The sequence below is a fragment of the Odontesthes bonariensis genome, chromosome 20 (genome assembly GCF_027942865.1).
Source record: "Odontesthes bonariensis isolate fOdoBon6 chromosome 20, fOdoBon6.hap1, whole genome shotgun sequence".
Lineage (NCBI taxonomy): Eukaryota > Metazoa > Chordata > Actinopteri > Atheriniformes > Atherinopsidae > Odontesthes > Odontesthes bonariensis.
The window spans coordinates 19,563,107-19,706,272 of record NC_134525.1 but is presented as its reverse complement, the minus strand read 5'-3'; the positions used below and the strand labels follow the sequence as shown (position 1 = coordinate 19,706,272).

At 41.8% G+C, this 143,166-nt stretch overlaps 8 protein-coding genes across 13 annotated transcripts; 4 read left to right on the top strand and 4 right to left on the bottom strand.

The window, feature by feature from the left end:
• Nucleotides 1–28,986: 28,986 nt before the first annotated feature.
• cpb1 (carboxypeptidase B1 (tissue)) lies at nt 28,987–34,029 on the top strand. The gene is made up of 11 exons (XM_075452420.1): nt 28,987–29,091; nt 29,352–29,427; nt 29,735–29,859; nt 29,937–30,036; nt 30,119–30,220; nt 30,326–30,430; nt 30,526–30,636; nt 30,756–30,846; nt 32,294–32,496; nt 33,340–33,424; nt 33,661–34,029. The coding sequence occupies exons 1-11, from the start codon at nt 28,991–28,993 to the stop codon at nt 33,846–33,848; spliced, it is 1,287 nt and encodes a 428-aa protein (XP_075308535.1). The 5' UTR covers nt 28,987–28,990; the 3' UTR covers nt 33,849–34,029.
• Nucleotides 34,030–35,198: 1,169 nt separating this feature from the next.
• gyg1b (glycogenin 1b) lies at nt 35,199–49,123 on the top strand. Of its 2 annotated transcripts, XM_075452468.1 has the most exons (8): nt 35,199–35,304; nt 36,927–37,062; nt 37,177–37,351; nt 37,448–37,610; nt 46,350–46,476; nt 47,393–47,609; nt 47,938–47,976; nt 48,368–49,123. In XM_075452468.1, exons 1-8 carry the CDS (start codon nt 35,298–35,300, stop codon nt 48,515–48,517), a joined length of 1,014 nt encoding a protein of 337 aa, XP_075308583.1. In that variant the 5' UTR covers nt 35,199–35,297; the 3' UTR covers nt 48,518–49,123. The 2 variants fall into 2 exon arrangements, with proteins under 2 accessions (XP_075308583.1, XP_075308584.1); XM_075452469.1 differs by lacking the exon at nt 47,938–47,976.
• Nucleotides 49,124–50,661: 1,538 nt separating this feature from the next.
• On the top strand, nt 50,662–54,468 carry bdh1 (3-hydroxybutyrate dehydrogenase, type 1). Its single transcript, XM_075453073.1, has 5 exons — nt 50,662–51,071; nt 51,440–51,550; nt 51,814–51,955; nt 52,048–52,200; nt 53,342–54,468. The coding sequence occupies exons 1-5, from the start codon at nt 50,859–50,861 to the stop codon at nt 53,806–53,808; spliced, it is 1,086 nt and encodes a 361-aa protein (XP_075309188.1). The 5' UTR covers nt 50,662–50,858; the 3' UTR covers nt 53,809–54,468.
• Nucleotides 54,469–57,824: 3,356 nt separating this feature from the next.
• On the bottom strand, nt 57,825–84,844 carry nck1b (NCK adaptor protein 1b). 4 transcript variants are annotated; one of them, XM_075453070.1, is made up of 6 exons: nt 84,620–84,844; nt 81,924–81,984; nt 71,375–71,425; nt 70,859–71,099; nt 58,736–59,490; nt 57,825–58,652 (listed from the first exon to the last, which is right to left on the bottom strand). In XM_075453070.1, the coding sequence occupies exons 4-6, from the start codon at nt 71,082–71,084 to the stop codon at nt 58,452–58,454; spliced, it is 1,182 nt and encodes a 393-aa protein (XP_075309185.1). In that variant the 5' UTR covers nt 71,085–71,099; nt 71,375–71,425; nt 81,924–81,984; nt 84,620–84,844; the 3' UTR covers nt 57,825–58,451. The 4 variants fall into 4 exon arrangements, with proteins under 4 accessions (XP_075309185.1, XP_075309184.1, XP_075309187.1 ...); XM_075453069.1 differs by lacking the exon at nt 81,924–81,984; XM_075453072.1 differs by lacking the exons at nt 70,859–71,099; nt 71,375–71,425; nt 81,924–81,984; nt 84,620–84,844 and adding an exon at nt 70,326–70,399.
• A 1,894-nt stretch (nt 84,845–86,738) lies between these two features.
• Nucleotides 86,739–90,272, bottom strand: slc35g2b (solute carrier family 35 member G2b). 2 transcript variants are annotated; one of them, XM_075452171.1, is made up of 2 exons: nt 90,020–90,272; nt 86,739–88,854 (listed from the first exon to the last, which is right to left on the bottom strand). In XM_075452171.1, exon 2 carries the CDS (start codon nt 88,825–88,827, stop codon nt 87,577–87,579), a length of 1,251 nt encoding a protein of 416 aa, XP_075308286.1. In that variant the 5' UTR covers nt 88,828–88,854; nt 90,020–90,272; the 3' UTR covers nt 86,739–87,576. The 2 variants fall into 2 exon arrangements, with proteins under 2 accessions (XP_075308286.1, XP_075308287.1); XM_075452172.1 differs by having other exon boundaries at nt 90,177–90,255.
• A 27,493-nt stretch (nt 90,273–117,765) lies between these two features.
• Nucleotides 117,766–123,444, bottom strand: LOC142369897 (Golgi reassembly-stacking protein 1-like). Its single transcript, XM_075452305.1, has 9 exons — nt 123,245–123,444; nt 122,715–122,795; nt 121,881–122,084; nt 121,549–121,635; nt 121,300–121,430; nt 119,429–119,567; nt 119,234–119,345; nt 119,020–119,139; nt 117,766–118,693 (listed from the first exon to the last, which is right to left on the bottom strand). The coding sequence occupies exons 1-9, from the start codon at nt 123,308–123,310 to the stop codon at nt 118,452–118,454; spliced, it is 1,182 nt and encodes a 393-aa protein (XP_075308420.1). The 5' UTR covers nt 123,311–123,444; the 3' UTR covers nt 117,766–118,451.
• Nucleotides 123,445–127,101: 3,657 nt separating this feature from the next.
• LOC142369658 (chymotrypsin-like elastase family member 2A) lies at nt 127,102–128,983 on the top strand. The gene is made up of 8 exons (XM_075451982.1): nt 127,102–127,135; nt 127,253–127,347; nt 127,685–127,791; nt 127,889–128,017; nt 128,126–128,262; nt 128,348–128,493; nt 128,651–128,800; nt 128,902–128,983. The coding sequence occupies exons 1-8, from the start codon at nt 127,102–127,104 to the stop codon at nt 128,920–128,922; spliced, it is 819 nt and encodes a 272-aa protein (XP_075308097.1). The 3' UTR covers nt 128,923–128,983.
• A 923-nt stretch (nt 128,984–129,906) lies between these two features.
• Nucleotides 129,907–142,819, bottom strand: csrnp1b (cysteine-serine-rich nuclear protein 1b). The gene is made up of 5 exons (XM_075451981.1): nt 142,397–142,819; nt 135,829–136,021; nt 133,672–133,931; nt 133,289–133,585; nt 129,907–133,184 (listed from the first exon to the last, which is right to left on the bottom strand). Exons 2-5 carry the CDS (start codon nt 136,001–136,003, stop codon nt 132,183–132,185), a joined length of 1,734 nt encoding a protein of 577 aa, XP_075308096.1. The 5' UTR covers nt 136,004–136,021; nt 142,397–142,819; the 3' UTR covers nt 129,907–132,182.
• Between the last annotated feature and the right edge of the window lie 347 nt (nt 142,820–143,166).

Genomic DNA, 143,166 nt, shown 5'->3' with positions numbered 1-143,166 from the left:
AATAATGTCTTTTGATGTTAGTGCATTGTAGAACTAAGAAAGTAAACGTTAGGGGTTACACATTTTAATACTCGATGGCCGTGGATCTTGTCATTGGACGTGGATGCTGACAAACTCGTAACAAACACTGAGAGATATGTTGCGATCTCACAATTTTTAAACCAGGGCTGTGATCCTACAAAGTATTGGACGTGCGCACAAAGAAACCCATCCATGTTTTCTGATCAGACTGAACTCCTTAATTTCACTTTTGATTAACCAAACATTCAGGGACTCAGATAACACAATTAAATTTACTATTTTAAAGTTTCAAATCGTATGAACACAGTTAAATTAGTCATATTTCAAACATCGAAGGAAGTCATTTTCTCCGACAGAAGATGCTGTTCCTCAAATGTCATACTGGTTGTCCAGTCTTCCTCACCATCTTATTGTGAAAACAGTAAAGCATAAGTTATCAGCACAACTACAATCCCAATAAAGCTGCTCTTATTCACATTATTTCTGTCCCTTTTCTCAGCTGGTTAAATCTTTTAGAAATTGTGCCTGGAACTCAACCCAATTAGACTACGTGTCCCCTTGTGGTCACTTAAAGCATTCCCAGACAGAAGGTTTCCCAGACTCTGCTCTAATATTTGATGTATTGTGTATTTTATACACCACAGCGTCATCTGACAAATTCACCATTCGAGTAACTTAAAGAAAATGAATTAAGCTATACTTTCATGTACAATGACCTTCCATTGAAAAAGCTAGAAACGGCAGAACTTTTTGAACGTTTTCTCACACAGTCCACAGCATCATAGCATCAGACATACTTTGGTCAATAACCTGATTACACTCACATACATCTATAGTGGGACAAGGACAGTGATCCAGTTCAACTGTAGAGCAACACTACCTACACGTAACCATGCTAATTGTCATTATTTCCGTTCTGCTTGCTATCATCATGTCTGCTCTGAGGCATTCTATAGGGTAATATGTTTGGGTGTGTATGGTGGGATTTCTCATTTTTCATAGAGCAGTACACATTGCCCGTTATCTTGAAAATCGGTCGTGGAGATCTTTGTGTCATTATTGTTTTTGTTTTTCGGCTTTTCATTTAATTTTTAGCCTTGAGTTTTTACATTAAAACAACAACATAACGGAGCATGACAAGCAAGACATTCCTCAAACCCAATAATTGAGCACTTCTTAAACCACAGTTTTTAAAAAGTACATACAGTCTTACAATCTATTTGAAGCACAAACCCCCACATTTCCTTCGTACAACTTGTATTGCACAACCTGCTTGAGAAACAGTCATGGGAAGCTGCCTCTAAAAAACATGCTGAACCCTCAAACCAATGACCGTGGAAGCCAATTTTACTGTTTCTCCTGAGTGGGGAACATATGCTCTTGACTAAATGCATAGGTCATTCCAACAAAATCTGTATGTTATATGGTCACAGGAGAATGGGAAGATGTCCCTCAAATGTCACTGGAACATAGTTAGTGAGGGTTTCCTCATAGCAATATGCCCTGAGGTGGTTAACTCCTCCGATACATAATGTGAAACAGATGTACAGTAAAGGAAATGACCCATTACGGGAAGAATAACAATTTGTTTAAGTCAGGTAATGTAGAGAATCCATTTCTTTTTCTGCTCTAGAAAACATGAATGTAATTTAATACATTGCTCCTTGTCTGGTAGGTCCATCCACTCGATAATTTCCACAAAACTTGGTACCTTGGATGATTGGATGACTATGTTATGTTGCTCTGAAACAAGCTCTTTAGGAAGTATAAAAAAACACACCAAAGAAAAACATTGTTGGCTTCATATCATTCCTAGAGCTGGGAATGCAGAAATGAATAACAAAGTAAATCATGGTGCCTCACACGCTTCAATATGTTTAATCAACACACTTGGGCTGCAATGCCAAGACAAAAACAACCCTAAAACATTATTTGCAGTTATAAGTGATCTTAGTCTCCACTCTCTGCCTTGTTATAGTTTTTAATGGATCTGAGTCATAGCAGACGATCGTTGTTAGCGCTTTTGTCCTTTTCCTAATGTAATTAAACACGCGACAGAGACAAAAGGCTAATGAGCGGCGGCTGTTGTGACGAAGGTTAGCAACAAAGTGGGCCCAGATATTAGGAAAAAGTGAGACACCATGTCTGAACGAGAGACAGGAGGGATAGGTGTGTGTGTGCAACGAAAGGGGCAGATGCACTTGGGAATTGATGTACCACAGTGTCTGATGTCCAAATCTATATGGCCCTTTTAATCCAATGAAAAATGAGAAGTGTGCGGTAACTTTGTTAGAAGTGGGTAATGCAGCCAGGGGAAATGGAACAGGGCAGATTTGCAGGCCTCCTCCACATTTGGTGTAAGAGCTAACCTGATTTGTAGTGTGCTAGCTATGAGACCAGTATCTGCCTGTATCTCCCAAAACCCATCAGGAGTGATTAAATAAACATGATGGACAGTTTTCTGAGGACCTACAAACTGTGACGTCTGTTTATCATGCACTTAGATGCAAGTGTCCATGTTATTACCATCACAATTTAGGGGTTTACGCTCCCAAATTTGTGATTTGAGCTCACACCTTTTCAAAAGTTACTCTGAAACATATGCTGTTCGCAGACTTAATAATTCCAATTGATACCATAAAAAAGACAGAAGAGGCTGGAAAATATGAAAATAAGATGACTGTTTTCCATTAAGTATGATAAAAACCCACATGGTATTATTCAGCTGTGGTTTGGCTTAAAACTCGACTTCATTAATCAGTGTTACTGCTGTCTGTAAGCAATGATTTTCATATGATGATTGAGCGAGTCTGGAAGGCACATCCAAAAGATTCTCACTTGTCAAAAGTGGATTACATGTGTGAGTGTGTATATTTATATGCAGTGAAGCGATTATTCCAAGCATATATCCGTAGCAAAGCCAGCGTATTATTTCAATTATGGGTGCAATCATTCATCCCTTGAAATAAAATTTTAAAAGAGTCTGGCAATACTGGGTTTGAGTTTTGTAACATTCATCTTCGTTCTACCATATCCCCGAACAAAAATGTATCTTTTTTCTAAAAAAGTATCTTCATCCTAAAATGGAGAGTAGAATTCCCTCATATGGTGCTATCGGTGGTTTATTGCTATTCCCTTTGGGGCTTTTGATAGAACTATAAATGAAAGTAAGAGATTATAGATGATCATCTGTGAGCTTTCAAGGGGTTTCTTGACTCTTTATAAGAAATTGGTTATGATTTGATATGATGTTATGACTGCAGTGGTCTGAGACTGCTTAACTTGTGCAAACTGTAGTGTGCAGGTGCCGGGCTGAGATTTTATTCCTCTTTTGTTAGACTAGGGAGGTCAGTGATGGTATTTTATTTTATTTTATTTCGTATAGATCATTTCCCATATTGCTTAGACATGGGTGTGGAGATGTTTGACCATAATGCACAAAACATTTGGTGAAAATCAAAGACATCAGCCCAAACACCTTATACCTGCTGTCTAGCATGGTGGTGGAGGGAATGATGATTTGGGATTGTTTTGCAGTCACTGAGTCGACCATGAACTTCTCTGTTACCAAAGTATCCTAGAATCAAATGTCAAGCCATCTGTCTGACAGGTAAAGCTTGGCCGAAGTTGGGTGGTGCAACAGGACAACGATCCCAAACAAAGGAGCTAATCAACAACAGAATGGTTAAAAATGAAAAGAATAGAGCTGTTGCAATGGTCCAGTCAAAGTCCAGACCTCAACCTCATTAAACACCAATGCTGTAGTAGGACCCTAAGAGAGCTGTGCAGAAACAAATGCCCGCAAACTTCAATTTACAGGAGAAATGTTTCAAATGAGAATGGACCAAAATGACTCCACAACAATTTAACAAACATAAAACAAAAAAAAGTTACTGTATTTCTAAAAGATACCAAATCATAGGGTGCATTTAGTTTTTTACTCAATGCTCATTTTGGCTTAGTTTTTGTTAACTGAATAATGACACAGTGTAATATCTCATGTAACGTTGACATATTACACAGTTTGCATCTACCTCACTATAACACCTCATAAGGACCAGATATTTCCTGATGCATAAAACCTTAGAATTTGAATAAGGGTGTTTTTATTTTCAACAGGACTGCATGTGTATCTAAGAAGTTACTTTTGATGTCTATCAAAGTTGCGTCTTTTGAAATTTACTATCACATAAGAAAGTGAAAATACAGCTGTTGCAGTGGTGGGCACCTCTCTCTTGCCTTCACCCCTCTAAAAGTAGACCTTTGATACAGTTTGGGAGCTGGCACTGCATGCATGAATGACAAAACCCCTGCCTATCATGTTTCCGTCTATTTTTAACTGACCACGGACATGTTAATTGCGTATAGAGGACTTGATAGGGCTGCATGCCCACAGTGTTGATGTGGTCAGTTTCCAACAATAGCCGTGTGTCCTCTCATCCAGTTCCTCCCGTCTCAACCTCCATCCACTCCACTGTGATTAATTAGGAAAGTGAGTAGAATTAGTCCATCAGCAGGCTGAGGGAGAAGATGAAAATATTTACAGAGCTCCCCGGAAGGGATTTCATTAGGAGGTGCCTCGTGGTGGGTCGCCTCCTCTCTCTTCATGGCAACACAGAGTGGGAGTACTCTGAAACTAGACCCGTGTCAATTCACGTGGTGACTGTTGAATGTGATATTAACAGCGACAGTACAACCGAGGCTGAAAATCAGATGCTAATTTACTTACAGACTGAAACAAAGCACATAGCCTTCAGTAATAATGGGAGTTACACGTTCTAAGAGCATGACAGGCTAAACTACAGAACAGAGCTAAAGCATAACCCTACTGAGAGGGCATGATTAAAGCGGCAGTGGGCACATTAACCATGCTCTCCTCTCAAGGGTAAAACCATCCACCCACACAGTCCTGGGAAATCGGCGAGCATCAATCTTTTGGCTGATGTTTGTTTCTCACTTTGCTGTATGTTGATTGGCACATAAGATACCCCGCTGCTGTGTTATTTCCTCCAGCGCTGCTTCTCTCTCTATCCACTCCAGCGTTCTCAGCTGGGGTTAACTGACCTCCGAAATGCACAGCAAAAGCACCCATGGGGCAGCTGAATGCCTCCGATTATCAAGGGAAAAAAATAAATGACCAATTTATAAGACATAGACTCCCATGAAATCTTTTTTACCCCACTGTATTGACTATGTGGATACAACAGCTGAATCAAACACAGAGTAACATAATATTTTGACGAGCTGATTTTTAATAAAGCCAACCAACAACCCATGGAAGACTAATTAAAAGCTTACAACCATGTATCGGAGTCTTCGCCTTCCCACATTTGCAATATACAATATATGTTTTTTATTAATTTCCCTACATTTATGTGAGTCATTCGGGGGTTATAAGGAAACGTGTTTGCAACTGGAAACACACCCTGTCACATTGGAGAATTCCTTGGCTTGAAGAATAAGATATAATCCGATATGCTCAGCAGTTTATTGTTTGACTTTACCATCTCTTAACAATATGTCCATTTGCTGCCCTAATCTGGAGTAGTGAGTTTCGATTTGTTTTACATTTCAAAGAGAACACAAAAATCCAGGCTTTTATCCAGTGTGCGTGTGCATTCAGTATTGAGAAGCATCAATACAAAATTCCTCTTTTACCAGATGTTACAGTATATCCGATGATTCTTTCTGCCCTCACTTCCTCAATGAAATCCATTCAGAAAAAGTGCAACCAGCAAACCCCAGCAAATCATATTGTACATTACTTCATATTTGGGAATGCAACAGTGGCATCTTATCAAAGATGTGTCAAATTGATGTATATGTATATATCAAAACAAAAGGACGTAGAAATAGCAGAAGAAGGGATGAGAGGTCTGGTTTCAAGCAATAACTACTGGTTATTGCTCAGTATAGCAACAGAAAAAGGTACAAAAAGTTCATTACAAATAATATTTATACAGAGATAATAGATTCAACAATACAGAGTCTAGAATGATACATAAACTTTATGAGTGAGAAAGAAATGGGCAGTGTACATGTACCTATCAGTTTACATGCCTGTGTGCATGTGATTCTGGCTTTGGAGATAGAAAAGGGTTTCATCTTCATGTACAGCAGCTGGGATGAAAGACTTCCGATAGTATTCCATCTTGTATTGTGGGTGAAGCAGCCTGCTGCTGGAAGAGTTGTTGAGGGGCCCCACAATGTCATGTAGGGGGTAAGATGTGTTGTGATGATGGATTTTAGCTTTGCTAACATCCTCCTCTCACCCACTTCCTCTGTCGAGTCAAGAGGACACTTCAGGACTGACCTGGCCTTCCTGATAGAATAAGTTCTGAGAGTGAAGACTGTGTTTTTGTACATTTTTTTGAAGGATGTAGCTGAGTAGTTAGAGTGGAAGCAGGCTAAGAATACATAAGAATATATCTAAGTACGGGATAGAATGGTGATTAGCCTTTGTGACCCCTGGTAGATTGTATCTAAAACATGTAAATATTGTAAAGATGCTTGCATACAGACATAAAAGTGGTGGTGACAAGTTTCCTCTTGGCCTGAAAGTAAAGATGAGAATTTATTCTAAAGGAGGGAGGGTTCAATGTCAAGAATTCACTCTCTAACATATTGTTAAGAGGAGGTGATTGGGGCAGGAGAAAAGTGCTAAAGGCTCAGGGAAGACAAAAATAGGAAGAGGAAAGATGAAAAACTTTTAACAGGATAGATGGGAGAGAAGTGTTCGGTTTTCTGCGTGGTGCGGTTGAACTTTAGCAGCCGGTTTCAAAGATGCTTTTCTCTGAAATGTTTTTGCACTCAGTCACTTTTTTTGTCTGTGTTCTACAAAAGACAAATGAACTTATTGCATACCTTACAATACGTTAAGATTATGCATTAAAAACAACATGGATACAAATAGGAAACCTCAAAGCCAAGGACTCGTAGAAACGAAGCAACATTTATTTTTTTTTACAGAACTTTGACACACGTTTACTGTATTTCATACTGTATTTCAGCATGTCAAATAAATGCAGATAAAAAAAAACAGTATTGAAGGGACAGAGGTCTGGTACAAACAACTTGACCTGTTGCTTACTTTAGGTCAAGTGAACTCGGCGTTCCAGAGTACGCAGCAAACTGGCAGGAACCAGATGATGACGGGAGATGACTGAGATATTCAAGCAAAGGTCGTTTAAAGTCTGGTTTTCAGATTCCAAGTTGTTGTTTCCATTTAATATCAGCAGAGAAGCTCAGCTAAGATCTATGTCTAGGCGATACGGAATGTTCTTGTAAAAGGTTATTGGATCCACTTACTGAATCATCGCTCTCATGGCACACAGGGGATTAGGATCTGAGGAAGAATTACGAGAGGACATACCAGCAAGAACGCTATAGTTTTTAACGGTGTCGTTAAGTCTTCTTTTAATGATTTTGTATATGCATTTGTGGTTTGAGGTCCGTCAGCTGAGATGAGTGCTTGTCGCACGTTCAGTAAGTTTTGTTCACAGAATTCAGATCTGGTGACGGACATGGTACATTCAGGCTCAGAGTTGCCATTGCAGGATGGAAAATTGGGGTCATAAAGCGATGCACATGGTCAGCAGCAATACTTACACAGACTGGCATTCAAAGCATGACGGATTTGTACTTAAGAACCCGAAGTGAGCCAAAAAAATGTTTCCCACACCATTGCACCCCCACCAGTAGCCTGGACTGTTTTTGAGCAGGGGATGGATGCAGCGTAAATATGATACTTTTGCGTACAGATGTGTCAAATTGTGGATCATGAGACTGCATGTGGGAGAGCAGAATGCACATATATGTGAATACATTCATCCTGTGCAGGGATTTGGACATTTGCCAGTACCAGAACATTCTAATACCAGATGTCTTTTTTTTTTTGTTCACACATCTTTATTGTTATTGTTGCTGGTATTACGTTACACATTTTTCACCAATTTTTTTCAGTTGAATTTAGGTTTACGTCAGAACGATGATCTCTCACACGAACATTCATTTCACTGTCAACCGCAGAGCTGCTCTGTCCTCTCTGCTACTGTGAACTGACTGCGATCACAACAGCTGCACCATCAAGTTTAATAAGTTGACCCAAAATGTGGAGCTCACACTGTAATCTGATCAGTATGATAGTGCAGATTGTAAAGGTGTTTCTTATTTGTACCTACAGCTTGGAGGGACAGCATGACAGACTGCCACAGATAGATGCTGTGTTTTGTTCAAAAAGTTGCTTGATGTTTTACTGGAGGCTTTACCAGTTCAGATTATTGATCAACTAGTTAGACAAGCTGTTGCTGGAGACAGCTGGGCCTTATTTTCTGTGATAGGGAAAAGTGAGAGGGTAACGAACTAGAGGGGAGAAAGGTTTTTTTTATTTAGATAAACTATCAAAGTTGTCCAAGCTAGGGATTAAAACATCATACAATGGGGTTGTCGGTGGCGTAGTTGGTTAAGCAACCGCCCCATGTACAGAGGCTACAGTCCTCGCTGCAGCTGGCCCCGGTTCGAGTCCTGCACCGAGCGGCCCTTTGCTGTGTGTCTTCCCCCTCTCTCTGCCCCTTGCTTCCTGTCTCTCTCCAAAAACTGTCCTGTCATTAAAGGCATAAAAAGCCCCCCAAAAATAATTTAAAAAAAAAAAACATCATACAATGATATTAAGGTAGGTCATAATTAGCATGAAAACATTTACATACTAAATGGCAATTGGAGGGCACCTCATCTGCCAAAGCTAATGTGCTCTCTGGGTTGAATCTGGGCACATATCTGAGGAGAGACCCAAAGAAATTGTTACAGAATCTAAAGTACTAAAAAGGACATTAGCCTCTATCAGTCCAAAAAATATAGGGAGATTGGAAACAGTAACAGACTTTCTAGATCTGGCTGCCCTGCCAAACTGAGCAATGAACTGGTCTGAATTACATTTGACATTTCTGTTGTGAAGTCAAACATCGTCATTTTGTGGGGATAGGTTTTTTTTTGTTTTGTTTTTTTCTCTTAACTCTGTGACAACAGCCGGAAGACTGTTCAAGATAGAAAGTAAAAGTATAGATTCAGAAAAAAACATATACAGTCATTTTGAATGAAAACCCTTTTCTTAGTGCTCAGGATCTGAAGGTGGCACAAATGAGACAGTGACAGACGACATGTGCCGAGCTTGTGCTCTCACTCCCAAGAATACTTGTTGATGCTGCCATTGTTGCCAAAGCTGCTTGACATTTGGGATATTTCAGGCTTTTGGTTTTTTCGAAGGCCTTTCTGTGTGGAGTTTGCATGTTCTCCCCGTGTATGCGTGGGTTCTCTCCAGGTACTGTGGCTTCCTCCCACTGTCCAAAAACATGCATGTTAGGTTAATTTGTGTCTCGAAAATTGTCCTTAGGAGTGAGTGTGAGTCTGTGTGTGGTTGTTTGTCTCGTTTGTCTCTGTGTGGCCCTGTGATGGACTGGCGGCCTGTCCAAGGTGTACCCCGCCTCTCGCTTGATGACCACTGGGATAGGCTCCGCCCCCCCCCCCCCCTGCGACGCAACCGATGGATTCAGCAGGTATAGAAAATGGATGGATGGATGGATGGTTTTTACAAAATAACAAAACACACAATACACCTTTTTATCTTAGAGCATTATATATAGATTGATTACGGGGAAAAAATTATTTACGAGCCTAAACTGAAACACAAACTATGAAAAATGCGAAAGGATCATGTAACTGGACCAACTGGTTGTTTTATCTGAAGGCAACCATCTACTTAGCATTAACAGTTGGAAATCACAATTAACTTTTATGACCCTCGGGGGGGTCATAAAAGTTATTTACGTGCTTAAACAACACATTCTCCACATATTTATCTATGCTTGGGAAGTTTGATCATAAACGATTTTTAAAGCATTCCCATAAAAATACCTGCAAGACAGACTTGCGGACTCTTGAGGGCAAGGAGACTGCAACACAGGACCTTTGAGGCCTCCACCAAGACTAGAATATGTATTTGAGAAAATTCTGGAAATTAGAATTGTTTGTGAGATATGAGTGAAGAAAAATAGCCAGTTCGCACAAAGGCTCTTTAGCCCTTATTCATTGATTTATCTCCTCCTTTGCTTATGTATTTGTTCATTTATCTATTCTGATAGTACAGTATTATGAATCTATAACCAGACACATTTTCCCCTCCTAAAAACTTTTAAAGCAATAAATTCCGAGTGACATTCAACACTGTGCTAAGATCTATCCAGAGTTAGTAATAAAGTTTACAATGACTTGTTTTTGTTGTATTATACGCTGGTCAAATTAAAACTCACATAATAACCGAGGAGAGTCTGTTTATTTGTAGTATGATGGAGTTGTCAAAGGCTGAGCCGTTTCCTTGAAACACATCTGTCAAGTACTAATCTGTTTGTTACAACAGAGATGAGGACTTGACAAAACATCGCCAGCGTGGCTCTTTCTCGGAGGACGGGGGTGTTTATACGGTCCAGAGGGCCCCAGGGCTATTGACTCAGCTGAGTCCAAACTCCCCAGCAGTTCAAGAGAGTTACAGGATGGCCGGAGGGGGTTTAAATGGGAAGTGGGTACATGCTGAGGTTCAGTACATAAACTATTCACACAAAGATGCATCTTAGAAGGCGAATTTCAAGTCCTGATGTGATTTAATGAATGTTTATTGTTAATATTGGTTTTATTTTTGGGTTGTGTTCAATTTCTTTCCGATGTTTTGCTTTCGAGTGAAGGCTCTGTTTCAAAAGGAGAGGGTCATGGGTGAGAGAGACAACTCAATGCCGGTGACATGCTGTTTACATGAGGAGAGCCCGGCAGGGGTCTGGAACAGGTTCCAGTGCACCAATGTGTACGTGACGCTTTCCCTACACACACATCTATATACAAAAGTTGTATGAGCCAGCACGCACGCACAATCTGAACTTACGACTTATAAAAGCAACCAGAATGCACCTCATACGGACACACACATCTCTGCTCACTTTGAAGTTAAGTGACACAAACAGTTAAAAGAAAAGCAAACGTGCAATTTAACACGCGCTCACTGGCAGTCTTCTGCTCTTAAGTAAGATTAAAGAAACTAAGGTAGGCTGCTTTAGAATGAAAGAGAACATTGGCAAATTTATTTGTTTAGGCTTCTACCTTCCGGATCTTGAGATGTCTGAATGTAATGACAAATCCCTTTAATAAACACAAACAAACCTTTAGAGCAACATAGTCACTTCCTAGCTGAAGGCAAGATTACCTCTTCGTCCTGAATTATCTTAGTCTATAATACTCCTTTAGCTCGACTGATAGTACCTTAAGGAAGTAAAAATACATCCGCATGACATCTTACTGCTTTTATTGAATTCAAATGTCATCCAACTGATAAACCTCACTGCACTGGAAGGAAGTATAAATGCGTTTTTATCCTCCTAAGATCTAATAAGGAGCTTGAAATATTCATGGGAGAGTTTAGGCCGAAGGAGAAGTAGCAAGCCTCCCTCAGCATCCCCCTTCAGTATTTTTCCATCCCTCCCTGTTTGTGGATGTAAAAAGACAACCTTGGGGAGCACAGACCTAAACAATATGCCTCTTAGAGGGCCGTTACAAGCCTTCCCACCAATTTCCCTCCAATCTCTTGGACGCTTCCTGTTTGTGTAAAAGATTTGCTGTCTTTTACATACGTGTTCTTACACTCCAATCTTGAGGAGTGTGGCTACTGCATGATTTTACATAGCCGAGGTCAACCTCTGGGTCGGGGATTTCCATGATATTCTACAGGAATTGGAGCTTAAGTGCAAACATCAATCTTTTTTTTTTTTTTTCAATCTAAGACCACAGTTATAACAGGTTGTACAGGTATTTCTGACCCCTTGCAAAGTTACGTTTTGTTTTGTTTAATTAAGTAAAGAAGGCGTGCAGCTGATGACGTTGTGTTCTGTCAGACTTTGTCCATGTCCCTCTGCTTTTCCCACACAACCTCATCTTTTGAGTCACAGCTTTGACTCATGCGGACAAGAGCACAAACAAGGCAGGCCAATTCAGAGTGAGAGGCACAGTAAATATTTTCTGAGCCTTGACTGTGCCAGAGGGATACTGCGAAAGCCGCCCTTGACACCTACGCACCACACAGGGAAAATAAAAGGCCTGTTAAAATCAAATAAGACAAATTTGTTTTAGTTGACCCCCTGTTACCTCCTGTATGTTGCACTGCATGTTTGGAAACTGTCAGGAGTCCAGATATCATTTGTGCACAGATGGATGTTTTTGCGAAATCTGTGCAAAACATGAGAGCTCTGAATGTCTGATGCTTAAAATATGGTACATGTTCAGGTAGCTTACCAGAGTCCAAACTGCCTTATATGTTATCAACAAAACATCTTTTTAGGGATATCATAGCAGTCAACAACCCAGATGAGATTACAGTATTTACCCTTGTCATTGTGCATGGTTCCATGTACTGTTGAGTGGAGCTACAGTTACAGCTTGTCCTGGATATTTAGCTGGACCTCCATCCTTGTAACAGTTAACTTGCATGGGAGCAAAACTGATTTATATTTTTTGAAAAATCTTGATTTTATGAGAGTAGAGCGACAGTCTGGAAATGCTTTTAGTGACCGTAAGTTGGCACGTAGTCTTAATGGGCTGATTTTTAGTCCCAATTTCTGAACTATTTAGCCATTGGACAGACGAAACAGAAAAATGTGAAGGAGAGCAGCTTAATGTTATTAATATTTCTAAATTCTAACATACCTGTGTGTAAAAGATTGTCGTCCGCAAAGTTCTACGAAAGGCAGTCACTGGCATACAGGAAAGCATTCAGACACAGACAGACAAACAGTGCCATGTTATCATGGTTTTGGAACTTTAAGATGGCAGAAATGGGTAGTTCTGTAGCCAGCTGACATGGAGACAATTTGTAATGTGAACACACAGTTGTTATTTGGCATCTAAAGTATTCAGAGAGTTTAGTTCAAGTGAGACTGGGAACCAAGTATAATAAAACTTCTTCCCCACAGGGATAATTCTACTGGTTTACAAGTGAGACGGATGCATATGAACAGCAACAGCAATTCTAAAGTAGTTTGCAAATAAAAAGAGAGAGCGATAGAGCACACAGCATGTATAAAATAAATGTTGTGCAGCACATGGATACAAACAGATGTGTAAAATCAAGGGAGTGATACCTAAAGCTGTAGGATAAACTGCAAAATTCAACTTTACCAATAAAGGAAATTACTCTATATTAGATGATAATATTGGAGCAAGAAAACATGGATTAAATCTGAAGATTGAGCAGATATAGCTGAACATGAAATATGGGTTTCTTATGTGTGTCTTATGTGTGACAGAGAACATGTTTTGATCCCAATGCAGTCAACATTTCAGCTGTTAATAGGAGGTTTTCATCGTGTTCTTGTTTTTGTCCACATACACAACCCTATTGCAGCCTACTTTTAAACTTCTTTTAGACAGAAAGCAGTCTTCATTTCTGTCTATTTGGCAGAGTCAAACGCCAAAGCAAAGATGACAAGACAGTTAGCGGTACGACTGCCAAAACATGTGGAAGAAATTCCCCAGGAGAATGACATCTCTTTGCATTGAGCAAGACAAGGGAGTAACTTTGATTTTGACATTGGTGGGGACATAAAAGTGCAGTTTTTTTTTTTTTTTTTGCATTACCAATCATAAGTTAATGGCATGCAGATGCTATATGTTCACGAGCCATCCTAATTTTTAGGGAGTTGGTCTTTAAATCACAGGGTTGCAAGCTCAAATCCCACGATTAGGCTACCTCTGTTTACACCTGGAGTGACCTTGAGCAAAACAACTAACCCAACAATTCTCCAGAGACTGTAACCAATAATGTGTTCTTATAAGTCGCTTTGGATAAAAAAAAAGTCAGCTAAGTGTTATGCAATGTAACTCATATAATGCAGGGTATCTGCACATTTTTTAATCAACAAATTTAATGACTTTTAAGACCTTTTTAAGACCTCTAAGAATAAAAATTAAGACCATTACCACGGCAAAACAGAGCTGCCAACTCTCACGGTTTCACCGTGTGACACACTCTTTTGCCTGTTTTCACACGCACACACGCCACACATCACATTTCACACGGCAAAAAATAATAATGCGACCTTGAGCCGCGAATACTCCTCCCCGCCGCTAGTTGGCGCTAATGAGCGCCACTGAACCCTCTGCGCTGCATCCAGTCAGCAGCAGAAGAAGAGACACAGCGGGACAGCTTGAGAAAGTCTGATGGATGAGAGTAATACATTTACAAGGTATGTTATTGTTAAAGGCATATTCCGGTTTTTAGCACTTTGACCCTTATTTTGAGCTTGTTTATGATGAACTATATCAGTTCTGGTGCTAACTTGCATAAAAGTCTGTGTTTGGCGAAATGCATTATTTTCGCTAGCTACTTTTGACTGCTGGTGTTTTATTTTTGTGGGAACTGTGCAGAGCTAATAAATGCTTGTTGCTAATGCTTAGTAGTCATCCGCCTACATTTTTCAAAAATTGTACATTTCCACTTTTATTGTTCACACTTTTCACACTTATCTTTGCAGTGTGCACTTTCAAAACTTCATCAGTTGATATTTTATACAAAATGCACCCAAACTCATCAACTTACAGATCCTGAAATTTCAGAAACACATAACACACATAAAACATCTTTCTGTGGCAATGTCTGCTTGGGCCTGGGATAATGTTGAAGTCACCAGAAACTTGAGTGACTTGCATAAAAAAATCAATTCTCAATCTTGCCATTATGGTTTACATTAAAAAAAAATCAGAGGGCTGTGAATCAGATGGGATTTGCCATTGTTCACCCCAGAATTGGTTAAAATGCAGGAAATTGCATCTAAGAAATAAAAAAATTTCTGGGGGAGGACCCCCAGACCCCCCACACAAATGAGGTGTCCCTCAAACTTAGTTGGTGGTGGAGTGGCAAATTATGTCCCCACCAATGTCAACACCATTATTACGCCCTTGCAGCAGAGTGTCTAATCCCTCTCTGATTGTTGATTTGCTGGAAACGGCTTGTCATTACGTCAGTCGGTACGTCAGTCGGTACGTCAGTGACGTTGGTTTGCCAAGGCGAAATCTGATTGGTAACGCAGCGCTGTCTCACTACAGCAATGTAGTGTTATTCGATTCAAGCGAATTTAGGATTTGCCATGTCTAAATAGTCACCCTAAAATCGACTAGAATGGAAGAAATTGCATTTAAGAAATGCAAAATTTTCTAGAGGAAGGCCCCACACTCTGCACTATTGCATATTCATAAAATGTATACATGTATCTACATCATATCTACACAGATATATATATATCTGTACTGTGGAACAACTTCTGAGATGCGTGTCGCGAACCGACCCGCTGAAATCTCACTCAAAGGTTTTTGGAAAAGTTGGCAACCCTGGCAAAAATATATATACAAACTACACTCTAGGCTGTTCGGTGTTGAAAAAAAGTCCAGTGTGAAATGTGTGCTTCAGTGATACTGAATCAGTGTGTCAACATGATCGCATAAGATTTGAACGCACAAGGGAACACCACACACTACAGGTGCGAAGGAGCGTGTTTTCGCTGCCATTTGTCTGTCTGTTTGTCTGAGGCTCTGAGCAAAATAAATCCATAATTGAACCTAATTTTCGAGTTATGTCTACTGTGCTTTTACAACTAGCAAAACGATTTTACTACCCAAGTTAACTTAAACCAGAATTTTGGACAACTCACGTGAAGCACAGACTGGTTTATGCAATAGTCAGCTGACTATTAGTCAGCTGTCCATATATGGACAGTGACTTTGCAGCATAAACCACACGACAAAATCTAATTTCCTTCGGGATTAATAAAGTATCTCCAATCTAATCAAATAAATAAAAACGAGCACAGACCGCTCATACAGTCAATGGCACGTAGCCTACCCATAGAAAAAATACACACTCTCACACACATCATACAACCTGACTATCGACTGCTAACAACCATAATCAGTAACCTACACAAACCCAGACACATAATGGCTCGGCGGCCAGCAATCGGATAAACCAATGAAGTGAATCAATCCTGTGAAAGAATGAAAACAAATGAATGAAACCTGCACTCACCCATTATGAAGTTAAATCTGCACCTCCATAATCTTGCCCCTGCTCAGCCAACTCCTTGACGTCGGGTATGTTTGGTAACGTTACTGCGGCTAGCATTAGCAACTAGGCTGCTAGGCTTGCTAAATCGGTAAGCATTAGGCTACAGAAGAAAGCTAGTCTTTTTAGCTACGTTATATTATCATCTTTCTTCTCGGCTATAAGTTAACCTTTGTTTACGGCCACTGGCACTAACCTGACGCGCTAGCTGTCAAATCACCGGAAGTTTTCACCGGAAGTACTGGCGCACACACTAAACGTCAGCGGTCGCCATTTTGTGCACAGAGCGATAGAAAATCGTCTCTCCAGACATATCTTTATTTCATTTCGCCCAGATGAAATTTAATGCCACTCTTCGAAAATCGGCGAAATTTAAGACATTTTAAGACCTTAAAAAAAGTATTTTTTATTTAAGACTTTTTAATACTTTTTAAGGATCCGCGGAGACCCTGAGTAGGGGGCTGAATATTGGTAGGGACGTGACCCTAGCGTCCCTACCCAAAATTACGCCCTTGGAGCAAGAGAAGAATCTGGTTCCAGGCCGATAAAAAGGCAGACGGGGGTTCTACAAGTCCCAGAGGCAGCAGTCCCAAGAGCATCTTTGTGTGTAAAACGATCCCATGGCATAAGACTTTTTCTTGTAACTACACAAACAGTTATTGTAAGGATCCCAGAAGACTGGATCCGTTAAGCACAACACTTGACTGCAAAAGAGTTCCAAAAGGTTTAATGATAAAGGTTATGAGAATAATTCGATGATCACCGGAACTCTCCGCTGGCTCTGTCAGCAAAGGATCTGTGACAGAGGCAGAATGATAAGTAACAGCTTCACTGAAGAACACATTACCAAGAAATGCAGGTGCAAGCACGATGCTGTGAAATTTTAGGCCAGAAAACTTTGCCTCAGTATAGCGGTGTACGCCAGTTGAGCATGGAGAATCCTCGTTGATTCGCACCTAAAGGTTGCGAATTGAGGTGCTGCTGTTACATGATAATGCCATTAAAGCCCAAAACTGTGTCCTTAAATCAAAGAGCCTACGTAATGTTGTTGCTCAGTTTGACTAAGAGAATAATTCATTCCTTTGTTACTGTTGCTTAGATTTTTATTTTCTCATATTTTGTGTAGAAATAATGTAAATATGCTACTTTTTTTCCTTTTAATTGTGACTTACCCAAACAGTTGCTCAAAAAAAAAAAAAAGTTGCCTCAATGAACACATGCTGCAGCTGCTGCAGTCAGCCAACAACAATGGGCACCTTGGTGTGGGACATTATCAACTGCAGCTAACTCAATGGTCAGCGTGAACTGCAGCTGACCTGTGACGGGGTATAAGAACACTACATTTTAGTCGAGGGACTGAGTTAGCAACAATGGCTGATTTCTTGGCAAAACCAGCTAGAACAACTCTTTTAGAGAGTTGACATTTTCTTCCTTTTTTTTCTGTTTACAGAGAACCATACACTTGAGAATACGTTCACATAATTTGACCAAGAGAGTAAAGAAAAACAAATCTTAACAAAATAAATTATTGGGCTCTTGGGCGTGATTTATTTTACAGTAACAGTAAAGTGAGGAAGCAGGTTTTAAAGCCGAGTATCTGGTGAAGCAGCTGCAAAAGTTGGATAAGATTTCCGCTTCATTTTGCAATCTTGTATCAACGTGCCATAATTTCTCAGCTTGTGTGTTCTGTCTTTGTATTTGAGCCACGGAACTGAGTATCTGTTTTTTCTGTGAGATACTGTAAACCCCTGTGGATCGAACAGAAACCTTGGCGTTACCTTAAAAGGTAAAGTTGAGCACAGGCTTCACTCTGCATACGTTTTTGACCTGTGAAAGTGCTGCATGCAGTGCAGTGATTGCTGGAAAAGAGCCACTCGTGTTATCAGATCCACCTGTGCTTTTGCTGCTGTGACAAGTCAAAATATCTTCAGTTCACTTGGGAATGATGAGGAAACAACTTGCGCAACCAGAAAGAAAAGAGCAGTACGACATAGGCTGACATTTAATGAAAAACTGGTGATTCTCATTAAGGCTGAAAGTCAGTTGAATCCAAAATATGTATCCTGTTTCGCTGTGCAAGGGCTGTTATGCAGAAGAGAAGTTGGCCTTCTAAGCAAAGAGCATCTAGATTAGACACTAATGAAGATCATATGCGGAAAGAAACATGTAGCATATGTTCTTGATTTATATAAGATTTTAAATTAATCGTTGCTTGTCGCTACCATTTAAAAATCAAATTAGTTCACACAATATGAGTTTGACAGAAACCATACTTTATTAGCCTGTCAGAGTTATATCACTTATTTTGCATACTGGTGTAAAAGATGAAGCGCCTCCTTACTGATCATCACTTTAGGGTCTGAGCTGAGTCTTCAGACTTCACACCGTATTGTGTTTCTTCAGCAGGTGGCTGTGTGTCAGGGTGGCATTTTCTATGTTGTGGTGGTGTAGAAAGTCTGTCCTTCTCCACAGTGCTCTGTGCTACCAGTAATTACCTCAATTCATTTTACTACAGCTTAAGTGCTAACACAGCTAATCTTGTTAGAGTGATTTGATTAGCAAGAACATCACCCATTATCACACCTCCAGGGTATGAACACTTGAGATGAAGCCCTGTCCTCTTTCTGGCCTTACCAGAAATTATCTACTAAACAATATATGAATAAATGTTTTATCACAATTCTGTGGATGATACTGATCGACATAGTGCAGATGTGTTGATTTTTTTTATAATCTTTTAACTTGGCCTTGAGCAACAGTTTTTCAGGCTTTCAACAAGTCTTTCAAAAGTTTTCTTTGGACACTGGCTGCTTGTCAGTCCCGTTCTTGTACCTTATCATTTTCAGAAGAACTTACTTCATAGAAAAGGAATCTAACTCAAGAGATGAACCAGTGTTGTCTCCACACATGACAGACAACTTGCAAAGAACACATTCAAATCTATCTTTAGAGACTTTGTTTTTATCAGCCTGTCGCAGAGAAACATGAAATTTGACATTTCTTTGGTTCCAACTGCAGATGAAATAAAATACAGGACATAAAACACTCTGACAGACATAAAATTGTATCTTTGCACCAACAAAGTGATTCCCAAAGAGCTTTTAGCTGAAAACTTGGCATATTTAAGCATGTTTTGCGGTTAGTTCATGAAAACCAAGTGGGGAACAAAATGAAAAAGAAGAAGCAGGAGGTTAAAAAATACCTACAGCAGAGGAACAGTATCTGAAAGTGACGTCCTAAAGGAAAGGGAAAAAAATCCAGCAAGACACAAGATCTAAGAGATGCATCTGGACCTTCAGTTGATCCATCAACTGTTGGCTGAAGCCTCATCAGAAATGGTCTCCATAGAACGTGGCTGTCAAGAAGCCGTTCTTAAGGAAGGGAAACAGGGAGAAAAGGCTGAACTATGCCAAATGACACAAGAAGTTGACAAAAAATCAGTGGCAACGGGTCTTATGGAGGGATGAATCCTCCCCAGAGTCTGGACCTCAGCGTTGTTGGCAACTCAAGACTCCTGCAGAGTTCTGTATTTGCATCAGATCACTAAAAGTTTCACAACAGGACTTTGGACATAATCTTGGATGACCACATAAGTGTTGTTTAGAGTGAATTATGGAGGTCTTCTTTGGTACAAGGAGTTTTATTATTATTAATTTGCCAACCGCAACTTCAGATAAACACCACCCATTTCTTCTTAAAAAAGGTACAGTCCCTCAAGACATCCATTTTCCCACATCATCTTCTCCCCACAAATCTCCATTTTTAAATCATCAGCATCTGTTGCTGCTTGTTCTTGAGGAGCATAAATCATTCGTAGTGTCGGGTGTTGCAGCAACATCCTGTCCCTACTGAGAAATATTTGTTTTGTGGAAAATACAGCGAGAGATTCGGTGCCTGATACATAACTCTCTCACTTCCTGAGAGGTCTCGCGGGTCAGATAAAGCCTGTTGATAGCTCATGTGGTAGTAAGACTAAGATTGTGAGGACAAGCTGATACCATGCAGGTGCTCATTGTTGTGACAGGACACACAATAAGACAGCAGTCGCCTAATGGATGATTCTTATCATTCAAAGTAATTGAAGACATAATGGAGCCTCATCATAATCCCCTGGAGGTGTAAATGGCTCTGTTGCTGTGTAAAGTGAGTGACCCATATCCACAACCCGCCCCTCCTGAAAAATGACAGGTATAAACACTGAAAAGCCCCTTCGCCTGCATGTCATGTATTTTGAAAACCTTCGCCAGATCGGTCTTGTTGCTTTTTGACCCCACACAGTCTCCAGGAGGGCGTCTGACATAGAGAATTTCCTCCATTTGATCATTCTTAAATTACAAGGTCACTCCAGTGAGAATGAAAGCCACCAAACAGGCCCTCAACTCAGCCCCAAGTGTTTACTTTCCCTTTCTTTTCTTGTTTGTATTTAACCCCATGATGGCCTTCTTTATCCCCAGCACTGTGGTTACTGGATTTAAAAGATGACAGCCAAGCTGCCTCGTCCGTCACAATATGTCTCCCATGACATTTGCAGCCGAGGGGTGAGGATGTGACCCACTTCTCGGCACCTGTCAAGACCCTGTCAAGAAAAAGAAAAGGACAGCGAGAGACAAATACCTTTATTGCGGGGCTGTGCCCGAAGGTTGTATGCAACCCTTAAAAACAGACAATCCTTTGTAATAAAGCTGGATTACACATCTCTAAAGTGTGCAGGCTTCAGATACCTTCCCTTTGTGTCAATGATCCCACATGAATTCACTCTTTGCAGTATACTTTAGCAGTGTTGACAGACTCTTGTGGCACATTCAACCATCGGTTTAAGGGGACACGCAACAGTTGACTTTGGAAAAAATTTGAACTCTAAAATATCACAATAAAACTTCTCCATCTAATCCCTCGGAATAACACAAATTATATTTGGTATATCAAGTATTCAAATGAGGCATTGTCTGATGACACACGCACTAATTTGCAAATATGTCAAACAAGTGTCTTAAAGAAGTCAGGCAAAATTACTCAAGAATTTCAAAAATGGCAGAAGCATGCATTAGTACGCCGTGTTTCTTGACAAACGCAGGACAGCTGAATCCCACACTGGAAAACAGGAAATGTTATGAGGAACCCCCAGCAAGGAATGGAAAACTCTCTCCCTCCACTCTGGCAATCGTGGCGCCTCTTTTCCAATTCCCAAATAATGCACCCTGATTCAAACGGCAAGCTTGCGGCAGCTATTAATACAATGTGATGACAGGTCCAATCACAGTCAGAGCCTGGCCATTCCTTTCATGCTGAGCAGAGGACAAGAGACAGGGCGACTGTCATGATGACACAGGACAAAAGGGAAAGCAGAGTGATGGTCAGAATGTTAAGGGTAATGTGTGCATGATGGGGAACTGAGCACCCTCAAAGAGTTGTGCAACAGGCCTAGATTTGTCACTTTAATCAACTCAAATGGAAAAAAGAGAGAGATTAAAAGCAGACATTAAGAAAGGGGGGGTTGCTTTGGGAGTGGGGAGAAGAAAGGAGGAAGAGGAGGAGTGTTGTGCAAGAGCGTGCGTGGGGTTGTTTGTGTGTGCACAGACTGTTGTCCAAATAGAGATGGGCTAGGACTAAACGTAGCTGACTGGCTCTCATATAATTCATTATTGTAATGTGTGTGTGTGTGTGTGTGTGTGTGTGTGTATGAGACAGAGAGTTTTGGGGGGTGGGAAGGAGAGGGTTTTGTGTGTCAGGCGGTATTCCTGCTCGTTTCGCTCCACCAGTTAAGTTAAATCAGAGGCAGTCACTGGCACACTGCGGTGGTCTCTCTATCTCTCTGTGTGTCCTGCTCCGAAAGCGTCAACAGCCTCCTGGTTCAGCATCACAGGTAAGAGCTCATGTTCCAGCACCTTTTAAAAAATTACCCATAGCCTTTGTCTTACAAATGCCTGAAATTGCTACTTTTGTCATTGAGGTCATTTCAGCTATTCTCAGCTGCTCAGTTGACGCCTCTCCGTCCAGACTAAAAAAGAAAAAAAAAAGCTGTCAGTTCATTTTTTATCTCGTAAGGCCTTTGTTGAAGCGACTGTCTGATCAGAGCAAATCCGTATGATCGATTTATTCACCGTTTATATTTGTGCAACCTGTCGTTGCTGTTTGTCAAAGTTATCCTTGTGCATGTCCTGCGCGTGTGGAGCCTTTAAAACATTTACTACAGCTTTGCAGTTAGGATGAGAAGAATCCAGAAATGCATTATGCAAGCTGGACGAGCTCGGGTCTCTTAACCCCACAGAAAATTGGATCAATTTCCTGACAAACAATAGCTCAGGGCATTTTGAAAATCCTCACTGGTGAAGAGTTTAAACCAAAAACAGTGACAAAATAGGGGGGATGGTAAAGAAAGCAGGAGCCCCGTCAGAGAGGCAAACAGGTATAACAGTTGAAGTAAAAGAAAACAGGGCAAAAGTGGAGATTGAACATGTAGCAGGACAAGAGGGAAAAAAAGCCTGTACGGACTTATTTGGTTTAAAAACCTGAAGCCAATGTTTCTTGATTCTAGAAGTTTCAGCAGCTCTGACGTTCTGCTATGAAATAATCTTTTCAAAGACAACTGAGAAATGTTTATTTGTCTTAAGTAACAACTCCCAACAATGATAAGGACAAACAAAAAATGCAGACACAGCTTCTGAAGCCAAGATTTCCATTAGCTCCTGAGTGCACAGCAGAAGTCAAGTTCTCAGTTAGTTCACATACTCTGTCTCCTGCCCTCTTTCTTTTTCTGAACATAAAATACACACTTTAAAACAAGAGGTGTGTTACCAAAAGCATTGTCTGGCACCACTGTATCTAACATGTGTAACACTTCAGCTGAAGTGACACTCGTAAGTTCAGAAGCGCGGAACTGAGCTGTAGGAGGCTACGGCTGAGATGCGCCACACTATTAGACGTCCACATTATTCATCAACAAGGAGTAATCCTGACAAATGAAGCTGTTGGTGCAGTTTCGAAACTGGAATGTCTCGCTGGAGGACAGTGCCGATAAATTTGCACTCCTGTGACATGTTAAAAGGCGCAGGATGTAAGAGGCTGCATGCACCCATTGTTGCGGAACTTCCTGTTGACCAAAGAGGACTGAGACGGCGGTTAAATGAGAGGATGGTCAGGAGCGATGGCAGGCCGGGGTGGTGCAGTGAGGTGAACCTCACTCCATAATGGGCTGATATAAATCATTAACTCCATCAGCCAAACATTTTAGTGGCTCTCTCTTTGGGCAGCCAGATGGTGGTGCTCAAGTCAGAGCAGATTGGTGCTCAAGTCGAGGGCAGCCTCAGATAGCTCAGTTGATGGGAACCTCTTTTCTCCTCGGTCCAGATAACTCTTCAAAATTGTCCTTGTTTTTTAGATTCCCATGATCCGACGCAGGAAGGGGCTGCATTTAAATGCCCCAAAATAGGATTAGATGTGGAATGTTGATGTGGACGCTACTGAAGTCAGTCATTCAGAAGTCAGCCAATGAACTCCGAGGCAGAAATATCCCCAAACTTCCTCTAAATTCTGATTTTATCATTCATTGTAAGCAGCTTTGGGCTTGCAAACAGCACAGGGCCTCGCAGTTCTTTGTCTTGTCTTAGAGGATGCAGCTTGCTCGTGGACCTTGTGAAGTAGATGTTTACCTTCCTGTCTGTGGTCACCCAGGGTTTATGGCTGCCATTCAGTAATGTGCCATCTCACTCGGAGCTATAGCTCGCTGGACACAGCCATACTTAATAGCCACCTCACCTTTTTTATAGGACTCCCATACATATATGCACAGCAATAACTAAGCCTGTGTTTGTAAATCACTCCTGTCACCATCAGCATTTCCCTCATGGAAAAATACTGGTGGTTAATTGTTCCAAGACCACAGTATAGGTTTCCCCTTTATTTCCATTTGCGAGCATCAGAAATCTTTAAAACACAGAGAGGTTTTCTTTAATTTAATTCAATTCAGTTTTATTTATATAGCGCCAAATCACAACAAATGTCATCTCAAGGCACTTCAGTAATACAGTCCAATTCAAGACAATTAGAGTCTAATTTGTTGTAATCATCATCCAATTAAATCCAATTAATTAAATTCATAATTGGTTCAATTCATACATACAGAGCCAATTCAAAAACAGTTTCCTAGCTAAACCTACAGATTGCACCGAAACTCTGCCCAATCTTCCGTCCCGAGCGTGCATGAGGCGACTGTGGAGAGAAAGAAAAGTTCAACAGGAAGAAACCTCTGGCAGAACCAGACTCAGGGATGGTGGCCTTGACCAGCTGGGGTTTGAGACGACAGAAAAGAAGAGACAACAACCTCCGTAACACCATTCAAAGGATACCTGTGGAGACAGGGAAACACGAGTTAATGACAACAATAATGCCAAATGTACATAATGTCATCTGAGAAATTAAACGGGTGAAAAAAGAGAGCAAAGTGAGGAAAGGTGTGACATAAGAGGCCCCCCAGCAGTCTAGGCCTCTAGCAGCTTAATTATGGGATGTTTCAGGATCAACTGAGTCATCCCTAACTATAAGCTTTATCAAAAAGGAAAGTTTTAAGCCTAACGTTAAAGTTAAAGAGGGTGTCTGCTTACAATATCTAACAATGATCTTTAAGATATGATGGAGCTTGGTCATTAATATGTGTGGAGAAGAACTGGTTTAAATCCAAAATTGTGGTTTGTGTGCATGTGTGTGCATGTGTTCAGCTACTCCCTTTTGAAGAGATCAAATTTACAGCCACCCACTGTTAGAATCATTAAAGAAAGAAAACAAATGTCCCGTAAATCCCTGCAGTGACATCTGCATAGGTGCTTTGCCCGGCCTGTTACACCAGGGTCTGCGCAGGAAACTTACAGAGATATTTCATTATTGTGTTGCCCTTGGCACCAGCACATCTTCCACGCTCAACAATCCCCACATCTGCAACCGATACCATTGCTGCTTTAGTACACTAAGTTTTTTTCTTCTTCCAAGAATTCATCCAGTAACTTGGTAGAAAATTAGGAGATTCTTGAAGGTGAGATAAAATAGTTCCATGGCGGGGCTCAGACTGTCTAGGGCGGCAGGAATGTATTTGGTGGAAGGCTTTTAAGAGTGCTTTAGTCAACAGGAGCTCTGATTCTTACAATGTACTTTCTGCAAGAACCTAAAAAGGCCAATTTTTTTATGTGCATTTGGACTATTTTTTTTCACCATGTTTTCGTTTTATCTCCATACTAACTCTGCTGTGAGACTTGAGGGATAAAATCATGAAGCTAGAATGCCCTCTTGTGGCAAGAAACCTTCCTGGTTCTCTCAAACTCGTTATCAAATATTTTCTATTCTGTGGCAGCTCCTACAGTACCACATTAAACCTGTATCGTACGAAATAGTTCACTCCATGTTCTAAAATCTTGCCATTATATCGTTTTCTCATTACCTCTATGTGCTATTTCACTGTTTTAGTGCTCCGAACTTTAAGTCTGTTTCCCTTGGCATCTGCTTGGTTGAAATGTATCCACAAACATGTTATTTACATGTAATTAGCAGCAGAAGCTGTCTTTACAGCTAAAATGTTGCAAACACAAGGCTTATGCTAATATTATTACATCAACATCACTAATGACACCCACTAAGCTATTCTATTAAACAAAAAGACTGTCATCAAAGAGGAGGATTTTCTTTTTTTTTTACAACCATTTCACACTGTCTTTCTGCCTCTACACATGGAGCACAAAAACTAGCCCCGAGGCAAATTTTCTGCAGCACGCAGGTTTGATTTTCTCACAGAGTGAAGTTTCCACAGAGCCGAATCCCTGCTGTCCTGTTTGTTTAGGTGTGCGCTGATTAGAAGTTCTCATGCTGGGTACAATGTATCTCTGCACGCCAAGGGTTTGAAACGTGACATGTCTTGTACAGTGACTGGAGCCTCAAAGCTTTTCTAACTCTTTCCTCCATGTTCCCTCAATACCTCAGTGTTTAATGGCGCCGTTATCCAAGCTCACACTTTGTCATGCAGCCTCAATTAACACAGGTCATAACACTGTACATAAATGTTCTCCTTCTGGGTGCTGTCAGTCCACCTAGACAGACGGACCATTTGATAAACACTGTACGCTTTTACTGTTGCCGTTCATTAGCTGAGGGACGATTTAGAGGAGGAGGCAGAATGCAGTCTGTCTGAATAATGATCTTTCAAAGGGCATTTTTGGAATATTGAATAACATGCAACATCTGTTTTTCATGGCTTCTTATTTTACAGAATTAACATAAAGCGTCAGGATGGCTTTAATGTGCAGGTCTTTAATGAGCTGGTATAGGGTGAGCACTTTCATGGGTGCTCGTGTGGATTAGCGTTTATGGGCCATGCCAGCGGTAATGACGGCTCTTCTCCTAGACTGTCTGTGACATTTTTGTTGTGCTTCTTTTATAGGACTCGCTGAGGCCCTTGCCCAAGGCCTGTATCAGTCACCCCAGACATCCCCTGCTGACAGGGCCCCCAGCTTAAAAGTCCTAGGATTTGGCACTAAAAAGGGAAAATGCAGACTCTACCGACAGCAGCGACAGAAGGGATAAACCTGACATGTGGCATGTCTGGAAACCATGAATTCATCTTCACCCTGGTGCCCATCGTCTACAGCTGCAACTTTGTCATCGGCATCATCGGAAACAGCATGGTGGTGGCTGTCATCTACTGCTACATGAAGCTCAAAACGGTGGCCAATATTTTTGTCCTCAATCTCGCCATCTCTGACCTCACATTCCTCATCACGCTACCTATGTGGGCGACCTTCACCGCCACGGGGTATCATTGGCCCTTCGGGGGATTCCTCTGCAAGACCAGCGCAGGACTGGTGATTTTCAACCTCTACACCAGCATCTTCTTCCTCACAGCTCTCAGCATTGACCGTTACCTGGCCATTGTGCACCCCATGCGATCGCGCCGTTTCCGCACTGTGGTGTATGCACGCATCACTTGTGTTGTGATCTGGCTTTTTGCTTTTTTGCTCAGCGTTCCCACAGCTCTGACCAGAGATGTTCACAACATCGAAATCTCGAAGAATACTGTATGTGCCATCCTGCACCCAACGATTGAAAACGCCAAGAGACTGAAAGAGCTCCTTCTGGCTATCGGCCTCATGAAGAGCCTGCTTGGCTTCCTGGTGCCCTTCGTCATCATCATCACCTGTTATTGCCTCATTGGGCGGACGCTGCTGCGTGCCAAACACATCCAGAAAAGTTCCCGTTCCCGGGACGATGAGGTACTGCACATGCTCGCAGCTGCTGTCCTGGCCTTCTTCTTGTGCTGGGTGCCCCATCAAGTGTTCCACTTAATGCAAGTGCTCACCCAGCTAATATTGGGGGAGAACTGCACCATCATTGAAATCATTGACACTGCCATGCCCTTCACCATCTGCATTGCCTACTTCAACAGCTGCGTCAACCCCATAGTGTACGGCTTTGTGGGGCACAACTTTCGCAAAAACTTGCTCCGTCTGTTGCACTGCTCTGCAGGCGGAGCCACTAGGCCTCACCCCAGCATCAGTTCCAAGATGAGCGCGCTCTCTTTTCGTGCCTCTGAAGCCCTGAGCCTTCCAGTAAAAAGTAACCACTCCTCAGACGTTAAGTGACAAAAGAAAGATAAAGAAAGGGACAGGGTACAGTTTTGTTCCCCCCACTGTTTTGGTCTGTGGTTAAAAGGCTGGGGATGGAGACATTCCATACTTTTGAAACTTCAGCTGTATTGAAAAGCACTGAAGCATTCAGATTAGTTGAAATGTGGAACTGAGGAGCCTCTGTAAGACCAAAAGACAATCACTACCTTATAGAGCACTTATTTGCAGGATTGACAAACCATCACATCTCGTAAAATGCCACCATATAGGCCTGTGCAATGATTGTTAGTACCGTTAAATATAAAAAAGCACTCCATTACGTAGCTTTGTAAAGAAATGCCCCAGAAAAGACGACACATAATTACAGATCACTTATCCAATTATTTATAAAAGATATGCATGTTCAGCATTGTGCCTCACTGATGCAGCTTGGTTATATGTTGTCCAGTGATGACCATTTTGTGTGCTCAGCAGGTCTTTCATCAGCTGGATCACAGTGATCAACTAATCATCAAAGAAGCCAGAGCTAAAAAAAAAAAAAATGAAAAAAAAAAACTCACTCACAATCCACTCCACATGCTCTGCCAGCGACTACACACACAGAGATATTGGGTATGTGTAGCAACCTGTCATGTAAAGCTGTATCTGTAACATATTGGACTAAGATGACTAGTGCCTGTATGTTGTGTGATATTAAGAACTTGTGTGCTCCTTGTTGAAAATGTAAATGTGTTTGCTGAAGTGTCTGGGAATAACATATTGTAACAATCACAGAAACACTCCAGGTTAGGGAGATCTTTTGTCGATGTCTTTGTGGTATTTAAACACGTTGATAGATTTTTTTTTTTTCTACTCTGTAAATGTACATTTTGTGAATAAATGAAAACATTGATAAAATTAAAGACATCTTGCCTGATCTGATTCATTTTGTAACGACCCAGAAAGAGACAGATCATCCGGATTAGTTATTACTCAAATCATTCAAAAATAACACTTGTTCTAAGATAACGCTGCTATTAGTAGTGATTGTCAAGCGACCTTGGCTAAGTTTCCTAACACATCTATTAATCATTGACTACGCATCATGTAGGCCCCTGTTCCCTCCAAGTAGCACCTAAAAATAACAAGTACATACTGCCGGATATTTTAGGGAGGATGTGTGACATGCAGCTGCATCACAGGCTGCGATTGGTTGATTGGCGGCAGGTCGGTGTTATAAATGCTGCCCACAGAGGAGACCAGCTTCACTGCCAACATGAAGGTCTTCCTGTTTTTCGGATTCGTGGCTGTTGCCCTGGCCGACATCTCACGCTTCGAGGGGTAAATTTTCAATACTTTCCAGGAAACAATCATCGTATTTCTGTTAAATGATCATAGTACTTTGTATACTGTTTGCATGCAAGAAAATCATAGGAGCATACTATAACACTGCATTATGGCTTCAAATGGTTAGAAGAATGTGTATATTTTGGTAATTTTCCTTAGTAGAATATGCTAAAAACACATTTGTACTTTTCAGAATAATCTGACTTTTTGTGGGTGTTTTTGTATTTATGGCTGCCCTTCCTTTTTACAAACAGAGACAAAGTCTTCCGTCTGAAGCCCCAGCTTGATGAACATGTGACCCTCATTAAGCAGCTGGCTGAGAGCATTGACGTACCTATCTGCCTCCAAACACACACACGCTCATCATACAGTGCTATCCTCTATCACTAAAGGGGTTTAACTGGTTTGATCATGGTGGAATGGTGGACTACACTACTTTTTTTTATGTCAAATAATTCCCTCAGCTCCTGTTCAAATATAAAAATTACTTACAACTTTCTTTAATTCAAAGACCAAACACAAAATAAATATAAATATACTCAAGCAGCATTCGTATCATTCTATGATTAGAATTGCTGTCACATTTAATGTCTAAATGTTTCACTGCTCAAGTGCTGGACTTTGGTGCCATCTGCAGGTTGACTTCTGGAGCCCAGACAGCTACGAGCAGGTGACCATCGACACCGATGTGGACATCCATGTGCCCGCCAAGTACCTCGACATAGTGTACACCACCTTGGGCCAGAGTGACATGGACCTTGAGTGAGTCACCTAACAAATATGCAATGGTTTTATTTTTCCATATGATTTTAAGACAATTCCAATTCATTCCCATTCAGGATTCTTATTGAGGATGTTCAGAGTGCTGTTGATGGCCAGGCTGACAGCGGACCCTCTCCCAGAGCCCACAGCTACACCAAGTACAACACCTGGAATGATGTAAGGGTGAAAGACAGCATCTGTTGCATTTCAGTCCTGTATAACATGATGATTATCATGTTTTTCTTTCTTTCGATTTCAGATCCAGTCTTGGATGGACTCCATTTCCTCCTCCAATTCTGGCCTTATCAGCAAGCAGGTGATTGGAAAAACATACCAGGGACGCCCCATGACTGTTCTCAAGGTATTTCAAGCTTACTTACAATTCAACATAAATATCCCATGAATTAAAGATTTGCAATTCATTGTGTCATTACATGCTACAAAAGTTGACCTTTTATGTCCACAGCTTGGTAAGAAAGCCAGCTCAACAAAGCCTGCCATCTTCATGGACTGTGGTATCCACGCCAGAGAGTGGATCTCTCCTGCTTTCTGCCAGTGGTTTGTTAAGGAGGTACCAAAGACACATGGATGTGCAGTGCAATTATTTACTCAGGGGTGTCCCTCGATAACAACACCGATTTATGTTTATTTTACGATCTTCCACAGGCTTTGTCCACCTATGGCTCGGATACTCAGATGACCAGCCTGCTCAACCAGATGGATGTCTTTGTTTTGCCCGTCTTTAACATCGATGGCTATGATTACACCCACACAAACGTATGTTACACTCAATTCAACCATAGAATTACATGTCCACATACAAATACATAATCTGTTCATGTTGATTTGTTTAATGCATGTGTATCGTGTGCACTTAATCCACTTTGGAACTTTAGAACAGGATGTGGAGAAAGACTCGCTCCAGTAAATCTGGATCAAGCTGTGTTGGAGCCGATCCCAACAGGAACTTCAATGCTGGCTGGTGCAGTAAGTGCAACATATCATTTATATCTTTAAAAGGCAGTGCACTCATTTGGTATTACATTTATTAAAGGGCAGTGGCCTTAGAAAATGCAGATTAAGTAAAGAAAATTACTATCAGTGCACCTTTAGCAGCTCTATCTTAAATCATACCCCAAACTTTTGAATCTTTCCCACACAGCATGTTGACAGTATTTCTATTACAGCCTACAACAGGAAGGGAGGAAAAAAGACAGTTTTCATAATCAAAGCTAAAGTAAAAACTAAAGTTGCAGAAGATGAACAAGAGAAGCCACCAAAAGTACATTGAGGTAAAGGTCACAAAAAGAATATATAAAAAGATACAGAATATATCTAATAAATAAACCCACAGAAGAAGCTGACAAAGGATGGCAAAGGGGACAAAGTCTGTAATGCAAAGGTAGATAATGGTGGATAATGGACACAGACTAACTGATAAACACAGGTTTTTCAGAAATGAGGTAGTGTGAAGTTCTTTTGAGTAGTCGGTGTCTTATCTGCAGTAGACAGAGGTCAGATCTCTCCCAGTTTGGAAAATCAGGGAAGAATTCTGATATCAGGGCTAAGCAAACGGCTACTCAGAGTGGGGGCAACAGAAGAGCACATTTTTGGCACCCAAAACCTTGTAAAAAGAACATCATAGATTAATCATCAGTAATTATCAGTAACTCTAACCCAAACACACAATATCTAGTTAATTAAACATTGCATCAATTATAAATACGAGCGCTGTTTTCCGTGGGGAAGCAACACATTTTTTCACTCAGAAGCTTTCCCGTCTGATCACAATGTACCAACTATAAGACAACAAAAATCGGTGAAAACCTTTAAAACATCTTTTCCATCTGTTGACTATTTGCAAAAGTCAAACCCAACTATAAGCAATGCAACTGACTTGTTAGATAAAGTACAGTGTAAAATTCTAAAATTTCTAGTGTTTCTAGATCTGAGAACCTCCTATAATATTTCCCTAGTCACAATTCCTTCCATGATTGTCCAAACTGAGAACGCTCTTACAAACTGAAAGTAGGACAATCAGTACTAATGAATACCTCACACACCCCCACTTAAAGAAATCCCTGTACAAATGATATGTTACACAAGTAAACACAAGTGAATAAGCATTAATGCCCTAATCCAAAACCCCTCAGCATGGCGCTTCCCATCTGGGTAAACACCTTCATCTTTCAAACATTACAGCACCAGTTTGTAATGTGTGTTTTCTGTTATGAATAAACAGCAACTCCAAAACTGGGAAAACCCTGAAGACACCTTGTTATCATCAAAAGTCATTTTTATCAGACTTTCTAACCCACCATAACTAAACTTAAAATAGGTTAAATTAACCATTAGATGTGGTTACAGTGAATTCCAGAAGAAAAGGAAACGTATAGATATTTATCATATCATTAATGGTTTTTCCACTTTGTAGCATTGGGAGCTTCCAGCAACCCCTGCAGCGACACCTTCTGTGGCTACACTCCTGAGTCTGAGATTGAGGTCAAGAATGTTGCTGACTTCATCCGGATGAACAAGCAGACCATCAAGGCCTACCTCACCATCCACTCCTACTCCCAGCTGCTCCTCTTCCCCTACTCCTACAGTTACAATCTGGCCGCAGACCACAGTGAGCTGGTCAGTCATCATCTCCAATTTATACTTATTAGACAAGAGTTACTGCTCAATCAAGTTATAACTGTGTCTCTATCCAGGAATTTGATTCATTAGAAACAGGCTACAATGTCTCTTTATATTAGTGGAAGCTTTTAAAGTAAGGTATGTAGCACAATTCTTCTTATGTCAGTGAGTCAAACATCAAAAGGGATGAATTTGAATTTTACAAGTGTAAGGAAATCTTCTTGTAATATCTCTAAATGTGTTTCCGAAAGCTTAAGCAAGAACTCAACCTAGTCCCATTACTGTGTGACTCTTATCTACGGGCCACACTTAGCTTCTGCAAATCGTTTACTCCCTGCTCACATGCCTCATTCTCATGGCTCTTTTACCTCTCACTGGGGCGTCCGAGGTCTGCACAGTTAACACTCACACCCCTGCTCCAGCTCCCACACTAACAGAGGCGGATCGCACGGCTCTGCCTTCTCTATCGCTAGATTTGGGCTCCCGCCCGACACTTTACCGAACAAAAGAACTCCAGGGATCCGTCATAGCTCATCTGTCTCCTCAGAAATATCATTTCCTGCTCGTACATTTCTTCAGTGGATTCATTTCCTCTTGCAACTTACTGAAGCTTTTTACTTTTTTTTTTTTTTCGTAATATCAGGAAAAATGTTTTGTTTGAACAAGAGCAGAGGATGGTTGATGCTGCAGGGGAAAAAAACACATATTTAATTATCTTGAACAGATTTGTTTTAAATCTATTGCTTTGTTCATGTCAATACACGCTAATGTTATGTTGCCTTTCTGTCTGATGTGATCTTACATAACTTGTATGGTTTTTGCTTTTTCTCCTTGTTGTAGATGAAGGTTGCTCAGGGAGCCTCTGCTGCTCTGGCTAGTCTTTATGGCACCCGCTACACTAGTGGACCTGGAGCTACAACTATCTGTAAGTACAGGGAATATTGCAGCTGAGTTTTAAAGGGAAAAAGTGCAGTTGATGAAAGCCTAATTGTCATGTATTGTGATTTGTTCATGATGCATATATTTTCCTATGTAAGAGGGCCCTCCAGAGACAATTAAAGACAATCAATCAAAGCACTGTGTTTGAAAACACATCCAAACTGTCCCAGGTCATCAGTATTCCCCACTGTGAATAACCTTCCTCTCCTTGCCTGCTCTCAGACCCTGCCGCAGGAGGCTCTGATGACTGGGCCTACGACCTGGGAGTGAAATATTCCTACACCTTCGAGTTGCGTGACACTGGTCGTTATGGCTTCCTGCTGCCCGAGTCTCAGATCAAGCCTACGTGCGAGGAGACCATGCTGGCCGTCAAGTACATCGCCGCCCACGTGCAGAAGAACCTCTATTAAAAAGTGTTGCAGCCAGGACCCCTGCCAACGCAGCTTCTCTGCACCAGCCCCCAGCCCCTTCAACCTTTCAGCCATCTCCTGCCCGTTTCCATGGATACGGGCACCACCCGCCATGTTTCCTCACTGTGCTTGACAGAATGTCAAGATGAGTGCAAACAATAAAATCAATGATCCATCCCCACATGCTGAATCAATTTTTTTATGTGCATCCGATAGTGTCTGGCATTACGCTGCCTTTGCAATTTGTATTTAAAGAGAAATATACAACAAAAACCCCACAGCGGATAATGGTGCTTGTGTTTTGCAACCCATCATTAACGGGTTGTCTGCATTTATTGCTAATTAGAAATCTCCATCAAAGAAAAATACTAAAATTCATGGTTAAATTTGCTGCCTCAGTCCCCTTTGAACCCTGATTATCCCACTTGTGTTGATGGCACCACTCCAGTGGTGGGGGTTGAGTGGGTTGGGGTATCCCTATTTGAGGATTTCAGTCCAGCATCACAGTGCGTGACAAACACAGAAGACTCCTTGGCAGCGCCTCCACTCAGCCAAGCATCTGCCTGAGTGGCGTGATAAAGGAGCCAACGAGGAATTTAACTGCACTGGCACACATCACTGGGGTGAAAATGTGTTCATCATTTTACACAAACCCAAATAAAATGCCTAAAAATTTGCAAGTGACTTTTCATCTAGTTTTCATATTTTCTTATCAGCATTGTAACCAAGGTCAGTCATAAATATATATGACACATACAGTTTCCCCCTTTCTTCTGACCATTACACCTGTCTCTAAACGGAGCAACCACTTGATCTGACTGCTAACCCAAGGAGTCTTTGGTGACCACTAAAAATAATTCACAGTTGTGTAACACAGTAGGACCAGTGATCTAATCAGCTACTGTTCGTCTCCTGACTGTGTTGCAGGAGGGCCTTTATTCCACAAGATGGCGACAAACTATTTCAAAGGGCATCTTGTTCGTGAGTATAAGCCCTTATCACAGCATCACGTCTCCATAAACAGTGAAGCAGTGAAGATGGCACAGAATAAGGTAGCGACTTGATAGGGGTTGACCTCAGTGACATCTATGAAGTTAGTCTTGGCAGAGTAAAATGATAGACCCCCCCCCCCCCCCCCCCCCCTCTCTTGCTAGTGTTTACAACTACTTAAAACTTCACAAAAAATAGTGTGTCTAGAAGTATTTCTTCAACGTTTTCGGTGCATAGTCTTGTAGATCTGTGATTAGTTGAACCCCAACACCTGCTGGGGGTGTGAAGGATAGTGTTGGGAGCAGGTGGGTGTGTGAAGAGGCCGTCACGTGACGCTGCGTCTCCCAACTACCACAGGGGTATAAATTCACCTCTGTGTATTTAGTCAGCCCTTTCCTTCCCTTAAAGCTGCCGTCCTCAGGTCCAGGCTACAGAGTAGCTTCGACTTCTCCTTCAGTCATGGCAGGTATGTAACTTTTTAAGATGCCAAACGGCGACGACAACGAGCCGTTGTTTCCACCGAGACGACACACTCACGCGCAAACTTGTTTTCTGCAGAGTTTTTAAAGAGTCTCGCGGACAGTCACGACGTCAGATACAAGTGTTTGGAAAGTTTTATTCAGTCGTTTGTTTTGTTCTTAGTTTTTACGTGGCACTTTAAATTTATTTGTTGTCGTTTTTAGACCCTGTTTAGTTACGACCGCAGTCCTTTTGAGGTCTACGTTATCTGAAGCGCATACAACTGCATCGTCTTCGTGTCTGGGTTTTTGTTTTTCTGTAACCAGCTACTCCTGTGACATGTTCCTGGTAACGAGAAAACTAGCCATTAGAAAACCTTTTTACTTTAAAAAAAAAAAAAGAGAAAAAAGGCTGTTAAACATGCACATTTCGCTCGAGAATCACTATTACCCGAACTATGTGATGACACCCTGCGGCTACATTTCAGGCCACTTCTCAGATCCCTGGTGCTTATTTTGAGGGGCACAGAGCTGCTTTATGACCTCAACTCTCACTTGTGACATAAGCTTTCTGGGAACTGTCCCATCAGTCGGAATGAAAGGAATGTTCAGCTTGTAACGTGAATCTACCAAAACCTATGTTGTATTTGCGCTATCCTAGGCAGTTTAGATGCATTAATACTACAACTAAAGCTCTACCAATGGAAAGAGGGGCGTAAGGGGAAAAGGAGGCGTGGTGCTGTGTCGAGGCAGTGAAACAGCAACTTTATCTGGAATGCACTGGTAATGGGAGCCATTGTTCTAACTGGCTCAAAATGATCGACCAAAAGCATGCACTCTATTCACAATCCTGCCATTATGCTTGCACCATAGCGGGGGGGGGGGGGGGGGGGTTCGTCTAACTTACTGTTCATGTGGGATTCATACTGGACCCACATGCTTTATTCACACATCCATTACAGCTGCCATGCTGACCTCATCTGGTATATTTCTACTCACAGGCAAGTCATTGTTCAACTTGGCAGGTAGATGACAAATTTTCCTCCCTGCAGTCCGAGGTGGAGGTACAGAATGGGCCCCACACCGCAAATGAAATTCAACTTAATGAGACACTTAATCTTTTATTGAGTACCAGAATCTTTTCTTCAGGAGAAGTGAAATCTTTGGCGGAGTTTAGACTTTTCCCCCAAGAAATTGAAAGGACAATGGTAGTCAATATTTGAATTGAAACATTCATACATTACAGCAATTTGTAGATGCCTTCCAACTAAAAGGGGAAGGGGGGTTAAATGCTATTTAACACCAGGATTAATAGTTCTGCAAAAAATTGTCTCATCGAACAATTTTATTGCTCGATATTGGAATTTCTTGTCAGTTCACTGTGATTTGAACATCCTGTTCTTTGGCTTACAGCGGGGACATTGCATTGCTGTTGTGCAACACATTGAAGCACAATATCGGGAGTAAATGCAAATTCAGTAACACCCTAAGGAAGATTGGCCAAATTCTCTACTGTTGACTGGATTCAATTGTCTAATTTCAAACATTCAGTAAATTATGTGCATGGATTAAAGGTGTCTGCCTTGAGCACTTTCAAATGCATTATGTTTTTGTTTTTCTCTCTTCACAGACCACGCTTTTGTAACGTTGGCTACTAACGACAACTATGCTCGTGGCGCCATGGTTCTGGGCAAGTCCCTCCGTAACAACAACACATCCAAGAAGTTGGTGGCACTCATTGGCCCACAGGTGTCAGAACCTTGCCAGTAAGACTTCCATCCAGTTGCACAACATTTCTGAATTATGCCCGTTAGCAGTCCTGTCAGCTCTTGTTCTCCGAGTGGCTGGTTGATGCTGATTTACTTGAAATGACTCAATAGGTCTGTGCTGAAGAGGATCTACGATGAGGTGAAGGTGGTGGATGTGCTGGATAGCGGTGACGCAGCTCACCTGGCCATGATGAAGAGGCCTGATCTGGGTGTCACCTTCACAAAGCTCCACTGCTGGACCCTCACACGTTACTCAAAATGCGTTTTCATGGATGCAGACACTATGGTGAGACGCTGCATGATGATGCAGCACAACAACTGTAAGAATGCAGTATGATATGGTGATTAAACATGTCTGCCTACGCTTCTGTTTGTATCCCAGGTGCTCTCCAATATAGATGAGCTGTTTGACAGAGAGGAATTATCTGCTGCTCCTGATCCTGGCTGGCCTGACTGCTTCAACTCCGGTGTGTTTGTCTTTCGTCCTTCTGTGGCGACTTATGGCAAACTGCTGGAGTATTCAACAGAACACGGCAGCTTTGACGGTAAGCCAAAAGGGGATAAATTTGTCCTTTTTTTTTTTTCTTCGTATTCGCAGCCTGTTTTCCTTTGAGGTGACTCGTAGATTAATCCTCCACAGAATGTATTGGATGATTTATCAAAAAATGACTTTCTTTATTGAAGTTTTAAACAAGTTTGCTCGTATTGAGCACTAAATTTCTTGGGCTTCTTAACCCTTTAGGCGCCAGGTTTTTTTTTTAAAAAAGACTAGATTTTGACATCTAAATTTCAAAAGGCTGTGGCTTCTAAATGGTTAGAGATAGAGACAAAGTGTAAATGAGGAACATATTGGGAATGACCTGAATTTCATGTAGGTTGTAAATTGTCCTATCTAATTTGTATATTATGACGTCATATGGTGGTGGCCATTTTGGAATTCGATAATTCTCAGGAAATAAATGATATTGTTGATAGTGAACTTTTTTCATCATATCCACCCCTCCATCCATCTGTTATGTTATCCACATATCAAATGGACAAGCAAACAGTGAATTGTAAGCCAAATGTTGCAAATTATAACCATTATTATACCACAAAACTCATATAAACAGCAGGCGTTTTTCAGAAGCAGAGGCCTTATCTGTGCCCATCTATCCAGATTACAGTTTGTAGTTCTTTAGAGTGTGGAACCTCTCATGGCAAGGCACAGCACACAGACAGTTGGCACAATATTGAGAATCACCCTAAGTGTATGTGGGGAATAATTTACTAATCTAATTTGCATACTTTGACACCAGATAGTGGCGGCCAACTTTCAAGATTGATATTTTGAATGGATGTTGAAATTGTTTAGACATATTATTCCCTGTCCCTTTGTTATGCTAACCACATAACAAATGGACAGGAAAACAGTATAATAAAACTAAGAATTGTACATTTTGACTACTGCTGTGCCATATAGTAGCAAACACATGTAAACACCAAGAGGGACAGAAAATCGAGAGGTTGTGATTCAGTCTGAATTTCTCTATCACCACGATAGCCAATTGCCTCATCAAAGGGTTTTATCCATTCCTGTAAAATTTCCTCATCTCTCAAAAAGACCCAGTCACCATTACCAGCCCTGTTTAGCCTCCCCCTGCTGCCTCTCCCACGGGCACTCCGGCCACGTTCATTCCTCTCACCCCCTCTCCCATTTAGCAACGCTTCATCTTCGCTACTTTCCGCCCTATTCAGACCCCTGCGGCCAATCCGACACCCACCAGCCCTTCTACGGACACTAAGCCCCCGTTTACCCCTGCTTGTGTTGGGCAAAGAGTTGGAAAATGTAGTGTTTTGTGCTTTGGAGACATTGGTGCGTTGCACAGCCGCAGCATTGACGCGCAGTAAAGCACCACCATGGCTAGCACGGTAGGCTAGAAAGAATTGACACTCACGCTGGTCCCAGTGCCACTCTGACCTACACTGTTTCCACCATTCCCACCAGCCCCCTACGAATACCAACACTCCTAGTAGCCTTTCCAATTTTCCTCGCTTTGCCCAGCACCGCCATTGCCATGCAAAGACGCACCAGCGAGCTCACTAGTTGCCCGACCGTCATCTCCAAAAGAAAAATTTTCCCCTTCTGAATCAGAATCGGCGAACAGGAAACCCATCACATCACTATAAGTAAACTTTTTCCCAGTCATCATTTATTTATTTTGTCTCTAACTCTTGTAATCCAGCAATACCGCTTCAGCAATCAAGATCCGTGGCACACTTTCTCTGTTTTTTTTCTCCTACTACTTGGAATGGACTTCCTCGAACATTTTACATTACAGTGTGACGTATTCCGACCCAAAGTATAAGTTGGGGATGTCTGCCAACTAGTGGACGGGAGTATAAGGCAAATTTGACACTCTGCTTGGCTCTATCGTCTGTTAAAGTCAACACCGCTCCTTGTCGCAATATTGCGACTTTGGCGCTTAAAGGGTTAAACCATTTGGCAATGTAAAAAAACAGTTAACAAAACTGCCAATGAATTTGATTTACTGCAACCATGAGTTGCAGCCTTAATTTAAAGTAGCAGTTCAACATTTTCAAACTGGCTCATTTCCTTAAAAGCTTCAAAAAGGATTAGTTATTCATGCAACCTCTATCTTTGGCTTTTTTTTTTTTTTTTATCTGAACATTTGAGCAGAGCCAGGATAGCTATTAAAGGATTTAACTACACCAAGAACTGAATAAACATATCACTAATTTTGAACCCATTTCTACTTTCACTTGCTCGAGTTGAAGTTGACTATTCAGAACACACTTCATATCACATGGGCATGGATAGAATAGCTGTTTGTCCTCTTTTAGTCCTTCTCAAACATGTAGGCCTTAACCTGATTTAAGTTGCAAGTTCTTGGTAATGTGATGTAAAAATGGACATGTTTATCTTTGCTCTAAGTAAGGCCTTTATCTAGCCCAGTGCCTGGACACAAGGCCCCCTGTCAGACTCTAGGTATGCTGAGTTATTCTCAGGGACTGACTGGGGTGGTGTAACCGTTGAATTTGAGAGGCTCTGTTTTGCACAGGGCATTGGTTGACCTTCAGAAACTTCCCAATGAAGTGTACTGGAACTAGGTTGTGGCAGTAACTCTGGCTCCAGATCAGTAGCCAAAAAAGATCAGTGGTGTGGGCTCATGTGCTGCTGGTATACAAGAGATTCATCACCTCCGCTCTACCTTCAAACTAGCTTTTTAAACATAACTGAAATCTGAACATTTTGGCCTTTGTGAATGTTTTTTCAAGCCCATCTTTGTGGGGTTCCCTCCAACCCCAATATTTAATTCAATTTAACCCTTTAATGTCATGCATGTTGGAATGTGGCCCTTCAAGCAGATACTAAGATGCTATACAAGGATCCACAATGTCTACACTTGATGTACACATCTGCAGAGTGTTAAAAAGGCCTCTGTAATACCTTAAGTGCCATTTGGAAAGCTATAAATTCACATACAATACCATGTAGAAATAATACTTGGACAAGCTCACAAATTTAAAATCAGAATCTGGAGCAATTTTGACACTTGAACAATGGAGGGTTTTAGCAGACTTAGTCCAGACATTTTCCGTTGTATTTTTGGCCCATTCTGAGCAGGGATTCTGCACCCTCAATCACAAATAATGAGAGGGGGGGGGGGTGTATTGGCCACACGAGGCAGAGAATTGCATATAAACTGACCATCTGTGGCACATCACATGGCAGATGAGGCTGACTGTCAATCTGTATCCACTGTAGTGGAAATCAACAAGTTGGCAGAAAAGTCTGAAGTGACTAACTGGTGCACGCTCGCAGTAAGTATTCTGGTAAAATAACTGCTACCTTCACACATGTCTCCAGGGCCGGCCCAAGCCTTTATGGGGCCCTAAGCAAAATTTCATTAGGGGGGCCCCCCATATCATCTCAGCATCAGATGTGTCATCATCCTATAGGCTACACAATGCGTGTAACATATCCACTTTCATTACCATAATGCTTCATGCATAATGCCTTATGCTTCATTGCTTAAAACATACCAGTGTCATTCTGACTGGTTTTAATCTTACTTGTGGATTGAACTTAAACAAAAATGTACACTGGAGTGAACATGCGTGGCATATTAATTTCACCATTTGAAAGTAAAAATCAGCAGACAAGACACTATATTTAAAAGTTTACCCGTTTAATTTCTTTTAAATTCACAACAAATGTGCAATTTCTCAAAACTTAAATAACCAAAATGACATTGACATTGTCTTGTTGCATAATAATAGTTCAAATAAAAATAAATAAAATGCTTAAAACAAATAGATAAGGTAATGTCACAAAATCAATCGAGTTGTACAACAGAACAGCATTTTAACAAGTGCAATGAACAGTGCTTTTCTGAAAACTATGTGTAGCATATACGCTAGTAAAATATGTATTGTATTAATAACGTATGGCTGATATGTATACCCAGGCTAGTATCAGAAGGTTAGATTCTACTCTAGGAGAGAGGAGACGGAGACTGGAGATGGGTTGCAAAATAAAAAGGTACCATGTATTGAGACAAGACAAACAACATTAAACATTTAGAATAATTGCATAAATGAATGAAATGGCCATTCGGGATAGACAATCAGTTCACTAGACAAAACAAGATCCAACATATAATTGCGAATGAAATAATGGTGTAAATGTTCAACATGTGGCTGTGGCGTGAAACCACATGCCAAAAAGTCCAGCCTTTGCACAGCTCTGAGCAAAACTGTTCATACAAGCCCCAAAATCAAGGGAAGGGTTCGTGAGGTAAGTGTGTGTTTGTGTGTTGGGGCTGTAGAACAGAGTGTAAGGTGTGAGAGGGGACAAGTTTGCTGCAAGAGCCTCCTACCAGCCCAAGTCGGTTGAGCTCAGAGGCTAGTTCAGGTTTCCTTTAGGCTCGCCATCAGGGACCTGGTCTGTATAATAGAAACAGGACCACTCAATACAAATTGTCTGTCTATATATAAATTACATTAATAAATAACTTGTAATCTATCATCATCAATCCATGTGTACACAAAATAAAGTTAGTCAATATGCAAGTCATAATGTAATAAATAATTTGTATAAATTACTATTGCACATAAGATTCTGCATTAAATTAAGACATTGACTAAATGCTTAATAAAATCATTTACATTCAATTAGAAAGTGCATAGTGCTAATACACATTCAATACATTTAAAAGTTTGATAGCAGACAGCATCTAAAGTGCTAATGCTTGGAAACAGTCAATATGACACAATGTTAAGGCTAAAAGTGCCACGATGTACCTATTCCACGCGTTTTGTTAAACCAACACTCCTATACAGCACTTTGGGACATGGTAGCTCGGCTCCTACGATTAGGTAATGCATAGTATAAGAGATCAGTGCTCAATAAAGGCGAAGAACAAAGTAAATCAAGTTAATAGCTGTACCTGCAGCAAACGAATCAAGGCTTCTCTCGTATTTCCGGCACTTCCAGATTGACGGTAATATAGCCAGCTAATTGGCTGGCCACGGTCACGTGACCGGTACGCAGAGCACGGGGGAAAACAAAGATTGTGTAGACAGGATGAATCACTCGGTTGAAAAATATAGGTCACTGAGAAGTCAGATACAGATGGCGTTCTTCATCGCGGTCGGTGCTCACCCTGTAGGGAGTCCTCTCGGGGGGGCCCCCATGGAAGTTTGGGGGCCCCAAGCCACCGCATAGTTCGCTTATGCCTCGGGCCGGCCCTGCATGTCTCTCTGCAATCTTCTCTAATCTGGATCATGCATTTGTGAAAATAGTTTTAGAAAAAACGGATGTAACATCTTGCACGGGCAAGTATTTGGGCTCATCTGCTTCTTTAACGCTTTAATCTGAATCGTTATCCTGAGTAACTGAGCTGCCTCAGTTATCACATACAACTTGAGCTCCGGTCTGTGAAGAGTCCTTGTCAACCATCACTATTTGATGATTGACACTTGCACATGCAAAGCTGAGCTGCTGGTGTGTTTTTTTTTTTTTTTTTTTTACCTCAAGCCAGCTGCTCAGAATTGGCTGAATGTGAGCATCATCGGTTTGAGCAGTGACGCTGCCTTCATCTTAAAGACTATTTTTGCTTCTGTTACCACCTCTCCTCCCAGCTCGGAGGCTTATTGGCAGCAGATCAACTTTGACCCCATCAGTTCCACGTCTGTACTTTTTGTACGTGACGACAATGTGCTACAAAAGCACATTAGTCTCATCTCAAAAGGAATGGAAGATGCAGAACTTGGGCAAAAGGCTTTCTTTTAAACTTGGCAAATCGCACAACCTTTAACAAAACCTATATTGAATATCACAGTAGCCCATTATCAAGGCTACAATACTGTATCATTGGACCAAAAGACCTTGTTTTGGAGATGAGGGTTTTTTTTTTTCCTTCTCTTGGCTGGGAAACAAAACATTCCAAGTGTTTTTAAATATGCTCCCTAAAACTGCAGTGACTGCAGGTTTAAAGTGGAGCTAACAAGAAACATGAGGTTGCTTTGCATAACCTTTCAAATGAGCACATCAATCTAAATGACTCCGCTCTTTGTTAAAGACCTGAATGATGTTAGAGGCTTGTTTTAATGGATCAGTATGACTGTTTATGGAAGTATCTGTATCCACTGGGACATTTTGCAGCTCTAATTTGATGGTCCACTCAGATGGACACAGTAATGGAGACCATTCCCCTTTTTTTTTTCCCCCCCAGCCGGAGGTTTAGCACATTCACAGTAAAATGTCTTGTTGCATAACGTCTAATGGTTATCTTCAATCAAGGTGCTCTAGTTTTCTCCCCTTAACGCGGATCACGTATTAACAGATGTGCCAATATGATATGTGTTGGGTCATGTTATGATGGGACAATTGATTGTCCTGTTTAATGTTGAGGACCACAAGAAGTGCTAATGTTACCTTTTGCATACATGCAACTGTTCTGCTCAAAGACTTAAAACGATCAGTTTTCTGAGCGCCGTAACCTCAGTAAAAATGAATAAATAAAATAAAAAAATGCATTTTCTAGTTTGGCTTGGAAGTGCTCAACCATGTCCTTATTAGTGAGGAAATGACAGGCTTTTTCTCCCTTGGGATTCTGTGAAAGGGATTCCATTAAGGGCAGTTCAATTGTGAAAAACAATTAGTTTGCTTTTATATGGGCCAAAGCTTTCAAGCACCGACTCATTTCGGCTCCCGGACGCATTTGCTGGCAAGCAACTGGCCCATCGCAAACCCAACTACATACACAAACATTTCAACACTCGCCCCTCAATTAAAACTGATTAGGGACATTTTTATTTACAGCATTTCAATGTGATTTTTGTGCCTTTATACCGACTGGAATGCTAATGGGTAACGCCGTCTTATTAATAGCCATGGAAGTTCTTTTCACATGCACTCAAGCATGAGTTAAAGTTGCTTTGACCTTTTAGCGTTTCACTTCCACTCCACTACCAGTAATGTATGTGCAGCTCTTTCTGCAGACCATGGATAATGTATTAAAGAAATGCTGAGGAAAGAATGTGTTCGAACCCAGAGGCTGTCTCTGCATCTGTGGTTCAGTGCTGTCTGCTGCCAAGACAAACTGGCAGGGTTGGATGCACATTCTTGCTGAGCTCTGTTCATCCCCTCAAAATGAAGACACCTCCCTCCCGCCAGCCCCATGGCAAGTTTTGAAATCCAAAGTGGAGACTGTGGGATTGGACAAACACCCATGTGTGTTATTTTAAATTGCAGCAGCCCGTGGTTTCATAAACTTTACAGTCCTGTACTTTACAAGAGTTCTTTTAACAGCTTTGAGGTAGTGAATTCTGAAGCCAAGTTGCTTCACCTGAGTTTATGTAATGTTTTTATTGGCTTCTATATTCAGTGTTCTGGCTTGCCACTCGAAGATGCAAGACCGTACGCTGAATGACAAGGTTTTGAGACTGAAATCCAATGTCTTTTTTTTTTTTTTTTTTTTTTTTTTTTTGGAACTGACCTACTTGGATCAGATGTACCCCCCCAAACTGTCTCGTTTTATACAAGTCTCACCATCAGACTGCCTCAGTTTTGTTTTTTTCTTCTCCATAGTGGCTCAAACTGAGTCAGGTTTAGTGGCCGTGCAGCTTTCCAGTTGAACCCTCACGATCGGTGCAAACTTTAATATGAACATCAACGGAGGCCAGTGTTCATTTGCAGCTTTGTCTACATGAATTGTTTGAAGCTGAGTGGTTTTGAATGTGGCAGAAAATTCTCAAAACGTAACAGAAATTGGCACACCTGAGTTTCAGTACCAACCCCTGTAATTGTTTTAATACCGTAGCGTTGGTGTTTGCAAACTGCATTACGTCTGCTGCAGTAAAGGAGACCATATGACTTAAATGGTTGAAGTTACAAACTGTACCGTAAATTAATGCTACCAGCTTGAGGTTCAAAGCCAATCCTTCCACATCGCACTAAAGTGCCTCCTAAATGTCATGTGTTGCACTACTGATGGTTCTTTAACAGGTGTTGCTACCTGTCCAGCCTTTCTGCTATAGACTTAATTTGCCATCACTGGAGAGTAGGATGCCGTCAGTAAGATGCACCGCTGTAGGGTTGTGTATGGTCCCTTGTGCAGCTACTTTAAACACTATGGATATTTTGTGCAGAACTTAATTTAGATTGAGGGAAAACCCACAGACGTGCATGTTTTTCTGCTGTTTCTGGCAAAAGTCCAGTCAGAATAAGGATATCAAGATGTGTGGGAACACTTCTGTAACTGCATGACCAGGCGTGCATCTTAAAGACTCCTGATCAGTGAGCAGAAAAGCCAATTAATCTGGTTCTCACAGGTGTGCATCTTATACTTCACTGCAGCCACACATAAATTATCAGTCTGAAAGTCACAATCTCTTCACATTCAAAGCAAATTTTAGAACTTTGATTTTATTGATGAATAAGTAAGCTGTCCTTTTCTCCAAATCTAATTTGATCAACAAAAGGTTTGAGGCATATTTAAGCACCTTGTTGTCTTTTCAGGAGTGTTGAACCTCATTGCATAAATGAGGTCAGCTGCTAAATGGGGGGGGGGAGACTTTCACTAAACTAGTATACTCCTATACTACCTTCAAAGCTACTGGATAATTCTACAAAAGCTTTGTGACATAGATGGCAGATGTCATGTAAACCCTTCTTCAGATGTGATTTCATTCTGCGTTAAAGATTTGTACAGAATTTTAAGTAGACTATGTTCAGTCGGAGTTGTCATGACATATGTTCTTTCCTGTCTTCACAGGCGGAGACCAAGGGGTTTTGAATGGCTTCTTCAATGACTGGGCAACAGCTGACATATCAAAACATCTCCCCTTCATTTACAACCTCAGCAGCATTTCCATCTACACTTACCTTCCAGCATTCAAGCAGTAAGTGTCTACAGAGAGGTCATGACTTCGTAGAAGTCGCATGGTTGCTGACTGAATCCAGTACAACTTGAATACTTCAGTGCCTTTTTATTTATTTTTTATTTTAATTTCTACATGTTTTTAGTTTATGCCTACAAGACAATTGTAACAACACAGCAGTCTAATATCTTGTGTACTTGCCGAAAAGCCAAGATGTAAAAAAATCCCTGATCACATGAGCGTGTAGTCGCAGTGTGACATGACCTCAGGTTACGAATGATGAGCTATGGGATTCCAGGCGCTCTGTTTGAGCGTCTCCAGCAGGCCTGAACTCGGGGTCGGATATCCATCCTAAGCTCGCAACAGCTGATGCTGCCCTTAAAATAGAGCACTTTATTTAAAGCCCTTTTTATATTTGCCCACTGGACTGATCATTGTCTACAGTGTCTTAAGCCTTCCCCATTCTTATTGCATCTCTATCAGCATATAAACAAACATCAACAAGCTCATAAGTTGGGTATTTCCTGGCATCGGGATGACGGGTGATAAACATGTGTTTAATAGTTGTCAGCAGTTGTTTAGATCTGGCAAACTCAACAAAACAAACTCCAACAGAGCCGGCCGGATGCAGGTTTATTTGTGTACATGCAGTTTGCCAGAGCAAGGTATCCAAATATACCAGGAGAATCTGTTTTTATTCCTGAAAGATTACTTTTCTTGACAGTACATCTAAGCAGCTGGATAACTGTCAGTTTTAGAAAATGCCTTTATGACCTGCAATAAAAGGAGCAAATGTACATGAATATGGTTTCATGATGAATGCAATTACTTGGTCGATGATGCTATTTTTTGTACTTTTTTTTTTTTTTTTTTTTTTTTTTTGGTCCACCACCACAGTAAAATGTCAGTTTTAACTTGTACATTTATCACATTTCAGGTATGGTGGAAACGCAAAGGTAGTCCACTTCCTTGGAAAGACTAAGCCATGGAGTTACACATTCGACCCCAAAGCCAAACAGATTTCAGGGAGTGTGCAGGAGGCCACCACACATCCCTCCTTCCTCCTGGACTGGTGGACCCTTTACGCTAGTGCAGTGGTGCCAATGCTGCAGCAGCAGTATGGAGACCAGCCTTTCTTCTCCGGATGTGTAGAGGTGAGTAGTTAATTTAAGATGGGTCAGTAAAAACGAAGGAATGCAGAATTGACCAGTTGGCTCCAACCAAGTCTGAAGAGTTGCAGCCCAGGATATAGCATCCATTATTGGTGAGCAAGTTCAAAAGTCACTCTGCTATACTAAGAGCTTTCAGTGATGTCCTGCCTTTTACCGGTTCCAGCTTTGACGATCGCCGTGCTCATATGCTGAGCATCTCTCTATTATTATTATTATTATTATTATCTGTGCTTTAATTGTTAACAGAGGTATATTTGCTAGTGTAATTTAATTCTTAAACCTCTTTTCTGTCTTCCTATTCATCTCAAAGTTCCAGCACAGTGACATGGTCACTTGTGAGAATGTACAGGTATGAAGATGATTGGGTTTCCAATAACTGTGTTGACACCACTTTAATGCTCACTACACTTCCTCTAAAATCTGAGTGTTCCTCTGCATTTGCCTGTGACACTAATATAGGATAAACTACACTTTGGGTGTTTAATATTTTTGGGAAGGAATTGGTGTATGTTGATTCACAAAATTACATCCTCGAGAGTAATGCAAAGAAGAAAAAATTTAAAAGATCCTGTCTGGGGAAGATGCATGAATGATCACTTTTTCTTTTCTTTTTTGATTCATTAGTTTTTGTCCTGTTTTCTGTGGCGTCTTCGCCGCTGTTGAGTTCTTTGTTTTTATAAGAATATGTATTATCTTAAGTATCTTGTCAATTTTCGGTTTCTGCCGTTTTCTCTCCACAGGGCGAGGGCAGCTCTTCACACCCACAGGAACTCCAGTCTAAGCTGTCCTCAGAAGAACGGAAGGAGCAATGGGAGCAAGGTCAGGCTGACTACATGGGAATGGACTCATTTGACAATATCAAGAGAAAGCTTGACACATTTCTCAAATAAAGGGAGTCAGGTGGCATATTGAGAGCACTTGCAGTCAGATCTTTCATGAAAATACTCTAAGATCAATGGCAGGTTTCCTTTCTGCTTTGAAATCTTTGCAAGATGGTCATCTGGTTTACCGCAGGTTAAGTTCTGGTACGCTGAAGAAAATGACAAGTTTACAAAAACTTGATGTACTTTTTCCTTCATGGTATCCATTAAAATCTTTGCAGTTTTGTTTTTTTCCTTTTTCATGTCCATGTTTTTGTAAAATGAAGATGGCAACAGGAGTTTATTGTGACTAAGATTTGCAGATTTGAATGTTCACTTTTTTTAACAGTCATCACCCAACAATCTTATTATTTTTTTCAAATTTTTTTTTGTTTTTTGAATAGAGTTGAACACAAAACATTTGTTTACATAACTTCTAAAGGCCATTTTAGCCATGCACGTACACTAGAACCTTAGAGCCTTAAGAATCTTGCTCTCTTTAGTGCTGTATCCTCTCTATTCTCGACCAGCTGCTTTCTTGTAGATTTGGTTGAACTTGACTGCATTTTACTTGACCTGAATGTTGGCTGTAATGTGATCTTTCATCTGGAAACATTAAAATGATCAAATATGAAATGCTTGAGTTTGGTTAAGTTTATTTTTTTTTTTTATTAAGTGTTAAGTAATTGCAAATTTCTGTTTAAAGGAGAGGTTCGAGTTTTTTTTTTTTTTTTTTTTTTTTTGTTGTTTTTTTTAAAAACCTGGACCTTATTTCTGGCATAAAATACGTTAATCTACTAATCATAACAGTTTGAAAGTCAGCGTCCTTCGGACATGTAAATCTGCGTATATCTATATTGGCCGACGCCACCGTTTGTTCCTGTTATGGATATGTGCAAATCTGAATATCGTCCGAAGGACACAGAGTTTCACCAAACAGTTATCAGGGAGTAGATATTTTATGCTAGAAATGAGGTCCAGTTTTGTTTTTTTTAACTTTGAGAATGAAGCTCCTGAAAGGGTTAAACAATTAATAGACTTTAAATTCTGGGCCAGCTGTGATTCTGGGAGTTGAGGGCGATCCTGTTACTGTCAGAAAGCCTGAACATGACATTAAAAGCACTCATTAAAACTGGTATTTTTGATCCGGCAATGCAGCCCAATATCTACGTTAAACAGCTCAATTTCTGATTACCTTCTTGGAAATTTAACTCTACTTAAGTTCGGGAAAGGCCAAAAAAAAACTGCTGCAGGTGCTAATTTAGACTCGTGTAGTAGCTTGTATACAACTGGAAATGTGTGGGATTGAGGTGTATTCTCTTCGTCCATTTTATTCATCAGTTATCTCAAGGCAGTTGAAATGGGGGGGGGGGGGAATATCCCCGAAAAAGGATTTTACGAGAAGGTTCACATCTAGCTACTTCCGGTTTTGCTTCGCCCAGTTTAAAGTCCTCCTCGACCGTCCTGAGTGAAATGACCCGGAAGTGTATGAGTAGCAGTTATAAGAGCTGTTCGAGTTCTTCAAATGTGAAGAGAAGGAGTTCCAGTGCTTTCTTAATCATCTCCTTTAGCATAGGATACGTCGGCCAACCCTTTGAGTGAAGAGATAATTCCACCTCACAATTATTTTTCGACTCGTACTAACTGAACATGCGGATAAATATGAGGCCAGAGGGAAGCTTGTGACGACACGACATTTAACTCTTATTTTTCTCTCCTTTTTCAGTTACGTAAATTTATTACATTGTTGTGTTCTGAAATACATCTTCTTATGGTCCATATTGCATGATTTCCACGTAACAATGTGATAAGATTGCAATAGGCGAATAGTACCTAAAGAAACTTTTAGTAGAATATTTATTGAACATTTGTGGTTTCAGTGCTGCAGATCCACATCCCAGTTCAGTGAAAGTATGGCCGAATACTCACTACACTGTTGACCTGAATTATTTTTCCTACTACCTTACTTTAACCACGTGAATACAGCGAAATACAATAAAAATAAAATAAAACCATACTTCCATCTTTGCAGTGAAAGCTACAAGCTAAGCCTCTATGCAAAGGGTAGGTAGTGTTTAGCAATGTGTTCTTTTAGTGGCGACACGCTTCCCTTTTCTCCCTCCTGGGACCGACGCGCGAGCGTGCCAACTTGCGCGCGCAACCGTTCCCAGCATCGTAACCGTTACACATGCTTTCGTTTTCATAGAAACAAACAAAACAAAAAAAACTATAAAGCAGGCGAGTTCGCCATCAAAACGAATGCTTTCTCTCTACTTTTCCGCAGACGTGACACGGGGGGCGTGCCCCGCCGTGACCCCGCGCTGGTGGGATATGTGGAGCGCGAGGAAAGTAAACACACCATTCCACCAAGATGGCTCCGCAGTCGGTCTTCCGAGTTGTTCTCCTGGTGTCATTTTCAGTTGTATTGACCGTCGTGTTGGGTTTTGGGCTGCCCGCTCTGCTGAACTCGGCCATGAGGATGTTGGGATTGCCGGAGACGAGTGTAACCGAGTGCATAGTTGTGCTCTATGTGGTTTTCGTGCTTTACGCGGCGGCGCCTCGAATCCCCAGAGGATTGGTGGAGGTAATGTTAAAACTATGGAGTGTTGTTTTTCTGCACAATAGTCGTGAAGGTCACTGAACTGACACACAGTTGTCATTGCAACACAAAGAAGAACATACAATACTCAAAATCGTGTTCAGGACACTTTATAGTTACAGTGCATGAGTCTATTTTCTGTATTGATGCTGTAAAGAAATGCTGCATGTTGCTGCTTTGTATTAATAGCTAATGTTCTGTTGTTGTTTTCTTTGGACACAGACAAATGCATGTTCTTTGGTTGTCAACATTTACAGATATCAATCTTAGATTGTTTTAGCACGTGAGCTGTTTATTTGCTTCTTCTGTGTCATAAGTTTGATTATGTCTCCACGATCCGCCCCTCTGTGTAGGTGAAAGGCAAAGCTGTGCTCATCACAGGCTGCGACTGTGGATTCGGCCATGCACTTGCCAAACATATGCACAAGCTCGGCTTCACAGTCTTCGCTGGATGTCTTCTAAAGGTGAGGAGGAGCTGTGGCTCGATTGATGAATATGGGTTCATTTAGCTGGGCTTGGAAAGAGAAAGCAACAGCAGCTTTTGCAAAGATTTCACTCCTGGGGGAGATGCTCAGCGCATGACAACGATCCAATGATCCAACGATCCACGATCCAACACAACAGGCTGAAAAATGCCTCAACAGCTGGTCTGACTGTGATTGAATCAGGGGGAATCGGGGGCCTATTTCTTCATGTCACAAACTCACTCAAACGCCATCTCCCGCAGGATAAAGGCGGAGACGGTGCAAAGGAGCTTGAAGAATTGAATTCAGACCGTATGAGGGTCATCCAGCTGGATGTCTGCAGCGACGAGGAAGTGAACAAGGCTGTGGAATACATCAAAGACAACCTGGAAGACTCCCAAAGAGGTAAATAACTCTACAGCACTGCAACGGCCAGATAGAAAAGATGACAGTGTTCACTCACTCTGGCCTTTCTGTCGCTGTCCGTGCTAAATTAGGTCTGTGGGCTGTGGTGAACAACGCCGGCGTGTCGACGTTTGGAGAAGTAGAATTCACCTCTGTGGACACCTACAAGCAGGTGGCAGAGGTCAACCTGTGGGGCACCATCAGGGTCACCAAAGCTGTCCTGCCATTAATCCGCCGGGCGAAAGGTAAACCACTGGAAGATTAACCAACGGTGTTACATATTAACATGCAATCTAACGTAGACACGATGCTGTTGCAGTGATATCTAAAACGACCCGTTTAAAGTGCAAAAATCACAAAGGAACAAGCAAGTCGGGGCTTGAGATTAACCGTGAAGGATTAAAAGTAAAAGATTAAAAGCACTGTTTGAATTCGAAAACTATGTGGCCAACTAGTTAACTTATTAGTGTCCCATGACTGCTGTGGAGAATGCAAACAAAGCCTGAAATTAAAGGACAGAGTTAAAGCATTTCTCTGTATTGCTTCTTTTTTTTTTTTTTTATATAACATTGTTATAAACAAGTGAAAAAAAACCCAAGGAACAGGCACAAAAAGATGAATATGATTGTAAATGGGATTAAAAATGGTAAAAACAAAGGAACTATATCAAATTCCATACCAGCAAAGCTCATTTCAAAGGTGTGTTTAGCTGACTTCGAAAGAAAATCCAAAAACTGGCGCAGCCAATGCTGCTGAACAAGCTCTGTTGAAATGTTTTCATTTTTAATTCCAGGATAACATGGAACTTGGCAACGTATTGGTTTAGTTTTTGTATCGAGCAAAATGGATTCCTATAAAAACACTTTATTCGCTTTGCAAAATGCAGGCTGTGTTGATGTTGTTGAAAATGTTGCCAAAGCAACTGAACCTTAAGCACAGAGAGCCACAACAAAACAGGACAGGAGGCCCAACAGAGAAAATGAAAGGCTTTCCACAAAACATTTTGATTAAAAAAAAACATTTTATTAGAAAAAAAAAAGAAAAACTCCTTTTTCAGAGATCAGCGTGTTACCAAATACGACAGAAAAGCAGCAAAATGACTTGAAAAGAAAATGCATTATAGAATCCATTTCCACACTTGAAGTGGAAAAAAGACAGCAGGTGGCACAAAACACATTTCTAAAAATGAGACAAAAACAATGATCAGCTTCACATCTTGTTGAAAAGTTTTTGTGAAAAATAGATTTTCTTATTCATGTGTTTTTTCTTTCCTTCTTTAAAGTGTTTTCAGTTTTGCTTTTGATTCGATCGTTTTTCGCCGACTGCAGTGATTTCACGCGATTTAATCACTGTCGTGCAATTCTGCTGCCTTTCGTCTGCTTGTAGGTCGCGTTGTGAACCTGGCCAGCATGTACGGGAGGATGGGCAACATGCTGCGATCGCCGTACTGCGTCACTAAATATGGCGTGGAGGTTTTTTCGGACTGCTTGCGCTACGAGATGAAGGCCTGGGGAGTAAAAGTGTCCGTAATCGAACCGGGAAACTTCATCGTGGCCACCGGCATCCTGACCCGTGACATTGTGGCGACTACGGCCAACAAGCTGTGGACTGAGGCACCCTCTGCCGTGAAGGAGGATTATGGGAAGGCCCATTTTGAGCAGCACATGGCTCTGATGCGCTCTTACTGCAACAGTGGACAGAAGGACCTGGCCCCCGTTCTGGATGACATAACCGACGCCATCTTGTCGAAGCGTCCCTACACGCGATACAGCCCCATGGAGCCGCACTGGTGGATCAGAGTGCAGGTGATGACCCACCTGCCGGGCGCCATATCCGACTTGCTCTACTTCTAAAAGTGCTAGCTTCCTCTGTTTCACCTTCAGATCAGATAGCAGCGAATTCTGTGTAGCATTATGCAGATCTGCAGACTTCACCCTATTATGGGTCTCTTCTGTGTATCCCGCAGCACTTGAAATCATTCACTGATTAAGCCTTAAAACTGTAAGTAAATGATTGCACTTTGCTTTTCATGTCTTGCAAGAACCGTAACTTTATATATATAGATATATTCTCTGATAAATAGTTACTACTTTTGTTTGAAAAGTCCCCCCCCCCATCCCATACTTGTGATGTTGCGCCTTCTTTGAATCCCTCTGGGGCCCCCGAAAGGCTCCCCTTGTGTTCCGTTGTGGCTCACACCGGAACAGATGAGAGGTCGGCTACTGTAAGGCCATGGTGCGATTTGGCCCCGACTCACTCAAAGTTATGTAACAACAACACAATCCCACTTTGTCTCACATGCTTCATGAGATCCAGCATGCTACTTTGACACTGGCGTCCTTTGATGTGATTAATGGTTGCGCTCGGAGGGAGAGGAGAGGAGAGGAGAGGTTACCCCACTTTTAACAGAAAAGTATTTTGTAATTACCATAATCAGTTGTATAGAGCTTTTTATTTGAAGATATAACAATCCTTTTTCCAAGAATGACTTGAAATAAAATGACCAAAAGGCATTGTGTGTTGTTGAAGGTGTTCTTTAAAGTTAGGGAGGTGTAATGCCACACACGACCACCAGGGGGGATACATGTCACATAATAGAAAACTACCACAGGCGTCTGTTGCTCTCCCAACAGGACAGCAAAGCTGAAAACATCAGGCAACTTGTAGAAAGTCGAGCACGATGACCCGTCAATAACAACATCTGTTGATATCTGTAGGGGGGGGCACAATCAAATGACGTGTTGACAAACAGATCACACAGAATCATTTTTATGCTGTTTTATTACATCTTTTGAACACTAAAACTGCTAAGTTATTACACCTGAAGACAATCTTCCCCCACCCCCCTCCGTAAAAAAAAACAGTATTAAGAGCAAGACATTAAAATTTCACAGCACTGCCTTTTATCATTCCACAGCACGAGTCCGTTTTTTTCTTCTTTTTTTTTTTCCATCTCCTCACTTTCTCACACAGAAAAAAGAAAAAGAAAAACGGCTTTGTGAAACAAAGAAACACCATGGAAATGTAAGCAGCACGAAAGCACCAAAAGTTCAACACAGCCCACTTGCTCTGAATATTATCAAGACATCTATGTGAAAATTCAAGGTCATCTCAGGCTCGTTTTGGCGGTCAAGAAACAAAAAAAGCTCCGGCTGCGCTGTAGCTCTGTCGGAACGGACAGTTTGATGAACTAATATTTGTCACAACTGACTTTTTGTTTTAAAAGCCCAATTCCGTACAGCTACGAGGCTCTGCTCATGCGGCCCCCCTTGTTGTAACATGTAAAAAAAACCTAGTCATATCTACGCAGGGAGATGCTGTGGTTCTGTATCTGAATATCAAGAAACATTTTGAAATATTGGTTCTTTTTTGTAGTCGTTTATATATTTAAGTGGCTAAACTGCAAAAGTGAAGTCTTACACTAGTCTTACATACAGACAAAAAGAACGATATCCAACAGACATGATGCGATACCGTCACTTGAGGTGCACATACATAAGATTCAGGCCACGATTACATCACACCCGGGGGGAGCACATATTTTCATACTGTCAATGTAGGCATTCATGGTTCACTTAAGAAGTTATACTCGATGAAGTCAGCTCTGGTAAGGTCACTTGAAACTAAAACACAATATGAACTCGGTGGGGGGGGGTTATGCACGACTAAACGTAAAATAAAGTGAGGTCGTGACATTTATTTATTTACTTTTTTCAACCAGCTTCAAAAGTGAGCTCCCAACGAGGAAATACACTTTCAGACATCCCAAACGCGCCGCTCGCTGATCACCCAACTGACGCACATGCAAAGCTTTAACCAAATCGCACGCCGTAGCGATGACAGAAGTGGGAAGCACAGGATGAAGGAGGGAGGGAGGGAGGGGGGAAAGAAAAAAAATATATAGAAAAAAGGGACACTGAAAGCCTTTGGTTGCCAGAAAGCTGTGAAGGCACGTTTAAAATCTCCTAAATCTTTCAAAGTGGGGCACGTCCCGTTGGCATTCATCACTAATACTGCGGAACATCGCGGATGCTGTAGAGCCGGAAGTCGGGGTGGAATCATCGCCAGGATAATTTAAAAAGAAAAAAAAGAACAGATGATCACTACTGTAGGCAAACGCTGGACTCGTGCTACGTGTCGGCGGGGCGGAGATAACAAAGCAGCCAGGGATCTGTGTAAGAAATCCTACGGGATGGTGCATCTAAAGCCTAATCCTGTGGCTGAATATGGTGAGATCACAGGCACTGAAACCCACTGCAGGTTCAAATGATGAATCATGTTTAAACTTGTTGTAGATTACAAACCCCAAGTCAACAACAGTCTCCCGTTAGAAGCTTTGTAAGCTTTGTAACACTGGATTGTATGTTATGACGTCAACGGTGACTTGCAGAGTACAACTAGCATGTTTTAACCCGTCATTACTCGAACTGAAAGCCAATCGTTTCGCCGTTTCTAATTAATCTTCTGCAGCGCTTATGAAAGGCTCCGTCAATCACCTGGGAGAAAGAACAAGGCTCACACCCATGTTTTGTGTTCTTTGTGGTGTGACTGATTATTTTTCTCATGCTTGTATTTACTGGACCTTTAAAAGCTCTGCCAGTAATGTTCAATCTTCTATTCTCTGCTATGATGCATCGGTGTTTGGCCAGCTCGGGCGGGGCTTTCCCGATACTTGTTATCCAGTGGAACACGCTCTCCACGTCTCCTCCAAAGTTCCTCGTTGCTTGCTGCTTTTATAACTCGTATTTCTCCAAGTCCACTTTTCCCTTTCCTGCGCTCTCAGATCGCTCTTCCTTTTCGTGCTCCGGTCCAACTGGCCACAGCTGGAGGACTCATCATCATCTCCCTGCAGGAGTGGCTCCCTGCCAGCAGCGCTGCAGCCAGCGGTGCACGCTGCCCCTCAACATCCAAACACCCGGTTTCCCTTTCGATCGGACACCCATTCACTCGAGACCTTTACTGTAAATAAAAAGCACACGTGTGGCTGAAAACATTTACGGGCACCGTGTTCTCACTCCACACCGACCCCACAAACTGGATTCCTTCAAGCCCGGAGACTTCACAGCCGTTTAAACTCGCGCTCAGATAAACTGGTCATGGAAACAGACGCCCAAATATCAAAGAAAACAAACATCTACCCCAGGCTGCCTTTCTTTCATCCGTGCTTTGACATAAGGAATTGTTTTCTGAAAATCCTTTGTGCCTGCTTAAGGAAGTGGGCGTTGCCCTTTGCATGATGTATATGCTCTGCAACCACGCAAACGTGACTCTTGGGTGACCCTCAACCCTCCAGTGATCGCTAATTCAGAAGCAGTGACATCATCCTCCCAGCCCTCCATTTCCCCTCCGAGCTCCAGAAGAGAGCTTGGGGATTATCCCCCCCCCCGCTGCCCGCCTTCCCTCTCACTTAGCCGCCCTGCATCCTGAAACGTGTCCCCTTCGGTAACACTGACAAGCGTCAGCTGTCGCCCACATGCTGAGATGAAGGGGGGGGGGGGTATAGAAGAGGGAGTACCACTTTGTGGCTCTTCATCTGACCTGTAGATGGACTGACAGACTCCCCATCACCCAGGTGGACTGCAGAGCTCCCTCGTGGAGGAAACGAGGAAGACAGTTTCTAGTGCGAGTGCTTCCGGGCAAAGTCACAGGATTTAGAGCCCCCACTGTCTGTGCTCCCTCAGCTTTGTAACATTCACATGATGTGTGGATACAGCAATATGTGAAAAGAGCTGTTCTGTTGTACACAAAGAAAGCTGAATATCTAGTTTGCCTTTGCACACAAAAAAAGAAAAAGGGGAGGAGGTGGGGGGCGCACAGCGGCATATTCCAATCTCGTCAACAATGATCCTAACAGAAATGTAAATAAATATAGTTTGGTCACTTAAGTTTTTATTTGTGATTAGCAGAAGCTGTGGATTAGTGTGTCCACAACCATGAAAAAAAAACGCTTTAAGACAGACAACACAAAAATGAGTTGAAGTGTAGACCTGCAGGCACGGCTCTGAATGTGCCAACATCGGAAAATACCTCGGTCGGGTGGTTCTTTTGTGTTGTGTATAGTTTAAAAAATAAAAAAAGTCAGTTCTTTTTTTTTTTTTTTTTTTTGTTTAAAGAAACTGTTAAAAAGATTATATATTATCAACAAAGAAAAGAAAACTAAATGCAACTCTAATAGATATCAAGGTGGAAATACATGGCATTGCCTATGACCTAACACATCTGGATAATTTAAGATAGGCGACCAAGAGGTCTGTAGTCAACTCTCAGGGGTCCATAGTCTTTTTGTCTCTCCCATGCTTTTTCCATACCTCCTCTTGGAATGCTCACAAAGGGGCCATTCAAGTCCTGATGATGTGTTAAGTCTTCAGGCTTGGAGCTGAAATGTTAGTGTGTGTGTGTGTGTTCTGGTGTAAGTAGCTGTTTTAGCTATGGATGCCATTAATGGGGTGCCACTTGGTATGTTTGTGTTTTCATGTGTGTGTGTGTGGGAGATGGATCAGGACGCAGCCAGGGCCTTGACCAGGTACAGTTTGTCTCCCTGCTCACTGGTGAAGATGGGGGCCTTTTTGTAGTGTTCAACAAGCTCTTCCATAGAGTTGAACTTGCGCTGTCCAATGCAGTAAAGGCTGTCCTTCAGCTGCACTTTGAAATGCTTGTTCTTGCTCTGCGCCTTCAGGGAGATGGAGAAGTCGTTTGGCTGAAAAGGAAAAGAAAATCTAAGGTTAGTAGCAGTATCTAAAAGCAGTGAATCTACGCTGGTCTCAGGAGCAGAATACTGACCGATGATTCGCTGTCTCGGATGAGGAAGTCTCCCTCCGAGCCTCTCTGATTGAGGGCAACCTCAGCCTGGTGGCGCGTCACCTTTCCGTAGTACCACTCCTTCCCTGCGAAGCGCCCGCTGCCTGAAGGGGAGATGTAGTCGCAGTCAGGCGTGGGAGGCCCCGCAGGCCCTGCTGTGGGTTTATAGGAGCTGGAGTCCAGCACAGTGACGTAGTTCTTGGGCACCAAGCCCAGCTGTCCATCCGCCTTGCGGCACTTCCACCACTCTGGGTCATTCTCGGGCTTCTCCACGACTTCCATTACCTCGCCCTTCTCAAAGTTTAGTTCCTCGTCGTTGCCTGAGCTGAAAGGGTAGAGAGCCTGAACCGTGTGCAGCACTCGGTTTCCATTCGTGGTGCTGTTTACTACGGCCGCAAGCTTCTCCGTCAGCGATCCGGCCGGGTCACCGAGCCCACCCATGCCCCCTCCCCCTGCCGTCCCATCCACGTCCTCCGTCACGTAGTTGGACGGAAACCAGCCAGACCGTCCGCTGTAGCTGCCGCGCCACCAGCCGTCGCTGCACTTCTCCATCACCACCACCCGCGTGCCCTTCACCAGAGAAAGCTCGTCCTCGCGCTCCGCCGTGTAGCTGAACTTGACCAAGGCGGGGAGGTTGAGGTCATACAGCCGCTCGCCATTATCTGTACTCAGATCTGTGTCAGCGTTGGAGGCGGTGTCTCTCATAACTCCTTTTCTGCCCCTCTTAACCCCAAATCCTAGGAAAATTTAGAAGAACAAAGAGAGGTGTTAAAGTTTTCTGAAATATTAAGTCTAGTCATATTGGTCAGAAACAGGCAGGCAGCTGACACCCTTCATCAGCAGGTACAGCTTTAAACCTGAAAGTCATAATTTTACCAAAAAGACAAGTCTCTTGGAATTCAGTTTTTCACACCATTCCACTGATGTGGGACAAGTCTCAACAGAAAAACAAAAGCCATGAACATACACCATTATAAAACAACCTGAAAATTTAAGGGCGGGCAAAGAAAAAAAAAAAAAGAAAAGAAGAAGGAGACAAATACCAGGAAATAATAAGCATTATGGGCTGTGGTGAAATACAGGGAGGGTGGGTAAGCAGGGCTAAATATCACTCTGTCCACATCACCGTGCTCTAAACCCCCCACACTCCAAATCCAAATACATTCTTGGGGATTAGGCCTAGGTGCTGAGGAAACAAAAAGAAAAGCAACGGTGTGGTGGGGCAAAAAAAGAAAAAAGGAGTGAGGGGGATGAAAACTTGTTTTGGCACGGACCTGTAAATCCTGCGGACACAAAAAAAATGTGAAGTGCTTTTATTCAAGCACTGTGACCCAACATTGAAGGAAGTCGAACACTATACTTGCCTTGAACTCTGTGAGACAAAATGGTTCAGTCACATTTCGTTGCTGCTAATTACATCGCACTAATCACCTTGGCTGCCCTGACACCTGCGGCCTGGCTCGCTCGGCAGCCCGATTTCAAACAGTTCCGTCTCTGCCCAAACTCCAACTCTACGCAACCCCCCCAGTTCCCCTTACAGTGACCATTTGGCTTTCAGTGTGATGTGGGGATGATTGAGAGCATGTTTCCATTCTGCCAACACTTACATAAAAGACCACTGGCTAAAGGGACCCTTAACCTTTCATCCGGCCAACATCTTGGTATTGTTTAAGACCTTTCAGACCAGAATTTAAATGTCTTCAAGCCCGTTTCGGGGTTGTGAAGTCCGGCAAAAATTTCCACTTTGCAATCTAGCACACTAAGAGCTGTATGAAGCATGTGTAGCTAGCAGAGGATACAGTGTTGAGATCATGCCTTCCTCCTACTTTCCAGGTGACCGTACAGCAGCTCTAATGCTAGGTCTTGTGTATCTATATATTACTGTACTGTAATCAGTCTCACTGATGATGTAGACAAACCAGACCGAAGCCGAGACTAACCAACAACTCACTCCAGACACCATGAGCAGATTTAGGCCGAGACCCCATTTCTGATTACGTTTGCAAGGCTATTGCTTGCATAATCAAAAGACAGCTGGGTGAAATTATACAGTGAAGCAGGGTGGAGTCTCCAGGACAGTGCTGAGAGGACGGTGTGTGTGTGTGTGTGTGTGTGTGTGTGCGGGGAACGTGAGCATGCTTTACCACAGATAAGATTGTTACTGAAAGGTGCCTCTGACTCAAGGAGAGCAGACAAATTTCACGGTAGCGTTGAGAGTCCAACGTCAAATTGCTTCCAGGTAGACCCTGTTATTAGTCGCACCACCGTGCATAACTACAGACTCCAGACAGGGTGTTAAGAGCCGCTGTCTGTAGGCAGAGGTTAGGTTAGCGCAGATGCTAGTTAGGCACCTTTGCAATCACATCAACTCAAAGAGACGAGAAGAACACGCAGATTTTAAAGGGGGAAAAAAACCTCTTGTAAAAAGCTTTGAGGAAGAGAAGACCATCAAAGACTCATTAACATAAATACACCACTTTAGTGTTTGGAACTGTGCTAGTACAGCAGACAAAATATAGATTCACCACATCTAAAATATAACGTGCTTGATAAGAAACGGTGATCACGCAGGTGCAGGCGCCAGAATGCGTCTCGGCTCTACTCCGTCGTTTCAAACAAAAAGGTCAGGGGTCAACTCTGTAGAGAAGAGCATCTTTTAGCTCCAGCTGAGAGCAGAGACACAACTGAGAGTTTATACTTTATCCCTCCGGCCAGGTGACACAGTCCTTATCAGTGTCCCTGTCAGGGGGTTTTATTTGCCGCTTCCTGCTACGCTGACATGAGCGCTTTGCATTAAAAAAGCAGCTCCACTGCATTTGACTAGATGCTCAATCTGTACCTGGGTAATAATGGGAAGTTTGTATTTGCCTGTGCAGTTTTAGATGGATCGATGAGAAGATACGGGGCTGTTATTGAGGGCAACTGCTGCTCTGAGGGTTCATCTGTCGTGCGGTTGTGGGTTAATCATAAGAATTCACTTGTCAGCTGTGTGGAAGAGCTGCAGGTTTGCACTTCCTTTTGCAGCTAAGCAGAGATTGTATCTCTTCGATTCAAACACACAGAATGGAATTACTTCCAATAAGGCCACAGTTTCCAAAGGAGGGCACAGCTGCATACTGCTCAGGTGACAGTAACCGTAACTGGGACGGTAACACTTCCTTAATTTTCTGACAGCTCAGTGAAATGTTGGGCTTTTGGGTACCACGAGCCAAAACCTGTGAGGTAGAGCAGGATTATTCACATCTTGATAATTCCACAATAACTAATACAACAAACACATTTTGTGCCCAAGTATGGTATTGGGAAAACGTATAAATAGCTCAACAACATGATAAATGACATATATCATTTGGACAGACTGCAACCCATTAGACCAACTAAAAATATACATCCTTCTTCCACTCAGTTCCTCTCAAGCTGCCTCTCAGTGCACTGTACTCAATCTCCCCACCTGATGTCAACCTTCAAAGCTGCCAAATATATGGCACGATAGTATATGCTGTGTGGTTTCCTCTGAAAACCAGAATTCGTGTTGGTGCTCTGCTGCTACTTGGGGAAACCTTGTGAGAGAAATGAATAAACGCTGTGCGTCGGAAACTTCTCTGGAACGGTCGCATGCTTTTTCCTGCGCATTTCCTGAGAGGGTGATGTGGAGGAGGAAAAATGAAACCGATTCAGATGGCAGCATATCACTGCAAACTATGACGAGGAGCATGACACATATGTTAAAGCCCCTCTGAAAGGAGAAAAGTAGCAGTTTACAGCAGAAGAAAGTGCCGGAGGGTTTGTTTGGCTACCAGTGACATACAGGAACTAGTTTTGTTTCTTAACTCTGGCCTCCCTGCGCTGGCTGGCTGTCCATTGTCTGCCAGGGCCCTTTCGACCCCTCGGCTTCCCTCCATTCCAGGGCTCTTCCTTTGTGGACGACAACACCCCGCGTCAGGCTGTCTGACAGTGCTTTACCATCCCTCTGCTTTGACACAGCACACTTTTGCCAACGGTCAGTTAAAGCCAAAACAGCCTGACACACTCTGGTGAGCCACTGTTTTATCCTCCATTGCAAATAGAGTCAGGTTGCCTAAATGATCATCAAGCAGTCATTGTCACCTGGTGACGGACTCTCAGGAAGTGATCTACATGTTGACAGGAATTCCAACTCTGACCGCAATGCGTCTCCAGACAGGTCATTGAAAACAGCCATATGGTTTTGTGGGAGACATGCACTCTAAATGTAATGACAGCATGTTCAGTCAGAAACGGTGCGAGTCCAAACGAAAGGCAAAACGCACTAATGTGAGTTGGCGTATTCTCGGTTGGGGCTGCCTTTTAGACTGCAGCTTCAAATCGCGCTGCTGACATAGATGACAGATACGCAGGAAATGTGCAAGCTTCTTTCAACTTTAGCCATCTGAAACATCAAAAGCAGGCAGTCATCGATCTCTGTGATGGAAGAGCTAAGGGAAGAAACACAGCTCTGACTTTGTGTAAAGCCCTGTACGGAGCAGCCTTACTGTCAGTAGACACGCCAAATAAAACTCATCCCAAACAGTTTGAGAGCACAATCTCTCAAAAGAAAGTTAGAAACCATGTTTCCACATGGCAACAAGACTGTAATAAAGAGCTCATCCTCCATCTATAGCCACTGCATTTCAAAGCAAACCCTTTGTCTTGACTTTTTCTCTGATGAACTAAAATCTAAATTACTCTTTGAGAGCAAGCATGACATGCAACACTGATATGTACATAATATTCTGAGCAGCGGAGGCAACTTAAAAGAATTGGCTTTGTACCCCATCCACAAACCTGATGATTTAAACCCACTGAGAAGCTACCGTACACAGGGGTGGACGTACTGTGAAGAATATCAACACGGTTTATTATAAAAAACTATTTTACATCTGACAAAAGAAAACAAAGTTCCTCACGTGTGAAAGTTAACTATAGCGGGTGAACTCTGGCTCAAGAACAAAGTCGCAAACACTAGAAAGAGTTCTGATTTTCTATGAAGAACCTCAGTCACCACAGAATGTACCAACTGATCAACAGGGTTGGTCAGGATCAAAATTAAACGAGCAGATGATAATGCATGTGAAATGAACAAATGTATTAAGACTTAATTTACAGTATGATGAATTGGTTTGATTGCATCTTTAAAATCAAGTAAACTCCAAATGTTCTTTTTTATTTCTTTAAATTGTTTATGAATATTGGAGCTACCCCTCCCCTCTTTGGTCAAACTGAAAATGAGTGATTATGAAAGTCCTTCATGTGACCTTTGAATGGAAAAAAAAAATAAAAATCCCAGCATCCTCCACGATGCAGGTTACACAGAAACTTTTAGTTTGTGCCAAAAAATATAATTTTTATTTGACCAAATGTAAACTGAAAGTAGTGATCTGAGCTGTCTGAGAAGAAAAAGGAGAACATTTATGCTTCTTTTCAGTATCAACTTCCCTTTTTTTTCCCTAAAGTGTCACATAACTATTACAGATTCTTTCATCAAAGCTAACCCTGCTTTTCACATACATGAGGACAGCTGTTGGTACATAAGACTTGGTAACCATCCCTACTAATAACGTGAAGTAGTAAACAAGCCACGCAGGAAATGTAGTGCACCACAATGCGATTCACTTCCTGTAAGGACGTTACCTAAACCATTAAAAAAAAATGAAAATACTGGAACTCCTGAAAAACATGATCTAAAGAGGTCCGTGTTGTTCCTTCACCAACATGTTTACAGTCCTGCCTACTGTTCAACAAGCCCAGACCCCTACTCACTTCCCCCGCTGGGAAGGAGGCAGGAAAACACACCTTTGCAGCAGAAACCCATCATAAGCTTTGGACATTAACAACTCTCCCACTAGTTTTTTTTTCTGACAAAGACTGCCAGAAGGTCCAGCAGACAGCCCTGTACACCATGATTCAACTTCCTTCTAACTTCACACTTCCTCTCGGGCCTGCACTCCTCCAAAGCTCAGAGAGAAATGTGGCTCAAATTAGAGTTTCCGCTCGCTGGGGAGACTGAGAAACAGGAAAACAGAGGGAGGGGAGAAAGAGAGACCAACAGCTCTCAGTTTACACAAGCAAAACGTGTGTTAGCTCATCTATACCTACTTCTCACTCCTTTAAGACCGCAGCAGACTGCCCAGCGACACAAACACACGCAAGGTCGCAAGTAGAGAAGACAGACAAAGCCGGGAGATAGCACTCAGCAGCTACAAGGTGAGATTACAGCCAGGGTGAGCGCCAGGGCCTTTGGAAAGAGTGTGTCAGTGTGGCTGTTAAGTATCCACGACCAACGGACCTTCACAGGTAATGACATTCCTCTGATAACCCAGAGAGGTGGAGGAGATGGGAGCCCGAGTCCCATCAATCAGCAAGGGCCCCTTCCTGCTCTTAGCACAATGACTACAGTGTTCTACATGAGCACCCCACGTCCCTTTAAAAACTGTAGCTCATGACTAGCCGTGGGGTGTGGGGGGGGGACCCCTCCCAGAATGAGCGAGCTTGCCCTGAGGGTAGCATAAAAGAAAACAGGCACTGGCTACGTCTTGAGATATTCCTTAACAGGGTGGAGAGGAGGGCTCTTCAAGCATGATAATGTAATCCACCAAGTTGCAGCCCATTCGGCAAGACGAATGCTCGGAGAAAAAAATGAAGTAGGATCACTGTGTGTGTGTGTGTGTGTGTGTGTGTTTAAAAGAAAGAGACAGAGAAGGATTGCTGAGGCAATTACAGGCTTCGGCTCAGCAGAAGGCTTTTCAAAAGCATATCCACCCAGTCTCTGCAGCCGCTCGCACAGACACAGCCTCAAAAGCTGTTAAGACCCCCTCTCATCCGCTCTCTGCCAAAACAATGTGTTAGCTCAAAAATCTGGTTCCACCTGCTCCGAATTCAACACGTTTGTTTGGTTAACTTCAAGCTTAAACCACCTTTTAACCAAAGTGAGTAATCAGAAAGGAAAGAGGAGGAAAAAAAAAAAAAAAAATGACAACTTCTCCTAGACAGTTGTAGAGAAAAAAAAAAATAAGGACTACTCAAAGCTCAGGGAAATGTTCCCAGAAGACCACCAGCGAAACAACAAACTGGATCAGAACAACTAAGGATCTACAAAGACTAGGAAAGTTAAAAACTCACGAAAGAAATGTTTGAATAGGTTAGCCATGTCCATTTTGGGCTCGCCGTCTCTTTCCCAGCCCCTGCTCTCTTCCCACTGCAGCTGTAGAGTTATTCCATGTGAACACCCAGAGAGCTGGGCGGGCTGCAAAGTAGGGCAGCCCACTCCCTGACCATGTGGTCGGGGCTTAGCCAATGAGAGTTCAGGATAGAGAGGCCTCCAAACCAGCTCTGGAAGGCAAACTACAGAGGCCTCATGGAGTGGGGAGGGAGGACACAGAGACAGAGAAGTGGAGGGGGGACTGAAGCTTCTACTTAGAAAGGAAAGGAAAGAAATGAAAGAAGAGAGCTACATGGAAAAGTGAAGGAGTCGTTTCCTCAGTGTGTACCAGCAGACTCTTCTTCATGAGACAGGGTAGAGGGCTTCAAAAATAAAAAAAAAAGAAAGAAATAGAGGAAATAACTGAGATCTGTTGGGACGCAGCAACTGCTGAGTGACTCAGTGAGTGCTCAGTGTCACATGACTGCAGTTGTTTGTAGAGACACACTCGTAACTTCACAACAAACCCAGGAAACATGAGTCCTCACACATAGAAACGTGTGCACACACACACAGCAAAGCACAGCCCTGTGCAGACAGATCATGCTCTCACACATTCTTTCAAACGATGACACTTTTCCACACCCAGCAACTGAAAAAGAGATCAATTTTTCCACCCACATTAACTTACCAAAGTGTGATCCTCAGGCTGATTCTCTTGTTCTCCCACACATATGTACAAACTGAACACAACTGCACCGACCTCATACATCTTAAATCGATTCAAAACTAGGAAATGGGCCAAATTAAGGTCAAGTCCTAGCAAACTTCCAATGATTCGAATAATATTTTATGAGGATTGGTGTGTTGCCACCTCGTGCTTTATACCACTTTAAGTGTAGGTTAGACATGACTTGTGTTAGGGTCAGTCATGCAGCTGTTCACCTGAGCCATTTGATCAATGGATGAGTAGACAGGTGGGAAGGTGTTGTTGGGAGGGTCCTGGCTGTGGTTAATGGCAACACCTCCTCCCACACACAAACAAACACACACTAAACGGTAACGGTCGGTCAAATAAACCCACACACCTCAGGGCAAGACAGGATGGACACACTTTGAGAGCAGCAGTTAAACAAATTATACAGGGTCAGGCCAGAACAAACCCAGAAATCCCTGTTAAACTAAAGAGGGAAAAGAAGCCATACTCTTAAAACACTGGCATGCATAAATGGACACACAAAAATGCTCTCCAGCCAACAGGAAGAGGCAGCTCACGTGTCCAACAGATAAGTGTTTTGCAAACTCTGGAGTGTGCGATACAGTTCGAAACGGATGACACACTTCTGGTGTGTGCTAGAAAAGCCCCCCCCCCCCCGTTTCACTCTTTTCTGCAGAGAAAACTCGCTCTGGGGACTATGTCTTCTTCTGAGAGGTCGCCCTGCACAGGAGCCCGTCATCTTCACCACATCAATAAGAGAAGCAAAGCACAGGGCATAAGGCCACCTCTTTTGACAGTCACACAAGTGCGGTTTGATGCTACGTTTTCATCGTATGTTGATTTATTGCACTTTGCGGCTGTCACATAGCCTGGGAATTCCCATGCTGCTTTGCGCTCGATTTCATTCTCACTGCAAAGTCAGCCTGGAAACCACCGCCCTTATTTTTGCCTGAGTTTGGGAACCAATCACAGAACGGGGGGGGGGGGCACGCAGCAAGACGATGACGACATCTATGCGCTACACACCGAAGCTTGTAGAGTGTTAACCCAACATGGCAGTGGACACTAGGGCTGGGCGGTATGGCCTAAAATGTATACCCCGGTTAAATTTGAGCCACTGACGGTGTACGGTATATATCGCAGTATGGTACTTTTGTATATAAATTACAACAGAACAGTTTCTCAGTGGTTACCATAGCACCAAATAAACACTTTCAATCAGGATGTTTGCAGCAATATTAAATAAAATGTATTGTGCAAAACAGAAAACACAGGAAATATAAAAAATATATACGTTATATTTATATTTAAAAAATAAGAAAAGGTACATTTTCTCGAATAAACTCTGTGAGAGAAAAGCCGCTGCCTCTTGGATAACGTAACTTTCATAGGCGCCTTCCACTTATTCAACATGCTCAAATATGCGTCATGTTTCAGACACCCCATTTGTGCATGTTAAGCTAACTGCTTGTTAATACGATAAGTGTTTTATTACTTTGCATGTCTTCCAAAAGAGAAAATAATCAGGATTTTGAGGATGTTACCATTACACACCAGCTGAGACGCAGGGTAGCAAAACATTATGGGCGTGAAAACGAAACTTAGAAAATCGGCTCGGCGCATGCGCAAAACCACAAAGTAGCAAATCTCGACAAGTAGGAGAAATCGACAGAACATCGGCTTTGACTCGTTTCATATTCCGGAGCATGGTTAGCCCGCAGGTGGTACAACAAATTACTCGTGTTACCTTGTCTTACGATTACTGTCGCCCGGCATATCCAAGCGGATGTTCAAAACTTTGCATTACTGCCATCTACAGGACTCATGAGCTATTGCGGTATAAGGTATGGCAAAAAAAATCTCTACCGTTGGTGAAAAATACCGCATAAGGTATGATACCGTGCATACCGCCCACCCCTAGCGGACACAATGTTATCGTTCGATGCAGCCTTAGAAAGTGTTTCGGAGTAGATTCACCCTAGGGTCATTTGAACCGTGACATCCAGCCAAGTAGCCCACCCGAAGTTTTTCCGATATTGGCTGAACATCAGCTGAGTTACTGAGTTATCCCGAATAGCTTAGTACAAGCGCTAACGGACCCTGGCAGTATCTCCAAAATTACCACACTAAAATCACATGCCATGACACCAAACTTCTACAGTAGTACAAATATGTTCTGTACTCACAAAACGATGCATTTGGAAGTTTGTACATAGTCCAGGAGTTTATTATTATCAACACAAGCCTAATAGCTTCTCTGCTGCTAAAGCTGCGTCGACATCACTTCCTTGATCTGGGAGCTTCAATGTAAGATGACGGTTGATCTACTAATGTAGACAACAAAGCAAGGCTGCTCAATTTCTCCATTGATAAAATAAATTCACAACTCTACAACATAAAAATTCATGTAGAATATACCATATACTTTGTTGTCTACAGTAGTAGATCAACCCTGCACCTGAAGCATCATGAATGCAGATAATGATCTGAAATACTTAAGGACTGACCATCAAAGTTTCCCTCACACCCAAACTCTGAGGACAACGCGCCAGCCCAGTTCAGTACCGAAACAGGGAGGTCAACTTTCCTGAAGGTTGATGCCTTGTTTTCCACCGAGGCGTACGGACTGCAGTCTGTCATTATATCAGGAAGAACTCTGTAAGTGCTAGATGTATGCATGGCTGGTATGAGAGTAAAGAACGATTTCCTCTTCCTGATTTTCATGGCCTTTGGTAAATAACACGGTGGTAACATTTCCACAGTCAGTTGATACAGAAGACAGATCATAAATCTCATCACACCGCAGCCAACAACAGGGGCCTGCCCCTTGGACTGCAGACATATTTGAGTCAGCTCTGGAATTAATTTAGCAGTGTTTTTTGACTAATAAGACAACCGTCTCTTTGACTGAGGAGAGTCTTTTAATTGGATTAAACGACTGTGACAAAGGTTCCCGTTTCCCCGTGTAAGTAAGTGAACGTGGGTCCAAGTAAAAATGGAAGTCTGAGAATTTACAGTGTGTGACATGGAGGAAGTACTTTGAAAACCAAATGCTCCGACCACAGGTTTCATCCCTCTCTACAACCTCTCTGCATTACATTAACTTCAATTATCAGCAATAAAACGCCTTCATTTAGCCGTAACTTTGATCAAAATTAAACTAAATAAAGTGATACTTTGTTAACCCCAAAAGGCAGATAGTGTTTTTTTTCCTTCATTAAGACAGCACTACTTGGAGAAAACACTATATAAAAAGGTTTAGAAACTAAAGACAAGGAATTAAAAAAAATAAATAAAAAAAAAATCAAGAGAAATTATGAAGCAGCGGAACTGATGCCGAGCTATCAAATTCTCAGATATCTGTCATCAAGAAAAATTATGCTAACAGAAAAGGTAGTCTTGGCTCACATACGGTTACATTTGGCTGGCTCCTTACTGTACAAGGCCTTTGGTGGATGGCACTCGCCAGAAATAATTCTGTAGTGCTGACAGAGGAGACAACACCTGTCCTGTTTCACTTCCAGTCGTGAATTAGAAGAAAAAAAAAAAAAAAGGTTGCGTTTGCTTGCCCACAAAGAAAAAGTTGAGAAATTTAAACTTGATGGCACAAATAGACACATGGGAAAAATAAAATTAAATACCAACATGCTAGCTATCGATTAACATCTGAAATCCAAAAGTATGTTTAACTGCCTTACCAGAGCAAATGCTTCGAGGTGAAAATCGAAACCTTACAACAGACGAGACAATCGGTTTCTGAAGCCTCAGTGTACGTGCACGGTGAGAACAAAGTAGCTTTCTGCAATTCAACCAATCAGACGTCAGCCTGGGACCATCTTTCTGTGGTGGCTGTCATGTAATACATTGTTTGTACCACAGCAGTGTGGTCAAAAACAAAGTAAGTGAGAGCTGACCTAGATTAAGCTTGCTCCTAGGATGCTACCTTGTCTTGGTTTAGATGCATGCGAAACACAAAGCCCGTCAGTCTCCAGTCAAAGGATGCTGTGGAGGCCTTAAGATGTATAAATATTTAGAGAAGTGTTATCTATGCAGCTTAACTGGAATATAATGAGATCCTCCATAAAAAATAAACAAGGTCATGGAGAGAGTTTAAACTAACATGCCTTCTGTTCATTGCTTATTAACCCACCCACAAAAAAATAATTAAAAAAACAAAAATAATCAACACCGACTTCAACAAAAAAATTGATTTGATTTTTTTTTTTTTTACCAAGTGTGTCTTTGAGATTCTTGACAATTGAAGCTTTCCTGGCGCTGTTTTTCCTCTCCACATAGTTGGACGGCACAAAGCCAGTTTTGTTGGTGGCATTTCGGACCCTCCACCAGGACTTTGAGTCATCGAGCAGCCAGAGACGCTCATTTTTCTTGATGTCCAGCTCCTGGTCCTGCTGGGCCATGTAGTCGAACTTGGCGATGACAATCACCTCTTCAGTCATCTTGCTGTAGGTAAACTGATGAGAGAGAGAGGGGACAGACATTAGAGAGGCCGAGAGGACTCTACTACAGTACAAACTATTTGACACGAACATTAAAAGAGTGCTTTTAATAAACTTGCCATTAGAACTAGTGTTTTTTTTTCTTATGCACAACAGTGGACAGCAGTATGCCATTTTAAAGCTCCCTTAGATGTAGGGATGTTACACAAATATCTTTCCGCAACCATCTGCTCAGACTTCATACACATTGCAAGTAAATTTAGAAACGGTTTGCAGCTGGACGGCCGTACCTGTTCTACATCAAAGCTGAGAACTTCACAAGCTCCGACGCTTCTGTTGACCTATGAAAGAACAGAAGAAAGAGAATTACAAACAGTCTCCTCTCAGATTTCTCCCAAAGACTTGCTCGCAATACTCTTAAGTTACTGTAATATCTACTATCCTTGTAAAATGTGCATGCCAAGAGCAGTGTATTTATCCAAATACACTGCAGCTAGGCCTGAATCCTGTTGAAGTTCTAGCACCCGTTTCCACAGTTTAGTCTCGTCGGTGCAGAATTTCCCTCCACGATTGTATTCTTGAAATAACAGATAAATGACTTCTCTTTTCAGTCTCCTTACACCGACTGCTGTCCTGAGTGTACAGCCAATCTTGCAGAATCTACATCCTTCAGAAATTTACACAGGGGATGATTTACGTTAAGGAGCCGCCCGACAATTGTCTTTTGTGTTTTGGGCATCAAACACGAGCCGGGAGGATGGCAAAGTTTGCTGTAACGGGGAAGTAAATAAGAAGGACACTGTGCGTCAGCAGTGACGCAACGTCAAGAAGTGGAGTTCTCTCGCTGAGCCTTAATGATGTTGGATAGTGTTTTAAAATTAGCTCTGGCCTAGAAATGCTCTTATGGTGTGCAGCCTATGGAAATGCTTCACTCGAGTGAACTGCATTACAAATGAGCATGTCTGCAGTCCTGCACAGGTTCCCCAGGCCATCTAAAAATAAGATTTTCTAACACTGTGATCCACTGTGAAAATTTGTTGATGCTCAACAATGAGCATATTCACAACAACTAGTCTTATGACCCACACAGCCGCTAGCGCAGCCAGCCTGTGCTTAGGTTAAACACTGCTTACTTGGGTCAGCACCGAGAAAGTGAGGCTCTATTGAAGCGGCTGTTTGGCTGCTCTGATGTCATGGGAGTAGATGAAGTTTCACGTCCCCCCCCGCCCGCCCGCCCCCAAGATGGCCTTCAGGGACCAGACACTGACTTCTTTGATAGAGACCTCTCAGTTTTTATTTGACGCAACAGTAGTGTCTACGTTTCAGCCACAGCTGGCCTTGAGATGGGCACAGAACCTGATCTTGAGCAAACACGAGGCAAGGTGGCCAAGCTCACTTTCACCGTGATTAACCAAGAGCAATAATACGGTTCTCCAGGAGAAATAGTCAGAATGTGGAGGAGAATCGTTTCCTCCAAGAAAAGTCATTTTACACTGACTGTGGCAGACAAAGGCAAGTTAAGAGCCCGAGCTAAGAGATGTGACAAAGATCCCAAACATCCCCTGTAATTCAATCAACTCGGCTCACATTAAAATAAAATTAAAAAGTTGGGGAGGGGAGGTTGACATCATTTACCAAATAGCATTTGGGTGTATACAGCGATTTTATCTTGCGTGCTTCTTTTCCATCACTAGATGAAATTAATGAACAGAGACATTTAAGGGAGCAGCACTGAAAAACAAAGAGCTGATTTACTCTCCTCGAGAGTCTCATTCACTCAGACAAAGGCAACAATCTATCCACTCCCTGGGCTGGGCTGGGTAGCGGTCTGCCAAAAGAGCAACACAAGAGTGTATACGACCTCCGTCTCCATTTACAACATCCCTCCCTTAATGTCTTTTCCCCACTTTACACTAATCCTACCATTGCATGTCAAAAATCATCCTAGCAGGAATTCCCCCTTCCAATCCCATGTTCTGACATAACCCTGCAGCCCAGTCCCCCTTCCTTTAGCCGCCATCACTGAGCGCTTAGTCCACATTTACGCCGCAGTGACTTACGACAGTGCCGATGTGAGGGAGGATCAAAAAGTTAGGTGACAGATGCTCTGAGCTAATCACGCAGCTGCAGACTGAGCTGAGGCCGTTCGCCACACCAAAGCACTAAACGCCGGGTCAGACAGGTCAAACTGCTCAGCTGGCGTCACATTTGCATCCACTGTGAGTCTCCATTTGCCCCACTGCCGGGGAGAATTAACAGGTAAGCCCAAACCACCACAAGCACGCAGCAAACTATTATCCTGCAACTATTATTCTCGCAAATGAACCAAAACATACATAAAGCCGCACGACATTTCATACTTTTTAAAAGCATCAAACACCGACCACTCACTTTGCCGCAAAGATAAGCTTATTAGCTTCTCCAATTGATTGTCAGATGTAGTGATGTAATGACTCACCTGTCCATGTAAAAACAGACCTTTAAAAGGACTTCAAAGTTGGACAGGCTCTTATAATGAAGTGAAAAAAATTAAATAAAAATCTATTGAATCAGTAAGCTTTGGGGATATCAACAAAGGCACCCAGAACATGTGGAATGGTAGAGAAGTGATCAAATCTGTTGGTCGTGGTAGGTGCTGGGTTTCCGCAGCCCAATGTGGCAGCTTCTTCGTGCTTTTATTTCTCCTTTGTGATATTTTAACCCGATTTGCTGGCAACACAAACATATAAAGAAATAAAAAGTTTTCACAATAAGAGCTTTCCAGTGTACTTCAAACAGTGTGAGGAGGCAGCGTCAGCCAAAAGTTTCATTAACCACTGCGTTAATCATCAGAACAGCTGATTTCATTACAGCTCCCATAACAAGTGAATGGGTGACCTGCAGGGTTCTCTTGGAAGCCATTTGTCAGAAGAGGCGTTTCCGATTGTGTAGACCTGGTGAAAACCCCTTCCAGGCCTTCCAGGAACCTCCCAGACTTTACAGAGATCTCTACAAATTAAATAGTTTTGTACAGTCAGTCCACCTATCATCCTAACGTTAGAAATGCCCGAACCACAATAAAAAAAAAAAAAAAAAAAAGGTGTTCCAAGATAACAATGAGTAAACCAGTTTCCAGGATTTAAATCACTGAATGATTCTGGATAGATAAGGATTTTTGTTTCTGTTAAATAACTGCTCGAGTCCTCGTTTCACCCGTTTTTCCAGCAACTTGACTCCAAGCGTAACTCTTTGATTCACAGGTGGCGGCACAAGACTGAACGCTGTGTAGCCATGTTAACACATGACAGAACGGGACCTACAGGATGAGGGAGTCTATCTGCGCCATGCAAATGTGCTGTATTGTAAACTACTAAGTACCAAGCTGTATCTTATCTACTGTTCTAGCAGCAGCTAGAGACCAGTGAAATGTCAACTGGTGTTACTATCAGTGATCCACTCATGTTCCTAAGAGTACCGACACCGTTTCCCCATCAGAAGAATACTACCGGCTCAAATATGGCACCGTTATAACACAGTTAATAACCCTGGGGTCATGATATAGTGGCTTAGATTTTCTCAAAACACATCTACAATAACACTTGAAAAGGTCTCTGGCATAAGTTAACCAAAAACCACAAGAACTGCATATCAGTGGTGTAAAGGGAGATGCAAGTTGCAACTTTGCGAGTTATTTTGTTAGATTGAAAAAAATAGTGAGTTCCCCACATCCTGCAGTCTACAGCTGCTGTCATAACCTCATCTGTCTCTGCAGAAAAAAAAAGAAAAAAAACCATGAGCTGAGATCCAGTGAAAGAGCACACCTAGTGGCCTACGTGGTAATTCACTTTCACTGGAACTCTGGAAAGAGATTAATACTCCATTTGGCATTCAGCACGAATCTACTGAAAAGTCTTTGCATTTACCGGCGACATGAGAAGTTCTCGGTGAAAGTAACGCCACAACAGATGGTTACAGTATGAGCTAAAACAGCCTGAGAGAACGAATATGGATCCTTTTTCTCTCCTCACTGTGGGAACAAATAGTGTACCACTGCTCAGCAAGATTGCTGAGGCACTGAGACAGCAACAGCATGAGCTCACGGAGGCAGACAGGGTAACCTAATCCCTGTGACAGCCTGCTAAAATCACAGGGCTCTGCTGCCTTCTGGAATGTGCTCCGTGTGCTCACTGCTAACTCAGCCCCTCTGGCACTGCTGCATTTCCTCAAACTTACAGCAAAAACTTGCATTTTAGCCACAGGTCTGTGGCTGGAGGACGGCGATGGACCAATGAGTAGGGCGCTCGTGCTCCTTTTTTTTTTTTTCCTCCACAGTGAACCTCAGCAGCTAAAGCCCATGAGACTGCATCTCATCCCCACCGTCCTGGATTCTCTCAAAACAAAGCAAAGCAAAGGGTCATGGGAGACTTGGCAAGCCAGCTGTGAGACAGGAAGTGTGGACACAAGGGTGACCGGATGATGGGAAAGTGATGCAATCTGACAGAGTGCAGGCTTGACCCCAGAGTTCAGAGGAGTGCAGATAAATTATCTTTGCATTGATGCATGTAATGTACTTGCTAAACAGATATGACATTTGGGACTAGTTAAAACTTTTGACACCACTGTTTTTCAGAGGAAAAACATTCAGTAGAAAACTATACTAATCCTGGATCATTGTAAAATTTAATTAAGGGGCCTACAGTGTTTTGTGCTAAGCATAGCAGCTACACTCTTGACTGTGTGAAAGCAGTTGGTTATCCAGCCCTCGGGATCACCCTCAGCAGTTGGGAATAGCCTAAAATAGCCTGTGGCTCATGTCCTTTGAGAACAGCCAGAGATTTACTCTCATAGCAACAACCCAAAGCAAAAGTTTCAAGCTTTCTTTAAGACCATCTTCACATCAAAAGGACTCACTCTGCACTCCAAACAAATCTGTGTGAAGCGTACACAAATGCCACCGTATGAAATGTGTCGCTTGGCAGTTTACAAAAGAAAACGCAAAGTCTCAGCCAAAACCCTGTATCGCAGTACTTACTAGACCATAATTTAAAGCCGTCAAGAGCAGTATTTAAGAAGGTTTGTGAAAACAAGCTCTCTCAAAATAGTGCCACATGCTTAATTTCAAGCAATGATCCATATATTACCCAACAGATATATTCTAATATTGGCCCATCCTTAACAGAGGACATCCATGCCTATATTCAGTGGAAACGATATGTAATCATAAAACCATTGTGGCAAATTAACAAATAAAATTCTCTGATGCATTTTCACTTCCCCATTTCTATTCACACTTCTCTTCAGTCTGGTTGTCATATAACTGACGTGTTTTCTTAATGTCTGGCAGAGATGCCAAACAGAATGGCACTTCAGATTATTCAAGTACACATATTCTATAAAGGAATCCTTTCAAAATGGAGAGATAGGATAGGAAAAAGAAAAAAGAAAAAAAACATCTTCTAGGCTTGTGTTTGGGTGCATTTTCAGGGAATTTCGGTTAAATTGATTCATCCTAAAAGGGTGAATTTGCTCCAAAATGAGGAAGATAAGCATCATTTGGCGACGGTGCTTTCCACCAGCTTAAAAAAAAAACAAAAAACAGAAAATACTGATTATCCAGCTCAGCTTATATGGAAAACTCAACAAGTGTCATAGCAAGAAATGCAGATAACCACTTCTGATCAGACTCAGACTGAAAAAAAGGAGGACGCAAACATTCAAGAGTTGGGCCTTTAACCTCGAGTTAAAACAACAAGCCGAGTATCCTGGCAACCCCCGCGTGACAAATCAAGTGATCACAAGTTTGATTATCCAGAATGTGAATCAAGACGGAACCCCCAAAGTTCATCAGGGTTTCTTTTGGCGGTAGAAGCTAAACTGCTTGGGTTTATAACTCAGTAGAACAAGCAGTTGTTTTTTTTCTCGTTGTTTTTTTCTCTTCAAGGTTGGGTCTGCGTAACACAACAACAACAACAACAACTGTAGAGGACATCCACAAGAGAAAAACTTCTTCAGGATTTACTTTAATTTCTGGTAACATTTGAGATGTGCTGTCATGTCCGAGAAGATGCCGGCCAGTCACGAAGGTGGTCACATTTCCCCTTGTGCTCATCAACATCATCAAGATTTGTTCCGTATTCACATCTTGTAAATGCAAATAAAAACTTCAAGGTAAACGTAGATAATAGCAGTGTCTTCATCTGAGGGCTTATGTCAAAATCGCTGTCAAAAAGTGCTTTTTGTGAGGAAGTAACCTTAAGTTTTAGCGTTACAGTGTACAAAAATAGGGCTCACATTCTCGCGATGCATCAGCATCACAGGCGGAATCCCAAAAATAGAGCTTGAATCTGAAATTGAATTTAAAAAAAAAAAATGTAATGATGTAGGGGAACGTATTTATTTCTTTAGAATGAGATCACTCCACAGAAACAAGAGATGACAGACATGAGAGACGGTCTCTCTAATGTGGGTGCTTACTAAAGAAAAAAGAAAACACTGAAAAAGAGATGGAAAAATTAAGTTCTAAAATGATCTTTATCAACTCAACTAAAAACCATTATCAAAGCATCTTTATCATAAAACCGCAGCAAACTTAGAACGCCTGATCATAGTTAGAAGGAAGCATCAAAATAGATGATGAAATGCTTTACCATTCACAAGAATAAACACAAATGTAAGCCTGACTCATAGATGACCTGATAAAAAAGAGCTGCGAGAAAAATAACTCTATATACATGATAAGAATGAAATACAAAAACTATCCATTAACTGGTGCAGCAGGTGCATAATACTTTTTTAGTATTTTATAATCCAAATAAATGAATGTTGCTAACCATCCTTAAATGTCATCATCTTTTCATCCACACAGCATCTTAATGCTGTGCGATCAGTTTCTGTGCAACCCAAAGGCAAAATGCCCAAAGGCAGAGCCGTAACGCGTTGCCCTTTCTTAGCATACTGTCTAACAAAGGAGGGAAAGGGCTGCAGGAACATCAACTCTGGGTAAATTGGTTAGCAATGGAGAGAGGATGAATCCATCACGGGGAGGGAGTGTTGGAGAGGGCTGCGAGGACCTCTCCAATCTCAAGTCTGTATGTCACAAGTAGCAAACTCTACTTTGTAAATAAGGTCAAACACAGTAAATCATGCTTTATTTGAGACGTCTGCTGCACACCAGACGTGAAAAAAATAGAATCGACCGTGTTTTTACACGTGCAGCATTCAACAAAAAAAGTTGTAGAGCGATGCGTTCGACTTAAAATTGCTTTAGTGACATATCATTATGTGACAATTTAACATAGGAACTTCAGTGTCGATTATGAAACCATATGCTGTGTAATGACTTACAGTAAGCGTACAGTCTACGGTATCATGTCTTACCAAGAGGTGATCCAGCAGGAAAAAATGGCATATTAGTAAGAAAATACATCCTTCAGAACATAATACCTCTTATGAAAGAAAGGATCCTTTTTCTCAGACCCCACCTAATGAGCAGCCAACACATCTTTATCCACACCCCGGGGTTGCCAGTTCTTGCCTTGGGTGGCCTGCCAACCAGCTCCAACTATGGCCACATCTGAGCAGGTCTGGAATAAGGCAACAGCAGAATAAACCTTTGGGTCACCTCACAAACTCTGCGAGCCCCAGGGCATTTCTCAACGATTAATCCAAGTTTACACAGAAGAAGGATTCCTGACATCAGGTTCAACAATGCTTTAAAACCGTTGTGTCTTGGTTGTGTGTGTTTCCCGCACTACTTGAAACAATAGCATAAAGGAGACAATTTATTAAAAAAATATTTTTTTAAATAAAAATAGAGGATCACGCAAAATGACCAGGCAATACACTGTAGCTGCACACAATGAACCATCTAAAGAAAAAACTACTGCTGCAGTCAAACTACTAGATGATAAGCCCTGACAGCCCATTTCAGGGAGATGAAACTGATACACTGACTTCCTCTTCGTTTTCCTTCAACCTGACAAATATGAACCTTAGGGCGCTGTCACAGTAGGACTAAATGAGCTACTTGGGACTGACGTCCACAAGGGCCACATGTGGGAACTTGTGCATCAGCATTTTAAAGAGCAGGAGGCATTCCATATTACACCACAAATGCCTAAGCTCTGCGCAAATCAGCATCCTCTAGATCTTTGATAGGACACGGACAAGAAAGAAAACATTTTCCCCCCTGAAATCCTCCCATCTCTAGCACAAGACTGAGGCAGCCTACACACATTTCAAACACAGAGACGGCCGTTCTTCATTCAAATGGGCTCTTTTAGGAGATGATCAAAGACACGTTCTCGCAGCAGTTTACCTAAAGTCGCCATTTCTGTACTAGCTTCATCACTACACGGCACATAAAAACTCAGGAGATAGAAAACGATGCGACATCAAGGCACCTGAGCAACGACAGATGACTTTATAGCTCCGCGATTTGATTTCCTACATGAAAATTTCCATAAACTGTAGCCCGCTTAGATAAGTATTTTACATATTGTGGCACAGATTGTATTAGGCCGCTTTCAGACACGAGATGCATAACGTTAACCACTTCAGTCTGTTACAGCGATGGCATTCAGTCGTTCACACATGTTCCTCTCACTTCAAGTGTGAAATGATCGCAAAGAGCCACAGTGTGCATGTGGCGCTCGCAATGTGCACGATAATGAACACTACATAAAGTGAAGTATAACAGAAGTCTTTTAAAACTCTAAACTGAAATTATTTTTCTCACAAAAAGGAAGTCACCCTACAAAGGCAATTCATATCTGTGTGCCAAGTGTGCAGTGGTTATATGAAACACTGAAAGTGGATGGAGGCAACGCAAAAAAAGTCACTTTTCTATATGGTTAAGCTTTTTCAACACTCTTGAGGGTTCAACTGTTTAACCAGCTAGTTATCAACTCAACAAGTGCGTGGTCTTAAATTTGGCCAGACGTGAAGCTTTAAGCTTCTGCCGCAGCTCTGATGCCTTTAAATGATTTCTTCTTGTTCATTCGGCACCGGTGATGTGGGGGAAAAAAAAGGGAAAAACTGGGCACTGCGGTTTGTTTTCAATCGGTAAAATCGTGCCGCTGTTATCTGTCGGATTCCTCTGAACATGCTGATCGTGTGTCAAATTAAGCCAGTAATGCTGTGCGTTAATTAGGGATGGGAATTGATAAGATTTTTACGATTCCAATTCCATTTTCGATTCTGCTTAACGATTCGGTTCTTTATCGGTTCCCTTATCCATTCTCATTTGGAGAAAAAGGACAACAAACCGGTCGATTAGCATCAACTTTGTTTAGTTTAGAAGTAACACGAGTCATGACCTTACAAACCCAACAACGGTGAGGTCCACATTCGTCTCTCATGGCCTGGGTAATTTAACTCTTCCCTGCTCTGGTGAAAGGAGAAGCTGGAGGTAGACGGGAACTGGGGGTAGCACCACCAGCCTCTGGCTCTGAGCCAGTCAGGCTCTGTCTCTCATGATTTCATCTAAATGTATGAGAAGGCTTTCATTTAACCTTAACCGTTACTAACAGCAGGTTTTACAATGAGGCAAATGGCGAACATGATAGGCAGTGTTTGTTTAGTCAGTTAGTTACCTGCAGTGTTAGCCGAGGACATGCTAACGTTGCGAACGTTGCTGGGTTCAGATTCACCGACGTTAATCATTCGTTCATAGTTATTGCATGTTGGTAGCATTTCCTAGCCTGGGTGCCAGCCGAACTTAGCCCCGCCCATAAAAATTTGGGTCGGGAAGTTCGGTCTGGCTCTGCTCAGTTGGAAAATCATTATGCCCGACCAAGAATCGGTCGACCCAATCAGATTGCCAGGGCGGGCTTTATACGATGATGGACAGATGATCAACAGGGACATTATCGACTACGTCACTAAAGAGCGCTTGGTTTGACTTCGTTTGAAACAAACATGGCTGCCGCTGGAGAGCTAGGGTAGATTCTGCCATCTAGTCTGTTCTACAGGATCTCCACATTGCATTAATTTTGAAAGACGAACAGAGGAACGCGATAAAGGCTTTTATTGATAGAAAAGATGTTTTTCCCGTCCTTCCTACAACAAGTGTGTGTCGCTTAATCTACGTCACATACTACGTTGCTCTGATTGGTTGTAGGTCTATCCAATTGAGCGAAGAGGCATTTTTTCTCCTGGTTCGGTTGAAACACGCCCCATACTCAAAACTCTATTGAGCAGTATCAGACTCACATTCTGACTAGAATCGTGAGTATGACATAGTCAGGCTAAGCATTTCCTCCCTTTGGTGAAATATTCACTTTGCAAGTTGCCCTGTTGTCGTCTTTTTTAGGGATGTGTAATCAAACTTTCGAGCGTAGTAGCAGAGGCAAAACGGTCCCGCCTCGTGCAGGCTGACACGCATCAGGTCAGAATCACAAAAACTTGCCAATCCAATCAACAGTGCTGCCGTTACTCAGCCAATTCCACAGCGCCGGCTTGATGCGTGTCATGACACCGTGTTGTACGGCTGAACCGCCTCCGTCTGCCAGGTGTGAATTTGAGGAGGTCTTCTTTTTTTTTTTTTTTTTTTCGTTCTTTCCCCTGCCTAAAAAGTGCAACTGATATGTGAAGAAGGCAGAAAGAAGAAAGCAGTGCGTGTGTGAAAGAGGCTTTTGTGAGTGAGTACGTTGTCACTTTAAACAGGACAGACCACAGATATAAAGAAAAACAAAAAACTGGTGGTTTATTGTCATTTTTGTAGTCAATATTGTACCAACGTACAGTAAGAACGATGTTTTGATGAGAAAACCGAGCCATAAGTTTTTTTTAACAAGACTGCTCAATGTTTACATGTTAGAAGTTTAACTGAGGTGCAGACTTCCCACAGCTTCAGCTTACCGGCAGTGACGCTGTAGCTGTGCCTGAAAAGGTTGTTCATCATGACAGAAATCGGCTATTTCTGAAAAGACATGACACAACTGCTTTTGTTAGTCAAGGATTCACAACATGAGATATTGTCATAACACTGTGACAGCCACTGTTGCTCAAATCCTCACATCCTCATTTCTACTCCGCCAAACCCACTGAAAGAAACCCCCGAAACATAATTAACTGAGAAAGAAACTTCACTGAAACTGCCCACATCTCATCTCCAACATGGGGAAGTCTATTCACTCACTCCAAATGATCAATGACAGTAAAGATTTTCGACCGCACAAAGCCTTCACTGTGGAGTCTTGCAAAAGTAGAACAGCAACACCATGAGCAGCTCAAAGCTGAGGGGAGCCGTTTCAGAACAGCATGAATGTGCGATGCACTCAGAAAAGGCGCACAGAGCGAGAGCTGGTGGTGTGCAGGTGATCTCGGCTCAAACAAGGAAACCACCTTTGGCTTCGACTGTTAAAACATGCCAACATGCTTGAGCAGTCATTAGAAAACATGCGAGGCAAAAACAAAACAGAATCAAAAAAAGATAAAGAGGAAGTGAAAGATGGCTTGTGCAATAACTGAGATTTGGGTGATACAACATAAGAAAGACAAAGAGGAACAAATTCCCCATTTCTCAACACCATTAGAAACCACTTCTTGGACTGGATTTCTGAACTAGTCATTTGATGAGAGAGATTTTTCATCCCTGGTAGTTTTCTGGCTATCGTGAAATGCACAGTTGGTATTTTTCCCCTCGGCCGTGCGGACAGATTTGGCTGCTGGAGGCCACTGGTAACGCACAGCAAGGCACTGAGAAAGAGGCGAGGACAGGCTCTTCTATAAAATGAGATCATCACTCCATATCCATGAGGTTTTCTGTTTGAAAGTTCTAAAATAAAAAAAAAGGGGTGCCGTCAGAAGGCGGTGGGTGATTCCACAGGAGACGAAGCGAACGTGCCACCATCTCTGCAAATATCAACGCGTATAGCCGAATAGCGAAAGCTTCAGTTCAGGGGAAACCTCAATCGTGCACTTTGCAGGTTTGCAGCTGACAGGTGCAAAATTCCCAACAAGAACGTTTAATGGGTTGGTTTTTTTTGGATTTTTTTAATATAAAGACAAAATGTGTGCCTTCAAGCATAAAATGCTGATAAGTGTGCCTTCCCCGCCAGTCTCCCTGAAAAACTCTGGCTATCCTCCCCGTGACTCCCACTGAGAGGAGAGCTACAGACCAAATGTCTCTCACCGTTCTCCCTTCCCGGAAACTTTTACAGTGACAATTACAAGAGAAACTGCTCAGTTCACCAGCTGCTGGCGTTTGGAAGCGTTACTCCCTTACAAACCTTCGAGTAGAACCGGCCACTTTTCCATCAAAACAATATCAGCAAGACAAAATAGGCCATTATGATGAGATGATTGCTGAAAAGTGCTGTTGAACAAATTCTGTGAAAGGCCACACAAACATAAGCGCCAACAGCTTGCCAACAATTACAGAGCCGTAATGCCCATTGTACTGAGGCGTGACATTTAGTCTGGCTTGGGCTTGTGTAAGGTAGAAACAATGTGACGAGATAAACAGAGTGTCCAACTATCTTAAATCTTGCCCCAAAACAGAAATGGTTTCATGCACTTGGTACATTTGTCTTCCTGTTACTGGTGTTCCTTGACAGATGTTGCCATGTTTCAACGCGTTTGTGATTTTAGGCATTTTGTGAGTAGAAACCCCGTCCTTTAAAGCAAGAATCTCCAATGAGACGGATGTGCAGATTTTCAGCACTTTAAGATCCCTGCAAACACAACACCTTGGAGTCTGGACAACTCGTAAAAGACACTCCTAATTTCCATTTTGTGGCCCTGGTGATTGCTTCGCCAACTAAAACAAACGCTAAAAAAAACAAAAAAGAATTGCTTAATGACCAGCTATGGCTATTTAAAGGCATATTCAAAAGCTATTTAAAAGGCTACTGTAAGCATAAGGTAACAGGTCAACTGTAATGTTTAGAAATGCTTCATTATCATGGCCATTAACCAGCCCGAGAGGATTCAGGGCACAGCATCCAAAAACTGAAGCCTGGGCCACTATAGTTACATAGTAATAATAATAATAATAATAATAATAATAATGATAATAATGATAAAACGAGGCTGACAATGCACTCAATTTTGAGATACGGTTTACATTCAAACGCAAGGGTTATAACGCCACTTCGGCTCCTCTCCATTTTCAGTCTCAGAAATTCACGTGTCAACGTTAAGCACATCGCAAAATAAAGTCAAGAGTCCATAAGTAACGAGGTTGTGCTCCACTTCTGTCTCACCTTTCATCGTATAACTTAAGCTTGACAGCGTGTCACGCCACCCAACTTGGCTAACGTCAACCGGGCTAAGAAGAAAAAAAAAAGAGAGAGAGAGAAAGAAACACCAAACCACTAATGTGGTAACAAATATCTCAGCTAAAGCCTAAAGAACACTTGGCCCAGCGGTGTAACAGTGTATTAGTCGTGTTGGCAAGCCGACAGACTGGTTTTGTCTGGGTTAACGTTTAGCCGTTAGCCTTCGTGAGCTTCAACGTTGAATTGAAGGAGAGCAGGAGCTATCTCTCGGGAGAAACGTTACAGCGGCAACAGCCCGGATCAGCGGCAAGGCAGATTCATATCACGTCTTACCTGACTGCCGATGTCTACCGCTTCTTATCTCTTTTGGAAAATAATTTGTGTTGAAACGTTTCGCACAAGAGGCTCGCAAAAGGTGTCCACAATCCTAGCGAGCTAGCAGCCGGTTATTTTCCCCAATCCAAGAAGCTAGCCTAGCTGATTAGAGGCTGTTCCCCGTTGGAATCGCATTTCTGCATCAGAGCATGTCAGTGCCCAGCAGCCCCGGCTAAGCTAACTAGCTGCAGCTACACAGGCAGTTCAGGCAGCTCACGTCCCGACTACTCAAACGCGATTGGCTGCAGGAGAAGCTTCTCTCTGTTGATTGGACCACGCAGCTGTCAGTCAATCCTACTGCAGCTGCTGATACTTTTCGTTTTCATTAGGCATCGTCATGATTTCTGCCTTTTGACGATAAAGAACTTTTAATTAACACTTTGATAAAACTGTTTATGGGAAATTTTTAGAAGTATTTTCATGATTATCGACTCAGTTTATCCCGATGCATTACATCTGTCATACCATAATATTATGTTAATATAAGTCAAGTTTTTCAGAAAACACAATAAACTAAAACATTTCAAGTCACGCTCTTTGACAGAGGCTATTATACCACAGGGGTAGAAACACAATGTCTGTTCAACTGAGGATGTAGGCAATTTTACCAGAGGTGGCCAGCATCATGAGGAGATGATTTTGGCAAAAAAAAAATCAATTTTGGCAAAAAATGACTCAGGCCATTATTGTAATAGGGTGACAATATGTCCAATAGAAAGTCTTGGACACAAAGCTTTTTTTTTTTTTAAACTCTATATAATTTAGTAAAGCTGATGTTCCACTTACATGTTGTAACATGATGTTACAGTACCAGTAACAAGTTTGTACAAGCTAATTTAGAATTAATTGTAAACAAAATATGTCAGGAAAAAAAAGCCAGTTTCCGAACTACATCTCCTTTTCTGATTTTCCGTTTAACGTTAGATGCAGCTGACAGTTGTTTTAAAGAGTCTTCACTTCATCAAGAATGGCTTTAGATTATGGGTGTGTTCAGTACATATAAAGAGTAGTTATCCTGCTGTTTATGAATATTTCATAAAAATGCTCGGTCATCTCCATCAGTCGACACAAAGACACACACCCATACAAATATCCATACAGTAGCTCATCATCAAATTCCATTCAGCCCCCTCCTGGGAAACGATGATACGTCCAAAAAAACATGCCTGTGGTGAGGAGGGTTGCAAAGTAATTTGGAAGGTTGCACAGCTCACTGCAGGATGCAATCTGTTTCCTGCTCAAACAGATGGGCCTCCTCTTCACGTTCACTCTGCACCGAAAAGCCTCACCTCAAAACAATTCTGTATTAACTACAGTGGGACATAATGGAAGGTAAAACACACTTCACGCCGGTTTTCTCCCATTTCTAGTTTGAAAAGTCCACCTTTGCTGTTCTCTGTGAATGTGGCACGACTGAATGTGTCGTCAAAGTAAGAAATTAGTTTATGGCCTGTGTTTTGTGCCCCTGTTTATTACTCTGCTGTGACATCAGTGGTGGTAGGTTGTCATTTCACAGAATGCTTTTATTTTAACAACACATCTGCTTTGTGTGAGGTGGAGAGATTTCTTCCAGTTTCTATGCAAATACGTTAAATATTCCACCGAGTGTCATCAGTCCTTGAGAGGTGATGTCAGCAATGAATGAGTCCTTTTACTCTACTCCTGACTGGACAAAATGAGGAAATATGTTGTCATTTTTTAAAACTGTATTAATGAAAAAACATGTAATTGACTGGCATTCTTCTCACAACTGATTAAACCACAAAACATCCTCATAAGTCACCATAAGGAATAATACCTCCCCTATTCTAGTGCTGGCTGTCAGAGAAATGCAGCCGATCATGAATGCCACCTGCTGGGCTGTCGGCGAAGCTCGCCTGCAGCGTTGAGCCAGTTTTGACCGAGCAACGTGTCCTCTTTCAGCCACTTTCCGTCATCATTGCGTCTTTATGTCATGCTGCTATTTTGCCTGTGGGGAAAATCACAGAGATATCTCGGCTTGGTTTTCTAAAAGGAGAGAAGAGACGTCACTGGTGAGCCAGCGACTCGACCGATACAGAAAAAGCAGACGGCCTCACATTGTTAAAGGGGACTTTAATTCAATACAGTTCACCTGCCTCTGGGCATTAGTTTGACATGCATCTGAAAGTAAACAGAAGCCACATCCAAGGAGGTAATCACCAGTGTTAAATATCAACCAGCCGGTGGGGTCAGGGCTGCAGATTGAGCATAAATTGCTGGGAGAGAACAGTATAATTGTATTCTTCATCCATAATTTGGGAGCTACTCGAACCTTTGGATTAAATTAAGAATCTCTCATACAGTTTACTTTGACCAAACCCATACAGATCATTACACTCGATGATGGTCCTTCTGTTATGTCATGGTTTTAAGAAATAAAAATGTCTCGTTTTGCAAGAGATTAAAGCTAAGACATTTTCTACTAGTTATGTTTCTATGTGGTTGGTATTCATTTGTATTATTTTACCTCTTGTATGTACTATAAATACTTTCTTGGCTGACATTTACACAGTTTGGCAACAGAGGATTACACTACACATTGTTCATGTTGTGATTTTACGCTGCAGTTCCAGATTCAGCTTGGTCAATATGATCTTACATACTGGTGCATAGTAAAAATCATACAAATTAGGTTAATTCTGTAACTTTTTTTTTTTCTTTTTTTGCTGATATCTTAGTTTGGGACACTGTTTGACATAAAACCAGTACTACTTGACGGAAACGGTCACCATATTACATTTGTCTTTTATTTCACACACAAATATTAAGACAGTTACACAACTGGCACTCTTTCAACGGCACAACAATACAAAACCATCTGCTGAAGATCCAAACATTCTTTGAATTGCACAACCAAGCAACACTGTAAACAAATGAGACTGACATATCTAACTTCACTTAATAGGTGAGTCTAAGATCTCTTGATAATCCTGGCGTATTGCCCTGCTCACCCTGTACAGCTTGACTCCTGTCAGAGTAAAGACACTGACCATGATGACCAAGCCCCCAATGACGTCATACACAGACGGGATCATCCTCAGTACAATGAGCTGCAGAAACATGGCAACTACGATCTCAAGGTGCTGCACGGTGCTAACTAAGGCTGGATGAAACTTATTTAGAGCATAGTAGACTCCGAGGAATGCCACAGTGGAGCAGATACAGATCCCAATTAAATAGGCCCAGGTCTCCCCATCTAGAGGAATGATGGGCTCCTGCATGACAAACATGGTGGAGGCACCCCACACGGTGCCCGTCCAGCCGAAGGTAAAGAGTGCCGTCCACATACTGACGCGCTCCTTGATGGCTCTGTAGACAATCATGGAGAGGGCAGCGGTCAAGCCGGCCATCACTGTCATTGTGTAGCCAAAGGCCTCCTTCCAAAACCCCAGCCTGGACTTTTCCTCATCTGCTACATTTGGCACCATGACCAGGCACAAACCGAACACACTTCCCACCACTGTGACCACATCTGTGTAGCCGAGCCTCTCATCCAGCAGCAAGAAGGCCAGTATAGCACTGAAGACAGTTGTGGAGGCACGCCACATGAGGGTGCCATTACTGGGTGGTACTATGGCAAAGGACGTGTAGGCGCAGGTGATGGAGATAACGTTGCAGACACCGTAGAAGAAGAGACGAAGTCGGTAGCCCTTAGGGCCGAAGGGGGCCTCGTGGTAGTAGACGACCACCAGGATGGACAGCACTTGGATCACAGAGCGAATGAAGAGTAGCTCAAGAGAAGGAACCTTAGAGCGGTCTGCTGCCAGACGAGTAATCAGCGCCACACAACCATGAGCCACCGCTGCCCCAAACAGGGCCATCCAGGTCACTCTGGACGCCAACACATTCGCCTCTCCAAAGCTCGCCAGCTGGCCCTCGACCCCCTTGTCTCTTTGCACACTTGGCTGCTTCGGCTGGGTCTCCATGGTTCCAAAAAAAGTCCTGCCACAGTTAGTGTCCGAGACCAGTTTTTTTCCAACATTTTCCTCTGCGAAGGCGCCAAACTCCTCAAAAGAGGGTGCATCATCATACCCTTCATCGCCAGGCTGGGGGAAGTGGGTGGCATATTTCACTGTTACCGTGTTTGGATGAATCTTGACTCGCTTTTTTGATCCGTACTGCAGGGAGGATGATGATACGTCCATGTTTTCTGGGCGTCAAACGGGGGCAGTCTGAAAAATGAAGTGAAAATCATATTCAAGCCACACACACCACTATTGCTGGGGTTTAGCCTGTTTAATCTAGTAGTATCCCCCCCACACACACACACGTGTTGACGGACACACACACACAGGCACAAAAGCAGACACTTATTAGCCCCTCCCCCTTTACTCTATCTCTACAATCAAATAATTAAGTATATATACATATATTAATATCTATATCTATATAGATACAGATATGCATCTATATATAAATGTGGAATGTGAGCTCCTATAAGCCAAGCAGCAAACATTGAGGCTGATGCAGTCTGATGGGGAGGAAATTACATAACAGGAATCTACAGAGAAACAGATACATGAATGTGGGCCACTCATGAGATGAATGGAGTGACACACCATAAATAAGCATCCCCTGAATAAAGGATAGTTTGAAAGGGTTAAATGATGGAGTCTGAATGGTCGATTCGGTAGTAGAATTTTTTTTCTTCTTAACATCAAAATGACTTGGTATAAAGATTACTAACTGATACAATTAAAAATTAATAAAATACAGGAAAGTTCTTCGATCAAGCACGTTTTTAGTTTCCAACCCCATTTACATTTTCTACAACATCCATTTTGGCAAAACCCTAAAACACAGCATGAATCCAAACCACAAGGGGGCACATAGTTACTCCTGTTTGCCTTCTCTTCTTTCCCACTCTAACCCACAGTCGCTCCTCCTTCTTGAAATACACGTTAATATAACTTAACTGCTGATGCTTAACGAGAGTAATATTCATGACTCCAGATAATGACAGAGGAAGAATTTTTTTTTAATTAGTAGCTGAAGGAACTGTAAAACCAAACCACCTTTTTTTAAATCTCTCAAATGACACATACAGACGCCTTTTATTGTATATTCAGTCGGAAAAGCAGCCAAAACGTTTATTTTTCACCGACCTACGAACATTCAGGGGGAGAAAACAGCATCAATAGCTTTATTTTTTTATTTTATGATAGAAAAATGTCATACAAATGCACGATTTTAAATGTGAGTCAGTATAAGACCGAGTTATCAATTAATTAGGCTGCAATTGCAATACAGACTCGTCTTTCTTTCAGACGGTCTTAGAGACATTTTCCATTAAAACATTACTTGCGCAAAGATGGCAAAAACATTTGAGAGTCATACCTTTTTGTTCTTTAATTAGTTCCTATTGATGCAACCAGCGAGGTTTGTGTCAAAAAAGCAGATTTGATCGGATTTCCTGATCCTCACATTTGTTCATCCGCAGGTGCCATTTCCCCATCTTCCCCCCTGAAGCGGAGCACCTCCTGAGGAAACCTACAGTTTATTTCCTTCACGCGCGCTCGACGGACTCTGCCTCTGCTCGCGCTGCCGATGAAGCTGGAGCTGCTGCTGTTGAGGCGGAGGATGATGATTATGATGATGATGAGGGGGGGGGGGGGGGGGGGGGGCTCTGAGGATGGAAGCTGTCGCCGTCACAGCCAGCGGTTCCTTCTCTTCGGTCCCTGCTCCCCCACCTAGTTTCGCTCTTTTCGTCAATGCTCAGAGTGAAAAAAAATAAAAAAAATAAAAAAATAAAACACCATAGAGGCAAAGCATGTGCGTCGGGCCGTCATCATCTGATGGTAATGAGATTAGAGTCCCTGTGCGCTGTTCTTTGAATAAATGATGCACAGTTTAAAATAATAATAATAATAAGCTTCACCCATGTTGTGCCTTCGCCTCCTATCTTTACTATGCATGCACTTTTTATGGTATAAAATGAGTCGTTAACGTCGTTTTCATACATAATGCGGTTTACACACTGATATGTTGCTAATTTAAAGGCATATTTGTAAAATTTTGATTTGGCCTACATTCAGCGTGATTGGCTATTTCATTCATTTGAGGTCACTTGAATCCCCACAGCCCTCTATTGGATCCTATCATGCTTCAAGAGGGCTGTCATGACACCAGTTGTTCTGTCTGTGCTTGTGTGCAGCGTTCAGTCACTCAGCCTCTCTCCAATTTGTGTTCTCACAAAAAACGTTGGCTTCACTTTTAATGCGCTTAACTCAGAGATATTGCACAAACAGCAGCGAAATGCATCAATGAAAACAAAATAAAAGGACGGCAGAGCAATCTCTGTGTTAAATCCGGTGGAGTAGGGTTTATTTGAAATAAATCATGGTTACCACAACATGGAGGAAGTTGGGAGCACCAAAATTAGAGTGTGGAGTTTACCCTTCAGGCAATGCATAAGGAACCCCAATATAGATCATACTTCCACTTGGTGCAGCTGCCCCTGCAACATGCCTGTGGTTTTAGTTGGCACCGAGCACCATAGAAGGTGATTTGTATCTGTGGCAATTAACCCTGTGTCAACATTTACATTAAGCATTGAGTAGTGGGCTAATGTTAAGTGGTATAATTTAATTGGTTATTAGGGAAACAAAACTGTAGTTGTGCAAATATCCTCTGTCATCCTGTGAACAATTTAATGGGCATGTCAAATAAAAGCAAAATGATACAGTTTTGAGGACACACATTATAAACTAAATCAATTTCCTTATGGTATTTACCCTGAGCTTCTGGTATATTGGCTAGTTTATTGGACCATTTCAGCATCCATTCTGTTGAGTTGGTCTGTTAGATTTGCTGCTGTGTTTGGGATCATTGTCCTGTTGCATGACCCAGTTTGAGCCAGAATTTAGCTCTCAGACAGTGGCCTTCCTTTTGACTCGAGAATACATTTGGTATGCAGAGGAGTTCATGGTGGACTCAGTGACAGCAAGGTGTCCCGGTCCTGTGGCTGCAAAACGAGCCCAAATTACCATCCCTCCACCACCGTGTTTGACAGTTAATGATGTTTGTACTGATGCGCTGTGTTTAGTTTCCTCCAAGGTTGTGCTGTCCATTATGATCAAAATCCTTCACTTTGATTTCGTCTGCCCAAAGGACATTGTTCCAGAAGTCTTGTGGGTTGTTCAGATGTAACTTTGCAAACCTAATCTGTGCTGCCATGTTCTCTTTAGAGAGAAGCGACTTTCTCCTGCAACCCTCCAAACAAGCCATTTTTGTTTAGTCTTTTTCGAACTGTACTGCCATGAACTTTGATATTTAACTTGCTAACTGGGGCCTGTAGAGTTTGAGCTCTCGGGTTTTTAGCCCTTTCTCTGAGCACTACAGGGCTGTAGTGGGGTGAACTTGCTGGCATGTCCACTCCTGGGAAGATTATTAACTGTCTCGAATGTTTTCCAGCAGTAAAAAATCGTTCTCATCGTAGAATGACCAACTCCAAATGGTTTGGTTTGGAACCAGCCAACAACTGCTTCTCTGAGATAACTGCTGATGTCCTTCCTCCTTGACTTTGTGGGTGTAGTTCACTTTTTTGCACACTAAGTAACGAGACGGTGCAAATGATCTCATGTTCTTGTTCATCTGAGGTAATATTTACCTCATTTTTAAAAATTACATGGTCAGACAGGTGACAAATTGATGGAAAAGCCAACTCGAAGTGTGTTATAGTAAGATTCTGGGCCACTGTGGGCCGTCATAGCAACTTCAACATTTTGACATTGATTCTAGAAAAACTGGTGGAGGGATGACAACATACATTCAGATGATTTCACCCCATTTGGTGTTTTAGGACAGTGGTAGAAAATGTCTACCTTATAGAATCTTTCGCTCGTGTTGACTTAGGATGAGATCTGATGACTGTGACGGCCAACAGCATTAGATTCACAGAATTTCCATCAAGCCACGCAGTGACCCCTTGTGCTCTATCCATGATGATACTGATATCCTGGGAGTTAGACGAGCAGGGAAAAATATGTTGATGGGGGGTGGGCTACGTTTGATGAATACGGATTATATGTCAAGTAAATCAACATATTCTTGTGCTACCAAGGGGACCTTTTGTTTAATCAAAAGCAAAAAATTAAATGTGGATTCATTTTAATCAACTGCTTTGTCTGCCGCTGTTTACAGGTAAAATAAAAAAATGAGGATGATTGTGACAAATGAAGAGGTGTTCAAAAAGTAAGATAGTGGATGATTTTCACTCTTTAACCTAATGGGGGAATGATGCTGTTCTATTTAATAATCTGGAGAGACAGCAACAACCTAAGCCTCGCCAATGCTGAATACACTGAATTTATGTCTTCACAAGCAAAGCCTTAACATTAATATATAAATCTCTATATTGTACATCAGATATCATACAAATCTTTTTTTGCTTTCTTTTAGAATATAAGTAGCTTGCTGTCTTCGTATGCTATCAGTTTCTATGCTAATGAACTCAGATGTGTGGGACAAGGACAGCAAGAACTGAACAGACAAATCATTGGTGAAAGGTCAAATGTGTCATTATGCAATACAAAGCAGCAGGTTTCAGTACAACTTATGTGCACCAACAAAACCATACCGATCATTTGAGTGTTGTAATCAATAAAATCCACTTGCACTTGTGCACAGTGGGGTTAATCACTGGAAAAGTGTCAAATCATGTGAAAAACTGTACTCGATAAATCATCACAACAAATCTTTCTGTATAATATTGTGCTGAGATCATTGTGAATTGTGGAAACACAAAGTTAGAAGCCAGAAATTAACCTCTGTTTGTCTTTATTTCAGAGCCTGGTATGTTTAAAAACAATCATTTCAAAGCCCACCCGACTGGCTTTATGATTCTAAATAGAATATAATATTGAGCACTTGTAATTGGCTGACATTTAAAGCGCTTTTATACCTGTATCCCGAGGCTACTCCCTCGCTTCCACTTATTCAAAGACCAGAATACTGAAGCCTATTTACTGAAGGGGAACACAAGCTATAATACCTTACCTGTCTCTACAACCATCATCCTGCTTATTGTCTTTCAGTGAGGTGTTTTCTATTTGAAATTGAGTTGCGCATCTGGCCTTTTGAGAAAATACAAGAGCCCTGAGGAGTGTTTTGTATCGATCACATGTAGACACATGACAGATATTGAGCTCATCTATCTCCCATCTGGTGCCTCAGGCTCCTTACATTGATAAAGCGGTGATACCGTTTTATTGGCAGTAGACGGCAAACTAACATCCCATCAATTGGTTCGCTGGCAGACTGGCAGGCTTATGCAGCAATTAAAGGATTTGGAGAATTAGGAAGGTGAGAGCGCACTTGTCCCTGACATGAAGCAAACAAAGGGAATAAATTCAAGATGGTGACACAAATAAATAACTCGTGTGTGGGTGGTGAGAAAATAAATGTAGCTTTTGTTTTGATCACTTTTGTGGGCGAAGAAACCAGCCCCAGACAAATAACAAGCTAGATTAAAGCTTAATATTCACATCCATTACCTAACAGACAAGATTTGACAAATTACAAACACATTAATGGTAAATTTAGCTTGTGCATCTGTTGTCGAAAGGGTGGCTTTATTGTAAACTTTTAACAAAAAGGACAATTTCTATGAATCAAGCTGAGGGCTGCATTTCACAGCCCTCTTTATCTAAAAGAACATACTGTTAATGTTCAGCCAGCTGTCTCGAACCAGACCAGACTTTCCAAGAATAGCTCATCCCTGCCGGCAAGCTTTCGCCACTTTTGTTTTCGGTGTATTTGCTGCACCTAAAATCAAACAATGTCTCACACTTCCACGAATCATAAATAGGCCAACAAAGCTGTTAGTTACAAATGGAGTCTCCTAAATTATGCATGAGCTGAGGAGGTTCACTCTCTGGATTTCAGGTTCCCCTCCACCCTGACTGAAAAAGAAAACGTGATTTCGCTGCCCTTTTGATACTGACAACAGGATTAAATCAATAAAGATTAAATAATCTTGTCAGCCGCGTTAGCCTTTCTTTAAGATGTGAACATGCAGCAGTAAGATGCAGGGGTAACAAAAGTTATGGAATAAAAAAAACTTTGTGGAACATCTCACAACTAATTAGGGTGATTATCAACAGATTGGTAAAAGGATTTGGTATAAAAAGACCATCCCAGAGGTGACTCTGGTATGTAAGGATAGGGCTTTTTTTCTGCTCTGTCTGCGTTTAGTACTTTCAATACAGTTTTCCTTGTTAAGCTAGGCTATCTAAGCCACTCTTTAATTGCAGGGCGCTTACTCCTGAAAGAATATTTGTAGTTTTGTAGTACCCTATCGAAGTACAGCCTCTTTTAAAACGTACGCCACAGATAAAGTGGTGGCCTGAATCATGAGACTAACCTGACTGATACCATACATTGCACATTTTCCTTATAGAGCTGGAAAAGTTGAGGATTATCAAGTATCCCGCTGAAAGTCTGTAAGGATGCTGCAGAAATCTAACATGTGTCTCTGTGATCACTCCCATCTTAACTGGTGGAATAATGCGGTATAGCTGCAGCTCTGCAGGGCCACAGACTGTTTCTAAGAAGTGGATTATGCCATCGTGACGTAACCCATTGATTTGCAAACCTTGGTTTTGGTATAAGGCTGTTGCCTCCTTGTTTTTTTTTTTGGCAGATATTAGGACAAGAAGGTGGATCGGTGGAATGAATTTTTAAAAGGTGACAGGACAAAATTCTACATCTTTGAGGCTTAATATCTATTTGATTACAGAACATTTTCTGAATGGCCACCAGCACATTAGGGAAAGTACAGTGAATCTAAGTAATGATGTTTTCATTTACTATTAATGAGAGACATTGATGTATTCTTAATGGGAGTCTATTGGAGCAAAAGCGGAGTGCCATCAGGGTTCCTGCACTTTAAGGCTTCATTTTTGAGATTGAGTGACCACGTCTATCTTTTATTTACAGTTTGTGTGAGGGAACCGCAGGATGCTGGGACAGCCTTAATCTAACACTGTCATTTTCACGACCTATTTTCAATCATCATTACGTGAACATAAAAAGATCCTGACAATTGTTTCAGAAAAGGGAAGTGCGTGTTTCCGAATTGGACCAAAAAGGCCAAGTGATCGATCAGTCTAAGCATTAAGCACAGATTTGATGTGGTTCTGTTTGGTCGGGGGGGCCACTGTTGATACAACCTACAGTTACACTTTTATTTTTTTTCATCTAGTACAGCTCTTTCTCTTTTTATGTGCACACAGTGTATGTATGTAAATGAGTTGGTTCATAAAAGTATCACAAAGCGTGTCTGAATCCAAGAATACACCAGAGCAAGACGGCACATGGAGAAGTTAATTGACCATATGTCTCTTCCATTTTGATCTGACAAGACGATGAAGATGTTCTGTTCCTGAAGATTACTGCTTTAGTCTGCCACTGATCAAATAATGATGCACTTCTTAAATCCAATACAATAACTGCTGCTCATACATCTGATTATCCATGCAACACGTATGGCACAATTTTCATCCAACTGTGCCTGGTCTGTAATCGAGGAGGAAAGAAAACAGTTTCCCAAGCTCTTCTCACATCGTTTCTACACTTCTCCGCTTAAATTCGTACCCACTGTATCAGATGATGAGATAAACACTTTTTTTTTTCACTTTGCGATGCAGTGATATCATCAGCTCATCAGAGCAGCCGAGGCTGTTGATAATTGGATCCCGAAGCCCCAGAAGCTGATTTATTTATTTTTTTTTCCAAGTTGGTTTTCTGTGCGACTTCATTTGCCTGTGAGAGCACTTCATAACTCATCATTCATTTATGTTCAATTAGATGAATGTCTGGGGTAATTTTTCAGTCACACCACTACAGTGGCCTGTCATTACTTTGAGCACAATGTGAATGGCTGCATCTTGATTAGCAAATTCAAAACAGAACATAGTGATCAACAGTCCAAAACATGCCAGAAAGAAGCAGATCGGTGACATACTCTGATGCGAGTAGATGACATAAAGATAATTTTCCACCAGCTGGTGACACTTTTTATGAGCAGATGAAGCTCACTGCCTTTGACACCTTTGGTCTGAGATTCATGTTTGAATGAGGTGAACTGAGATGTCAGGCTCATGCTGAGAGCCCCGGCATGACAGGCTTGACGGGCTTAAATCTCAAAGGTGTCATGTGAAAACATTCAGGTGGGGGAGACATTTTTGTTTTTCATCCTGGATGGACAAAGTTCAGTCAAGCATGTGAGTAATTAACCGCGAGTGCTCTGCCTCTGACCTCAAAAGGCTGAAAAATCCCGATTTGCTGGATTGAGTGGCAAATTATATTTAAACACACACACACATTTCACGGAAGAACTACCTTTTGTGAAAGAATGTTTGTCCATAGTAGTCAATACAAAAGGAAATAAAAAAAACCAAAAACAATTATCTATTCCTCACAACCTTACAAGATCAGTGAAAGACAGCCTGGACCAGTGACATCCATTTTTGCCCTGGGTGGCTTAACCTTCTGTTGGAGTGTAATCAAGACGTGGGCATTTGAGGTTTTTGATTAGCCACTCAACCCCCTCAGAGTTCTGCTACAGGCCCGATGCAGCAGCTGTTGCGTGTACCAGTGTGTGTTTTTGATCCATTGAATATGTGACACTTCTGACACGACGCCTCCTCTCACAAGAATGCCCTTTTCTTTGCATCTGTCTGTCCCGAAAAACCAAAACACAACATCTCATCTGACCTCAATTCGCAATCCTCAATCCTGCTCAGTTTATTGGATTTACAATCAATAGACAATATAATAAAGCCACAAATGGTAACCATTAGGGTCCCAGAATATTTTTTGCCCTAAATGGCTGCTTGTATGTACTTGAGCACCTGTAGCGTTATGCCACCCCCCCTTCTCCTCCTATTCCGTAGAAGCTTTTCTTGTTTTTTTTTTTTAAAGAAACACCCTATATTTGTGCAATAACAGCTTTGTAATAATATCAAGTAATGAAAATCATAACCTTGCAACAATTTGCAAAGGAAAACGTGGGCATGTGACATATTAGGAGCCCTGAAAGTGTACTTATTACATGTATATCACACGTGACAGTTTCACTCTACGCAAAATGAGGGTATGTTGTGATTTTGAAAAGCAGATGTCACACATTGGCTGTCCAAGTGTTCAACTCAGCCGTTTCACATTCTGGAGTCAGATCACATTGACTGACTGAACAGGAGGACATGGTTTGTCACACTTACACTCACAAATTGGGGCATAGCATGAGATAAAAGTGAGTAGAACTGTATGAAATTAGGGCTGTATGGTAGAGTGGTGGCTTTCACTGCTGCTTCACAGCAGATTCTTAAATGATGAATATTAGATTTTAACAACGAATTGACATTTTCAAGAAAACATAACACAAGAAAGATGCAAATGAATGCAGAGATGAAAATGTTAAAAGAACATGCAGATTTATCGTAAAAATCAGCATGTTCTTTCAACATTTTCATCTCACATTGCTGCACATTTAGTTTCAGTTTTTATTGAGAGAATATCAAACAAAGAAGAAGAAGAGGGGGAGGACAAGAAGAAGGAGAGCTGGAACAGAAGCATAGAGGCAAAGCAGCTTTGCTGCCATAATTGCTGTTCATTCTGCCACGCGTGCTGTTAAATGGACAGTCCTGCTCGTTTTCTAGCAGTGGTTAAAGACAAACACAGAATGTTGTTTGTGTTGTTGTGATCGCAGAGCAGCAGCAGATAGCATCTTTTCAAGTCTCCTCGCGTTCATTACACAGTTATTGAAGATGACACAGATTATGCTTTGGTCAGATGATGAGGTGTAAAACCAACCAAACAGTGAGAGCATAGATCTTTTTTATTCTGCAAGAATAAAACAGGCTGTTGCTGCTGGAGAAACAGAATGATAACAACTCTGATCGCAGTGTTTGATGATAGATGATGCTGCAAAGGCTGTCGTGTGATGGTATGAATTAGCGGTTCACAATAAACTGGATGTAAATGCATTAGTAGGGAGATTGATTACAGAGACGTCAGCGATTGGAGTTTCTCTAACCAAGACATACTGTAAATCTAGTGCCAGAGGGAACATGTAATGTCACGTTTTATTGACCAAATGTTATCCAAGATGAAAAAAGCTATTTCAACCTGATCACGTGAAAAAAAAATCCGACTATATCTCTGAACCAAGCTAATTAGTTTGTTGTAGCTTACTCAGTAATTCTAACTCACTTTCATTTGGCTTCTTGACTTGGAAAAAAAATTTGAGAAATTGATGTGAATGATATGCAAACACATTCAACAAGAACACTTCACACACCATGCTGCAGCCTGCTGTTTAGTTACCATCATGAACATTTCATTTAGATATTTCTGCCTGACTTTTTAATCGAAAAACAGCAGATAATGAGACAGTACAGACACTACTGAGTCTCATGATCGTGATAAAGCGTTTTCACACAAGCCCTTGACATTTAGGATATTTCTGGAGATTGTAGCTATTGTAGGTTTCCAGATCAGATGTCTTGAGGCAGCTACAAAGGTCAAAGACACCTGTGAGAAATGCAGAACAACGGTTCCACTTCAGCAGAAACTCAGATCAGCACAGAGACTAATCGACTGGTCTTACTTGGGATCAGGAAAGAAAAAGCAGTATCATTGTATCATAGTTCTTGTACCAAGCCATGAAGAAGGAACATTTCATAGGATATTTACTATGAAATGTTTCCTATGAAATGTTAAAATGGATCAATAGGATATTTCCTTTTACCCGTCGGCTGTCTCAAAACCCACTGAGGCATACACCGCCACTGTTGAGGCCTTGGATGAAATCAATCTCAAACAAAAGCAATTGGAGATCAGATTGACTGCAGCACCTGAGAATAAACATGTCCTTCAAAGTCCTTTGTGAGTCTGCTTTTAAAAAAAAGACCCAAACAAAACAGAAGCTGTCTAGACTGGAGAGCTTTTATCACGTTCAGTAACTGCACTGTTTTTTTTTTGGATAGGCTATCAAGAGAGGGCAGAATAGAGGCTTTGTGTTATGACATGTAACAACTGATATGCACCAAACGTGCATATCAGTGCTGTGACAAGCAACAGTAATTACAGAATAAGCTTAGGACAGATTGTAACAGCAGCGTGATACATAATTTGATAGCGAATTAATCATAATATGCAGCTGTGTTGTCAAGCGATCTTATAGAGGGAGGGAGGAAGGTCAGAGAGCAGGTTGATTTATAATGGGGGGGTTGTGGTTTGACTGGAACCCTCACGTGAAACTGACTCTGATCAAAATCCTCCCATTCATCATTAGAAGCACTCTCACTGTGATGGCCTCTGTAAAAGGAGAAAATGTGATATGTTGATGTACCTCAGACTTTAGAGGGAAGTTGTTTTATGAGGGGGGGGCGACATATATCTGAACTGCTGCTTGTTTCCCAGGTCTTGTGATATTTCACATCAATCTGGATGTCAAAAATCCCATGAAAAGACAAACGAACAGTTAATTGGTCCCACTCAGGGTTTGTGCCTTTTACCAATGGATGACTTTCATGGTAATGCCAGCATGCGTCCATGTTTACAATAACGTGCAATGAGTTGACATGTATTAAAATATCCGATGATGGCGCTAGATGAAAAGTGAGGGGATAGCCACAGTTATTACCATTCATTCTGAACGGGATGAATCTGTCAACATTTTACTGCAACACATCTGACAGATTTCATTTGAAACTGTAAACATGAATCTTACGATGGAGCCGGAGGTGATTACCAGTGTCAGTAGGTTTCATCCTCTGAAGACAATAAATGTCATGACAATCAATACTGTAAGTGTTGGGATATTTAGTCAAGACTTAAGAGGCGGATTGACTGAGTGACATGCTGACACTGGCATCCATAGACCCATGTAACTACACAAAAAAACACAAGAGGGCTTCACTGATATATTACTTGGTGACATGGGCCTTTGTTACAGGAAACCTGGTCACTGTAGTGTATTTATCTGGTCCTGTTGCTCTTAACAATCTCGCAAAAATGTGTACTAATTATAGACTGTTAATAAAAGATTGCCGTGTCCACCAAGACACCACCCACTGGTTTGTTGGATGTCATTTTGAGGTACCTAGTTTGGTTTTTGGGGGCCAGATTTGATGTGAAAAGAATGGTTCCGACTGAGAACCTGAAGGCACTGTGTACATTAGTTCAGTGGTTGCCACGGCACTCAGTTTTCCTTCAAAAGGGCCCTATGCATAAAATGCATAAAATGCATAAAATTAAGTATAAGATGCATCAAAGGAGAAAACAGTTCTGAACGCACCGTAGGAACATATAAAAGAATCGTAGTAATCTATCTAGTATCAAACTGGCTGGAGTTTAATATGATAGAAGGCTGGAAATGTACAAGTAAGTGGTATAGTTGAGCTAACAATGTCCCAGTATTATAGAGCAGCATGAGCCTTTTTTCCCCCCTCTGGTTTCAAGAATACTGTCTTTAAGAGTCATGTGAGGTACAATGAAGAGTGTGTAAGCCTGTATTTGTTATAAAGCTTAATGCAGCATGATATGCAGAGTCCAGTTTATTAAGGAGGCTAAGAATAAAAACAAAACACTGTAGTCTAACAGACAGAGTAAAAAATATTGTACAATTTGCTTTCAGGCCGCTAAGGGAAAGCAGAAACATCTCATTTTATGCATTAACATCAATAATACTGGGGAAAATAATCCCTTACATGTTTGAAGCGGTGAGCTATTCTTAATTAGAGGAGGTTAAATTATATGAGCATGCATGCAATTGGAAGTATCAGGGTGGTAGTGTATGGATTTTTGAGGTTATCTCTTTCAACTGCTTCCAGCATTATTAGAGAGGCTCTGCTCTGGCTCAATTTTTAAAAGCATTTTTTCCCCCGGCTGTACACGGCTTCATTTGGGCTGTTAAGATGGGCACATTAACATGTCAGTTTATGGAGATCAATTCACTTCAGGAGCCATTTGATGAACTTCATTTTTTGTTATTTGCCACTCGGTTTCATTTTCAGCTCCACAGGGAGATGCTTATATTAGTTATATTAGTCTGGATCATATCTGAATAATCTAAGACACAGTAAACTGCTATTTTTTTTTAATGAGGTTGGCTGATAATGAGGAAAACATAAAATAGCACCATTCATCCTTTGTCCATCAGAAAAACCCATCCACCTTCTCCATTACTTTCCATTTCACAGGCTATTTCTCTTTCAGTGGGGGAAAAAAAACACAGCTGCAGTATGACATTTCTTCATTACCCTCGAGTACACACATTTTCATTGTATCTTATAAATTCAGCCATTCAAATTAGGTTCTCCCCAGATGTTCTCTTAGTGTTTTAGTCCAGGGCCAGTTTGCTTTGATTTTAGTCGAGAGGAACGCTTTCTTCAAACACCGTTTGCCTCTGTATACCACAGAGTATTGATTTAAGCACTCACCCTATTACATTTATCTCCGCAAACACAGTTGCCATGACATAAAAGCCACTGCTCAGCTAATTGTGTGTATGTGCTGAAAAGGTGAACGGTATTCAAATAATGAGAGGAGGAGGCCCAGGATGTCAGATAAAACATTCAGTTGAAACAACACATTTCACGAGGGCATGGCAAGAACATGCAACATCTGTTTGGTCAGAGATGCAGACAAGCACAACAGAGCATAATAAAATACTGCAACAGATGTCATCGCTGTGTTAAACAGATCTTAATAGCTCTGGGCACAGATGCATTTTAATCAGTAAAAAAATGGAACGGAGACAAGGACATAAGTCATAATGAGTAAATGTTAGTGTGCTCACAAAGCACTTGACAATAACAGAGTTCTCATGCATACAGCACAAGAACATTTTGTGCAAGAAAGATTTAGCATGTCACTTTTCCTCAGACTGTAGCTGTCAGTGTATTTTAATGTAACTAAAAATAAATTTGTCTCAACGACACCTTCCACAAGCCTATCCAACTCCTCCCGGGTTGTCAGGGGAATAGATTGTAACATTTTTAAGCTGCAGTTTAAAATACAGAGAAGTTTTTTTTTTTTTCACTATCTGTTCATTATGTGTGTCTCAAGTAATAATTTTCCCCCCGCTGTTTTATCAACAGTCTCTGAAGACTCTGTTCCCATGCCTCTGCATCACAGCTGGCAAAAAATCCTCATTGACCTGCAGAACAAGTCTGTAGGTCTTAAAGACTGGCTCTCAGGGGCTATTATCCTTACCGCCTTGTTACCAGATGGATTCAGTCAGCACTGGCACACAAAGCAACCCCATACCCCTGCTTTGTGTGCACAGATGGACCAGAGGGAGATGGGTGATATCACATAGTGCAAGAGTACACAAATGACACAGAAAGGCTGACTGTGAGTAAATACCCAGAACAATGACAAAAAAAGAGAATGGATACTTGAATATTGCTTGTTAAGAGGCATACTGATAGGATTAAATCACATCTAAAATAACGGGCCTGTACAACTGTTGTCGGGCTGATGATAGTATTGGAACGGCGATGTTATTACTGGTTATTTTTTTGTTTCCATATAGAAGCTAATCTAATACAACATAAAGCTACTGGCAAATGAAGTACGGAACACAGGTCTTCTAATTGCAATGCAATGTTCTGCTGAGAAATCTTGGGTGCAGTTATTGCTGTGGATGTCACTCTTACATACACCACCCACCTAGACATTGCTTCAGATTAAGTGCATCTTCCCCCATGGCAACTGCACTCTGATTGGCCTCCCCCAGTAGGATAGTGCTCCATGTCCAAGAGCAAAAACTGTTCAGGAATTGCAGAATGAACATAATAATAAAGCCACGGTGTGCTTATGGCCTCTAAACTCTCTTTATCCCAATCCAAAGAAGCGTCCATGTGTATGCTTGGAAGCAAGCCTAATCCACGAAGTCCCTCCCTGCAACCTGCAGGACCAAACAGTGCATTTCCAACATCACACCGACAGAAACCACAAGACACCCTTAGAGTTTTTGTCTCCATCCTGTGATGTGCCAGAGCTGTTTTGACAGTGATGCTGAGTGTGTATTATTTTAAGAAGTTGGCTGACAAAATTGTTGTCATGAAAAATGACAGTTGTTGACATAAATCCTATTAAGCTGACAACCATTTGATATATTGCCATGGAACTTAATGTAGATACAGAATACTTCTGTTCTATGATCCACAGGAGGGTAGGAGCCTATCCCAGCTGCCATTAGCCGAGAGGCGGGGTACATCCTGGACGGGTCGCCAGTATGACCCAAAATAGAAAATTTTATTCCCATCAGGCTTTGCAATACTTGTTTTTAGTGCTAAATAGTGTATGATAGACCGTTGAAGTAAGCTCACGGTAGATTATAGAGCAAGTATAACTCCAGCTTTAATCTTTTAAAGAAATCAGATGTTATGCTTGTGTACCACAATTTCTTTTCTCCATTTTTTTCCCCATCTTATTCCACCTGTAACCCCAAAATCTTTGTTATGGGAATTTGTTAATAGAAATACATTATCTGGAAACAACCAGCCACCAAGTAGTTCTTTTGAGTCACCCCCAGAATACTCTTGCGTCTCTGGGCTTCTGCTAACCCACTTTGAAACACCTTCTGGTGGCCTCAGATGGAATATGTTTTTTTTCAGAGACGAAATCTCTGCGTTTGATCCTAGTTTGCTTTTTATGTCCAGTTGTGCCACTTTCACTCCAAGAGTAGCTTGTTAAAAAAGTGGGTAGACGTGCTCAAACAAGCTCATTACATGTCCTCGTATTTCCAGTAGTAGCATGTTTACCCCTAGGTTTCTGGGAGCTACAATGAATTCAGAACCTGTGCAATATATACCACTACGTATGATATGTTTGGTTGATGTTTTTCTGTTCTGAAAATGTGAGCTGGGCCCACTCTCGCACCCTAGAGTGAAGCACCTTCAGTGAAAATTGTGCTCCTTCTTGTTCTGATTCTTTCAACCCCAACTGGAGCTGGATCTGAGTCATTTGGAGCAATACCAAATTGGGATGAAACACTTTCACATTGCAATCAAAGGCCAGATATTTGCGAGTGTTGAAATGTTTTTGTCCAGAATAAAAAGAGCTAGAGACTTATGTGCAGCCCTTCAAATACCATGAGATCCACTGGACTTTCATTCCAAAACAATCTAGTTTTGCGTTAGCGTTTAAAAAATGTTTATCTGGATTCTAACAATGATCTGCAGCAGAGAGGGGAGTCTTGGAACTTTCAGTAATCCGTTAGTTTCATGTCAGTACACCAAAAGCACAGGGAAACAGCTATATCCGTTTCCCTTAGAGGCATATATATCTGCTGTTATTATGTAGGTAGTCTATGGATGACGGATTCTGACACCGCTTGTAACGAAATATTCGAATAAACGAAATCCCTACCCATCTTTCCTCTTCTTTTTCTTTTTTCCTTAACTCACTCATAGTCTTTTGTCTGCTTGCCACAGGACAATCTGTTCCTCTGATGGGGAGGATTATGTCCTTCCCACTCGCTTGCCTAAAATCTGCCACTGACTGGAAACGTTAGTCACAGAGAAGCATGTCTTTATTCCTGTCTGCTTGACACTGCTATCACTGCGAAAGTAATTTTGAAATATGCATGGCTGCACAGATTGAAGAAGTACAAGCCTTTTCACAGTGAGTTATTTAGGAGAGACATTGTTGCTGAAGTAAATGCTGGAGCCAGTTTGGCATTATCTGGCACATGTGAGGGGATCTGTCGATTTATCTGCCACTTCATGTCATAATGCCCACGATGGGGAAGATACTTCCCTGGCAGAGACATTTCTCTTCACACAAAGACGTGTTGAAGAGATTTTTGAAGAACTGCGTGCTCTAATTTCTGCCACACCTCCTCTTGGTATTGTGCAGCGACCTGAGAACATGTTGAATTGCAGCAACTCTCCTCCTACCAGCTGTTATCATCCTGTTCCTCTGTCTCCTGTTTTTCCACTGTTTTTCCTCCATGTGGGCCTGGCCTGAAGCAGAGTGTTGATGTGGCCAGGCAGCTGTCAGCAGTGTAGCCTGAAATGTGAAATGCTATTTCTAGGACTCAACAGAATATCAAATTGAAGCTCAAGAGAGAATAAGTCATGCCACAAACTGAAGAGTGGAGAGGCACAACCAATGAGTAATCAGGTCAGGCTGCTTTATGTTGCTTTCCATGTCAAATCAACATATCCCTCTGAAAATATCAGTCATATTATAGTCCAATATATAGTATAGTTCTGTTTTGATTTTCTTGTTGTGTTGATGAATGACACACAATGAAAGAGAAATGAAAGGGGGCAGTGTGTACATTTGTGTGTGAGGTAATGTTTTCAAATGAGCTGACGAGAGCAATGGGGACACAGCGAGGAGAGGATGGTGGGGAGAGTGAGAGGAGGGGCTTGAGCGAGGCGACTAATAGTCACGACAAAATGAGGCATGAGTCATGTTGTTGGTGACGTAGATGGATGGGTCAGGTAAGCAGCAGCCTTGTCGTGTACACACTGACCCAGAGGCTGAAGAAAGGCCAGTGATGGGCCAAGTTATCCGAGCAATAAAGATCTTGGATCGATAAACACCCTTACTAACTTACTGTTGTGTCATTTTTGTGGTGAATTTTACTGGATGATATGCCATTACAGCATAATTTGTTGGAAATTTCTACATGTATTGACTTACTCTCTACAAATCACGCAATGAAATGAGACATATGCAAATGATACTTGGACTAGAAAATGCTTGAAGTACATGTTTTAGCTCCAGGTATGTCAAATTCCAAATGAAGTGATATCAATGGATCAAATGTTTCATGTATTGTAAAACAAATTGCTTTTCATTGACAAGCCCACAGAAAATGATCACCAGGCTGTGTAGCAGCTTTCAGCTCAATGCAATGATTTTCCATCTTTCATGTTGTTGTTGATTTAGTTTTACAGCCCACATCTCAACTGTCTTCGTTCAGTCTCATTTCTCTTGTCAACCATTTAAGCAGGTTTATGAAGTATTTTCTGACAAGAAACTCGTAAACCCACTGTAGGCAACTCACCTGTTACCTGACAACAGGGGGCAGATTTAACGATTACAGGAGTTAATAAACATAGTGTCCAGGAAATACTGAGACAGGTGTTTCTTTCAGAAGATTGTGGAGAACAAAAACAGTCAAACATTGTTTTAGGTTCCAGCATGTAACATTTGGGTGGATACACTGGCAGAAATTAAGTGCAGTATTCATAACTATGCACCATTGGTGTAGAATCATGTCTACCCAGCTAGATGTTTATTTCCACCTCTGAGGCAGTAAAAATGGTGAACAACATTTTAATAACTGCGATAGACAACTAGAAAATTAGCCTATTTAGGCGTTAATGTATACGTAATTTAATCACCTCTACTGACATGTACTTCACAACTGCAGCCAAGTTTAGCTCTGCTAAACTTATATCTACTCATTTCCCACAAAATCATCAGGGGAAGTCATGAGGACACCTTCCTAAATTAATTTTTGTAGCCTTATATGTCAACTCAATACAAAGTCCCTGCATTTGAGAATCTTTCATTTCAGAAAAACTTCAGCAGATTGCAGCATTAAATAGATTGTTCATTTGTTTGTAAATTATTACAATTAACTGCACAAATACATGTGATTATAGCAATTGAAGTTCTAAATCACATGACAGCATTTTTAAATTCGTAATTCTTTTGCTAACATGTTCACCAGACCTGTGTCATATGATGATAAAAATCCGCGTTGATAGGTGTAGATCCTCGTGGCTAAAAAAGAATCATTAAGCAGTGGTGTCCACCTGATGCCTTTCACAGATTGTGTTTGAAATATACGTAACATGTAACCTATAAATAGTTAAAAGCGCAGTGTATTTCAAAAACAAATAGGAGGTGTTGTACATATCCCAGAGTAAAGCCTTCACACATTTTCATCACATTTTCCATGACTCAGATCTTCGGGGATTTAAAGAAATGACAATAATCGAAAATGTGTGAAAATGGAAAAGGAAATGCAGCTTTTTCATGTGCTGACTTTAATACAGTGAATCGCACACTCAGAAGATAAGCAGCTTAACCCCAGGTTCCTCTGCAGAGCTGTTATTTCTGTGTTTAAACTCTCAGAAGAACGCTCTTGCGAAGCTCAAACAGTAATGAGTCAGAATTTATAAATCCAAATGTATTCTTGCATTAACGCTTTTGCTTGGATATTGTTATGAATGTAAGGTGATACAATGAGCTAAATTTCTAATAAGTGTTGAAATGTATTTTTTCTACCAGGTCTAAGTTAATTTTTGGTAATATTTCAAATATATTTACATGATTCTGTACAATTTCAAATACATTTTCATGCCAATATGAGGTTGATGAGAAAAAAAGTGAGGCGGAAAACAACTGGTGACATTGACCGGAACTCACGAAGACTTGCTGCATACTCTTAAAAGTCTGTTTTGCAATGCCAGGATAAAACCCTAAGTTCTTAGAGCCTTTCTAAATTCAGTGTATTCATATCATACATGTTGTGATGCATCAGATAAAGAAAAGCGTGAGTGGTGGGGAATGAAGCTCATTCTGACCACACACTCACCAAGACTGAACAGTTTAACAATTTAATGTGCAATAATATATCGACCAGATATATTCCCAACTGTGCAATTCTGTAAGTTAAAACACTGTATATATACTTATGTATATATGTCCTATATTGTTTATTGTTTAAAATTGTTTATATTTTAAATATTTTACTATTTTGGTATTTCTATTTTTTTTCATCTATTGCTGCTGCTGCTGTAACATAAATATTTCCCCACTGTGGGACGGATAAAGGTATTCGTATTCGTAAATTAGAATCAATAAAAAATATGAAATATGTTTTTTGATGTCATAATAGATTTTTTTTCATTAATTTGTTTCACATTTGAGCCACAGCTATGGATTCTGCATTACCCATATCTGTGTTTGCATGTTTGTCGTGGTGAGTCAACATCAGTCCTTTCATCAATGAATCAACAGACAAGATAAAAGCCTCATCTGCTCGCACTGAGCAGCAGATGACAATAACAGCTCCCTGCCAGTAGCCTGAGAGCAACATTATCACAGAGGACAAATCCAATGGGGAGCAATTAAGTGAAGGTAGCTATTTTATAGATCCTAACCTCTTGACAAAAGGATGTCTATTTGTTTACAGTGTGTAAGCGAGAGATATCAAAATACATCACGTTTTCCATGCAGCATATATTTGGACTATCAAATTTCTGCTATAAACAAGCACAATTTCACAATCTCCTTTAGCAGGGGCATGAAAGCCAGTTGTGTTTTAGGTTTAGGAAGTCTTTATGTATGACAGTCAGTCTGTATCTTGTTGCATTTGGGGTGTTAATTTACTCCAATAGAAGTGGTTTGGAAGCATTTATTCCAGCCCTTTTTGTGAAGCAGCTGTTGATTTTGGGTACATGCTTTAAGGGCTCGTTGTTTCAACACACAAAAGAGCCATGGTTCATGGCTTACAACTGTAAAGGACACAATGTACAATGTAAATTTACCAGAAAAATAGTTTAGCGTTTGATTTAACATCAGTTAGATGAATATTCGGGTGTACAAGCCTTTTTTTCCTGTTGAATATGATTAAACAGGTGAGAAAAACAGAGAAAATGTGAACCTATTGTTTACTGTTTTATCACAGTGCATCTTCAAGCAGTCATACATGGAGAGTCTCCAGCTCATCATTTTACAGGCTTATAGCCCACATCCAGCTGCCCATGCTCCATTTTTAACCGCATGAGTGTTCACTTGCCTGAAAAGCGTTTCATCACGGAGGAACAAGCAGAAATAAGGTTTCTTCAATCTGCTTGTGGCCATTACATGAAAGCAAATGGACACTACTTAGCTTTTTTGAACAGTTAATTGCCTCTGACTAGAGGAAACAGATGGTTTTAGAGGTTATCAATGGGTCAGTAGGGAGGGGAATGAGAGATAACCCCTGAGGAATGGCAAATATGCTCAAGGATAGGATTAGAAATGTAACATCACAGAATGCATGCCATGAAAGCCAAATTAAGCTATGCTTTTTTCTCTAAATTGGGAGTTAATGATTTTTCCATTAGTCCACGTTTGTGAGGAGTTAAGTCTTGAAATATTAAAGATTTTGAAAACGCCTGAAAATCCAACATTGGAATCACAGTCAGAGAGGATTGAAAGTGGACCATTAGTACCAATTTAAAAAAAAATCTGCTTTCTGTTTTTATCCTCCAGGCTCCCTTGGAAACAGAGAAATACTAATTTGTGTCACACTTCTCTCAGTCAAACAGACCGTCTAAATATAGATTTAACAATTCAGAGGTATGAACAAGACATAGAGTTATATCATCCAAGGTGGAACATAAGTGCGTATTTCTTTATCTGTTACTGGAATTATATGCTGACAGAAATGGCATGAGTGGCATTCGGGCGGAAATTCAGCAGTGGAAAGCAAGAGAGAAATCAGCAGCTGCCAGCTGGTTAACTTCAGGGCACAGAGGTTTAGTTCTGCCCACCAAATAAGCTAAATTATGGTGTCACTTGGGCAAGAACATGTTGAACCATGAACACCAATAGGTTCAGCTCTACAGTCCTCTCAGTAACAAGAAAACTGTCTATAATTACTGAATCAATCTGGATGCAAGAAACGTAAAGGCAGGATGAGTGTTTAAGGGAGAAGTTAAAAAGAAAAGCCAGTTTCATGAATTATATGCGTACTGCATAACCTTGCAATTATGGGCTACATGATCATTTCCAGTTGCCGTGGGGACAGAGGCAATGCAATCAGCAATACCACAGATGTTCCTCCGCATTGGACAGAAATGTTTAAGTAATACTTTAACAGGAAAAAAACATTTTTTTCTATGAGACAATGGGACATTATTACAGTGTTTTAGCAGTGGAAAGCTGCAATTTTTTTTAAATGTGGGACACTAGCATTCATTATTAATTTTAGTAATTAAACGACATTGCCCCCATTTCCTGTCTGAAGACTTAAAGGCTCATTTAGATGAGAGGAAGTGATTAAGGTAATACTATGAAATTAATTAACCTCCTCACTGTTACTGCTCTAAAGTGTTCTGTGTGTGACGGAGCATGCAGAGAACACAATGTACAGCAGAGAGCTGCACCCTTTGAATCAGTGAAGCACTCCTTCCAGCGCCTTGTGCCTTCTTGTGTGACACATATGTCTGCAGGCAAAGCTGGAAAAAAAACTGAAGATAACACAGTCACATTGTCAGATAACACCAGATGACCCCAATGGAAACTTGTCATCGAGGGCTCTAAATGCTCCCACCCACACACAGATCCAAGCAAATGTTCCCTCCAACTCTTGTGTTTGGTGTTGACTGAATAGGATCTGCTGATAACTCGCTACCAGGTAAGTGATGGTTCAGCTCTCTTTGAGCCGCCCAAGTGCTCCGATCTCCATTTATCTGAGTAATTTGCAGTCACAGGTGGAGGCGGTGAACCGAGCCCACCTGTGTTTCTCTGTGTGCCTCTTCCTCGGTAAATACAGTCTGCATGTCATGTGTTGGCTTTGCGCTGACAAAGATAATAGGTCCTTCGCCTGTCTCCATGGAATCACAAAAGATTAGTTACACAGTCTGCCAGTGCAGAACCTGACCTTTCATACAGTCACTTCAATTATGATGAATCACTAATAATGCCATCAATTGATAGCTCTTCATGTAAACTCTTAATAGCAACTTCATGAATTGCATAACAAATGACCCGATGGTTTGATGCATTTAGAGCCAGTTTAATAATGTTGATGAGGGCTCATTGGAAAACTCTTCACAGAAGTCAGCACATTCAATAGCTGGAGGGGGCTTTCAAGTAGCAAGAGAAAAGCACACCACCTCCACTGCTCTGCGAAGTATTTAAAAAAAAAAAAAAAAGGAATCTCGAGGGGAGTGTTTGTGCAGCTCAGCTGCTGTGGGAGAATGTGGCTCTGGACTAACCTGATAACAGCACATTTTCTCTTTAGTACATAAGCAGGAAACATTCCACACACACACACACACATACACACACACACAAATGTTTTCCACTGGTCTACTATCACACTGAAATGGTTTCTCTCTTAAGTGTCGCCTCTGTTTTCACCCTGTCCAAACTCTGTCTGAAAACTATCCCAACTCTAAATTTCACGAGGTTTTGTAAATCAATGTGACCACAGAGCCGAATCACTGAACCTCAGCAGCAAATCCTACTTTTGTCTTTCATATCCTCGAACATGAAAGATTTACACCAAAGACTGCCAGTTGTCCATATGCCATCACCTGTTTACACACCTCTGTTGCACCAGGGGATACTTTCACAAAAAAAAACCATTTATCTGTCAGCTCCAGCATTCCCTCTAATCCTTTCTCTCTCTGGCATAAAAAGACGGTGCTTCCATTTAACTCAAAAGTTAACACACTTTCGTGACACTGGTATTGCATAACCTCCAGGAACACACCCTTTCTGCACACACACCCCTGCATCAATTTGATCTTTGCTTTGGTGGCTTGACACAGACACAAGATGTGTGACGCACATGCTGTGCTCTCAAATTCAAGCTGTCATCTGTTCATGAACATACACACAGCAGAGCCACAGCACATTGAATGAGCTACAATTGGTAACAAGAGCTGCAGCTGTTTGTGTAAGTGGATGATAAATCATGCAACTGACTAGTTTTTGTTGACATAAGATAAATGGCAAAGGGGTTTTCTCCAGGCTTGAGTGTGACCTATATAGTATCGATTTTCTTTGTTGGGTGCTTTGCAGAATACTGATATCAAAGCAGGCATTTATGCAAAGCAGTGTTTGGAGGTTGCAGAATGTTTAAATGAAGAGCTGACAAGGTCGGTTTGACATTACTGAAAAATGGAAAGCACAAGCTGCAGCCCAGTGTCAGAAAAACTACGTATTTGTGCTGACCAAGACGAAATCTGCATTTTTCTCAAACCACCCAGCACTACTTCCTTAGTGATGAATTCCAATAGGAAGTGTGCTTTGTGTTTGCCCAGACGCTGGGGAGACAGCTTTATAGCAAAATTATGATAAATGACATAAATTATGAAAATTACTGAAAAATATCAATTCTATTTCTCATTTATCACTTTCTAAACACATGGATACTTTCTCAAAGAGGATCAAATCTTCTGTTGATCAAATATGTTGAGAAAGCCATCACTTTGCATGAAACGCACCTACTTTTTCACAGCTTTAGACATTAGAGAGCAGCATGCTGTTTTGTGTACATGTGCATGTTTACTTATTTTCACTGAGGAAGGCCCTTGACCAGTCGTGCATTTCCCCGTGGGGTAATAGTTAACTGCTAAATGAAACTAATTCTAAGAGACAGCTCCCCTACAGGGTCAAAAACAAGTCTGGGTAGCGGTGGACATGTCACAGTAAATATGTCACAGACACAAGAAAGCATCAGTGAGCGTTGAGTCGTGTTTCTCCATTCGCTCTTCATTCTGCGAGGCCGAGGTGCTCTATCTTCCTGCCTCATTTGCTGCTTCTTGGCCGAACATAAAGGGCTTTGTGACTAGTTAAACAAAAAAAGGGAGAAAACTGTGAACAAAAACTGCTGCAGACTCTATAAGGTTGTATGTGTATAACGTAATGTAAGTAATTACGTGATAATGCAGCAGCAGTATTCCTTTTTTGACATTATCTCAAAGAGATATTCAAATGAATGTAAAATATTAGATAGTTCTAAAGAAAAATAAATCATAACTATCATCTCTTTTTAAGAAGACTTTCAAAATAGATGTCCTCTCTTCAGATTAAAAGGGATCCACAGTAAATGTTAAATGGACTGTACTTGTACAGCGCTAGCGCCAGTCTAGCTGACCACTCAAAGCGCTTCTAACACTACATGCCACATTCACCCATTCATACGGCACTTAAGTCTGTACATAACTACATGCTTTCTAACCATTCATACACACATGGATGCATTGGTAGGCAACATGGGGTTCAGTGTCTTGCCCAAGGACGCTTCGACATATAGCCGGAGTCAAACCACCGACCTTCTGATTGGTGGGCGACTGCTCTTCCTCCTGAGCTACAGCCGCCCAGTAGCAGATCAGTCTAGACTCGACATCATCGGGCTCGACCTGACAGCGGAACAGCATGTGCTGTCTTGTGTGATGAGCTCTTCACCCCCGCTGAATGGCAATTAGTACGGGAAATAAAGCAAGGCCCTCACACTTAACTTTCTTGTCGACTGCGGCTTTTTTTTCATTTTTCTCTTGTTCCTTTCCCATTAGGAAACCATTGAAAATTGTAGCAGATTAGTGCTTTAGTCTAAAACCTTTAGGTGCCTTTGATAAACAAAAGCGAAAGATAAAATGTTGCAGGGTAACAGGGGTGCTGAAGAGCTTCTGACTCAGGAACAACCAGGAATTACTTCAGTTAAACCGCTTTAGCCATGCTGGTGTCGGGACTCTGAGGAGAGCAGTGTCAGGTTGTTGATCTGCTGTGAAGTAGGTCGGAATATCTCAGCTCTTATGAATCCATGCCTGGAAAATAATCAAAGATTTTTGTTTTGTCGCTCTATCACACCATATCTTAAGATCTGTTCAGTGGATTGTCACAAAACTTTGTACAAACGTCCCTGGTTTCTTGAGGATGTGTCCGATCACTTTGGCAATTCTCTGACTTTTAAGGTTTGTCTGAAATGTGTTGTCAATTGTTAAACTTACTGTCAAGACACTTAATTTAGACTGGGGCTGTCTTGATCTGATCTGTCTTGAGTACTGTATCAAGGTCGAGATCAAAGTGTTGTCAGCAAATCCAAAACATCTTATCTGATGTGACTATTATTAGCTTTACTACACAGATTTTGGCATCCAATCTCTGTAAAGACATCTTAATTCAGATCAATTCTTACATGGATTACATACACATTGTGGATTGTGACGCCTTTAATGTAATTATGGCACTGAGACTCCTTACCGGTTATTGTTTAGTTAATGTTTATCATTCTGCCTCAAAACTCAGCCTGAAGCTTTGAAAAGCTTTCATGAAAATGAAAAAAAAATTGCTAACTGCTAATTGTTCCCAAGCAACAGAGGGAACACCAACCACAATGTGAGGCTTATTTTGGTATTACCCTCACCACTGTGATTACTAACTAGGGGTGGACCTCAACACACAATTAAATTCCCAAGCCTGGATCAGCCTTAACCAGTTCCCATCATCCTTTTAGACCCCGCCAATCAACTGGTCATGCTGAAACTGACCATCACTAAGTAGCAGGAGCTGATGGATAAATGTAAAAGGCAAAGGAGAACATGCTGTGACCGTGTAGCGGAAGGTTGGCAGGGATTTGCAGGGTATTGACTCTGCAAAGTGTGTTTGCTATGAGACATTACTGGGGAAGCAAAGCGGAAGGCAAGCTCAGATACACTGACTAAGCTGTGGAGAAAGCCTCTCAGGTGGCTTCAGATGAAGAGGACAGATCTTTGGGTAATTGCCACGGTGATGCAAACTGGAGTCAGACAAACCCGACTGACTTCCATCCTGAGGATGTATCTGCCTGCTTCTTTTGATTCTTTACATTCATTTTGCTAAAAAAAATACCTGAGCAATGTTTTCAACCCAAGACTTTTGTTTGTATAATTTTCGATTGTTGCGTTAGATTGAGTATGTGATGTATCCGAAGTCTCCTTCCAACGCTGTATCTGCCATTTTAGCTTTTCATGTAAAGTTTGCATCATCAAGTTAAATTTAGTTTGATTCGTGATAATACCAAAGTCATCAGATGGGGCTATTGTCCCAGCTGAATATGACTTTGTAGAAACTTTTATTACAATGTCTTTAAGATTAAACTGTTGTTTGCATTTAGCTATGGCAGCACAGTGCTGAGATGCAGCTTCTCGGGGCAGCTAGCATAATAAGTGCCCCTAAAATCAGTACAATTTCTGTCTCATAGACTATTCTCATTACACAACAAAATTGAGAGAAGCTACCAGATGTTATTGTGTGACCTTTTGAAATGTTTAGCCTTTCACAAAGGTTCACATATGGAGTTTATACAGAAACTAAAATGGCCTCGATCAAACAGGATCCTCACAAAATGCCATGGAAACTAACAGTGTGGTCTCTAATTACCCGACATTCACCAAGAAATGACATCAACTTTTCATCCACTTCTAAAAAAGATAGCTTTCTATTCTAAATGGCTAAAATTAATGTTGAACTGTAATGTTAGAGTAAACACTGGAAAAACCGTGACATTTACAGGGAGCTAATCTTATCTCCCACACAATTAGAGGTAGACATACAGACAGCAATTGACTACAAAAGATGCAAACGACGTGCTAATGAATTCAGACCCCTCAGTGACAGCCCCCTTGCATGAATGAATGTAATTACGGCCCGTGCATTGGTGGTCCGACACAGACAGGCACTTACTGAGACTATTCCCATGCTCTGGTGTGAACGCTGCGAAGAACACTGCGTGATTCTTGCATGCAAACACACCTCACAGCACTTCCAAATAGAGGCTCCATCTCGCCAAAGTATTTGTGATGAGGGTGTGAAGGTGATAGAAAACAGAAAAGAGACTGTGAGCGTGGTGGGGATTTGCTCCTACACATATGGACCCCCCCCCCAAAAAAAGAGGCTGTCTGGAGTGTTTTTCTCACTTTAACACACCACAAACATGGATAGGAGCTGCTACACTTACTGTCGACAATAAATTTGAATTCAGCGAGCCTTTTGTGTTGTATCTATATATTTTCTTCCTCTCCTTCCACCCATCTGTTACCCCCCTATTTTTCTCTGTACTTACGATTCTGTTTTACAATTTGTCATGCTGCAACGTGAGGCTGAGACAATGAGCACTATGTTGGAGCCCGTAAGGCGAGCCTTTCGGGGGATGAGATAAAGCTGAGCTGACGTGTGGGTTCAGCTGCGTCATAGTGCTCTCTGGAACTGTTTCAGATGGAGGGAGAAAAAAGGAAGGCAAGGCATGCTCCTCCAGAGGTGGTCCCTTTAAATCTTCACCTCCGAGCTCTTCCTGGCACACAGATGCAGGGTTTTTGCCTGGGGGGGGGGGCCTCTTTAAAACAATCCCCTTTCGTTTTTTCACAGAACTCATATGGAGACAATGAAGCATATATATATTCACTCTTAAGGCAGGTGGAAAAGAACTCTGCGCCAAAAAGGTGTTGATTTGACAAGTGTGAGGTTTTCAATGTTCTGAACAGTAAATGTCAGAGTGTAGGCAGATTCAAAGTGTCTAAGCTGCTTCTTAAGACTCACAGGTGTGCCAGAGGGAGGCCTCCTTAAGGACTCCACTCCATCACTCTGTAGGAAGGAGACAAATCTATTCTCTTCTCATCTTTCTTCCCTCACACAGCTTTTTTCATTTTTTTTTTTCTTTACCCATGATACCCATCCCCCCACCTTGGTAAATAATTGAGGCATATTCCCTCTCTGCCACACTGTGGCTTTTATGCTTACTGGTTTCTTTTGGGTTTGTTTTTTGCAGTCAATATTTGGTCGTGCTGATCTACAATTTAAGCGATACACAACATGGGAATCGAATTAGCAACAAAAAGCAGACGTCTATGCCCCATTGTGAACCAGGCTGGGTGCTCACAGGGCTAACACTGATTGTACTGGAAAATACAAATATTGCACACATGATAAACCACGTCTCTGTCTCCGAGAGGCATCCGCACGGTCAGGTTTCCATCTGTAATCCGAGCTCGCTTCTTTTCTGTCCAGTCTAACAAACAAATCCCGTCAGGTGCGTAAAGGAGATGTGATTCTCAAATGAACATGCCCCAGAAATACTTGAATGCTCCATTCATTGCTGAGACTGTGAGTGCAACTCTGCCTTGATTTTTAAAGCTGCAGAGGAGGAAAAACTCAGCTGAGCTGAAGAACGAGGTGTATGCTGACACCTGCTGTCTGAAAGCAGGATCTCGTCTGGAAAAGGCTGTCTGAGGAGCTTTGGTTCAAAACATAAATGTGCAAACTGTGACGATCATGTGCACAAAGTAGCATGACTTTGCACTGAGATCAAAGACAGCAGGGGTGCTGGAAGTTTATCTTGAGCTATTTCTTTTATATAAACATTTTTCCTTACATGTAAACCAGAAACACAATTTAATTTAAAACCCATATAAAAAGAAACGGTGGCAAAAAAAGCAGAGAGCTGCTCTGGACATGTCTTACTCGTTGACACTGATCAAAAAATCAAACACACTGTAAGTAAGGAGGACATTTCAAACAAGTCGGAAAGGCCCAAACGGTAAATGCCTGAGATTTAAAAAACATTTTTGCATACATGTGTCCCCCCGCCGAGTACATAAAACAATAACCCCGAATTCGAACATCGACAAGTTCAAACTTCAAGCCTTGAATACAGACAGAGTAACAAAGCTGCATATGTTTCACATTTGGCCTTTTTGTGCAAACTTTGCAGATTTTCAGCAGCAAATCAACTCAACTAAGGCTTCACCCACTCTGATGCTGAAACACACAGAATGCCTAAACTCTGCAGTACATTTAGGTCACATGACCATCTACATTTCTGATCTTCCCAGTGGATATAACATTGTTGTTAAATGTGCAATTGAGCATGCAGCAAGGGTGCCGGTATATAAATAAAAATCTTAAAAAATAGTTTCAGTGATACAACTTAGAATCATAATAAAAGCTTTTTCTGCATCTTGATGTGCTCTTAATCTTCTTTTCAGCAAGTCAGCAGCAGAGCCACTTCTTCTTTGTTGCCGCAGTCAAATTAAGTGTCTGACGCAGCGAGATCCAGCGCTGAAATCTGACCGGATGTTGAGGGCTCCTGCCTCTCCGGGATGATAGTCGCACTCTCTGTGGCGACTAAGAGGTCAGCAGAGTGGTCTGCAGCCTCTCTGGTGGGAGACGTGCCGCCTGTCAGATCTAAACCACCACCCTGATCAGTTTGCTGGATGTCGGGTTCTTCCTCCCTTTCTGGAAGTGAAGGTCTTTGGTCTAAGGATGACTTGTCTTTAAAAGGAACAACAGAGAAGAGAAGAGTGGTGATGGGAGGGGCCGATGTGCACAACATGTGTAATAAATCCCGACACGGTATTTTACTCGTGTCGCAAGTGTCTATGCAAAAAGTAATGTTTTCTATACTTGGGTGGAGCAGTCACATTCTTCAGGGATGGAGAATAATCCAGTAATTGAGAGATTTAATGAACCCAGAACTGCAAACGTCTCAACAATAGCAGTATTTAAGTGTGCTCATTATTCTTTTCAAGCAAGATGGCATCATAAACACGTAATTGCTCTATTTGCATGCACAATTAAATCACAAGCGAATCGCCTACCCAAGCTACATTGATCACCCGTGTCATCCCCGTAATTAGCAAACGTGGAGCTGTGGCCCTCGTCGTTGGTGGAAACGTCTGACAAATCTGACCCCGCGGCTTCAGGCGGGGCAGACACATCTGAAAACAGCACGACACAAATGGCGATTATTCTGCGTGACAACACACAAAATGTGAGATAAGATCAAGATGTCATCAGATTAGATCTGGTTACCCAGGTCAGCGGCCTGCTGCGCAGGTGACATTATGCTGAGATTCTGCCCAACTCCTCCGATTTGATTCAAACCCGATTCACTAGATTGGCTAAATTCAGCCACAGAAGGCACCTAAAGGGACAAAAGATTATAAAAGTCTGTATCAAGCAAAAGCTCATGAATAAAAAACTAAAGAAATATGTGATAACCTGTACCTCGGTGCGGTCAGCTGAAGCTACGTCTTCACCGCTGTCAGTGACCTCTGGTTGAAGAACACTTTTATTCTGGGCGTTAAGCTGGACTGGACGAGTTGGGATCCTGTGCAAGTAGCCATAGCCGATACCACAGCCTAAGCTAAGACGCAGCGCGGAAAAAGGCGAGAGTAATGCAACTGTTTACTATATCCACGCACGTACTGGTGACAGAATAAGCAACTGTAAAATGTTTCCAACATAGCGAAGAGCCCAGATTATTCACACTCGGGAAATATTCTGATTTACAGTGAATTCTAATTTTAAAAACAGTTTCTTCTGACTGAAAATGATATAAACAGGGGACAAACAATGTTAACAACAAGCTGTGTCTTGTGAGGAGACATACCTTTCTTTGAGACTCGTCTCCCTGGTAACTAAGAAAATGGAAGAGAAACTTGCTCAAAATATGAGCCAGTCTTCAGGTCTTTGGTTATTTTGGTTTTACATTTTGGATTGTTGTCTTTTCAGAAAGTGCCATGCAAACCATCCAGTTGTATCTGCAGTCTGCCTCCACACTATGAAAGCATAGTTCCCTTTCCACTATATTGATATTTTGACGAGGTCTCCTGGCCCAGAGGCAAGTGGGAAGAAAAACAAAACAAACTTTCAACCATCATGCTCCAGTATGGTGAAAGCTTCTCATTTCTTTTGCCAAATGAAAGCCACAATGTCTCTGAGAAACAAAGCGATTTAAAAAGAAAGAAGTGATTTAAAAAGAAACAACGTGAGGAGCTGTTGTGCGTTTGCCGTTGGGAGATGAGCCATCCTTGGTCGTCATCCATGGAGACCATGCTGCAGCAACAGAACCGCACAGATTCATTCACGCTCCATGCTGCCGTGGTTTGAAATTAAAAACGCCTGGATGTAGATTTTTATGGAGTCATTCTCTAACTTGTTAGGGGACAGAGAGCTCAACCGGAAACCCTCGATGAGCTCTCGGATTTAGCCACGAGTTGCAACTGACTGGTTACGGGCTAGAAAAGCTGTGCACGAGTCCCCTCAAACCGTATTTTCAATGCTTGAAAATATTGTCACCTCAGGTAAAATAAGGTATTTTGATTAGTTTGGGGTTGTAGCATTTTCATTAAAAATGCTCCAAAATATATATATATACATATATATATATATATATATATGTATATACATATATATATATATATATGTATATATATATAAATATATTTAAAAAATATAAATGAGGCTACACAATATATCGAAATTTTACCATAATTATGATATCAGCATATGCAGTATCAATTCAATGAGGCCGTTTAGCAATAAACGAGGTCTGCATTCCACTTCTGCACCTGTTGTTGCTGGTCAGTTATAGAAGATGCACAAAAGCAGCACTACCTCTAAGTGGAATGCAGCCCTTGTTAATACGTCTAAAATTAGCACCATATACTAAAATATTTGTTTACATATATATATAAATATATATATATATATATATATATATATATATATATATATATATATATATATATCGCAAGTCTTATCATCATTACAATATCCATCCATCCATTTTTATATTCCTGCTTCATCAAATTCAGGGTTGTAAGGGGGCGTGTTTGGAATCAATCCCAGCTGCCTGATTGCAATATTCAACAATGATATTGCAAATCTTCCTAAACTGATGCAGCCCTTCAAAGGAATTGTTAACATTGAACCTGAACATTTTTTTTACTTGTTTATACAATTTCCAGCCAGAAAACTCCTACTGGTCAAAAAAGAATTCACTACAAATCCAAGTTTGGAATGGATCCCCTTGGTATTGGTAATTTTGGGCTCAATCATAAATACTTCGATTTGAAGGCAAAATACATACGGACCTTCCTTCTCCTCCCCATGCTCCATTGGGAGTCACCAACACCTCCCTGCACTGGTCAGTCTGCGTGTTATAAACTAACAGCTTCAAAGGTTTCCCCTCATTGACCTCAATCAAGGAAAAGAAATCTTCTGACTGCAGGTGTAAGAAGAGAAGAGATCACATTATCAGTTTGCAGAGTTTTTTGGTCAGGTATGGTACAAAGGAGCCATTTTTATATTCACATAAAAGTAGAAGACAAGAAAAATCTTACGTCTTGTAACACCTGGTCAGCTCCGACAATAAAGTCACTGTGAGCAATGAGGCCGGCCAGTGCTGCGGGAGAGTTCGCCTCCACATCCTAAAAAGGGGAAGTGGTGTTTTTAAAATCAAGACCAACGAGGAAATCAAACTAAATTAGGGCTTAATTCATACTTTATGCACAAAATTATAACAGATTTGTTTAGCAGCTGTTGCACTAATACACCACAAAACAAAGGGAGAAGGCACAGACCACCACCTCGAATCTGCCCGTAATGTATTTCACATGACAGGTTAACAGTGTTACCAGATGCAGCCTGAGGAAGAAGAATAGGCTTTACTCACCAACACATGCCACACATTCTCATTGGCTCCCTCAAAGCTGCAGAAGCGGACGCTGGCGCCCAGCAAACCCTGGCCACCCCACATGTTACTTGGCGTCACCTCAAGCTCCCGCACCCGCTGGGTCTTTGAGCTGAAAACTTCGAGTTTGACCGCTTTCTCCACGTTGGCCTTCAGGAGGTCTTTCAGCAGGTCGCTTTCTTTATTCTGGGGAAAGAGAGGAATGTGAGCCAATTCCGATGTGATGGTGCGATAACAAAATGTCACTGTGATAATGTGTAACATTTTAATATAGAAAAAGACAAACTCTTAAAACACGTTGGCAGCAGTGAGGTCTAACAAAGACGCGGCAGCTGCTTAAAGGTAAGGCCTCTATTCAAATCAAATAGTAATATGAATCCTGGCATTTGCCTTTGGTGTCCCACGTGCCAAATAATCACAACAATGATAGGCTATAGCGAAATTACTAAAAAACATGGCCTTTTCACCAAATTTCACTATATCGTAAGCAAATGGCATTTATAAAAGGCCAATTCCTGCTTTATAGGGTCTTTAACAACTTTAGACATATCTTTAACACTGTGAAATGCATAATGTCATTGCAAAGCACTTCCAAATCAAATATTTATGAAAGATTGAACTGATCACTGTTCATTCATTACAGAGCTACTTCGATGCCCCCTTTTTCTAATACATATTCCTTAAACTTATCCTTTAAATCCACAACTCAATTCACATGTTCAGCGCCAAATGAAAGAAATTAAACGACAAGTTTGACCATTTATTGCACGTGAAAACCTGATTCGTTCTTCTTATCGCACAGATAAGTTCACTCACAAGTCTGTTGTTTCCTATAGAGAGAATGAAGTCAAAGAAAGGCTCCAGACCAGCCCTCAGAGCAGGTGAGTCCTCTTGAACCTGAAATTTGAAACGACACTTTTTGAGGTTTTGGTCAGTCTCTTGGCACCTTGTCGCCCCCGTGCGTCCACTTCAGACACTGCACAGTGTGTGAATTTGGGGCTCCTGCTTATTAAACATGGCACGGCTCAGGCTACTCACAAAGTGATACGTTTTTCTGTAACTTTGGCATTTATCCCGAGTAAAAGTTTTTTAGAGTGCGTGCTAAATATTTTCACTTTTGAGAAAAGCTAAATATCTTGGGTGTGTGCCAGATGCCACCTCACCATGGGCGGACACCACGAGGAGCTGACAACGGTTTTACAACCACATGCAGAAAGTAACATGTCCAGCTGTCCACATATTACTGTTGCAAACGTTGCTGCACAAATTAGCAAGTCGACGACCTTAAATAGGTACGTTTCCATTCAAGCAACCCGTATAACCTTGTACTAGACGTCACAACGTACCCCATGGATGTGATATCCACTGTTATTACCCCCGTCCGACAGAAACGAGCTTTGCGGCAGCCCCATTGCCTTCAACGGTTACAGTTCGGACTAAATGTCACTGAGGTAGAGCTATGTTGGCAGTCATCACAGGAAGACGTGCAAAGGACTCAGAAGTAGCTAACACAGAGGCAGAGGTAGGTTAACAGCAAGCGCAAAAGAGCCAGACAAAGCTAATAAATAAAGATAACAGAAAAATCGAGCTCGTTATGTCGCTTTTTTCTCCTCCACAGTGTATTAGCAGAGCAGGAAAGCTACATTCGATTAGCCGCCCTTATCGGGTGTTCACCGCGGTTGCTTCGTAACACACAGCACGAGGCTTCAGGCATCACAAGTCATCTGATTCCAGAAAATAAGAAAAAACAACTATAAGAACACTCCTTACAAGTATAAATCGTGCATTGAATCATTTAATATCTTCTTTATTTAAAAAAAACAATAAAAAAGTATTTTTTGTGTATTTTTTAAATTCTTTGAGGCAATAATTATAATTGATGTTCTTCCTTTCTTTTTTTTTTTAATTTCGAGACATCACTTTAGGGTAAAGGGCATCAAAGCTGGGGGAGAGCAGTGGCTAAACACGCGCTCACTTTGAGCACATACCTGAACCAAGTGGTAAAGATGGCTCAGGCAGGCCTACTCCCGCTAAGTTTTGATAAAAACAGAGTATAGTCGGGGGGAGGGGTTCATATGAAAATGGGGTTCATATGAAAATGGCCCTGTGATCATTACAGTTCTCAAATTTCAGATGCATCTATATAAAATCATAATTTCAGTGTTTTTTCCCCCAATTGATGGAGGTGGAACCAACTACCTTTTTTCCCACAGCCAAACTGCCTATTTCCATCCATGATCAGGCTAAAGGCAAAGCCTCTTGAGGAAACTAAGGGGTAACGTAGATAATAGAGGTTATCAGAGAAAAAATAACTCAGGTAGTCACTGTCATTTTTTACCATGAATTGATAAGATGACCAATTTCAATCACCTGATTGTGTGGTTTGTTAGACATTAGAAAATGGTCTCCGTGGTCGAGGTGACATGATCTCAATGCTTGTTTTGTCAAACCAACAATGAAAACCTCTGAATGATCAAATCCGTTCAGGGTAAAGTCAGAACATTTTTATAACTGAACAGCGGAGAGAGTGAAACTTTGGTATTTTACATTAAAATATGGTCTTGTAAAGAGTCATAAAATACCAAGAATCATATGTTGCTTTGAATCTGGAGGAGCAGAGGAATGAAGTATAAAAAAACTGGAAATACCAAAATGAGGGAATAAGTTAATTGCACGTCTGTATCGTGCACTGAAATAAGCTTATATCTGCGGTTCATACTTTGCTGTTGAATAATGTCACAACTGTGGAACATTGTTTTTTTTACATTGGCTGCTGATTCGGTGGATTGATTTGTTATCTGCTGGGAAGTTTCTGTGTGACTCACATGTTTCACAGATGGTTAAGTTGACTTTGTTTCACTGTGACTGCACGCCATCCACAGAGCACACCCGTTCTTTTCCCACCATGATAATACAGGATGATAAACACTAAGTTCTCTTGTTTTCACAAAAATGAATTGAATGAATGAATGAATTTATTTGACTATTATTTTGTAAAACATGGTACAGCAACTGAACCATACATTAAAATAAATAAATAGTCAGGGATAACACAAAAAAGCCCTAAGGCTTATTTCCATTGTGGTCCCTGGATGGTAGGAAAACAAGGGCAAGTATGGCAGCATTCTTACATACATACACACATACATACATATTCATACCAACATTCATTCAAAACACATAGAAAAAGAAATACATTGAAATGGTTCTGAATACACCTGACACATAATAAGATCAACCAGCGCAAAAAAATATAATATACTCAGTATGTCAAATATGACGGGATTTGGAGCACATCATATTGGGGCTGACATCTACAGTCCCTGACAAAAGTCTTGTCGCTTAGGTACAAGTTGACCTTAAGTGCCCCTCAAATATATGTCTAATCGATTTTTTTTACAAAAAATGGCTAATTTCAATCCCAACAGCTTTTGAAATAATGTTTTGGAGCCAAATGAAACTGCTGAAAAGCATTCTAACGTTTACAGCTTGGTAAAGCCCACTGAGTCAGTTTTTGCAAAGACAAAAGTCTTGTCACCTTGTCATATGATGTCCCCAATCCTAGATTACAGCCACACCTGTGATCAGTAATTGATCAATCAATTAGTGGGTGTGTATAAAAAGAACCCCAGCACACCAGACCTTCACATCAACTGTAACTTGACCTCTGACAACATGCCTAAGATTCACCCTGAGACCAAAGCGTTGATTATCAAGAGGCTGAAGACCAGATCCACTGCTGAGGTGGCTGACACCTTCAATGTGTCTCAGTGTCAAGTACAAAGAATAAGAAAAAGATTTGAAAAGACTGGAGATGTTTTTGACAAGTCCAGGTCCGGCAGACCCCGCAAGACAACTGCTCGGAAGGACCGTTTGTTGGTTCGAAAATCCAAGGCCAGCCCCTTTTCCACTGCAGCAGAGCTCCACCAGGCCTGGTCACCTCAAGTCCCTGTGTCAACCAGAACAGTTTGTAGAATTCTGTCTCGAAATGGCCTCCATGGTCGAGTCAGTGTCCAGAAACCAGCACTAAACAAAAGGCAATTAAAAAAACGTGTGGCCTTTGCCAAGGCCCACAGCCTGCTAAAAGGATGGATGCTGGAAAAGTGGCAGAAGGTGGATTTCTCAGATGAATCTTCGGTTGAATTACATCACAGCCGCCGCAAATATTGCAGGAGACCTACTGGTGCCCGCATGGATCCAAGATTCACCCAGAAAACAGTTAAGTTTGGTGGCGGAAAAATCATGGTCTGGGGTTACATCCAGTATGGGGGTGTGCGAGAGATTTGCAGGGTGGAAGGCAACATCAATAGCCTAAAATATCAAGAAGTACTAGCTACCTCTTACATTCCCAACCATAAAAGGGGTCAAATTTTGCAGCAGGATGGTGCTCCATCGCATACTTCCATCTCTACATCAAAGTTCCTCAAGGCGAAGAAGATCCTGTGCTCCAAGACTGGCCAGCCCAGTCACCAGACATGAACATTATTGAGCATGTCTGGGGTAGAATGAAAGAAGAAGCATGGAAGACCAAACCAAAGAATCTTGATGAACTCTGGGAGGCATGGAAGACTGCATTCTTTGCTATTCCTGATGACTTCATCAATAAATTGTATGAATCCTTGTCGACCTGCATGGACGCAGTCCTTCAAGCTCATGGAAGTCATACAAGATATTGAATATGGATCTCACAGCACCACTACTTAATTCACTGATGTTATGCAACATATTTTTGTATTTGAAGTAAATTATTTGTTCAATTTTCACAATACTATCTGTAGGCGACAAAACTTTTGTCTTGTCAAAATCTGACCTTTCTGTGTTCATTAAATGATCAATCTTTCTTCAGTGAAGTAAATTTATTTTAGTATATTAAACATTATTTGGGAGGGTTTTAGCTTTCATATGAGCCATTTCTAAAACCAATGGATTAATTAAAAGTCAGGTTATAAGCTGTTGTTTCTACAAAATGGATAAGTGACAAGACTTTTGTCAGGGACTGTACACAAACATCACAATCTCTCTAATCTTTTATCAGGTCAACAAGATATTGTGTTCTTTCTGTGAGGAATGACTCACATTCACTGCTGATTTTGGCAGGTAACCTCACATCTACGTAATGCTGAGGGCCTTTTTGAAGGTCTTTTAGTGTGAAACTGATATAAATAGTTCAAATCAAACTGCACCTAGTCATCAGTCATCCAACATGATCTGTCTCGTGGTTCTTCTGTCCTGCATTGGTAAGCTTGTGATGACATATATCAACATAAAGGACCTTCCTTTGGCATTTGTGATTTTTTTTGGTAACACCCATGTAACCTCTGTGTCTTCTGTGTACATCCATGTGTGCGCTTAAGGGCTCATTTGTGCCGAAGAACCCTTCAACCATAACGTGCACAATGAGAGGGTCATAGGTGGCAGTGATGCTCGACCCAACACCTGGAGATGGCAGGTAAAGCACAAAACTGTACATCACTGAATATTTTCTATACACGGGCGGCACTTTTGCTAAATAGAAAAGAAATATCAGTGTGGTAAACATGAACTAAACAACATTTTTATGCAATCTTCTCTTTCCTTCACTTCAAATTTGAGTTTAATTCTATTGCCCAAGAAGGAGACAAAAATTGGAAGAAGCATGCATCATGATGCATCACTCTGATACCAATTTTTCTGATCGAGTTTGCCATTGATATTTCAACTATAATGTTACAGTGATTGCTTTTGGCCATGATAATCGTGCAGTGGAAATAAGATGTTGCGAATGCCCGATCTTTGTTTTATCTCAGGTGTCTCTCCAGTATGATTCGTACAGTGACGGTTACTACTACCACATCTGTGGAGGAAGCATCATCAGTAGTTCCTACATCATGACGGCAGCTCACTGTATCCTCAGGTTCAGGCTGTCACGTGTAACACCTTAGAAATCTATCCTAGTATGAGCAGAGTTGGATGAACGAGTGTATGTAACCCCCCCTTTCTGTCCCTCTCAGCATGGATCCTAATAAATACCGTGTAGTGGTGGGTGAGTATAACCTGTATGAATATGACGGCAGTGAGCAGTTCATCCGCGTGGACACAGTTATTGTCCATCCTGACTGGAACGATGATCTTGCCAAAGGGTAAAGACGCAGCATTCCAGTTTAACTATGAGTCAGTTAAATGCCATGCTTGAGGCTATTGATAAACTGCTTCTAAATTATACAAAAATGTTTGGATTTTTGTCTCAGGAATGACATTGCTCTCTTGAAATTGGCCAATCCTATGTACGACAACGGCTTCGTGGAAATCGCAACTTTTCCGTATCCTGAGCAGACTCTGCCTCATGGCTTCACCTGTTACATCACAGGCTGGGGATTAATGGACCGTGAGTACGCACATAGAAACATGTGTACATCTTAAAAACACTCTCGGTGACGACATTTCTGCACACTCTGTCTTCACCAAATCAGACATAGGAAGCGCCCCCGACAAACTGCAGGTGGCTCCCATCAATGTGGTGGAACATTCGGTGTGCTCCCAGCATGAGTGGTGGGGCAGCATTGCTCTGAAAACCATGGTGTGTGCTGGAGGGGACGGAGTCATATCAGGCTGCCAGGTACAGAAAACAATGTGTTATTTATATATTAAAAAAAAAAAATCCAAAAAAGCTACAGGAAGGCAAATGGAAAAAACAAGTCTAATGCTAAATAATCTAAAGTGTCATGGACTTTCATGCTGAGAGGTTGCTCTGCTCTCATTGCTGCCTGTCCCAGGGTGACTCTGGAGGTCCCCTGAACTGCCTCACCGATGGAACCTGGACGGTCCACGGTGTTGTCAGTTATGGACCAGCCGGCATGTGCAACCAAGTGTCTAAACCCACTGTCTTCACCAGAGTCTCGTCCTTTGTCGAGTGGATATTTTCAGTAAGCATGAAGCCTTTCTGTTTAACTATCATACAGCCAGCCTGATTGTCAGATTCATTCATAAAAAAGCCATTTAATTATTTCTTTCTTTTATTCTTCAGACCATGGAACAAAATCTTTAAACCACGGAATGTTTTCTTCAAATTTTCTGTTGGGTCCCATGAAATAAAAGTCACAAGCATGCAATTCACGTGTTACTTGTAGTTCTTAAACTCTCCAAAAGGTGGCGAAGGTGAGCCGTGTTTTAGTGAACAACACGACATTCCTCTTAGACTAGATGCATATCAATTCCTGTACTTCCCCACGGTCTCTGATATGTATTTATTTATGGATGCATGCTGTGTTGGTGTGTGTTTGGCATATGACCAGTTTACAGTATACAAAGCACGGCAAAAGGCTGTGGTTACAATTCTGATCTTCTGACCCGCCAAGATGATGGAAAATTCCAAGGGATGTTTTAGACCAAAGATCACAAGGGATGGACCTCTATCAGACTAAAACAACTTTTTCCTTTACTTTTTACATACTTCTTTATGTTCTTGGGATCAAGGAAAACCAGAAGATTTGTACAATGTTTTCTTTGGAAAATAAAAATATGCTAAGAAGGAACCAAACTCTCCCAATTGTGGCCAAATGTGAGCTAAATGCTGTCGCAGACTCGACATTTCCTTCTTGTCTGGAATTTGGGGCCATATGTTTGTGGTGGTGGTCAGCATTACATCATTTTGAAAGGGTTTCGCTCTGAGGCACGAAGAGCCGAAACAACAGGTAAATACCAGTGGGGTTTTGTAAAAAGAACATGAGTAATGATGATTATCTTTAACAGTAACACTTTTACGTGGTGTGTAAAAGCAACCCTACAGGTGTTCCTTCCTGTCCTCCGCTTCTGACCTCACTAATGTAGAGGAGATTTAAAGTTCTGGTTAAGGCTCCACATAGACAATTTGTTAAATAAATATGAACCAATAGAATACATTTTTTGAGCTTGTGCTCCTGTATAAAAAACAGCATCTAGCTCTAAAATGTGTTTAGCCACTCCTTTCCTTTTGCCAAAGTGACTCACTCTGCCGTTTACTTCAACTACACAAGACAAATAACACAATAAAGCATTTACAAAATGATTTTTTTTTTATTATTATTTGGAGGGACAAGCTGTCAAAATGGCTTAGATGAAAGAAACTGTTTTTGAACAGCAGGTTAATGTGTGAATATGTAAAAAATAAAGCAGCTTTGTTTGCTCTGCAGGACCTTTCAAGCAGAAATATGCACAACACAAAAGGCAAAAAAGTAAGACACGTTCTTTTGAAAACAAAAATATACTGTACTGTAATACATTACACTGATAAACACTCACTGTTGAGATTTGACGTTTTGTACAAGAGAAACCAAAGTTTGCTTGCAAAAAAGTAGTGCCCTTTTCATGGCGTAAGAACATATATTGGATGGATTTCAAAGTAATCAAAAAGGCAAAAAGCGAATAATACATTTCCAATGTGCACTTCGGCACTTTTCAAAGTATACAATTAATCAGAAGAAGTTTTAACAAACAGGACCTGCATGCATAATTTCAAAAGGGTCCGGAAAGGCTGTTGAAACAGCTGTAGAAAGGGTGAGATATGTACATCAACTCTCTAGTGTCCCTCAGCTTTTACACACAGGTGATGGCACAATCACCTCTGAAAAAGGTCTTGTTCTGTAATTAATGAGGCAACTCTTCGAATTTCAGGGTTTTGTGTCAGCGATAAAAATTGTATAATATATGCAGTTTTTACCCACAAAACCCCTTCACATATGTAATTTATAACATGTTTTTAAGTCACAGACTTCCAAAAAACTCTGAGTACAATCAAATTGATCTTTGCAGTTTACTTAGTTTTAGTGGCATTTCTCTAAGATATCCAACGATATGGCTGCCTTTAAAAAATACTCCGGAATGCAGGAGAGCAATGACCTTCATAAGTATATATTTCTCTACAATTCATATATTACAAAGGTTGTCCCAGATTGAAAATTATTCATTTCGCTCTCTTAATAAAATATTCAATTTGTCAGTGATTAGAATTCTTTTGCCATCCTACATAAATTAGTTACAAAATATTAGTGTAATTTTCTATGGTTATATTATAGGCAGCGATACAATAGATCCATCATTTTTGTTTCAGTGATTAGGGAGAATCCACAGTTTTCAGTCCCAAAGCTTAAATGGAAGCACTGTGCACACGCCACTGGCAGGCGTGGCTCCCCTGATAAACAGGCACATCCAGTAAACTTTACAACAGCCCATGTTATTTCCAAAATGTCTTAAATTAAATAACTAATGAAATCATGACAGAATAACTTAAAAAATGTTAAACGTATAAGAGAATAGATATTAAATACTTTCTGATGGACTTGTGGTCCCATTTCCAGTAACAATGCCTTAATGCGATATGGAAGAAAAAAAAAAAAAAAAAGGAAGGAAGATTGCACTTTTAGGCGAACAAACCACAGTGCTGCTTGAATGAAAGAAGGGAGGCTTCATTTGAAATAAATAAAAAAAAAATAATTATAAAGGAAATAATTTAAACAAAAGTAATAAAGATAACACAGCTACAGCTTTTAGGTGCGAGCATTCATTCTAGTTGCCAGACTCATAAATAAGAAACTCCATAATTTAGCGTTGAACTGTTGAATCCATCCCATACGACCAAAACAATGCCTATGCATACATAACTATCTTCACAGATAAAGTGCTGATCGAGGAGCTTTTAGAGAAGATTTTTTTTATTTTCCTTGTACCATATAAGACCCTTGGGTTAGATCTTTAGGAAAAAAAATCCACTAGCTTAAGGATTGAACACAGCCAGGAGCTCACTTGCTCGAGTCGTCTGGGTGCGAACCCGAAGGGAGGACACAAACAGGACTTTGTTGCAGTTTGACTCGGTTTTCGTATGAAGGCCATCACAGCAAAGGTTACCATACGTTGCCTCCAAAAGCTAGTAAGCTAGAAAAAATTTCCCTGAGGTGCACATTCAGCTGTGTTGAGACTCCCAACCTGGCCACAGTTAAAGTTGCTTCCTGTCAAGCATACGGTTCGGGATCTTGGTTTGGTTAAAAGAGCTTTCTTAGGAATTGGGAGCCATCATTGGTTTCTACATGCCTGGTCAAATTGATCTCTTTTTTGTAGCTTTTTCTTCCCCCCCCCCCAACTTTTAACACTAGCTGCCATCTCACACAGCGATTATTCCCAAACTGCTTTGCTAACATTTTGAAGGCAAGTCTGGAATCTGAGAATCTATTAGGCAAGAGGGAAATCACAGCTTCCTCCAACATGTTGACATCTTATGTGCATTTTTAGCCTCCTTCCAAACCCTTATTTTTATTACACTGTCCACATATTTAGTCAAACTTTCACAGACTCCATCACAGACAATTTCATGGCTTCCTCCATCAGCTGATTGTCTGTAAATGTTGCAGGGGGTTCAGGTACAGATTCTGAAAGGCCGATCAGTGACTCCAGGAGGCAGGTCCCGGGGTCACTCGCTGCAGGGAAACTGGGGTAACTAGGCAACTGAAACTGAAAAAAGTTGTCCATGTGCTCATACTCCTTGAGGGAGTTGTAGAGCGAGCTGGGCCCCAAACAAGGGAAGCCATCAAAGAACTCCAGGTCTGACTCAGAGGAGAGGCTCAAGTCCATGTTATAGCTCGCAGAGCGATCAATGGTGGGAGAAGGTGTGCGTGGCACACTACTACTGTGGAAAAGGGCGTTTCCCTGGTTGGCATTCTCGTCCAAAAGTTCTGAAATGGCTGTTACTCGATTGTCTGTGTAATCGTCCTCAGAGTCCAACAATGCAGCGTCTATGTTGTCATTCTCATCAGCAAAGTCCACGATGCTAAAGCTGCTAAACGCTTCCGTGGATGGCTGCTGTTGCTCTTGCTGTACATCTGGGCAACGCGTGTTTTGACAGTTCTTATCCCCACCATCTCCGCTAGTTCTTGAGGAGTTCTCTGTGTCGCTGAAACAAAGTATGCGGCTCAGGCCTTTCTCATCGACATCCAGGGTGCTTTGATGCTCGCACCGACTCTCGCCTGCCTCCGAGTCCTCACTCTGACCTGAAGAGTCCGATAAGTCTGTCATGTCACTGCTGCAACTGTTCTCCCCAGCTACTGCCAGCTCTGAGTTAAAGGGGAAGGAGGGCACCGCCGGTAGAAGAGCAGCACCTGTTGTGTTTTCCTCTTCCTCTTCCTCTGCACTAGACTGCTCCTCCAGTCTCTTCTCCAGCTCCAGCTTCATGATAGTGTGGATGTAATGCGTCCGTACCCGTGTGGAGTTGAACTCGATGCGACCCTCTGTATTTCCACAGCCGTCCTTGGTGCAGCCACAAGGGAAAGAAGAATGATCCATCTACGAGAAGGAGAAGGAAGAGGTTAGATGCTTTGTCATGCAACAGAAACTCTCAGGTGTACTGTGTTTGGGTGCTGAGATTTGAGTTTTTTTTAGGCTCTTACCTGACATTTGATGCCAGCCAAGCTGCAGCTACATGTCTCAGGGTCGCAGAAGCCCTGGCAGTCACAACCACAGTTCTCCCTGGAGATCCTCAGCTCATGCAGCTGCCACTTCTCCTCCTTGTCGATCTTCTTCACGCCAGTTGCTTTGAGCAGTGCATAGCGACGTTTAGAGGGATAAGGCTGGAGGAAAGAGCCCTCGTCCAGGTTGGCTCCACTGATGTTGATGTCCTGCTCAGGGATGTCGTCTACCGTCAGTCGATCCGCTTCCTCGCTTTCCTGGGTTCCATTCTTTGTCAGCTGAAGCAAAGAAGGCAACCGTGTTTAACTGTCGCATTGGGCATATGAGTGAGTTTAGTTTTGGACAAAACTTTTACATCTCTCACCTTAAGTTTCAGAGCTTCCAGCTTCTCTTCCCTAAGTCTGTTGAGGACTTTTACTTGCCGCAGGAGCCGCTGCTCCGCAGCAAACTCCGCAAGTGTATACGTGCGGAGGTCACTGTGGCGCTGCACCATGCCTAGAGTGCATCCTCCTTGACTGGGAACACTGGTGAAGCCCTGGCACCGAGGGAAGAAGAACACCGTCACCTGGTCAAATGTCACATTGCCCCGTCGTGCTCTCTTGGATTTCTTGAGTATGGATGTTGCTGTGGATGGACAAAAAGTTGGGTTAGAATACATACCATCTATACAAGAAAGTCGTTTTTATAACAGAGAGGTGATGTTGCATTATTTTGTACCACTAGATGGCATAATTCCCCACAACCTGAATCCTTGAGATGCGTATAAATGCTGCTGAAGAGACTGTAAAAGGACACCTCTCTGATTCATTGCCCTGGCATCATCATGTACCCATTTAAAAAAAAAAAAAAAAAAACACAGCCAACAGGTGTCTAACACTCTTACATCCTGTAAAACGAAACCTAAACTACTGGGAATCCATCTAGCTTTGTTTCTTGCCCCACTGTGTGACATAAAAACCGCCCAGCCCAGGAATTTCCCTTTGGTGGCCAACACAGTGGAGGAAGCAGAACAGCCAGGATCACAAAGTGGTGAGTAAATACTTGAAGCTTCCAGATGGGGTGGAGGGTGGAAGTGTGGACAGGAATAAAACCTGCCCACCCTGGTCTCTCTGGAAGCTGACAATCCCCACAAATGACCGAGAGTCAAAGGTCATTTCTCTGTTAAACAATTCAGGACCAACCTCGATGAGCTACCTTTCTACTTATACCCAGTAAAATGCCATAAAAACACATGGGAATCAAAGTGGAACCATATGTGCAAGAAAAAAAGCCCAACAATTATTCAAGCTTTAGTATAAATTCCACTTCCTCCATCCAGGAATATTTAACTTTTGAGCCTCACTTAAAGACAAGCAACTTTTTCCACAGCTTGTGAAGCCAGAGCCATTTTTGATGTGAGCTTGTGTGTAAAAAGAAAATGGTTGGTAATCCCCATTGCATATGGTGGTCATTACTTTTATGTGGCGGGGAACTCCTCGTGGAGTCCCCTTTTCTTCGCTTAGTTGCAATACTGCAACACAACCTGAATAACTGGCCTCGAAAGTGCCAGAAGTCATACAAAAAAATTGATCTACTTGGTGTAATAATTGAAACTCAGGAGGAAAAGTAACCTTTTACCTCAACACAGGTAAGCAGCATTAAATAGCCTGACTATGCTGTTTGATCTGTTGCCAGGGGTAATACAGATGAAACAAACTGCTAGGTTCAGCTCGACATCCATCAAATCCAGTCATGCTTATGACACCCACAGGAGACAAATGACACCCTCTCCTACTGCTTGTGAATAAGATAGCTTTGCAGACTGCCACCCCCCTCCTTCCCTTCATAATGGCAAACAACTTTCAATCCAACACAAACACCGGATCATAATAGTCCACTCTATAAGCTCTTCTTGATGTGTGTGCTTGCCTCTTTTCTTGATTGTGCCCCCCTTCTTTTCTATCCCTTCACCCAACCTCTTTCAGCACCTGTGCTGGGTGCACGCCCGGGCTTCAGACAAGGCGCTGTGTGTTTCCAGCCTTGGCAACCTGCCATGCCAGTTTCTCTTCCTGGCTTCCTGCCCCACCATCCTGGAAACCTCACAACGGCTTGCCCTTCTCCCGTACAACACAATTCCTCTCCAAAATGGTCCCAGGTCCCCTAAAGACCGGCAGGCGCACCCAGCTCCAGACAGAAACACCCTGAAGCTGCTCAACCCACCTCTCTAAAGGAAAGGTGAGGCCGTGACTGTCTGCAAGGCTCCAGGAGGGAGGTGGAGATGGAGCCAAGGTGAGCAGCCACTGCATAATGCGATTAGCCATCTTGCGGCTTTAGGGCGTGAAATCAAAAGAGGTATTCACGGCAGAAGTCTGAAATCATTTCTGCGAAGTGTTTCATGGACTGCCAGCTGCAAAAATTCCTTCACCTATCCCCTATTTTTATGGGTTGGTATTAGAGCTTCAGCGGATGTTTAAGACAAGGTGAGGGGATGCATTAAAAAAAAAAAAAAAGTGATTTATTATCACTAGAGGAGAAGACTCACTGCTGAAATTCGTTGCTGGGGAGCTGGGGTTGCTGGGAGTGGAATCCAGGGTGTCCGAGTAGCAGCTCTCCCCCTCCGAGTCCCAGCCCGAGCAGGCGGAGGAGAGGGATGAGGGTGAGGAGTAGAATGGGTCCTCATCCACCTCCTCAAACTTCCTCTTGTGAGGCCCACTCATGGCGTTAGTGTGAACAATCTGCAGGGAGGAGCAGAGACAAAGGTTATTAGAGAATTATCTATGCTTCTTTTAAAAAGAACTCAGGCTTTAGTTTGTTAAATTGAAAATCCAGCAGCATGTGTATGTTGCATGGAACAATCTGTACACACTAAAAGCATTGGTACCAGTGTGTCTTGTGCTCTACCATGTGAGAGACTGCAAGCATCCAACTCTTGTGCTGCACTCAGCCAAGAGTGGGACAGGAAGCAATCAATCAGTCCTATTTGCCTAAGTCAACAATTACTGGACCCTTCACCCTCTTGCAAATCCCATCAGCTGAGCAAATGCATTGATTATAGAAAAGACCAAACAAAGGTGACCCAATCATCTAGCTGGAGACATTTCAATCATTCTCTTCAGACAGCTGTCACATTCTAATAAACAGGCCAAGGCTTGAGGAAATTTGGCACTTGGCCCACTTAGCGCTATGTGTTCACTTGGAGCTCATCATATATATATATATATATATATATATATATTATATATATATATATACATACATACATACATATATATATATATATATATATATATATACATATACATGTATAGCTACACATAGATGAATGCTTTGTTATGCAACTCCTGCATTTCTTCACAGCTCCCATGAGAGAGACTGCTAGTTCAGCGATAAAAAACAATCAATCCTTTGAGAGAGACAGGCAATTGAGAAAAAAAAATAGACCATCATCCTTTCACGCTCTTGAAAGGAAGGAATGCCATTAATTCTGTAATCTTCAGAAATAATACCCCATATCTGTAAAAATCTCTTCACGTTTCCATCAATTCTTATTTTAGTAAGTTGAATAAGTATCTCAAAACACGAGCACTTCCAGCAAACTAGATCAGAACAGAAATATCTGTCATGAAAAATTAACATGCCAGTGAGAACGAGTTTGATTGCTTGTGTGTTTTATTATTAATATTACAGTCTATTAAAGTGTCACATAGCTCTTCCCGAATTCTGAGAAGTGCAAGGCAATGGCAGTTGCAAGGCAGGACAGGTCATCATCATCTCAGTTTGGGACTGAGCTCCTGCAAGCTTTACACAAGCAGGGTGGAGGGAGGAAGGAAGTGTGGGGAGAGGGAAGACATGACCGGGCTCCGTTCCAGCGTAGACACTCCCTATGATGATGTGGGATGGGAAAGGAGGCTTTTACTTTAACCATAAAGCGATCATTTCACCATCAAACTGTTTACTGTCGATGGAATCACAGCCAAATCACTTACAGCTGCTCCAGCTTGAGCATGTTGAGTATTCACCTCGAGTTTTGGTTATTCTAAGCGGCGTTTGTTCAAACATTGCCCTGGTAACCCCTATAATTTAGTTGAAATCTTCACAATCAAAGGTAAGTTTGTTTGATGATTTTAGAATGGGGATCTTTAAGTTTGCAGCAGGCTAAATCTAAGTCTTAACTATGCCAGTTCTTTGACAGAACATGGCTCAGACACACAAACACTGTGCAGTCACATCAACAAACTAAACTGTCATCATCAGCACTCCTTAACATGCCAAAGATAAGATGACTCAGAAAACCTCTTGTGACTTTACAGGCCCTTCAACTCCACGTGTGACCTGTATGCTGGGCTCGTCTTGTCCAACTATTGTGCGAGAGTCAGCACTCGAAGAACAAGAAAAATACCTAAGCCGGTTTAAGAGCAGAGGGTCATTTTCATCATGCAACATGGGCTAATTATGCAAAACCAAGGCATCTTTTGACAAAGATAAGGCAGAGTCGGAGTCAAGGGCAAGAGGATGACATCTCCGGATGGTCAGTGCGGGGCAGCTTTGTGGCTGTACATGGGGGGAGTTATTGTTATTGCTGCTGTCAGATATTGTTGTTCCCAGTGCACGTATGATGAATGAATCACCTTGCAATAGGTCACGGTGGCTCATACTATCTGTGCAAAAAAAAAAAAAAAAAAAAGCCTTCCACTGCACAGTAGCCACCTCAGTCTGTTCCAGATTACAGAACAAATGAGAAAAGAAGCCACTACATTCCCAACCATGACCGTACTCGAGCGAAAAATGATCTCCAAATGCCTTCCGCAGCTCTTCGTATCATATCAGGGGATTTGCCTTGAAACAATTTACAAACACCTGGATGCAGCATCTGTTGCTTATGTGTGTGTTCTTAATGCTGTGGCAGCCTACTGTTCACATTTTTGTGTGAGAATAAAAAGAGGTACACACCAGGGGCTCACCTTGCATTTTTGCCATCATTTCCCACCCCCAATTCTCAGCTTAAAAAAAAAAAAAAAAAAAAGAAAACAAAGCTGTGAGGCATCCTCAAGGGAGTGCATAGAGCCAGCTAAGCAAAGTCTTTTTAATTAAAAGCTTCAGTGAGGCAGAAGGGGGAAGAGAGGGAGAGAGGTGGGAGGCAGGGGGGACAGTGGTGTCAGAATTGGGTCATTGTCTCTTGACTGCAGTCTACCTGACACATTGATTTGTTAATCCTGTTCAATGGGCAGAAACAATGGTGAGAGGTTAATCCTGGCAAGGGGACGGCGTGTAGTCAATCTAGGGCTTCGCAGCCTCTCAGCCGCTGCACCCACAGAAAAAGGCCAATAGAGCATGGAGAGCGGACGGAATAAGGGACCAGGGGTAAAAAGACAACATATTGCTTATTACTTATTTGCAAAAGGGTGGAGGGTGCGGGAGGAAAAAGAACAAAGATAAAAGAGAAGGAATTCAGAGCTAGCTTCTCAAGAAGGCAGTGTCTGTGAATGTCTGCTCTTAATGGAGAATGGATGTGATCGGACAGCCGAGCCAGAGAGGGAGCACAGCATGTTTTCAGCGCGCACTAAATTATGCATCGCTGTCATTCCATCAACTGCACACAGGCAAGCAGATAAAGGACACAACCACGGAGGTGCTCCCCAGTCAGTTGTCACAGAGTTGGGAAGATAAATCTCTGGCAAGGAGATTTGTAACCAGAAGTACTACAGAGCTCAAGTCAGATGCATAACTGTCAGTCGAATAAGATTATCTGGGTACATGTGGCTACAGGCTGTTGTATCACTTCAAAATCACTCTTGGGGACAGCTTTCACAGTGCTTATTAAACATCCATGAACTATGTGAACAGAGCAGACCAGGATGTAAACAAAGGCTACACTTAAGTCCAAAAATAGAAACTGTAATAAACCTGATAATAATGCTCAAGTTTAAACTGTTAAAAAAAAAAAAAAAAAGAGGATTTTGAAGTAGAACAATCTGTTCTGGACAATCAATTCTGCCCATCCAAAATGATCAAAAATAATCAATTCGAACAGAGGAACAATTTTTTTTCTATCTTTATACATCCCTGAATATGCACGAATGTCAACAAAGCAGCCTGTTTGAACTGCCCCCATCTGCCCTGCAGCACGACAGGACAAGTCACAGTTGACTTTGCCTCCTTGCACTGCCTGTCCAGCCCCTTTGCAGCTGATAACACTGTGGGTGGGAGCGTCAAGTTGTGCTAATCTTAGCTCGCCGAGAGCATCTACATGGCACACTGACAACCTGGTGCTGTGTCTGAATGACTGACTGAGTGCTCATAAAATGTGATAATCATGAGCCTGGGAGTCTTCCTGCGTGTGTGGAGTCGTGTCTGGGCAGGTCATCCCCTGCAGGCTTCGAGGTATTGCATCTCTCACTTCCAGCTCAGAGGTAACTGATCAGAGCTGTCAAAGTGACGGTGGGTTGGACTCCTGCTCCTGCACAGCTGGGGGAAACTCTGTATCATTACTTAAACTAAAGCGGTTTGTCAGAAGCGCTCCACCTGCTGGAGCAAAGCGGGCAGAGCTCCTGCTTTCTCCTCTATGAGCCTGTTGTTCTCACTGTGACTGTGCCATAGAAACATTCTGTTCCTCCGCGTCGACCCGTGCGCACACTGTTTCCAAAAAGGAGAGGTAGTGGGAAGAAGGAGGACGGATTGTGCAAAACAAATAAATAATGTCATGTCTCCAAGCCACAGGAATTCCATTCTGGCAGCACTACTCCCGCTGAAACAGTGGGAGAAGAACACAGGCTCTATCTAACCCAGATGTGTTTTCTACTGCTAACCACTGGAAAGTCCTACTCCCTTAAGACACTCGGGCAGATTACCTTTCCTATAGCCACACCTGACAGGGTATTAGCTTGCACATGGACCTCACATGCCAGTAATCTGTTGTGCAGGGCAAACATGAATGGCCAGGCGTTGCCTGTAAAAGCTATTACTCATTTCTACATCAAAACAAAAAGAAGAACTTGGCTTTCTTATTCTTTGAAAGATATGCAAGTACCACAATGTGTAGGCTGTTTGAAAAAAAATTAAAAAATAGAAAACTCAGCAAACTTGAAACAATATTTTCTGCTTTGTGTGTGTGAGTGTGTGGAGGAAGGGAGGAGGAGGTTGCCAGTTCAGGGGTCGGGATTCAGTCTGGGACACTTGCTGCATGGAATGCTGGGAGAGGACAAAGCCAGATGGGAGCTTTCTGCTGCTGTGTTGGAGACTTGTCAGCAGGCACCCTGTTCCTCAACCCCTCCTCCTCCAGTCTCCAGGCACAAAAGCGTGGGGCCATCCTGCGTGACCAAAAATGAAGCAGGCACAGACAACCTTGTCTGAACCCAGCTTTCTGCTGCTACTGCCTCCTCTCCCAGCTGGGGAGGCAGATACTAAAAGTGCGCACATGCTTCCTGAGGTTGTGAAACACACACACTGCAGTGCACAGGAAGTGGCCATCCAGATTATCTATGCCGTGTCTGACAGCTGCAGGCACAGCAAGGTTAACTGAACACAAAATCACATGATGAACATGAAACTCTCAGAATGTATGGATTATATCTGTTGTGTGCCAAACTCCCTTAAATGCTGCACAAACGCCTTTGTTCCCTTGGAGTCATTTACAGGAGCTTTCACGAGAGGTCAGTTATTTTCTGAGGGATCAAGGTACAAAGTGCGAGCAAAAATGAAATAATAAAATAAAATGGAAACAATTTGTTATATAAAAGGAGATAACGAGTTATCTAACATCTTCCAACATTCCTGGGGAATGCACGCCACACTAAATGCACAGCACCAAGTGCTATATGCCCCCCTCAGTAAACAAAGGATCATTCAGCTCTCTGTAGCCTAATTCCAGAAAACATGATTCCAAAAATGATCCGGGTGAGGTCGCGCTAGAGACGATTAAACTCGCTCTGGAAAAAGAAATAACAGCCTCAGACAACAGTGTCAAACCTGCAAAATGCATTCATACACAGCTTCGGGCGAGTAGGCTATAACAATGAATAAATAAAAAGAGCCAGCACGCGCAGCTGCTCCTTACACTTACACTCCTTATACTTAAAGTGAAAAACGACTCATTGGGAGGAGAAAATCGCCACATGCTGCTGTGGAAAACTGTCGGTTCAGACAATGGATGAGCTCAACATTCCGTGTCCGCACCTGGCTCACAGGCACCTGCGCGAGGTGGCCGAAAATCTCACAGAAAAATCAAATCAATCAATCAATCAAGATTTAAAAAAAATTTAAAAAAATTTAAAAATTTAAAAAATTAAAAAAAAAAAAAAAAAAAAATCAATCAATCAATCAATCATGAAATCTGGGCCGGACACGCGCACAGTGAGACCAACCAGCGCTCTGTCTCCCCGTCTCTGTCTCTCCCTGCTGACCCGATCATTCCTCATGATTAATGCTAATTCTAATGACAGCAGCCCTGTCAGCTGTGGGCTCAGATGTAGTGCCTTCGGGAGTCGCTCTCGTTACAAGAGGCGCACCAGCACCGCTGAGGTGAACAACTCCACACACGGGCTCAATACACAAAGCCGACCTCATCAAACAGTTCAGATAAATGAATCCACAACCGAAAACCCACACTAACGTAATCTGTAATATGAGCTGGGAACTTTTCCAAAAACCTACGAGCAGCGATCGATGCCTTGAAATCAATAAATGAATGAAGCGGATTTGTCGGAATCTCGCCTTAAGTCAACTAATTATTTAATTTCTATGCCTCTATCAGTCTGCGATCACCTGTGTGTGAAATAGCCACGATTAAATGAGAAAATCTGAACAATTCACTTTAACGAGAGTCCAAGCTTGTCGGCACAATGAAGCGTCAACTTAAGCGACTGAACGTAAAGTGTTCTTAAAGAAATCCGACAAAAGAAGAGCCTTCATAGAACAACCAGTCCGCAGCCTCTCTCACTCAGCGAAACAATATTATCGTTAAATGTCTCCGGCACACAAAATAAATTCAAAAAACAAAACAAAACAAAAGACCATTCAAACTATTTGGCTTCTCTTCTCCGCTGAGGTTAACAAATAAATTACGGTCTTCAATAAACCCAGCAGCGAACTCCCCCGGTTCAGCGTGTACTCACCACAAATTCAAGTGTCCGATCACCATTAGGAACCAAATAGCGTTGGGTGAACAGTCGATGGGATAGCGGTGGAAGTAATCCAAATGGCACGGATAAATAGAGCGCTTACCCCCGCACATAGACAGCTCTCGGTGCTATTGTCTGCGTGTGACGGCCGTACGGGGCTCCGCGGCAGCTGAAGCGCTTCCCTTGTCTGTAGCAGACTGCCGAGAAGCGCAGCCTTTTTCGTCAGTGGAAAACTCCCTCCTGGCGTCTGGTCTGACGCAGGCGGTGACACAGGGAGGCTGCCCACGCTGCTTCCTGCCTGTCCTACTGTGTTACTGTACCCTCACTACCTGCGTGAGAAAATACATGGACTCATCCACTCTATTCCTGAATGTCTGTCATGGATGTTTAGACCGCTATTTAGACAGATGAATAGATAGACCGATGAGCAGTTGCAGTAAGAGCTTTAACGAGTCGCGCTATCAGTGGACAGATAATAAGATCATCTGTGTTCGGGACGTGGGAGGTGCACTAATGCTGTATGGTGTGGCTTATTTCCAGTTAAAGGAAAACACTAACTATGAAATGGTGACTCACTTTCTTCTCAGCAGAACACTAGTAATGTTCAGTTTAAGAGGAAACTTTTTCTTGAACCATGACAAACGGTCACCTTCTGGAAATGATTGAGCCTATATCAAATTATTTTTCATAGTTGAAAAAGCCACACTGAAGATCCAGATGATTAGTAAGAAAAGAAGGAATGAAACTAAACTGAGCCCCCCCCT

Excerpts from the sequence above, each read along its gene's own strand:
- cpb1 (XM_075452420.1), top strand. The coding sequence starts at position 28,991 with ATGCTGCCCACAGAGGAGACCAGCTTCACTGCCAACATGAAGGTCTTC. Across the intron at positions 30,221-30,325 it reads GCCCCATGACTGTTCTCAAG|CTTGGTAAGAAAGCCAGCTC; the intron begins GTATTTCAAGCT and ends TTATGTCCACAG. Across the intron at positions 30,431-30,525 it reads GCCAGTGGTTTGTTAAGGAG|GCTTTGTCCACCTATGGCTC; the intron begins GTACCAAAGACA and ends GATCTTCCACAG.
- gyg1b (XM_075452468.1), top strand. Across the intron at positions 37,063-37,176 it reads CAGGTGTCAGAACCTTGCCA|GTCTGTGCTGAAGAGGATCT; the intron begins GTAAGACTTCCA and ends ATGACTCAATAG. Across the intron at positions 37,611-46,349 it reads AGAACACGGCAGCTTTGACG|GCGGAGACCAAGGGGTTTTG; the intron begins GTAAGCCAAAAG and ends CTGTCTTCACAG.
- bdh1 (XM_075453073.1), top strand. The coding sequence starts at position 50,859 with ATGGCTCCGCAGTCGGTCTTCCGAGTTGTTCTCCTGGTGTCATTTTCA. Across the intron at positions 51,956-52,047 it reads CCTGGAAGACTCCCAAAGAG|GTCTGTGGGCTGTGGTGAAC; the intron begins GTAAATAACTCT and ends GTGCTAAATTAG. Across the intron at positions 52,201-53,341 it reads ATTAATCCGCCGGGCGAAAG|GTCGCGTTGTGAACCTGGCC; the intron begins GTAAACCACTGG and ends GTCTGCTTGTAG.
- nck1b (XM_075453070.1), bottom strand. The coding sequence starts at position 71,084 with ATGACTGAAGAGGTGATTGTCATCGCCAAGTTCGACTACATGGCCCAG. Across the intron at positions 59,491-70,858 it reads GAATCTCAAAGACACACTTG|GATTTGGGGTTAAGAGGGGC; the intron begins GTAAAAAAAAAA and ends AAATTTTCCTAG. Across the intron at positions 58,653-58,735 it reads TCCGAGACAGCGAATCATCG|CCAAACGACTTCTCCATCTC; the intron begins GTCAGTATTCTG and ends TTTCCTTTTCAG.
- slc35g2b (XM_075452171.1), bottom strand. The coding sequence starts at position 88,827 with ATGGACGTATCATCATCCTCCCTGCAGTACGGATCAAAAAAGCGAGTC.
- LOC142369897 (XM_075452305.1), bottom strand. The coding sequence starts at position 123,310 with ATGGGGCTGCCGCAAAGCTCGTTTCTGTCGGACGGGGGTAATAACAGT. Across the intron at positions 122,085-122,714 it reads CTATAGGAAACAACAGACTT|AATAAAGAAAGCGACCTGCT; the intron begins GTGAGTGAACTT and ends CTCTTTCCCCAG. Across the intron at positions 121,636-121,880 it reads AGAATGTGTGGCATGTGTTG|GATGTGGAGGCGAACTCTCC; the intron begins GTGAGTAAAGCC and ends TCCCCTTTTTAG.
- LOC142369658 (XM_075451982.1), top strand. The coding sequence starts at position 127,102 with ATGATCTGTCTCGTGGTTCTTCTGTCCTGCATTG. Across the intron at positions 128,018-128,125 it reads AACGATGATCTTGCCAAAGG|GAATGACATTGCTCTCTTGA; the intron begins GTAAAGACGCAG and ends TTTTTGTCTCAG. Across the intron at positions 128,494-128,650 it reads GAGTCATATCAGGCTGCCAG|GGTGACTCTGGAGGTCCCCT; the intron begins GTACAGAAAACA and ends TGCCTGTCCCAG.
- csrnp1b (XM_075451981.1), bottom strand. The coding sequence starts at position 136,003 with ATGAGTGGGCCTCACAAGAGGAAGTTTGAGGAGGTGGATGAGGACCCA. Across the intron at positions 133,932-135,828 it reads CCCAGCAACGAATTTCAGCA|CAACATCCATACTCAAGAAA; the intron begins GTGAGTCTTCTC and ends GTCCATCCACAG. Across the intron at positions 133,185-133,288 it reads TGGCTGGCATCAAATGTCAG|ATGGATCATTCTTCTTTCCC; the intron begins GTAAGAGCCTAA and ends TCCTTCTCGTAG.